Here is a 121,087-nt window from a genome sequence, read left to right as displayed (position 1 = left end):
AAATCACAGTCTCTAGTTTGAGAAACAGACTTCCTCACAGGTCCTAAACTAGCAGCTTCTAAATGCCAAAGACCTGCACTGCTGCAAGAGGATTCTTGTACAAACAGAAAAATAAAAAAATACAACATTTATTTAAATAGAAATAGCCATTTGTAACATTCTAAATGTCTCTAAATCGTCTCTAAGCTACATAATGTGCATTGTGAATAAAACACATTCCTATTTCAGGTTTATTCTCATTCACGTATGTCCAAGTATTTTGGCTATTAAGTTAACATACTGTACAAAACTAATATAATGCAATATCATAGAGGAGGACATTTATCCTCTATGATATTGCAGCAATTATCCAGAATGAGATTATTAAACAAACTGTTATCAACTCCTACATGCCAACTGAATAAAATAAGCAAAAATAAACATTTCAAACAGTGTTTAGTGAGAGATATGATTGATTCAAACCCTAACCACTAAAAGTGTTTGTTCTGTATATGTATTCTTGTATTACATTTGTAATAATAAAGTCTTAATTAACATTATGGTTATTTAACATATTGAGATATTATTATTAAGTAAATTGTAGCATTTGGTTACATTATGTTTTGTGATTTCTCATACCTTCTTTATATAACATCCATCCCTTGTGCACTTTTGGCCTCTAGCAGCTTTTCAGACAGATAAACTGCAGCACAGGGCAAGGAAGTACAGTACAGCACCGTGAGCGAGTGTTACCCGCTAGGACAGTTTATTTTGAACAAGAGGGGTGAACGGCTACGGAATTTATTGCAGGTGCACAATACCGAACTGATGTTAGAAGCGGACAGCCCGTCTGTGCGCACGATGGTGCGAGGAACCGGATGGCGGGAAAAAAATAACAGCGCGTTTTAGCTTATAAACAGATTTAGCGCTTACAACTTTCTTCTTCCCAAACATTCAGAAATAAAGTAAAAGTAAAAGTACTATTATTTATTTATACTTAAAAAAGTTGAAAAATATGAAAAATGTACTCAAGTACTGTAATGAGAGTAGATGTAATTCATTACTTTCCACCTTTGCAATTGAGAGATATCAAGTCACAGTTGTGAGATATCAGGTCGCAGTTAATAGAAATAAAGTTGCAATTGAGATATAATGTCCCTATTGTGAGACAGACGCAACTGTGAGAAATAGGCTAATGTTGCAATGTGAGATATAAAGTCACAAATATGAGAAATAAAGTCGCAATTATGAGAAATGAAGTCGCAATTATGAAAAATAAAGTCACAAATGCAAGATATAATGCCACAGTTACGAGAAGTAAAGTTGTGAGATATAGTCACAATTGTGAGATATAATGACGCAACTGTGAGATATAATGTTGAAATTGTTAGAGATTGCAATTTCAACAAATAAAGTCGCAAGGTTGCAATCACAAAGTCGCAACTGCGAGATAGAAACTTGAAATTGTAAGATATTAAGTCGCTATTGCGAGATAAGTTGCAATTGCGAGAAATAAAGTCTCAGTTGAGAGATATAAATTCGAAATCGCAAGATATAACGTTGCAATTGCAAGAGATAAAGTCAGAATTACCTTGTTTTTACTATTTTTTCTGTGACAGGATTAAGGCACCATATTGAAATGTTTGGTCTACTCATTGATTAAACCTCAAAATCAGATTCAGAGTTCTAGAAGTGATTTGTAAGACAATGTGAATGTACAAAGCACAGAGGTCTTAGGAAATGTTGCAGCCAACCTGTCTCTGTGAAAAATGATAAACAAAAATGGTTATGCCAGTATAAGGCTATATTAAACGGCAACTTCAATGATAGATGCAGAAAATCATGCATTACATTGCATATGCACTGCCCATTGTAAAAATGATTAAATAGAAATGTAAGTAGACAAATATAAAAGGTGTCTCTTTCTCTGGGACAAATGATTTCTGTCTTCAAAATTGTTCTCTCAGTGAATTCTAGTCTATATGTACTGTATCCATCATCTCTTTCATTGTGGTCACAATGCAGGATGTTTTTAATGCATTATGTTTTAAACTACGAACCATGATATAATCAGATTGTGCATTCACTATTTCCCCTTTTTCTCTTCTGTTGGACTTGATGTGGGTAAATTGAAAAGATCTTGTATGCTTTATACTGTTGCTCTGGGCTCTCAACCCCATACAGACACCTTTTGTGCTCTAGATCAAATAATGAAAGAGGCGCTGCACTTCAACAGGGCAATTCATCCTGCAGAAAGAGATTCATTAATTGATCAAATCTGTGTGTTTTTTTTTTTTTTTTTTTTTTACTCCCAGAGCTTTCATCTTTGCCCTGGTGTATTTCTTGTTAATTTACACAATGAATGAGAAATATGAGACCTCCTTTGACCAAGTGTAAAATATTTCTAACACTGATATTCTTTTTAAGCTTTGGCAATAACTACAACTACATTTAGCTGTTATTATAATGCAATAAAATTTATGTTAAAACCCATTTGACCAGGCAGATGTCTTCTATATGCTCAGAATATAAAAATTTTCACATTATCAGTGTTTTAAAGTTATATTAGTGTTTGTTCAACTTGTTTAATTATTTCTATTCATTCATCAGATACTTTAAATCAATGCTTTGATAAGGTTGTTTATAAGTGTGCAGCTTACACAATCCTGCAAATAAAAGTCTTGGTTACTGTCTTGAAATCTGCTACAATTGTAATTTGATTAAATTTACACTTGCATGAAAACGTCACGGTCATTGTGTATTTTTTAATATGTTTACGTAACATTTTTTTTTTGACAATATGCCTATTGTATATTCTTTAAATGTTTATGATGCACTCAAAAAACAATATATACTGTCTGTCTTTTTGTAAGATTTACACATTTCCAACTGAATCAAACTAAAGTGAGCAATATTTAATTAAACTTTAATACTTCACACATATATGCTTAAAGAAAGCTCAAATCAGTTTGAAGGAAAATTATCATACAATTGAAAATGAAATGCATAGATTAAATCTTCCATTAGACAAACCTTGTGAGTGTTGATATGCATATATAATTTAACAGTATAAAACTGAATTTTGTTCATTTAAAAACAAACACTGATTTTCTAAGAAAGAAAAAGAACATTACATATTTCAAGATTGAGATGTATTTAAAAGTCAGTAGACTCTAAAACAAAGCAAATATCGTGCCTACAAATGTTCACAGTTAATATTAGTGTAAAGTGTTTGGTCTGTGGTCAAACACCTTTACATGAACAAAAATACACAGCAGCCTTCTGTGTAAGAACTACTAGCCACCACTAGATGGCAGACAAAACACTTGCCATTTTTAAAGTTGCGCCTGCCGGAACCTGTTGAGTTACAGCTGTTCCTCATTCAAGACGATAACAATCTGAGGTTAAAAAGTTGACAGGGGGAGAAAACATTTCAGATATCTCGCTAAATGCGCTTTCATTTATATTTTAAAGGGAACATAAAACATGACTAGTACTGTTGGAAAACAAAAACAAAACTTTTTCAATCAGGAGGTTTGCTTGTCTTAGTTGGTTTAAGCTGGTTTCAGCAAACCAAGCTGGTGTTTAGCTGGTTTAGTTGGTTGGGCAGCTGGTCTCCCAGCTAACAAGTAGGGGTGTTCAGGGAAGCCATTGTTCATATGACAAAATTATCTATATCTGTCTCTGAATTCGGATAGAACCAGATATGGGCGGGGCTTAAGCCGGACGTGCGTTAAAACTAAATGAAACGCCCATTTTTAAATGTTACTCTTACGTTTATAGTTAATAATAAAATATGCCTTGTGTATGCCTTTTCATAATATTAGCCTAATAATAATAATAATAATAATAATAATAATTATTATTATTATTATTATTATTTTACAATTATTATTTGATTGAATTATAATTTATAAAAAGAAATTCTTACCAGATGAAGCTAAATTTGTAGGCTACATTAACTGTGGAATATGTTGTGGTTTCTCCAGTTATTTCTGATATTAATATCTGCCTGAAACAGAATTTTTGTTTGTCTGTTCATGTATAACAACATTATTCTGAAGGCAGGAGGTGTCAAGCAAAATGTGAAATGTCAAGCACACATTTTGCAGTGAATAATAAATACAAATTCAAGCTTCATAAGAAATACAATAAATCAATATAGCCTACAACCAGGTGAAAGTCCCGTAAGTCTATCAGGAATTTTTACGATAGGGCACCATTTTTTAGTTAAATAATAATAATGATAATAATAATGTTAAATTTATACAGCGCCTTTTCAGAGCTCAAGAACACTTAACATTTTCAAATTTAGCACAGTTTAAAGAAGAACAAGAAGAAAAAAGCAAGTTTCAGTTTTTTTGTTTTACATAAGGAGGAATATTCCGAATTGATGAATACTCTATGGAGCATTTAAACCTTTATGGAGCATTTAAACTTTTTTGGAATAAAGTCTTAATCAGATAATTACCTCAATCGCTGATGTAAATATAAATGTGGTCCACTTTAAGAGATGGCTAGACAAGCTCCGATGTGAAATCATCACTTCAGGTCAGGAATGTAACATCACGCTCAGGTTTAGGCATAAATAAAACATGGGAATCACATGTGAATCGTGTGATACATTAACAAAGACATTTCAAGAAGTGGAAAGTGTACATGATGTCGTGTCTTAGTTAATGTTGACCAGCTCCAGACGCACACAATTAACAGAAACCGCAACCGGGTCGAGACCGCGCACATCCGATCTGAACTCACACAGTGTGCATTTTTTATTCATAAGGTTTACACTTTAGAAAACTTGGCTGCACAGATTCATAAATTCGTTGTAATTTAGAATATGTTCATTTTTCAGTGTCGCTTTATGCTTGTGTTTCTTGGATTATCAGTCAAACTAATATTTTTTATATTATTCGAATGAATCCATTATTCATTTTGAAGTCATTATTCGTGCCTTTCTGAATAGGATATTAGGCTTAGGGCACATCCCTACTGACAAGTACTCAAAACCCCATTAAAAAAAAAAAAAAAAACGACCACTATAACCACTTTGTTCAGGCTAGCATACCAAGCTAGCTGACCAGCTAAACCTGCAGATATATTAGTTAAAAAGAACATAAGTTTTTATCTGAAACATTAACATTTTGTTAATGGTTATTTACAGAGTCTCACAAAGAGACAACGATTAAAAGAGTGGGAAATAATAAGGGAAATTCAAATAGGAAGGAAGATAGAGACAGTAAGTGGAAGGGTAAACAAGTAGCGTTCACATCTCAGACACGTGTGTTCCCACAGTGGGCAGAAAACTCACCCTTTGCCCCTTGTGGCTGACCATGAACCTGATAGCTTCAACAGTTGTGTGAGAACTGCAGATATTTTCCCATTCATATCAAAATTACTTGTCTGCCAGGCCTCAGACTTACAGCTGCACTCATCATTAATGGTGAAAATTAGGATGATTACAGTTGATAATACAAAAGATGGGGCTTTCAGTCCTGGGTATAAAACTTCTCAAGATGGACGTTTTGTTTAGCTTTCAGAAGTAATGAGACAGCCTAATTGCAGTGCTGTTCAAACTGCTCTGACGAGGGGTAAAACAGTCTAATCTGATTTGGCCAAAGTCTGTGTGGTAGAAAAAAAATCAGAGAGGAAAGGAGAGGTGGTTTGAAGATCCAGAAGTCCTTTGTAAATACTGTACTGCATAAACAGTCACATCCAAACACATTGCCTCCCTGACCATTTTGGTAACATATTTGTGTGCTATCCAAGAGGATGAATACACAGAATTTTCTCTGGACTAATTATGTGAAGATGACAATGCTGAAATGTTTCCTGTGCTAATCCTAAAATATAATATAAATACAATGCTAATGGATGAATGGATGGATGGATGGATGGATGGATAGACAGATAGTACTTGATTAATCCCTGAGGGAATTATTTCATGCAAGAGAACAGCAACAAATCAACAGAGTTTGTAACACACATTATACAATAGATAGTGTTACTATTTGCTTTATATAATGTGTTTATGGATAGTTTTATAGGCCAATTATTAATTGTAGCACTACAGTTTAAATGTCAGGAACTATAGTGGAAGGATCGCACTATATTAATTTGGTTTTAATTAAAATTAGTCTCCTTAATCTTTGTTTGTAGTTTTAGTAGCCTATTTTGTAGTTTTTTATGTGGTAACGTAGTAACCATTTTCTAAAAGCAATGAGGCTCTTGAGGCCATCACACTGTGAATTTGGCGAGTGAAGTCAAAAGTTCTGCTGCTGAAATCAATCTGTGCTTACCGAAATTTGAACCACTGCCCCCAGTGGCCGAAGCTGGATGCGTTGTTGAGGTGAAATGTCCACAGGGTGGCGCAGAAAGCAAGTTGTATTTTTATTTGTAAATGCATTAAAACAGTCAGCAGGAATGCATACAGTATTTTATACTCCATAATATTAACCCCACCCATCAGTGGAAAATTTTAGAGCTCAAATGCAATCTTCAAATCACGGTCATTTTTGTTTACGAGAACATGATTACTTCCTGGTTTCTGTGGGACCAGAACCCACATCTCTTTGTAGTGCCACGGGGAAAGGTGAACACATTTGAATGAATGCAAAAATGTCTGATGGTGGATGGCGCTTGTCAGTAATTTGGCAGAATGGGGTCGATTTCTGGGTACATTAATATTCAGAAGCAGCATGTTGATTTCCTGAGTGATCATATTGCTACAGCACAACATCTTGTTACATTAAAACATATATTGTTTGACTAGAACATGACCTACCCATCTAAAACATTAACATGTCCTTCAGTATGTTCATTTATGGAGTAATGAGTTTATCATAACAGGTCATGAGTATGTGTGGATACTTGATACACAAAGCTAGTAAAGCTAGTCAATGATAATTTAATATTTTCAATGAAGAGTTTAGGGTTTGCTCATTTAATTTCTAGTACCTGCTGCTTACATAAAAGAAAACAGCCAGATACTCAATATCAGAAGCAGAGAAGCCAATTAACAGGTCCTAAAAAAGAGGAACAAGTTTACTTTAAGCACTTTTGCACACTAAACCCATGATACAGCTTGAGCTACACTGACAGCAGCTCTAAATCATTCCAGAAAGGTCGAATCTGTAGACCTCCACTCCTGCCCATGTTGGAGCCATTTCCTGGCTCATGTGTTAGCCTTTGAGCCCCCCGTGTGAGCCTGCAGACAGCGCCCCTCTTTAAGACAACACTCACACGCTGTGAGATTCTCTTACCCCAAACATCACTGCCTACTGAGGCTCAATTCCCCCACTGCAGGCACAGGATGCGTCAAACACATCAGGAGCCTAGGTAAGCATGCAGTGGCCCCTAATGGCATATGTTAGGTCACTCTGCACTGCAAAATCTATTGTGGATTATTTATGAGCCATGGGACAGCAAATGCAGAGATGATGGGCAGCTTTTTAAAAAGCTTTCTTCTTGATCTTCTACATCATAAGTGAGGTCCGTGTAATCTCATTTAGAAGATCTATGAAGAGACTGAAGGACAACATAACCATCTGTGCAAAGCTAAAAGGACTTCATGGGTGAAACTCTCTTAACATGTACATTTCCAGGACATATTTTTGCCCAAAATTCAAAGAAACACTGTAAAAATGTCTATAATTTTAAAGGTAAAAGATTGTAAAAATGCCACAGAAATAAAAAGTTAATTGATTAACGAATATTAACTGTAAAATATACAGTAACATTTTTATATATATTTTAAAAGACAATACAGTAGTTTTTACAAGCAATTTTTTTTAGATGTAAAAAGTGTGATTTTCCTGTATAATTAATGGTAAAAATTTACATTATGTTTAAAAAGAGAGTACATGTACTTTTTACAGTACAATATTGTTACAATTACAGTAAAAAAACAATAATCGGGCGTTCCCACAATTTCCTGCATGACCCATCATATTTCGTTATATTTTATGGAAATAGTTATGTTTATTTTTTATATCAGTTATGTACTTTGGGGTGTTCTGTGTTATATTTGATGTAGTTTAGTTACTGTTTACTGCATTATTTTAATTTCACATGTGCTACCCTGATGGTGTTTAGTGTTTGTGTGAGTGACACTCAGGGTTGGGGAGTAACAGAATACATATAACAGGGTTACGTATTTAAAATACAAAATATAAGTAACTGTATTCCACTACAGTTACAATTTAAATCATTGGTAATTAGAATACAGTTACATTCAAAAAGTATTTTGATTACTGAAGAGATTACTTTGCATTTTATTGTCATTTGTTTCATTTAATATTTAGTCCTTTCAGATGGAAAACATTTATGCATATAAATGATGCGATCCAAAGTGCATTTGAACAGCGGTGAAACACTTTCTTATGATGTGTTACATTCATACGAGCAGACATAGAAGTAAGTTTGAAGTAAGTTTGGAGCAGAAGAAATAGAAATAAACCTTGTGTAAATTGTCAGCTTTACGCTAAGCTAAAATGCTATTTCTAGCCATTTTACATGTACATGTTACCAGGCACGATCATATTTTTTTATCAAGAAAATTCACATTAGATCATAATTTCTTTTTTTCTAGTAAGACCTTTGATATTCGGGCAAAAATCATATTCTTCATAATAATTTTTGTATTGTTTTCTGTAAAAATATCTAAAAATCCTTAAAACAAGATCAATTTAATTTATCTTCTTTTAGAAACAACACTGCATAAGATATTTAGGTTTTTCAGAGAATGTATTTTTAACATGTGTATTTTGTCTTACTGTACTGGCAGAGTTTTTATAGTCAAAACAAGTGAAACAATCTACCAGTGCTGAAGAAGTAATCCAGAGTATTTAGAATACATTACTGACTTTGAGTAATCTAACGGAATACGTTACAAATTACATTTTACAGCATGTATTCTGTAGTGGAATACATTTAAAAAATAACCCACCTAACCCTGGTGACACTGAGCACTGTCTCTACATGTTTATTGGTTATTGCTCCTGGAAGAGCCACTACAGGTGAACTTCATGTCATCATGTGTTCTTCTGTAATTACTACGGTGATTAACAATACCTTAGAAAGTAAAAAGCAGATTTTTACAGAAGGTTTCAGATGGTTAATATCAAGTTTAAGAAGTGTTTTTTTACAGTGCCATCATGGTCATGTTAATTACATTAACTGTAAAATTTACAGGTTGTTCTGTAAAGTTGTTTACATTTTTACTGTATTTTTTACATATTTATTCTGGCAACCACAGCTGCCAGTTTTTTTTTTTTTTTTTTTTTGTAAAAACAACAGGATTTTTTTTACAGTGAAGGAATTATTTTTTGCTTAAAGAAACTGAAGCCTATTTTTAAGACCATTAAAGAGACAGCTCACTTAAAAATACAAATTCTGTCATAAGTTTTTCACTTTCATGTTTTTTCAAACCTGGATGACTTTCTTTCTTCCATAGAACATATACAGTAAGGAGGCAGAATGAAAGCCTTAGTCACCCTTCACTTTTACTGTGTGGAAAAAAGATGTAATGAAATTGAATGGTGACTTAGGCTAACATTCTGCCTAAAATCTCCTTATGTGTTCCTTAGAAAAAGAAAGTCATACTTTTGCATTATTTTCATGGCAGTTAAGCAAATTTCCCTCAGTTCTTATTACTGTAACGAATGAAAATCTAATTCTCATTATTATACTGTGGAAAAAAATAATGATATATTTTTAAAATGTAAAATAGGCTACTTCATGGTAGTATTTGTTGTGCTGCCTTTATGCTAAATTACATAATAAAAAAAATATTGTATTACATAATTTGTTTTCTAAAGTTATATAGTGAAAATGTCTGTATTGCAGTAATGAAAATTAATTGAGAATAATAAGAATCTAATGACTAATATGAGATAAATAAAGATCTGTTGACATTAATAAAATTGTCCGTTTTAAACAAGCAGAAACAAATTCTGGACACATTACGGTAATGAGAATATTACTGTATATTTTTTTAAAATGTGACATGTTTTCATGAGATTTACCATCATAATTGACCTCATTTGCTGTTTAGTAATACTGTTGTCATGTTTTACATTATGAAATCATTGCAGCAGTTCCAAGTATCACCTTATTAAAGAAAGACATGGTCACATTCCTTTTACAGTATAAACAAAACAGAGAGTAAATAGTCTTTGCCATGTGTTCTTCAAAGCACATTATATGTATAAAGTGAGATGAATGGAAACAGGCGTGCCATTTCTTGAAAGCATTTCAGATGTCATCGGCTCAGAAGGGACAATTAGAGGAAGCTCCATCCTGTTGCTTTTAGAGAACATACAGGAACAATCATCAAGGCTTGAACAACAATAACACTGATGAAATCAGAGTCAAGAGTTTGACTCAGTAGCACTAAATGGGTGTATTGAGGAAGTGAATCAATGAATGATACATTTGCTGCTGCAGGCATATAGCAGCTGAACCAGGCATTCCTTGTGAGCTAATTAAAACCTACAACCTTTCGCTCACACTTGGACACTCTACCTCTGGCAGAATAGATCTGAACAAACACAGACTTGCTGTGTTGAGCATGTATGACATGCTGCTGCATTGCACAATTAGACATACATAAGACATGCTGCATCAAGCATGTAAGACATGCCACTGCCCAATTAGACATACCTACAATCCCCTCAAAGCAGATCTAGAAAAGTGGTGAAGAGTTTCTCTTGTCGCGTGCTGCATTGAAACCGGCTTACCTGCAAACAACTGAGTCAGTTCAAATGTTAGACAAAAACACTAGCTGATTGGCTACAGATTACATGTCAAAGGACCTATTGGCTGCAACATGCGAGCTGATTAGCTTAAAGGTATAGTTCACACAAAAATTAAAACTGTCTCATCATTTACTCACCCGCATGCCATCCCAGATGTATATGACTTTCTTTCTTCAGCAGAACACAAACAAAGATTTTTAGAAGAATGGTCCTCACAATGCAAGTGGATAGTGATTAGCATTTTTAATGCTCCAAAAAATACAGACAGTTGTAGTAAAAGCAATCCATATGACTTCAGTGGTTAAATTAGTGACTAGGTTTACATGAATACCAGAAAGTGGCTTATTGCAAGAAAGCGGCGTCTTGCGAGAAAGTAGCTGGCAATCTTGTTGGCATGCACTGTATAAGCACCGTACTCTTTACTCCCGTTTACATGTGGCTCGGTCGGTAAGCAGCTTTCTCCAGAGCAATGTAGTTACCCCTTGATGCTTGTGTAAATAACAAACATGGTATCCGAGGAAGACTTCACTATTTTATTATCTGTTGCGTCGCTTTATTTCCAGATATTCCAGAGTTGTTGCTGTGTTTGTTTCCTTACCTTTCTATTGCGACCTGCAGCGGAATTGTGCTTCAGTAGTGGGGTTTCCCTTTACATAAAACTCTGGGATTCCCTCAATGTACAAGTGCATATACACGAACGTGAGGGACCGTCGATATTCTACAGTGGTATTTATAAATGAGTATAGTTTATAGTTGATGTGATTTTCCCACTGAACTCCCAGAAATTTTATGTTGACTTGTTGTTGTGCTCCATCCTATGACATTTGTTATTCGGTCTGTTCCACGCATGTGCTCTTCAAAAACCTGTTAGAATGCCGCTTATGTGTTTACATGGCCACATAAGCAGCTTTCTCTGGGAGAAAACTAGGTGTGTTAAGCCGCTTTCTCTTAATCCCTTAAAAGGCGTAAGGAAATGGGCATTCTAGTTTACATGACGTTTCAGAACGCTGCTTTCTGCAAAAACCCTGGAATAACCCGCATGCCAGCGGAGGGAACCGAGTCCCGTCATGGATGCGCATCAAAGAGTGACTGGAAGTAAACAATTATAGTGAAAAAGACTTAAATATTGATGTTTTTTTCAACCAAAAGCGATCATTTCATTAATTTAACTACTGCAGTCTTTATTTTTTGGAGCTTTAAAGTGCTAATCACCATCCACTTGCATTGTGTGGACCTACAGAGTTGAATTATTCTTCTAAAAATCTTCATTTGTGTTCAGCAGAAGAAAGAAAGTCATGCACATCTGGGATAGCATGAGGGTGACTAAATGATGAGAGAATTAACATTTTTGGGTGAACTAACCCTTTAACATGTTACATGTCACAAGACCTATCAGCTTGGGCCATAACATGTTAGCAGGTTGGATAACATATTACATGTTCAAAGAACTTATTAGATTGCTCCATGCAGAGTTTCATGACTGAATTATTTAGCCAACAAGATTTTTACATTTTCTGAAAAATTGGGAGTAGTAATTGCCCCTGTAAATGTAGCTGCCACAATGCTAGGGTGTTGTGGGTTGCAACCAGGACATTGTTAAAGAGGTTGCTAAGGTGTTCTGAGTGTTTTTTTCTCAGCGTTTCTATGCGATTGCTATGGTATTCTGGTGGTTGCTATATGGTTGCTAGGGTGTTCTGGGTGGTTGCTTACTGCCCTATGTCAAAGAGACCACCCTCAAGTTTGGCTTGAGTCCCTCCTTCGATATAAGACTATGGTATTTTATCTGCCATTTTATCATCTGCCAGGTAAAAATATCTGAATTTCACTTTGGCAAAGTCTTAATTTGTTCAAATCCCTAACCTAAGGATGAGCAATAGTAATAGTGATACTCATCTTAAAAAAAGTGTGACAGTTCGCACTTGGTATAAATAGCACCTGCCACAAAGCACCGCTAATTTGCACTCAAATAGTCTGGTGGAAACACAGAAATTAAAGACAAACTGCACCCCTTATCGTTGCTTAATGGTGTAGTGTGTAAAGACGGAGTAAAACATCTTTTTTCATGCGGACGACCCGTGTTTGATTCCTCCTTTTTTCCCATCCCGTTTCCTATCTCCATTCTTAATATTTCCTTCAATACTACTTATAAATAAAAATAAAAAGGTCGATTGCCTCACATTGATTTGGTCATGGTGACTGACTGGGTACAATTAACCATGGTTTTACTATAGTAATATTGTAGTAACCATGTTTTTTGGTGGACGTCATAGTTTTAATGCAATTAACCATGGTGTTACTACAATAATATGGTGTTATTGTAATATAGCAACCATGTTTAATTTTGTGGTTATTATGATTTTACCACAAAATACCATGGTGATACCATGTTTACTGTTGTAAAACCATGGTACATTTTTGTAAGGGAAGGTTAAGGTTGGTTAGGGGTAGGAGTTGGTGTAGGATGTCTGTGTGACTCTAAATAAACACAATAAACACACTGCAGTGATATTGTATGTTAGTATTTAATTAGGAGTGCAAATAGTATCTGCCACTATTTGCACATAATGCAAAGAAGATACTTTTTGTTGCTACTTACACTGCTATTTCTGCAAAAAAAAAAAAAAAAAAAAAGCTACTTATAATCACCATTCTTTCATATTATAATTATTAAGGTTGGAATGATTGAACTGTATGTCACAGGAAGCCTACCCACTAAAGTTACTATTGCACGGAAGTGAAACCTTTTAAAGTGAATGATGACTCTTGCTGCAGAAATTGCAATGTGCTGATGAAATACACCCAGATTATATTCATGTAAATGCTCTTTGAGCAAAAATACTTGCAAGTGGCTGCCAAACCACGCAGTTCAAACCTCCCTTTCCTCTTCCCCCCAAAGACGACGTGCAGGAAGTTCTTAACAATGGGACCCCCTCTGCTCAAGACTTGCACAGCTTCAGCTGTAAGAAAAGAACTACAGCAAGTGGAACTAACTAACCCACCATGTCTGGTAGTAAAGCCTCTGTTTACTATTACTCTAGACCAGGTGATGTGCAACCAGGGTCACAAGAGAGAGCAGAAGTCATTGCCTGGTGGTCTAGCTCCAACCTGACTCACTGAAAGATTCTGTCAAGTGAGTAAGTGGGGCCACATGGTCTCCCAGATGTGATGTAATAGCATGTTGAATTGTGTGTTGAAGGGGGATGAAATTACACATGAGACGTTCCACATTGATGGAATTTTATCATGGTTCAGACTGTTCATCAGACGCACTGGGATCACATTATAGACCCTCCACGAAGACTTGTGGTCCTGAATGGTGGTATGGAGTCCAATGTGAGCATTAGATTACAGCAAAAGGGCGACCTGAGTCAACAAGCATATCACCATATCACCCTCTCTCTTTTTCTCTAAGGGCTAGATGTTTAACATTTGCACTCTTGTCTAAAATCAGACCAAAACTCAAGTGTCCTGGAGGAATAGGTAGCTAGATTTTCCTCCACTTCCCTCACCCTCTTTCCTAAATTGTAACAGACATATGAAACTCTTCCAATCATAAACATGATCATTGAGGGGGCTCCTTTGACTTCTATGAACTCTGAATTGGTGTTAATTGCTTGGGCACCTGCTGAGATCGGTCAAACAAACAGATCCAAAAGGAATATCCTGTTTCTGTTAATCAGTAAATATGACCATTGGAACCATATGAACTGATGGTATTAAAACTATTTGTATGGGTGAATCTTACAAATATATTGTATACACTACAGTTTAAAAGTTTTTAATCACTAAGACATTTTTGTTTGGTTTTTTATTTTTTTATTTTTATTTTTTTAAGAAATTGATGCTACTGTTCATTAATTAGTAATGTTGAAAATGATTATCACTGTTTGAAATAGCTTTTATATATTCAATTTATTGCAAAGCCCAATTTTCAGCAGTCATTACCAAGAAAATACTGTGTCACTTAAACCTTAAGAAATCATTCTAATGTGCTAATTTAGTACTCAAAAACTGTTATTTTAACTAGAATGGTTGAAAACGGGAGTACTATTAATGATGTTTGGGCATCGCAATATACAGGTGCATCTCAATAAATTAGAATGTCGTGGAAAAGTTCATTTATTTCAGTAATTCAACTCAAATTGTGAAACTCGTGTATTAAATAAATTCAATGCACACAGACTGAAGTAGTTTAAGTCTTTGGTTCTTTTAATTGTGATGATTTTGGCTCACATTTAACAAAAACCCACCAATTCACTATCTCAAAAAATTAGAATATGGTGACATGCCAATCAGCTAGTCAACCCAAAACACCTGCAAAGGTTTCCTGAGCCTTCAAAATGGTCTCTCAGTTTGGTTCACTAGGCTACACAATCATGGGGAAGACTGCTGATCTGATAGTTGTCCAGAAGACAATCATTGACACCCTTCACAAGGAGGGTAAGCCACAAACATTCATTGCCAAAGAAGCTGGCTGTTCACAGAGTGCTGTATCCAAGCATGTTAACAGAAAGTTGAGTGGAAGGAAAAAGTGTGGAAGAAAAAGATGCACAACCAACCGAGAGAACCGCAGCCTTACGATTGTCAAGCTAAATGGATTCAAGAATTTGGGTAAACTTCACAAGGAATGGACTGAGGCTGGGGTCAAGGCATCAAGAGCCACCACACACAGACATGTCAAGGAATTTGGCTACAGTTGTTGTATTCCTCTTGTTAAGCCACTCCTGAACCACAGACAACATCAGAGGCGTCTTACCAGGGCTAAGGAGAAGAAGAACTGGACTGTTGCCCAGTGTTCCAAAGTCCTCTTTTCAGATGAGAGCAAGTTTTGTATTTCATTCGGAAACCAAGGTCCTAGAGTCTGGAGGAAGGGTGGAGAAGCTCATAGCCCAAGTTGCTTGAAGTCCAGTGTTAAGTTTCCACAGTCTGTGATGATTTGGGGTGCAATGTCATCTGCTGGTGTTGGTCCATTGTGTTTTTTGAAAACCAAAGTCACTGCACCCGTTTACCAAGAAATTTTGGAGCACTTCATGCTTCCTTCTGCTGACCAGCTTTTTAAAGATGCTGATTTCATTTTCCAGCAGGATTTGGCATCTGCCCACACTGCCAAAAGCACCAAAAGTTGGTTAAATGACCATGGTGTTGGTATGCTTGACTGGCCAGCAAACTCACCAGACCTGAACCCCATAGAGAATCTATGGGGTATTGTCAAGAGGAAAATGAGAATCAAGAGACCAAAAAATGCAGATGAGCTGAAGGCCACTGTCAAAGAAACCTGGGCTTCCATACCACCTCAGCAGTGCCACAAACTGATCACTTCCATGCCACGCCGAATTGAGGCAGTAATTAAAGCAAAAGGAGCCCCTACCAAGTATTGAGTACATATACAGTAAATGATCATACTTTCCAGAAGGCCAACAATTCACTAAAAATGTTTTTTTTTATTGGTCTTATGATGTATTCTAATTTTTTGAGATAGTGAATTGGTGGGTTTTTGATAAATGTGAGCCAAAATCATCACAATTAAAAGAAGCAAAGACTTAAACTACTTCAGTCTGTGTGCACTGAATTTATTTAATACACGAGTTTCATAATTTGAGTTGAATTACTGAAATAAATGAACTTTTCCACGACATTCTAATTTATTGAGATGCACCTGTAGTGTCTTTTGTCAGTTGTTGAAATATTAAGTACATTTTCATTTCTGGCAAGTGACTTTATACATCCAAGACAAATTTTGTACAAAAATGTACAAAAAGAAACACGTTTCTTTAGAAATACATCAGTCTATTGTTCTTTTAAGAGCTGAAGGCATTTCCATGCATTGCGTCTACACGGCTCTCTCTATCCTGGTTAGATCCAGATGCACAACAAGAAGAAGACAACAAGTACATCAGAGTCCCTAGTTTGAGAAACACACCCCTCACAGGTCCTAAACTTGCAGCTTCATTATACAGTACATGCCAAACACCAGTTTCATCTGCAACAGTGATAAGAAGACTCTGGGTTGCTTGCAGACTTTCAAAGAAAAAGCCACAAATGACACTGGCAAATAAGAATACAAGGGTACAATGGGCAAAAGAACTTAAAGATTAGATGGCAACTGATTATAAATGAGTATTATGGATGGATGAATCAAAGTTTGAGGTGTTGTTAGAAAAGTTTGATCGTAAGGTCTGTGAAAAGTGTCCTTCAAACCAATTACATCTTGCATCTTACATGTTGGTGCGGCTATCCTTATGAGGACTCTCCATAGTCATAATGATTTTTATACTGTACGAACTATAGATTATATCCCCTAAACCTAACCCTGCCCCTAAAACTAACCCTCACAAAAAACTTTCTGCATTTTTACATTTTCAAAAAGACATCGTTTAATATGTTTTTTAAACGATTTGAATTATGGGGACACTAGAAATGTCCTCATAAACCACATTTATAGCATAATACCCTTGTAATTACCAGTTTGTAATCTAAAAAAAAAGTCCTCGTAAACCACTTAAACCTGCCCATGTTGGTGCAGTTACCATTATGAGGACTCTCCATAGACATAGTGATTTTTATACTGTACGAACTATAGATTCTATCCCCTAACCCTAACCTTACTCCTAAACCTAACCCTCACAAAAAACTTTTCCTAGTAAACCACCTAAACCTGCCACCCCCCCCCCCCCCCCCCCACACACACACACACAAGTTCCTAAACTGTAATGACAGTTTAGGAACTGTCATTACCATAATGCAAAAATACAAATAAATAATAAAATAAATAAATAAATAATAATAATAATAATAAAAAAAACAAACAAACAAAAAATCTTCACTTAAAAAGATAGATCAACCAAACATGAACATTTTCTCATTTATTCACCCTCATGCCATCCCAGATGTGTTTGACTTTCTTTCTTCTGCAGAACACAAATGAAGATCTTTAGAAGAATATCTCAGCTCTGTAGTTCCATTCAATGCAAATAAATGGGCACCAAAACTTTAAAGCTCCAAAAAAGCACACAAAGGCAGCATAAAAGTAATCCATATGACTCCAGTGGTTAAATCTTTATCTTCAGAAGTGATATAATAGGTGTGGGTGAGAAACAGATCTATATTTAAGCCCTTTTTTACAATAAATTCTCCTTCCTGCCCAGTAGGTGGCAATATGCACAAAGACTGTGAATCGGCAAAAACAAAAGAAGAATGTGAAAGTGAAAGTAAATGTGGAAATCTACAGTAAAAATGACTAAAATATTGATTTGTTTCTCACCCACACCTATCATATCACTTCTGAAGATTTAACCACTGGACTTTATGTGCTTTTTGGAGATTCAAAGTTCTGGTCACCATTCACTTGCATTGTATGGACCTACAGAGCTGAAATATTTTTCTAAAAATCTTTGTTTGTGTTCAGCAGAAGAAACAAAGTCAGACACATCTGGGATGGCATGAGGGTGAGTAAATGATGAGAGAATTTTCATTTTTGGGTCAACCATCCCTTTAATTAGTAATTTTGATCTTTTTGCAAGATCAAATACAGAGCAATGAGAATTCGATTTTTTTACCTTATAGATAAAGGCGATTTGGAGGTCAAACGTGCTTAGTTTTCATGAAAATTATGTCACAATACAAAAAATCTTAATGGTCCTTTATTTAGGTAAAATGTAATTTCGTATTTGTTTTCTTTCTGGGAAATATGACTCAGACATCTTATTTCGTGAGATTCACTTGTATACAAGTTCAAAACAACTGTGTGACGAACGAGAGGAAGAAAAAAATATTGGCATACATAGAATTCCACTGAGAAAGTTCACACAGATCCATGCCAAGCCAACACTGTTGCACAAAATCAAAACTGGTATGAAACAGTCTAGAGGGGGTTTGGAGGGAAATATTTTGATTGTCATTAATGGTCAAATTACTTGAGAAATTTCCTAATACTTTAGAAGCATTTCTTTGTCAAGGGTCCTTTGTCAAACAACAAGAGCATGTTAATTCAGTGTAATATAATAATGGCGCAATCGCCTAATTCAGTAATATACTATTAAGAAATTAAATGGGAAACCAGCAGCTTAACAGCACATCTGACTTTGTTTAAGTGCATTTATTCATGCACCAAAATGCGTAATGTGTGGGTGAGAATGCAAAATGTTAAAAACGTTGCTGATATTGCCTAGTAACTGTGAGGGTGTGTGAGGTAAACCACAGAGACACACAACTCTAGTGTCCACAAAATCAATAGTGATCCAAAAAGCAAGACCCTTCATGGATGTTGGCTTGAACCAGGATGTGCCTCTTGAGGACACTGTTTATGGAGAAAAGGTGGCCTCAGGTTTGTTGGTTTTTCAGTGTTGGTTTTCCCAGTTCCTCTTCATGAGTTGACATTTTTGCTACAGCAGACTACACTTTCAAAAATCTTCCTGTTGACTAAATATGATGAGTCATGAGAAACATCCATTCTCAAAATGAAGTTAAGCTAGTTTCTCTGGTATATAAGAAAGGATGGGGTTAAACTGCAAGAGTTACAATAATCTGGAACAGTGTTGGGAAAGCTACTTTTGCAATTGTAGCTTGTCAAGCTACTAGTCATTTAAAGTAGTTTAACAACAGTCAAACTACCCTTTTGAAAAAGGAGTTAGCAACACTGAAAGCTACTAATAAAAAGTGGCAAACTATTTAAGTCTGCTCTTGAATTAGTTTGCTTAGCTGTACACCTGAATTTAAAAATAGCAACATATCGTTTGGTCCCGCTATACTGCTACTGTTTGGAAAAAGTAGCTTTAGCAACTGTCATGCTACTGAAAAATGTAGTTGTCACTACTTTTAGAGAGTTACTCTAAAACACTGATCTAGAATGTGTTGTTTTTCAGTTCCTCATTCTGAAAACATATCTATTTAAAATGTAAGTTAAAAGAAGACTCAAGAAGAGAAAAGAGTGCTTAAAACAGACATCTGACTGTCCTGGACATGACTAATTGGATTATGTTGTTGTTAGGGGACTCATTGTCCTCCATCAAACATTTTTTCTCCCACATTTAGAGGACTTTAATATTTTAAACCAATCTGACTGGCATCTTCTGTAATAATGGCTTATGTTCAGCTGTTTGCTGAAAAACAAATGACAGCTTAAAAGCTTTTCTTAGGCACCAGGATAAATAATCAAGATCATGCTGGGTCCAAAGTAAACAAACAGGCCACAAATTAAATTCTGGAAGTTTTTTTTTTCATGTGGGTGGAAATTGATTTCATGTTGATACTAAGTAATCAACCCCTTTGTCACTAATACATTCAACAATTTGTTAGGTAAATAACAAATTAGGATATCTTTGATCATGAAAAGGAGAAATGTTTTATTAAAACCTATGTGAAAAGTTCTTAGAAATTTAATTTTTGGTGATGGTTTACATGTGTGAAGAACATTTATACGTTTTTTAAAATGTTCAACCATTTTCAAGTTTGAATGTCCAGACTATAAATTTCATCCCTTTTTGACATTAGAAATCTGCACTAAACTTGACATGTCATAAAAAAAGTCAAAATATCTGATATTTTTAAGAAACTTACTGATATAGATACAGAGCCTACAGGGGTCCTCCCTATCATATAATTTCGTGTTTTATAGTTTGTAGTCTCCTGTTTTATATTCTTGTCTTTACCCTTAAGCTTGGATTGGCCCTCCAAGAAAAAACATTTTTTTTTGTCAAAATATTAATAACTACAGGTATCGTTTGAAAGCTTTGCAGCTGTACTTTACAATACATGTAGGCATTTTGACCAAAACTGAACAAATGCTTTGAAACTTGCAGACAAGTCAGAATTCTGTTTTGATAATTTCTTAATAATTTTGCACTGTACCTTGTTTTTCTCACAGACAAAAATACAGCAAGTAATAGCTAAATATATGTCTATGACATACATGTTACATGTAAACATGTGTTGCTTATAGGCCACATTTTCTGCTTATAACTTTACGAAAAATAAACAAAACATAAAAACCATTACTCAGAGGTGGGGATTCCTGTTAAAACGAGCCGACACACAATGTAATCGGATGCATAGATCATAAAATAATCCACACGAAGCACAATGTGCACACAACACATTATGTGCTATCTGGCTAAAAACACATTACCTTTCCTGGATCAGGTGACTTCATCGTAAATTATGTAATACATTGTCGAGCGTCATGGAATGCTAAACCAATGCAGATCGCTGCAACCAGATGTGGAAGTCATCCAAATATGGGCAGAGAGTTCACTAATTCATATGGCAACCATGAGATGGTGCCAAGTACATGACACAGACTCAATGATGGCTCAAATGACACAGAATGGAACTGAATGAGATCTCGTTACACATGCCTGCAAGCTTTAGAGAAAGAGCATACCTTTAGTCATTGTCGTATTTGCATGTGTAATAGTTCTTATGTACAATTGTTATGTTTTATTTGTTTGGAGAGACTTCTGCACACTTGGAGATGTTTTTAAACACTAAAATAAATAATTTTTGTAATGATACAACTTTTGATTGCTTTGTCGTATCAACACAATATTTTACTCAGCTACCTTATTTAAACCCTGGGATATATAACATAAAAAATCAGAAACAAAAATTAATTTTTGGCTCAAGTTTGTTTGGTGATTTCTCAGCAGTTTCTTAGGCTGAGAGTCTCATAATTTATTACAATCTATGTCATTAAAATTTAAAACAAAAGTTTTCTTTAAAATGATACCAAACAATTGATCCTCTTTGTTTTTTTTTTTTTTTTTTTTGTCGAGTTATAAGCCTTTAATTTTGGGCATGCCACTGAAACAGGAAATCTTTAAAAGCACCTTCAGAGCTTAAAGGGTTAATATGTTTGCCATATTGACAATGATTTGCTTGCCAAAAATTTTTCAAACATTAATCATATTTTACAATTTTAAATAAAAAAATTTAAATTAAAAAATTTATATTTTAATCAATTCAAATTACAATATAATATAATATAAAATAATATAATATATAATATAATTAGAAATAATAAATTATGCAAAACTTAAAAAGTTTTTTTCAAGAGTTTCAGCCTCTTAATGAGTAATTTTTTTTCTTCAAGCCCCACAAATAATAATAATAAAAAAATTATATTACATTCAGAAATTGAAAACATGTCCATAATAGAAGAGGTGTACTCAAGTCATTCTCTGTATGAATTGTATTTTTACGTATTTTTTTGTTTTTGTTTTAAATAATGAAATAGTTCTGCATAGACAAAAAAATTAAATAAAATTGAGTGTCATGTCATTCATTGAGGAAACTGTATTTAAATTCCTTTAAAAATAATAAGTGTCAGGCACCATACATTACATAAACATTATTCCTGTCAAAAGAGGATTTGCTTTACGCTCACACTGACCTGATGAGGGTCGACCCATTGGCCAAATATTTGTCTGAAGAGTCAGTCAAACCCTGCCTCATTTCCTTCAGTCAGGGGGGATATACTTGTTTGGGATATACATACCTATAAGTTGCTCATGGGATACATCCTATATACACTTCTGTAACCTCTCCTCTGTGTCAGGCTGTGACTGCTCATTACAAAGGGGGAGCTTGCAGACGGGTGAGGTGTAGGAAACTGATTAAAGAAAGGGCCAAAAAATAAAAAAAAAATAAAAAAAATAAATACTAATCAGAGTTTTCCTGAAACGAGATTCTGAGAAGATCTAGAGGACAGAGGAAGCTAGAATTATGTAAACTGTCTATGTCTTCAGAAATGGTTAAGATTACATTTTTGTGTTCGTTTTTGTATCAAAACAGGACAGGACACAAGGGAACTAAACACTTAATGGCCTCTCATACTCTAACCCTTTGAACTTTTCATTTTTTATGTGACCTCTTGCCATCTGAAAATGTCATTATTTTAGGAAGAATTCTCCAGAACCCCCAGGTCCTGGTTTTGACTTTGATGAAGCGCAGTTTATGTATAGGACACAGACCTCTGACCACACTAGTGTCAAAATGACTAATGACTATTGAGATTCACTTTGATATGCCATCTAGCACTCGACAGCAGTGTACTAACAATGCAAAAACAAAATTTCATGATACAGAGGTAACTAAACAATAGTTAGAAGATGTGATTTTTTTGTGTCACATCTCAGAGGAACTTGAGATAAACAGAAACAACAACATCAGAATTTAATCTAATTCTGCACAGACTTTGCAGAACTACAGTACATTAGCCAATTAACTACCCATAACCAGGGTTGGGGAGTAACGGAATACATGTAACGGGATTACGTATTTAAAATACAAAATATAAGTAACTGTATTCCACTACAGTTACAATTTAAATCATTGGTAATTAGAATACAGTTACATTCAAAAAGTATTTTGATTACTGAAGAGATTACTTTGCATTTTATTGTCATTTGTTTCATTTAATATTTAGTCCTTTCAGATGGAAAGCATTTATGCATATAAATGATGCGATCCAAAGTGCATTTGAACAGCGGTGAAACACTTTCTTATGATGTGTTACATTCATACGAGCAGACAGAGAACTAAGTTTGAAGTAAGTCTGGAGCACAAGAAATAGAAATAAACCTTGTGTAAATTGTCAGCTTTACGCTAAGCTAAAATGCTATTTCTATAGTCAAAACAAGTGAAAAAATCTACCAGTGCTGAAGAAGTAATCCAAAGTATTTAGAATACGTTACTGACCTTGAGTAATCTAACGGAATACGTTACAAATTACATTTTACAGCATGTATTCTGTAATCTGTAGTGGAATACATTTCAAAAGTAACCCTCCCAACCCTGCCCATAAAATGTAGGATTGTAAAACCCCATGGTTTGAAATTACTTCCAGGCACAAGTTTGTGGGTGTTAAAACCAATACTGCTTGGCCACTATTTCCAATATCTTATTTTAAAATCAAGAGCCAGTAAAAAATCAAACTCGGTAACATCCTCCCTCACCCCTACTGATCTGAAATGTGCTTGTAAAATCAGTCAAGGAGTAAGTTCATGCAAGGTGTGTGAGATCCTAAAATCAACCCAGGCTTGCGCTGGTTTATGGCACATTGACTTTGCAGAGGCAATGCCCTCTAGCAAACTCTCCGAGTAATTGAATCAAGTCTTTTGCTCCAGAGACTCGAAGTGCTGCTCAGTTGAGAGTCTGCGCTTCCAAGGGAAACATCGTCGTATCCAGGCTCTAACAGGGAACGAGGAAGATGCTTTCTGGAGTCCATCGTTTCAGACTAGCAGCAATTCTAGGTACGTTTTTGTGTTATTATGTCTTATTCTGCATAACATATGGGTTACAGTGTCAAAAACCTGAGCGCAAAACTGTGCGCATCTCTGTTTATTCGCTGGCATTAGCGAAGGCAGAGCACGCTTTAGAATATATTATTCACGATCTGCTGTAATATCCACTTTGGCATAATGCTCCACGGTCAATAAACAGCGAACATTACTGAAGCGCATGTTTATGCGGCGTATAACGGGTTTCCGGAAATACGCTTTGAGATTTACGCACAACAGAGCCTTTGCACACTATCTGTCGCTTTTTTGTCTATATGATTTTAATCTTAAAACGTAATTGTACAACGTTTCATAAGCTATTAGAGACGAATATTCCTTGTAGTGTTGTAAAGTGATTATTGCCATGACATCAGGTGTAAATTCTGATATTGCTGTTCCGCATTATAATAACATTACTTTGATATTCTGAATTTGATTTATGCGTAAATTCAAAAATAATTCAAGATTTATTACTGTTTTCCACCAAAGTGCATTTGACAAACTTTTAAACACTTTATGTTTACTTTTAATGCACGTTATTAAGAAGCGGAAATGGACTGTAGTTAATGAGTAGTCTGAAACGCAATCGATGGTGGGCTCAATGTTGTTAGACTAAACCAAATGAAGAGAGCTCAGATGTCTCCTTGGGTTCAGATTCTTAGGAATGCATGTAATGCATGCTCGTGATCCGCGTTAAGGAACTGAGTTGAGGATGCAGCTGCAGATAGAGGTTCACTTGGACTCATATTAGGTGCAAAGCAGGGGCGTGTCCAGGATTTTTTGCCAGGGGTGGCAAAGGGGTGGGGGTGCTGTCCTCCCAGACATGGGCGGAACATTGTTATGGACCATGCGCAACATGGACGGGTTAAGCCGTCGCACACCGTCTCCAGGATGCGAGCGGGGTCCGAGTTGGGGTGGCAAGTGGGGTGGCAAAGCTCACCCTGTGCCACCCTTCTGGCCCCGCCCCTGGTGCAAAGCACATCACATCATTGCTCCAGTCCTGCACTGAGCTCGAGTCCAGAGCCAGCCCACTTAGTGGTCATTATCATCACAATATACCCACCAGTTAATATACCTGCTTTTTTATTTTTATTTTTTTTTATTTTTTTTGCAATGGGGATCCATTATTGTTTCCAACAAATGCCGTTGTTCACAAAATTACAGTAGCAGTACACCGATAAAAGTTTAAACATGCAGTTTTCCTGATATAGCCCTTCAAATTACAGTGTACCGTGGTACAGTTATGGTAAAAGATGGTAATACTATTCTACTTTGATATAGACCATGGTACTGTATGACATTTAAAGGTGCAATCAGTCATTTTTTCCTCATTATAACATTTTTACTCCAAAAGAAATGAACACAAATTTTGCATTATATGTATAAAATAATAACCACTGACATGAGATGAAGACTCCAGACATATCAGTAAACTTATAAAAGCTCTTTTTATTCTACGTGGAGAGGGTCCCCTCATGGGGGCTGCCATGTTAGAATCACATGACCAGACAATTGTGGACAGTTTCACACATGGATTAAATTCATCATGGCTTGTGAATAGTGAATTTGTATAAGCTGCATAGATAACCGAAGACTATTGCGTTTGAATAATGCTGCATCTACACTGCTAGGTGTCAGTGTTAGTCCAAAACAACATTTAAAAAAAGTACTGATTGCACCTTTAAGCAATATCACATAAGCAAGAGTGCTGTTTTTTCATATATATCATGCTAGTTGTATTTCATTCATAAAGGAATATGTTTTTGAACAAATGTTTTAAGTGAACGAATCATTCTCGTTCACTTCCATTGTTTTGGTGGTGAACAACTCTGTGTTATTAATGAATCAGTTAAGTCAAAGACTCACTCATAACAGAAAAGACACTCATTTGTTGACGCCTACTGGAGTTAATATGCAATCTCCAGAAATGGTCACTGAACGAATCCAAGTGCATTTGTCTACATCCCGCAAGAGTACAAGGAAAGCACTACAACTATAAATATGACAAAGAATAACTTTTAAAGTATGTCACATATCATATTATTAAACCAAGGCTATAAATGGTGAAATTTCCTGCAGTTAGTTTAAAAGCTAACCGGTAGCTTTACCGGCTACTTAGCATACCGCTAGCTATTTAGCTTGCTAGATACACAGTAGTTTAGCTTCTTCTCCTCCTTTTCATTGCTTTTCTCTTCACTGTTGCCACTTAGCACTATGGTGATATAATTGTTTTAACTAGAACTTTTAAGATGTGTTATATTTTAACATTTTACAAGCTCTTCATTTTTAATATTTGTAGTTAGGGTTAGGTATAGGGAAAAGGTTAAGGTGTAGGGTTGCTGCGGGACTCCAAATAAACACAGCTAACACTGTGTATGAATGTGGCATCCAACTCTTGCGAGGCCTTAGCATTTCGATAGTTATTTGAAAGGGCAGTTAACTGTAGTGGGCGGTGCTTGCAGTAGGTGTAACTTGTAGTCTTGAAGGACACAAATAGACCCTTCTCAACAAATCAGGAAAATAAATCAAAATGAACAATGAATTAAAATCCCAGCTACTATTTGGCAATCCATGAACATGGATAAGTGGAATGATACAAATAGTGGAGCGTCCCAGTGCTGTTGGGCTATATATCAGCACTCTTGGGATGCAGCATGTCCAATCAGATTAGATCGGCACAAACTGTTCTATAATCATATTCATGGTCCATGGTATTTTTATTGTACTGCAAAGAATACTATGGTACTCTTCATGTCATGGGACATGTCCAGTAAACCATTGTATTACTATGGTACAATGTCTAAAAAAACATGGTATCACCGTGGTACTTTTGTTTTAGTGCAGGTCATTTCCTTTACTTGCTTTTGGGTCCTCCTAGTTTTGCAGATTAGCACACACACCCTTGTGGATACCACAGAGAAAACCCATGTTTGGTTATGAAAGCATCTCTCCTCTTTTGACCCAAAGATCTCAGATGTGATTACTGTAGTGGCGGCATTTAAGCTGTGTGAATTCCTAATGGAGATGAGCATGCAGGTGTTTTTGGTTTGAGATCCTTTAGAGAGTGCATCTGGATTCAATCTGCATGTGTGGGACAAGTGGACTTCATGCGGATGCATGGAACCCCACACAAATACATGTTCACATACATACACATCCAGTCTAAGGGCCGTGTAACATGGGATTAAAAGATCTGCTGTACATGTTGATTATTTGGTCGTTTACCTAGAAAGATGTTTTGCTGGCTCTCTTAAGATGTGGTGATTGTTATAAATGCTCAATCAATGGCGATGTGGATTTATGATTAGAATGAGACTCTTAGCATGCTGTTTTCTTAGATAAGTAGATAAAACTACATAAACTTTTCGTCATTATTGTGGCATTTACTGGCAAATGCCTCAAATCTCCCAGAAGACTTCTGTCTTCTTCCATTCTTGGAGTCAAGCCAGATAGCTTTTCATTGCTGTTCACAAACCGAAGTGTGGCGAAAACTACCAAATGAAACTGTACTTCAGTGTAAACATACACACCTACACAGAGACATGTGTGTGCATTTAATGGTCTTTTTGTCAATGCTTGGGATTTTCTTGCTTTGATAAACTCTGTCCACAGTGCACTCGGTTTTAATAAGAATGCATTCCTTCTGTGTGTGCTGAAATGTACAAAACGCCTGCACTGTCCCAAATAAATAATCTGTGTTAGTTAGTAATAGATTACATGTAATCCAGTTTATGTAATCAGATTTAAAAAGAAGTAATTGTAATTAGATTACAATTTTAATAGTTATCAGATTGCAGTTACTTTTATGGATTACATGACTACATTTATGATTACATTAACAGTCATAATTATCTATTAATAATGGGTTACAAAGTGTTAGTTTTTATGGCCCTTTAGACACATTTGTTTTACTCAGCAACTGACTAATAGCCAGTTGCTGTTTGATTTTATGTTTACAAATGTTCAATGAAAGGAATGATAATTGTACTTGATACATTTAAAAGTAATGATTAGATTTTCATCAAAACATGCAATGAGTAATTCAGAAGTAATCATATTAGATTGCTGATAAGTGTGATATATATCTAAAATATTATGTTACTGATTACAATTTTAGTCATGTAATTTGTAATCAGTACCAGATTCAATTTCAGAAGTGATCCACTCAAGACTGATAATGATTATTTTATTGAATGCATAATGGCAGAATGGATTGGATGCCATCTGTCTTTTTGAATTTATGGCATCTTTATAGCAGACTCATTAAACTGGTTTCTATCACTTTATTAATTGATTTGTCTTGTAGCCTGTGTATCTAATATGGCTGACTGTGGAATCATTGAAACCCTTTGTGGATAATTTAATAATGTGCATCCAAAATAGAGTCATCAGGGATGAATGCTTCAAGTGTAGTCTTAGGGGCTGAAGTTAATCGTCTGCCACTCCCATCTCACTGGCATGAAGATTTTCACAGTTATAAATCTAGAGCACTTACTGGCAAATGCTTCAAATCTCCCCGAAGACCTTGCTCTGAACTGTCTTCTTCCATACTTGGAAACTTAAAAAGGCATTCCATTACAGGCAGACAGGCCCCAGTCCTTTCAAAGGAAACACACTGACTCATAATTATGGTAGAAGATTGTTGTAGACAGTAGACATGGTTCATATACTGTATTTGCACAGTTACGTGCACTTTGAGAAATAATTTCCAGAGAGGGCAAATTAGTGTGGGTTGACGGTACCCAATGGGAAGTTCAAGATCACATGCGTGGACATTGTATTTTGGCTTCGCTATATGCAACACATATTTTAAATTCATTTAAACCGAATAATGTCAGTTTAGGAGACTCTGTGCTGTCAGTAAGTGGTTAAACTTTACAACATAGCGCCGACCACAGCGGAGGTGGTCTTTGGGAGAAATGGCAACAAAACAACATCTGGTAAGAAACCTAACTAAGTTTTTACATTTAAACCTGTTTGAGTCAAAAGAGAGTCTCTAGTTTTATCCGATATGCCATTTTTTAAATTTGAGCGATTTATCGCAAAATGCCATTCTGCTAAACACAATGTACACTAATGTGTACTTTAGTGCATTTTTTCCCTTAGAAATCCTATATTGGGGGCCTGGGTAGCTCAGTGAGCAAAGACGCTGACTACCACCCCTGGAGTCGCAAGTTTGAATCCAGGGTGTGCTGCGTGACTCCAGCCAGCCTCCTAAGCAACCAAATTGGCCCAGTTGCTAAGGAGGGTAGAGTCACATGGGTTAACCTCCTCATGGTCACGATATTGCGGTTCTCGCTCTCGATGGGGCGTGTGGTAAGTTGTGTGCGTAGATCGCGGGGAATAGTGTGATTGCCTCCACATGCGCTAAGTCTCCACGGTAACACGCCCAGCAATCCATGTGATAAGATGCACAGGCTGACTGTCTCAGAAGTGGAGGCAACTGAGATTTGTCCTCTGCCACCCAGATTGAGGTGAGTAACTGTGCCACCATGAGGACCTAGTAGTATTGGGAAATGGGCATGCCAAATTGGGGAGAAAAGGGGATAAAAAAAGAAATCCTATATTTACAGTGCATTATCATGACAAATGTTGACAAATGGTGCTTTCAGAGGCTTTATATGGAGTTGGGATGAAAATAAGGTGCATTTCGAACTGTTATGAGACCAGTGCAGACAGACAAGCACACTGGAGTTTAAGTCATACACTAAATTGGGAGCAAGGGAGCATCCTATAGCTCTCTATCCTATACCCTAGTATAGGTCCTATTATACAAATCAAAAAGGGAAATGGAAAATGCAAACAGCAGTCACGCGGGCTGCCCTGTGAATGTGCACAATGATTGACAGGCAGAAAGTCTTCTGACTGACTAAACAAAGGATCTGACCGCAGCCCACGGGCATCTTTTTTGCCTCTTTTTACCAAGCCTAGGGCTGTTATAGAGACTGGTGTGATATTTCATGCCACGTATTTCAGTGATATTTGACAGAAAATATGAATGTTTTCTGCATACGTTAATTCTGCAAATAATAATAATAATAAAAAAAATCACTTACAGTACCTTTAATGTAAAAACATTCATATATGTTTTCAAGTGTGACTTAAGTATCTAAATACTTTTTGGGGCCACTGGATTGGTAAGGTTTGTAGAGGGTAATGGGAAATCATTCACTCTTCTGAAAACTGCCGCAGAATGTGTATAAAAGAATTGCTATTATGATCATAATAAGCATTTACTTGTTTGGTCAGCCTCCAACTAAAACATGCCAACGATTCAACAAGCTATAAAAACATTTCTGTTGTATATAATAGATTACTACCATGCAGTCTGGAATGATTCCTATAAATTGTGATAAAGCTTGTTTCATCATTTGTTTTTTTTTGTTTTTATTTTTGCCATCATGACATGATCACTGGAAGAATTCAATGTTCCAGGATATTTAAAAATTCTGGGAAAACTGGCCCTCCCTTGCCATCTGCTTTGTGAGTGAACTGGTGGCATTAGTTGGTTAATGGACTTTGACAACATGGTGGCACTTTCTTGCTGGCACAACGTTCCTCTGATCCATCAGATACGGCAGTGACTGAACTTTCCATTCAATCTGCACAAGTTTAGCTTCCTGAAGTTCAAAAACACCTCCTTGATCTGCAAGTGATTTTGAAAGCAATTGTGTGTTTTGTTTATAAAATTACTGTCTCAAATCATTCACTGTCTCAAAGTGTACAAAAAGCAAAGATGTGTGCCCAGGGCCCATTTAGGACCATGATCTATCCATGCCTAGAGAGATGGTTGTCCTGAGGAACCTGTTAGAGTAAAATAATGTGGTGACAGTGCAGTAAAATAATATTGTGACAAAATAAATGAACAATTTTGGGTAGATTACTTCTGAAATGTAATCTGGTTCTGATTACAAATGACTAGAGCTATCAAAATTAACGTGTTAACGCATGTGAGTAATTTAAAAAGTTTAATGCGTTAATTTTTCTCAATCGCAGTTAACCCATTTACTGTTAATAAAGCTTAAACCAGCAAAAACAGTGGTGGGACTAGGGCGGAACCTTTGTGATGTGTCCGTCTAGTGTCATTACACTGATGCGCACAACACACACACAACAGCGGTGGGAAAGGACCTCTTAGCAAGTACTTTGCAGCCTCTTTAAGGTGCAGTTTTATTGCCACAAAAGCACGTCAAGTCTTAACTATCATGAAAACGTAGAATGAGACATTTTTGTCTGCAGCGCTTTTCATGTGGAGATCAAAGCACTACTTGACGCTGACATTGCCGCTCTGACACGAATCATGAACGCGGCTTCACGATTGCTGTAACAAAGCGGATAGCCACAGTCTGCAGGGTGATTTATATTGTGGAGGATGCGAGTTTAAGAGATTTAATGCCCCTTGCAATGAATATGCAACCTATGTGGGGACTAGTTCTATCAATTAGTCAAACTCCCACTTAGACTTTGGAAGACGTTTAATGTTACTTGAATTGGTGCTATTTTTGTTTATTTCTATCTTAATACTGTGGAAGGCTTTGTTTGGAAAATGTTAATAAATCATTATTTTGTTACATATTGTTTTGCTTTCTTTCCTAAAAAGGAAATAAATGTATTTTGACAAGAAAATTAGTCTATATTGTGTCAAATTTCAGCACTTTCTAAATCTGCAATTAATCGCGATTAACTATTAAAAGAATTATGCAATTAATCGCGATTACAAATTTTAAAAGACTGACAGCACTACAAATTTAACTAAAACTGTAATAAGTAATGTAATCGTTTAGATAATCTGATTATGCAAATTTAAAATAATTAATTACATGTTCTTATGCAACAGCCAACTATAGAATGTTTTAAATTTTGCTTTGTCTAAAAGAGATTAAACATGCACATTTCACATTTGAAACAGTCAACAGGCTCGAACTTGTGAGTCATAGCATACTTGACTTCATAAAAGACACATGCACAGGAAGTAAAATTTCTAAGAACAGGATACAATTTATTTTGTTTTAGTATGCATATCTACTGAGGATTTGCACTTGTTTGTAAGACATAGAGTTGTTGTTGAATAGGGAAACATTGCATTGGTGCATTGGGCCTCATATTACTTTTACCTTCATACTTGTGCAAATGCATTTTAAGAGCCATACACTAAATCAATTAAAGTTATTTTATTGTCATCAGATATACAGTGGCCCCACAAGTATTTCGGACCCTTAAGCAACACTTAAAAATATAAGAATTTCATTGCATAATAACTGTTCAAAAGAAAGACATAAATGTATTTGGACACTTTCTGGTTGTCAAATGTTAGTGGAAAATGTTCAAAGATAATGCGATTAACCACACCTGTGATTTCTCTGCTAGGACACCTGTGTGAACTTGAGAGGGAATTACTTTAAATATCCATTAATAAACACAGTGGGACCAGTTGGTTAAAGCATATTTCTGAGAAAAGGTTTAGCATCCTTTATTTGCCAGTGTCACTTAAAATATTTTGTTCTGTTATCTCATTAAATTTAATTCATAGATTTGTAAGTGTAGCTTAAGTCTCAAAATACTTTTGGGGTCATTGTGAGATAAAAGATTTAATAACATGTATTTCAGCCTGTCTGCATAGACCCTTCATATGACTTCAAACATAATAATTTTAAGTGCATATTTCGAAAGCAATGGTTTGAGCTTGGGTGGTGACAAATGTTTAAATGTGTATTGTTCAAAGCAGCAGAAGAGGAAACATCCAGGAAGTTGCATTTGTTCTTTTAACACAGTTTTCCTCTAAATGAACAGCATTGTAATGAAAGATAATAGGGGAAAACCCTGTGTTCTCATAAAATGTTCAACATAACATAACAATCCAAATGTGGGGCACAGCACATTTAAAACCAACTGAAGAACATGGCCTCAGGGGCACAGCCCTGTGACCTTTCTCTCTCAGGTCATAAACCTCATAGCACAAAAATAATGAGAGAACAGATACGTTACAGGTGCAATTACATATGTGCCTCTCTGCTTATGAGCTGGCTGGGACGAATATTATAGGGCTCAATAGTAAGGATGACCTTTTGGCCCGGGGCCGGTGTGAGAGAGTTTCAGCCCAGTTGACGGATGTCTCTTGTCCTATTGGGTGCTGTGTTGTCACTGCCAGGGCCGTTTCTAGCTATAAGCGGTATAAGCATCCGCTTAGGGCCCCCAAGCCACTAGGGGGTGCTGCAAATCAAGGTTGGATTTAATTTTTATATAAAAAAATGATTTAGTTATTTATTGTTAATTTATTGTTAATTTATCATTCGTCTTTTGTGTTTTGTGTAATTAATATATATTCAAAATTGTCGAAGATAAATGGGCAGGATCTGAGTGACTTTGACAAGGGCCAAATTGTTGTGGCCAAACGACTGGGTCAGAGCATCTCTGAAACTCTGTGGGGTGCTCCCAGTCAGCAGTGGTAAGTACATACCGACAGTGGTCCGAGGAGGGACAAACCACAAACCAGCGACAGGGTGTTAGGTGCCCATGGCTCATTGATGCTCGAGGGCAACGAAGGCTATCCCGTCTGGTCCAAACCGACAGAAGATCTACTGTGTCACAAGTCACAGAAAATTTTTAGCGATGGTTACGGGAGGAATGTGTCACAACACACAGTGCATCGCACCCTGTTGCGTATCAGGCCGGTCAGGGTGCCCATGATGACCCCTGTCCACCATCGAAAGTGCCTACAATGGGCACGCATGCATTGGAACTGAACCTTGGAGCAGTGGAAGAAGGTCGTCTGATCTGATGAGTCCCGTTTTCTTTTACACCACAGGGACGGCCGTGTATGTGAGCGTCATTTACCTGGGGAAGTGATGGCTCCAGGATGCACTGTGGGAAGACGACAAACCTGTGGAGGGAGTCTGTTGCTCTGGGCAATGTTCTGCTGGGAAACCCTGGGTCCGGCCATTCATGTGGACCTCAATTTGACATGTGCCACCTACCTAAACATCGTTGCAGACCAAGTACACCCCTTCATGGCAATGGTATTCCCTGATGGCAGTGGCCTCTTTCAGAAGGATAATTCGCCCCACCACACTGCACACATTGATCAGGAATGGCTTGAGGAACATTGTGAAGAGTTCAAGGTGTTGCCCTGGCCTCCAAATTCCCCAGATCTCAATCCGATTTAGCATCTATGGGATGTGCTGGACCAACAAGTCCGATCCACGGCGGCTCCACCTCGCAACTTACAGGACATGAAAGATCTGCTGCTAATGTCTTGGTGTCAGATACCACAGGACACTTTCACGGGTGTTGTAAAGTCCATGCCTCGGTGGGTCATTGCTGTTTTGACGGCATGTGGAGGACCAACAGCATATTAGGCAGGTGGTCATAATGTTATGGCTCATCAGTGTATGTGACTTGTGATATATACTTGAGTTAGAATCAAAATATGTATTGAAAATTATTGACAAATCAGTAATATTTTGCACAGTTTGACATCTTTTTCAGCAAAAGTGTTTATGAATTAATGCTGTCGTGGAGTTATGGCTGTATAATCTTCAGCTATTGCAATAACTGAAAATAATACATTATTTGTTTTTTATTTAGTTGTATACATATAAATATATTTCATTTAAATACAATTATATATAAATTGTTTATATATATACAAATATATGAATAACATATATACATGTATAGGTACAACTGTGCTCAAAAGTTTGAATACACTTGGAGATTTGGTAATATATGTACCATTTAAAAAAAAAAAAAACATGAGTGAGCAGGCAAAACACATTTCTTTTATTTCTTATGGAATTCATATTCAACTGTAGGTTATAACAGAATGGCACAATCATAAAACAAAACATGGCAACAAAGAAAAAAATGAAATGACCCCTGTTCAAAAATCTGCATACCCTTAGTTCTTAATACTGTGTATTGCCCCCTTTAGCATCAATGACAGCGTGCAGTCTTTTGTAATAGTTGTCTATGAGGCCCCAAATTCTTGCAGGTGGTATAGCTGCCCATTTGTCTTGGCAAAGTGCCTCCAGGTCATGCAAAGTCTTTGGTCGTCTTGCATGAACTGCACGTTTGAGATCTCCCCAGAGTGGCTCGATGATATTAAGGTCAGGAGACTGTCATGGCCACTCCAGAACCTTCACCTTTTTCTGCTGTAACCACTGGAGGGTCAACTTGGCCTTGTGTTTAGGGTCATTGTCGTGCTGGAAAGTCCAAGAGCGTCCCATGTGCAGCTTTCGTGCAGAAGAATGCAAATTGTCTGCCAGTATTTTCTTATAAAATGCTGCATTCATCTTGCCATCAGTTTTCACAAGATTCCCCGTGCCTTTAGAGCTCACACCCCCCAAAACCTCAGTGAGCCACCACCATGCTTCACAGTGGGGATGGTATTCTTTTCACTATAGGCCTTGTTGACCCCTCTCCAAACATAGCGCTTATGGTTGTGACCATAAAGCTCTATTTTGGTCTCGTCACTCCAAATTACAGTGTGCCAGAATCTGTGAGGCGTGTCAAGGTGTTGCCGGGCATATTGTAACTGGGCTTTTTTGTGGCATTGGCGCAATAAAGGCTTCTTTCTGGCAACTCGACCATGCAGCTCAAGTATCGTCATATTGTGCTCCTTGAAACAACCACACCGTCTTTTTCCAGAGCAGCCTGTATTTCTCCTTGGTCTACCTGACCTTGGCTTGGTATCAAGAGATCCCTGAATTTTCCACTTCTTAATAAGTGATTGAACAGTACTGACTGGCATTTTCAAGGCTTTGGATATCTTTTTATATCCTTTTCCATCTTTATAAAGTTCCATTACCTTGTTATGCAGGTCTTTTGACAGTTCTTTTCTGCTCCCCATGGCTCAGTATCTAGCCTGCTCAGTACATCCACGTGAGAGCTAACAAACTCATTGACTATTTATCAATTTAAAAAGCCACAGGTTGGGAAATTAACCTTTAATTGCCATTTAAACCTGTGTGTGTCACCTTGTGTGTCTGTAACGAGGCCAAACATTCAAGGGTATGTAAACTTTTGATCTGGGCCATTTGGGTGATTTCTGTTCTCATTATGATTTAAAAAGGAGCCAAAGAACTATGTGATAATAAATGGCTTCATATGATCACTATCCTTAAATAAAAGTTTTTTTGCATGATCAGTCATATTTTCAAGGTCAATGCCAAAATTTCACAATTTCTGCCAGGGTATGCAAAATTTTGAGCACAACTGTATATCTAAATGTATATGATAACACATAATTATTATACATAAAAATCTTTTCTATAATTGTATATATATATATATATATATATATATTTATTTATTTTCCTAATATTTTCTGAAATAAAATTTTGCATTATATCAAAAATAAAACTATTTCTGCTGGCAATAATATTTATTGATTTATTGAAGAAAAAATCCTTATTGTTGAGTCTTGTATTAGAAGTATAACATGTACTGTATATCACAGGAGAAGGATAACAACATTCATTTTCCTGGGTCTTTTTTTTTTTTTTTCTATCATGTGATTTGACTTGATTTCCATCAGTGAGGAAAGGGGGAGAAGGCCCATATGATCATATTATCTGCACTTTAACAACAAACAACACATCTCACAGGCACATTAAGGCTAAACTTTCAGCCTTGTAATCGTGTTGGTGTGTTATACAACACATCAAAACTCAAATGTCCTGAGAGTTTTATGAAACCTCTGTGGCACATTTAATAGAAACGTCAATTTATTTAGTCATGTCCATGAAATCTGGTATCTGCAGAATGATATCTGAAGCATCATATGTGCATATACCATACAGTATATAATTATATATAGTTTACAGCACCGTCCATTTTCAGCCTGTCCATAAATTACTGTAGCTTTTTTCCTATCTCACCATAATATTTAGCTTGAACTTTGCCCTCTCCAGTGATTTCATCCCAAGACACACATGAATCATATACTGGGATAACTAAGCAAGCTTTGCCATGAAACTGTCATTCCAACTTAGACATCAGTTAGTCCTTGATCATGATGTAGGTCTGTTTGAATTTCATCTGGATTGTCTACGTAAAACGGCAGTCCCAGGGAATGTTGGCACTCCGCGCAGCTCCAGGAAGTGAGCTGGATAATGTCTGGAGCAGAGAATCAAACTCCCATCCAGCGGACAAGCAGAATAAGCTAACTATTTCCAGAGTCGAGCTAGCACATGTGACATTCTGTGATTAGCCGCGGGGGATGTTTCATTTTATTCTCATGCTGCAGAGACACAGCCTAGACATTTCCTTTTGGAATGAGAACAGTGGTATTTATTTGACCTAATGTGCAAGAATTACTAAAACATCTATTTTATGTCTAAATCATAAAGTGATAATTCCCTCCAAAATAAAAATGTTGTCCTAATTTATTCACCATCATGTGATTCCAACCCCAAATGACTTTGTTTCTTATGCTGAACACAAAAGGAGTACGTTTGGAGAATGTTCAGGCTGCGCATTTCCATACAATGTAAGTGGATGGTGACTACGGCTATAAAGCTCCCAAAAAGATAAAAAGAACCATAAAAAGTAGTTCACACCATTTTTGCCCTATATTTTCTTCTCTTAGTCAAGTAGGAATACAGCTTTGTAAGAGAAACAAACCAAAATGCAGGTCATCATTTACTGAAAATCTCTCAAATCTGTTTCACAATAAATTTTAAGCAACATAAGGGTGCGCAGATGACGACAGATTTTTCCTTTTTGGGTGAGCTATCACTTTTATGTTCATGGAGTGCTTCACATAAAGAGGAAAGACAATATACTGTTAATAAAAATGTACTATAATATATTGTCAGCTTATGGATGGTGAGTAAAATTGTCATACTTGCTTGTGTTCAGTCTTGAAGGGTTCTCCTGCTATGGTTTGTTGGTTTGGATAGTTACTTCCCAGATACTATTTTACAGCTATTAGGCAGATCAGGTTTTTTATTTATTTTCCCAACTTTCACTCACATAGAGAAACACTGTCAATGTCAAGTATACTGTAATGACAGTTTATACACAGAATATCCATTTCCCTACTGTATATCATAGTATACTCTTGATTATTTGTCCGTTATTTCTTTATTTGAGATTCAAGAAATGACCCGCTTTGCCCTGCCCTGTGTATTTTTAGTCTTAAAAGAGTTCTGTGTAATGTTTAAGCAAGGATGGCTTCCTGGCCATCTGTGCATCGTGTGGCTGACTACAAATGAAACTGTGTGGGAACGGCAGTTTTTGGGGAGTGCCTGGGTGTGTTTGTACAAAGTGGGCGTCCGACAGAACATGATCAGGGGTCCACTTCCCCTGTTAGCGTGGGATTCTATAATCAGCAGGGAGCATTATGTCATTCTGTGGGTGGACTTTTACATGGCCAATAAAATGCCGGCCCTCCAGAGGAGGTAGAAGCAGACTCTGAACAGGATATTGGGGCTGTATGGCCTCCGTGTTAACAGTGCATTAAGTGCAATAATCCCCATTGGAGAAAGACAAAACCTGGTGTTGAACATGTGTGCATTTGCGTCTAACTTATCATGTCTTTTTAATTAATTCCATGAGTTATGTATGAAACATATAGTATATGGATGCTGGAAGGCATGTGCAGTGAAGCCATTATTTGTGTCTGTATCTGTTGCAATGGCAAATTTATCTTTTTTTCTGTATTTGGATATAACCATTATGGGCAGGGCTTAAACTGGAAGTCCATCAAAACTAAATGAAAAGCTCATTTTAAATGTGACTATTCCATTTATATTTAATGGGTGGTACGGTGGCTCAGTGGGTAGCACTGTTTCCTCACAGCAAGAAGGTCCCTGGTTTGAGGTCCGGTTCACCCAGGGCATTACTATGTGGAGTTTGCATGTTCGCGTGGGTTTCCTCTGGGTGCTCCGGTGTCCCCCACAGTCCAAAAACATGCAGGTTAAGTGAACTGAAGACTCTAAATTGCCCATAGGTGTGAGTGAGAGTCTGAATGTGTATGTCTGTGTGTGTTAGCCCTGTGATGGCCACCTGTCCAGTGCGTTTCCCTGCCTTTGGTCTGAGATAGCTGGGATAGGCTCCAGCACTACCTGTGACCCTACATAGGACAAGTGGCTATAGAAGATGGATGGATTATATTAATTTGATTATTTTTTCTAACAAGATATAGCTGATCATGTGTTGTCAACCATGGATTGCTCCGTGTTGTTAAACAAACAAACAAACGAAAAAGCGGGGGTTGGTAGGTGCATATGCGGCCCCCTTTGGCATATTGCGGCGCCGTTTTGCGGCCCATTCAGCCCCGTATCCTGATTCTCCCTATGGCCAGTCTGCCCCTGAACAGGACGGTTACTGAGATTAAGTAAGTAGTATTCGGCTGGACATGTGATTCAAACATGGAAGCCCCCATGTGCGGACCCTCTCCATGTAGAATAAAACAGCTTTTATAAGGTTACTGATATGACTGGAGTCTTCATCTCATGTGAGTGGTCATGATTTTATACATATATTGCAAAGTTACAGTTCATGTCTTTAGGAGTTAAACTTTTTTAATGAGGAAAATATTTGTGAGTGCACCTTTAAAATTATTATTTTTTAAATCAGAGGTACCATCAATTCAACCAAACAGACATCCAAGACAAGTAGATTCAAAATATTTAATGCATGAAGTAATATTTTATTTTAAAAGAAATGTAATCATTTTCATTTATATGTACAAATATGCATACAACAATGCAGAAATAAAATGCATTATTTACCCACTTATATTTTACTGAAACATGTTTTCGGTGAATGAGCAAAAACTAACTAAAAACAATTTTTTTTTAAATTATAATAATACTGAATTATTGTTGTGGATTATCATATTATTTTGAGGATTAGATTTGTTTTAGCCTATGCAATAGTAATTTATAGCACCCATACCACTCTGAGCATATACATTCTCATTTATAAAGTTTATACTTAAGTCATGTTGGCTTCAGACTCACCATTGCGTTGCCGTTTTAGATACGTTTATATAAAATATCGCTCTATCCTTGTGCTCGTTGGATTATCAGTCTAACAAATATATTTTCTGTTATTCAGTTGAATTCGTTATTCTTTCTGAAGTCATTCGTGCCTTTCTGAATAAGGTATTCTGCTTCGGGCACATCCCTAGATACTACAGTGTTCTGGGTAGTTGCGAGGGGGTTGCTTACTTGCCCAATTCAAGGCTTGGATTACTCTTCCAATTTGAGTCAATGGGATTTTTTCGCCTGTTTTTTTTTTTTTTTTTTTAACAACCGCCAGGTGAAATTCATTATTCCGATCAAGTGATAGTAATTGCCAATAAGTAGTAGCACATCTTTCCTCAACAAGCCGCACAGTTTGAGGTATCATTAATGTCCATATCACAAACAATGCAAAGACGAGTTACACACTGTAAATGGACTACTTGCACAACTGCTTCCACGTTCTAAGTAGTGCGGCTCAGGCATTTCCGGTTACAGCATTCAGCATGCCTAAGTGCATAGATTTATTAATGGAAGTCAGATTATTTTATAAACAGGGGGGGGGGCGGTCAGTTGATTCAATCAATAAATCAAATGGTTGGCGCAAATGTCTCAATTTTATAATTTGCAGAAATTTGCTCTAAATATATTTTTTTCTTATAAAATTAAGCTAAATTCAGCTCCTAAATAATAAATCAAACATATAACCTGCAGCTGTCTGGCCATCTCATTAACACCTGTTTCATTCACTGATGACATTTCATAGCAGTTGAGATTCAACAAAAAATTTCACCATACAACGGTTGCAAATGCCTCTTGTTTGGATAAATGTCCCAGATGTCTTTATTTATAAATACATTAGCTGTTGTCTTACTCTGACCATGCTATAAAAATCACTCAGAACAGAATGAAGCAGTTGTATTATCAAATTAAATAAATAACTGTGCTAAAATATATTTAACCACACTACATATGTTTAATCTATTTCAAACGTTATAACTCATTATCTTTAGCAGCTGTTACTTATGCTTTTGCATTTCAAAATGTATCGATATACAGTACTTATCAGTGAAACAGTGACACAAAATAAAGATTAAAACATACATTTAATAAAAACAGGGTGAAGCATGTGTTCATCGCTTCTCTCTCCTCCCTCACACATGGAACATAGCAGTTACTGAAGCACGTAGTTGTTTAATTCAAAGAGTGCTGCTGGTGCTGACACACTTTGTCTCCTTCCACATTTTTTTCTTCTGTCATTTGTGTTTTGAGCTGATCTGTGGTAAAAATGTCTGCTACAGACCTCCGTGTGACTCCATTTCAATGGTGAACTGCACTTGGATTGGAGTATATACCAGCCATTGCTTTCTCAGATAGGCTGAGGCTGAATTAAAGCTCTAAAAACTGTTCTTACACTGAATTTTGAAGAAGCTGTACACGGTAATGTTCCGAATATTTCTTCTCCTTTCTCTGAAAAGATCTATACTTTAAAATACTCTTTCGAACACTCATTTTAAGTGCCGTTTCGAGAACTAGGCAACTACGGTGCATGTAAACACATTTAACTGGAAACTAGCGGGCCGCACTATTTCAAAGCGGAAGTACGTCATGAAGCTCAGTGCAAGTAGTCCATTCTGCGACAGGAGGTTGAAAGTTCTGCTGCTGAAATCAGTCTGTATTTGCTAAAATTATAACCACTGCCCCCAGTGGCCGAAGCTGTAAGTGTAGTTGACCCATTTCTGGGTGAAATGTCCACAGAGTGGTGCCAAAAGCTGGCTGTATTTTTAGTTGTTAATGATGTAATAGTCAAAAGGAATGCATATTTTATTAACTCTACCCACTAATCCCCAATCCTAAACCTAACAGTCAGAGGCAACCTCTGAATCACTCACCATTGTCTATGTGTTATGTACGCTATTACTCCCTGGTTTTCATGGGACCAAAACCCGTGTCACGGAGTGAACATGATTACTTACTGGTTTCCATGTGCCAGAACCCAAAATCCGAAACCAAAGGTACAGTAGCTGCCTTGTTGCCTCACTGACCTATCAGTCAATGACTTAACAGACAGCGTTTGCGTACGAAGGTACCTCTGGAAACTGGTTTCGGACAGGCTTCCTAGGCAGCACTACGCCACATCGTTGCTAGGATACCAGCATTCATTCAGTCCAACGGAACCACAGAGGTATAATAATCTAGAACAAAGTCAAGAGAGTTTTGCTGATAACCAAATGCATATTTAATAACTACAATACTACTTTCAAGCTTGAAATTGTAAAAAAGGAGGGAAATCTATGGATATGATATAATTTTCATATCTGTTCCAGAGCGGAACTTCAATAAATTGCCCTTGAAGGTCTCTGCGTTGTTCTGTCTTTTCTGAGTGCTGAAGTAAATCAATTATTGTTAATTCACGCATTTAATTCCGTTATTCATTTTATCTGACTCCAATTTTATATTAATCTGACTCCAATTTTAAGTTGACCTCTAATTTATATTTAAGCTCTAACTAATTTCTGATCATTCTTTTAATTTAACATTTTTAGGTTATTGATTACTCTAAATCCTCTTCTATTCATTGTCCTTTTGATCTTTGGAGACTTACGCCGGCCGTTATTAAATTACGTAAACCTCCCGAAAATGGATAGCCAGTTCCGTTCTTAGTCAGTGGTTGTAGGGTTAACTAATATCGTCTGGTTTGGCTTTTCTCACAACCAGACGATATTGCCGCTTAGTCACGTACATACAACTTGCTAAGACAGGCGGTGAGCAGTGACAGAGTCTTTAAATGGCTTTCTCCTACCCGGTTGTCCTGAGTGGTTTCTCCTATATTAAAGCTCTAGTTTGGTCTACCCTGGTCTATTGAAATTCAAATCCTACCTGGTTGTCCTACCTGGTTGTCCTGAGTGGTTTAAATTCAAACTGAGAGTCTTTAAATGGCTTCCTCCTATATTAAAGCTCCAGTAATGATTTCAGAGGAATTCAGAATAAATCAAATAATAACAATTTATTTGTCAGGTAGGATATAAAACGTTGTTGCAGAAATTCAAATCAAAGCCAATTTCACATGATCAGAATAAACAAGCATTACTAAAAATAAAAGACAAGTCAAAGAAACATACCTGACAAAACTACATGCAGCGGTACAGCATGGGAGATCTGCTTACAGATCCCTAGAGCTTCCTGCCAACTTTCCTTAAATATCCAGACAGAATAAACACTGTGTACCAAATGGTATTATCCTTTGAACAATGAGGATTTGGGGGTGAATGTGTTCTTGACTTCCTGGAGTTTAACCTTGTTAACATACAGGAGATAATTTCAATTGTAGGTCAAGGAGAGGGAGACACCTCCAGAATTATGCAGTATTTGGCAAAGACCTTATAACTTTGTTACCATTAGTTTTATCAACATGGGAAAGAGACCACTATACCAGTCGCACAGAGACCTCTTAAATGATATCAAACACATACAGTTGCATTCTTTGTTTTCATGGTATTTGTTATATTTTTTTACATATAAAGCTTGTGTCTTTTGTGTTGGTCCAGAGCTGATGAAGGGGAGAATGGGGAGAGAGAGGGGGGGGCAGCAAGGTGATTTGCAATTTATCACACTGTGGTGATATTCCGGTGTAGATTTCAGCTTTTGTGAGAGAGTTCTATGATGTTGATTCTCGCAGAGTTCTTTGACTTTTACCGGAAATGGCGCCTTTTGGTTGTAGACATTCTGGTGCCAGCCTTACAAAATGGAATCAAAAGTTGGAAAAAAATCGAAAAAAACAACAACTTACATTTATACACAAACTGGCTATCAACTGTCTCTTCGGCATACATTTTCTTTCTTCAGCTCAACCGTTGTGGATCCGCATGCACAGGATTGTGGCATTTGATAGGCAATGAAGGATACATCTATGCTGCCTTAAAAAAATCTTATCAGATGAAGGTATCTCAGCAAACAGGATGTGACGTGAACATTGGATTCGGACGTGCCTTGTTACCTTCCTACCTCCGTATACAGCCTCCGGAGGCAGCATTTTCCTGGTTTTGAACACAGCCCATGTCTCACAGTAAACACATTTACTTCCTGGTTTCGAATGGACCAGAACCTGTGTCTCTGAAACACCCAGACACGACGTAACAAAGCGATGCGCGTTACAACGTATCTTTTCCATGTTAATCAAAGTTTGTCCTAACCAGCCGCAGTGAGCAATTCTGACGATAGCCTGGTTTCTTTTCGGTAGCCGCGCCCTCTGTGATTGTGAACTCTCATTGGTCCAAATTCCAGCATCTCATAACAGTACACTAAACATCAAATACTGTATGTTCTGATTAGCAGTGATTATGTCGCATTCAGTGTGGACAGACAGATTGCTTGTCGCTGGAATCTTATAGCATCGCGTCTGGTTAGGACACTGTGTAGGGATTTGAAAAATTATCAGTAAAATATATAAAAAATATGAGCAATAGTAATACTGATGATTGCTTTAGCAACTTTATTAAGTGCTTTTTTGTGCATTTAGTGTCCAAAGAGGTGCATTCTACATTTAGTGCATTTCAAGGCTTAAATTCAGTCTGGTAAATTAGCTCAACTCCTAAATATGTTTTACAAAAAGAGACAAGGAGAGGAAGTGCATAAGACGCATGTACTTGATTATCTTAAGATCTGCTTTGTCATGCAAGAGCATGTGTGAGCCAGACAATGTCTTGGCACAGGCGTCATTTTTCATTATCACCGAGAGCTCCCTCTGCCAAATGGACTGATTTAGAAAGAATATTAGCATAGATAAATCCAACACTTTGCAGGCATTGGATGATTGCAGTTTTGTTTTACAACTCCACAATGTTAACATTTTGGCATTGTCATATGCCTCATGACCAAACCTAAAGAGTGAAGACAGTGTCATTTAATGAGCTTTGACTTTGACTGCAGTATCAGCATTGTGCTTACCACTTCAAAGAGCTTCAAAGAGCTATCACCATAGATACCAAAGACTTGCGCTACAAACATTTGTACATGATGATGATGCATTCTGATTACGTCATTGTGAAGTGTCATCAATCTACTGGAGTTAAAGCTTGTGATATGGTTTGGCATGGATTTTTCACTCCAGATTCAAATGACGCCTTTTACGCCATGATTTCTGAAACATTTTGCAAGCCTACAGCAATTCCTCTTCATTGAATATCTCCCTTCCAACAAGTAAGACAGCATAGCAATCTCTGCCATAATGTGTAATTTTTTATGTTAAAATACTCTCCTGTCCCATTTTAATGTTCAGAGACAACTATAAGCCAGCCATTTGTAAGTTGGAAAGTGTAAACATTGTGTCTTTGTGTCACCAGAGACTGTTTAGCCTGAGACAGGCCATTGCATTACAATGAATGGAAAATATTTGAACACCAAATATGGCAGATGAAGAAAAGGAAGACCCACCTTACTGGTAAAAAAGCTAATCACCCTTTAGATGGAGACATTGCTGTCAGTTAACTCTAGAATGTGCATGCGCATTAGCATTTTTAGCATGATTTGAGCTAAAAAAGCACAGTTTATGATACCACTGTTGTCAAATTTACTGCTGATTTGAAATATGTTATTTGATCATAATATTGACCTACCATTTTAGAGATTTTGGTCTTTCTCCATTAAAGTAGATAGAAGCTGTACTTTTATGCCACTTGTATCCATAGAAAATTGCTGCCCAGGAGTGTTTCCAAGATGGCTGCCGAGTGGACTGAATTGCCTTGAAAGGACTTTGGTGGCACTTTCCAAATTGCTCAGTTTGTTTGAACATAGCAACATTGGGTCAATCAATAACATGAGTTTGGAGAGGGACTACTCATTTGACCAAAAAATGGCAGATGGGGAAAGGGTGTGGGAAACCTGTTTGAAAGCAGTAATAATTTGTATAATTCCATTTATTACCCTTAATTTAGCAGAAGGCATAAGTTGTACAACTTTAGATGGTGGGTCAATGAACAAAGTTTTCCTGCAGGACTGACCCTTGAATTGATCAATCAAGATCTCATCCAAGATCTCAGTCCAGATGAACTTTGGAACAATTACACTTTGATTGATCTATTTGTTATGGATAGCTAAATTGGGCTAATTTTCGATGAATATGGTTTGCATGATTAGCACACTCAATGTCGCCCTCAGAGTCTGGTTTGATTTTGCACAGGTGAAGGATGTCCTGTCTCATTCGAGTGAATGTGCTAATTGCAAAAACATTAAAGATGTTTAGCAGATGCTCCAATGTGACTTACAGGATGTGCTTAAGTGTCATGTGTGACACTGCTATGGTCATGCAATGTTAACAGAAACTGTTTCTTTTCACTTTCTGAAGAAATGCGAGTGGTGCTTACCTGTGTAGAACTTGCCACCACAATGCTACGAAAGGGTGTTGTGGGTGATTGCCTCACCATTGCTATATGGTTGGCGGAGGTTTTCTAGGTATTTTTTTTTCCTTTTCACCCAGTTTGGAATGCTCAATTCCCAGTGTGCTTTTTAAGTCCTTGTGGTCATGTAGTGATTCGCCTCAATCCGGGTGGTGGAGGATGAATCTCAGTTGCCTCCGCTTCTGAGACCATCAACCCGCGCATCTTATCACGTGGCTTGTTGAGCGCGTTGCCACGGAGACATGTGCATCCGCGCTCAACTCTCCACGCGCCCCACCGAGAATGAACCACATTATAGCGACCACGAGGAGGTTACTCCATGTGACTCTACCCTCCCTAGCAACCGGGCCAATTTGGTTGCTTAGGAGACCTGGCTGGAGTCACTCAGCACGCCCTGGGATTCGAACTAGCGAACTCCAGGGGTGGTAGCCACGTATTTTACCACTATTTTCTGGGTGGTTTTAAGCACTTTTATATGTGGTTTCTAGGGTGTTCTGGGTGGTTGCTTACTGGCCCAATTCACGAACTTTCTACGATATTCTGGTTCCTAGATCTGGCTGAAGATTAGGAGGGATTCTGCTGTTCTCTAAACTTCAATCTTGAGTATGAAATCTGTTCTTGGAGTGCCGTAATCCACGTATCTGGGCATCTTCCCCATTTGTGATCAATGCAAAAGGCCTCTTTGGCTGGTGGCCATCTTGAATCAGCTAATTGAGCAAATATTTTCTCTGACATAGTTGAAATCGATCATGTCTATTGGGAGAAGGCTTGGATTTCCGCCCCAGGGCTGCATGACTGATTTTGCAGTTCCTACTATAGATGGGTGAAAAAGTCTCATTCACTATTAACATGAATAAAGCATGATTGAATGAATGGTTGAAATCCAATGAAACTGGCAAGAGGGTCTAAGAGGGTCTTTAGTGCCTCTTTTCATTTATTCCCAAGATCCTCAGAGAATTCATGTGTGTCTGTGTGTTTGCATAAACATTGTGCGTGTATGATTTGTAGTGTGTTTGCAAAGCGTTTGCTCACTGTGTGCTCAGAGTGTGTCCTGCATTCAACCTCAGCAGGAAGTTGTCCCTTTTCCTCGCAGCCCCACATTACAAACACCCACTTCATTAAAATAGGAGTCAGTTATCCAGGTTTAGAGGATGGGGTGTGTGTGTGTGTGTTTGTCTGTGAGGAGATAGATGTGGTTGAGGAGGAAACCGGTTGACCATTTGCCTTTGGCCCTCTATGTCTATGTTTACAGAATCAGTAGATTACATAGGAAATTTGTTCAGTTTATCTAACTTTCAAATCTGACCGAAAACATAACTGCAGTTCCCCAGGCCAAGAAAAAAACACAGGTTGTCACGTCTCTAATGAGCATGCTTCTTCTGTGTCTTCTTCTCAATAGCTTCTTTTTTGTCTTCTTCAGCTTCTTCATCGTCTTCTATATTTTTTTTCAGTTTTTCCCTCACATTCTTTTTGTTCTTTGTCTTCTTGCTTTTCCAAAACACATTGGTCATGTCTAGACTGCAGATCTAACTTGCAAATCCAACTCAAATTAAAACAGCAGTCCCCCCGGATGATAAAGGATTTGCACATTTCTAATGAGCATGTTTCTTCTTGTTGTTCTTCTTCTTTACGTCTTTTCTTGGTTGCAGTTTTGTTGTTCATTCTTCAGCTTCTTCTTCATTGTGGTTTTTCGTCTTCTTCAGTTTTGTCATTTTCAGCTTTGTCTTGTTCAGCTTCTTCTTCATCATGGTCTTCTTCATCTTCAATTACTTCACTGTGGTCTTCTTATTCATCTTCTTAATTGTAGTCTTCATTGTGTTCTTCAGCTTCTTCTTCAGCCTCTTCTTTATTGTGGTCTTTGTCTTCTTCGGCTTTTTCTTTGTTGTGGTCTTTCATCATCATCTCATCATGGTGTTCTTGTTCATCTTCTGCTACTTTGTCTTCAGATTCTTCTTTATCATGGTTTTCTTTGTCTTTATGTTCTTCATTGTGGTCTTCTTATTCATCTTCAACTTCTTTCTCTTCGTTGTGGTCTTTGTCTTCTTCAGCTTCTTCTTTGTTGTGGTCATCTTGTTCATCTTCAGTTTCTTTGTTGTTTTCTTCGTCTTCTTCAGTTTCTTCTTTTCATTGTCTTCTTCAGCTTCTTCCTCATTTTGTTCTTTGTCTTCTTGTTCATTTTCAGCTGCTTCTTCATCTTCAGCTTCTTTGTCATGGTATTTTTAGTCTTCAGCTTCTTCACCATGGTCTTCTTATTCATCTTCAACTTCTTTCTCTTCGTTGTGGTCTTTGTCTTCTTCAGCTTCTTCTTTGTTGTGGTCATCTTGTTCATCTTCAGTTTCTTTGTTGTTTTCTTCGTCTTCTTCAGTTTCTTCTTTTCATTGTCTTCTTCAGCTTCTTCCTCATTTTGTTCTTCGTCTTCTTGTTCATTTTCAGCTGCTTCTTCATCTTCAGCTTCTTTCATGGTATTCTTAGTCTTCAGCTTCTTCACCATGGTCTTCTTATTCATCTTCTTCAGCTTCGTCTTCTTCATCGTATTATTTTCTTCAGCTTCTTCATCTTGGTCTTCTTTGTCTTCTTCAGTTTCTGCTTCGTTGTTTGTCGTCTTCTTCGTTGTCTTCTTTGTTGTCTTCTTCATCTTCTTCAGCTTTTCCTCATTGTGGTCTTCTTCGTCTTCTTGTTCATTTTCAGCTTCTTCAGCTTCTTCATCATGCTCTTCTTAGTCTTCAGCTTCTTCATTGTGGTCTTCTTATTTATCTTCTTCAGCTTCATCTTCTTCATCGTGGTCTTCTTCATCTTCTTCTTCATCTTGGTCTTCTTATTCATTTTCTTCAGCTTCTTCATTGTGGTTTTCTTTTTCATCTTCTTTAGCTTCTTCTTCATTCTCTTCTTAGTCTTCAGCTTCTCTTTTATCCTGGTCTTCTTCGCCTTCTTCAGTCTCTTTGATGTGGTCTTGTTTGTTTTCTTCAGCATATTCTTCATCGTGGTCTTGTTTGCCTTCCACTTCTTCTTCGTCTTCATCTTCCTTAGCCACTTCTTTGATTTCTTCTTTATTGTGGGCTATTCTCTTAAGCTTCTTAGTGATCTTTGTCTTCTTCACATTGTTTTTCTTTATTTTCTTCTTTGTCCTTAGCTACTTCTTATTTGCCGTGGGTTTCTTCATCTCATTAATCATCTTGTTCTTCTTCATTTTCTTCAGCTTCTTATTTGTTATGGTCTTCTTGTTCATCTTTTTTAGTTTCTTCTTTGTTGTTACCTTTTTTTTTCATCTTAATTCTTCATCACAAATGTTTTTTGGTAATTTTTTTAATTTACAGTCATTGTTAATAGATGACAACTGATTGATTATTAACAATAACCAAGGGCGTAGATTGGTCTTGAATATTGGGGGGGTTTCCATTTATCATGGTATAAATATTGGTGGGGGGGGGTTGTACTTGCTTGTTTTGATTATTGATTTTGATTATTCCATCCCTCTGGAAACTACGCCCCTGTCAATAACAATAAAAAACTGTAAGTGGTGAACAGCTTGAAACACAAAAAATACATAAATGGCCTCTGGTCTCTCAAATGGTCACCCATCATGCACACCCTCCTCAGAGGCAAGACTCAGTAGAAACAGGGTTTGGAAACTTGGCTGGAAAGCTTAGTTACTGTTGATTGCTTGTGGACATTCATTTAAGGCAAGCCTATAGACAGTACACTGCCTCCTCTGTTTCCTCTGCTGAGACATGGCATTAGCAGTGCACACAAATCTCTCTCTAAGACCTTTAGTGCAAAAGGTGACCCCTTAGCCGGCCCTGCATATTATACATTAATTTGCTCAGAACATGACTGTTATCAAAAACAGACATAAGGGAGTACAACTGGCTACTGTCTCTTTGTGTTCTCACACATATCCAGAAATCTCCTCAACACCACAGTGATTTGTTTATCTTCAGAATTCCCTTCCAAATCCAAGAATTGAATAAATCATGACTGGAATTCTATTGCTCACAACATGTGAAAAGGCTCTCTGTGGCATTGACACAATGGAGCATTTAAACACTATATTTAGTTCTTCTTTTATATACAGTACTAAATGACAGACTCTGGTGGAATTAATGAAGAGGACATTGTCCAAGAGGTCAGGATGGCTGCTCCACATTGCTCCGCAAAATTCCTCAGCCTACTTCACATGTATTGCTCCCCGTAGAATACAGATGATTGATTCCCACACAACGGGGCATGCACTGCACAACTGGGACCATTTTGGGGATTTTTTTCCTTTAAAGAAAAGGAAATAGAACACTTTTTGTTTGTTTATTGAGGGAAAAAATACTAATAATAATTGTATATTTTTATAAGCATGATTTAATTCTAAATATTGAATAACTTATTTAAATACTAAATAACTGAAAAAAATGTTGTTCTTGCTAAGGCTCTATCACTATTACTTCAAATACCCCTAACCCCTAAGTATTAAACATTGGCATGTAACCAGTTTCTGGATTATTTGTGTAATTGAAAATGAATGATGACTCAAATTGTGCAATTTATAATCATTCTGATAATTAAAGGCCAAAAAATCCAATAGACTTATACTGAAGGAGGTACCTAAGACATATTTAGGGACCAGATTATCATAGATATCTTGAGGCGGGCCATTTAGACAAGTAAATAACCAATTAGCAATGCCCAGAGCACATTAAAAACCACATAGAAACACACTAAAACCACTTAGAACACCTTAGCAATCACATAGCAATGCCCTGACCAGAACACCCCAGCATCATGTTGGCTAGTTTGTTTTCACAATTTGCCAGAAAATGTAACATCTAGTTTCCAGTTATTTTGTATTTATTTCCAGTTCATTTTTATGCATTAGGATACTGTGTCCTTATGTGGGGAATTTAGCTTCAAAAATGACCTAAAAGTACCACTGACGTATCATAGGTGGTCCATATGAGGTCAATGAAATCAAATGTCTCTTTTTGTTACAGTGCTGCTGCCATGTTTATTATGTTTCAATGTGGACGAGAAGAACAGGATGTCGTTTAGTGGACCAGTGGAGGACATGTTCGGATACACCGTCCAACAATTTGAGAACAGTGAGGGAAAATGGTAAGTCTTTAATGTTTATAATAATGCCAGATTGCTTGGGATTGCATTGACCATTTGTAATAAATCAGTGCACCTCAAACCCGCCATTCCCTCTTTTCAGTCAAAGAATACTGTACCTATAGTTATATAATGGTAAACAGAACCATCCCATAATAATGCCAGAATTGCTATGGTAAAACTCTGAGCACCACTGATGTAGCTTGCTTTTGTTATGGCCCTTGCTTTTATTCTAATGAAGAAATCAAGCTAATATACTCAGGTCTGCTTTCTCCATTAAGCATATAAACAAATGGGAATTATTCCTTATCTAACAGCTCCTTTCAGTAAATCCTTTGTGAAATCAAACATCCGTGGCCCCTCTTTAAATTGTTCAAGCGCCACATTTTAGCAGTGCTTGTAAAGGTTAATTTCTTACCTCCAGAGAACACCTCAACTGGTGTGAAACCCTCAAGACAGCTTCATATAAACCTCTCACAGGTGGCCCTGATTGACTTGTAAACCTTGCCAATGATATGTTCAGGCTAGTTGGATAGACTTGATTTGGATGGATTTTTGTGAATACAATAGATTATTTTTTGTAAGGCTTACTGTTTTAATTAAAAATTTGCTGTAGTAAAATCATTCATCTATCATGATGAAGCCAGTCGACAAGTGGCAAAATATCTTACATAGAAACTGTTAGCTAGTGATAGCCATTGAGAAGACTATAAATGATTGTATTTAGTTTAATTAAAAAACAGTACAGTCGGATGCGAGCCTGTCATAGTATACTTAATTTTACTGTGCGCGCATACACAGGCGGTTGGAGCATGCACGCTACAGCTGCTATGAGATACTGGGCTATTTCTCCTCAGGAGTTTAGACACATAAAGATGAGTTTATGTTTCAGACTCGAGTTATACAAATGTAGGTATCTCCTAACCTCTTCACACACGCGTCTTGACTTGTGCATCCACTGTTGTTGTTTCCACATTTGTCTCCAGCTGTTTACCAGAGATTACATCTTCTAGTCCTTCTTGGTGACAGCAACAGCTAAAATGTGAGTGTTTCCACCTTGTGGACCCACTAATTAGTGCAAATAATTCCAGGCGCATGCACATTCAGTTAGAAAATCAGGCTGCGTTCAGTGCTCAAGCACTTTGCTGATGATGAAATTTGCGTCACGTGTCCTGTACACTTCTGACCTAAGTATACTTTTGGCTTAACCCTAACCCTAATGGAACACAAAAGGAGATGTTAGGCAGATTGTTAGGCTCTTTTCAATAAATTGGGACTGGGGATGTTGAGCTCCAAAAATGACAAAAAGTGGTCCATACGGCGTAAGTGACATCAAACTTCATTGGTTCTTGAGTTTATCATGACTGATTGTCATTGATGTGCCATATATGAATTTACGTGACTGCAAATAAGACTTTAAAGCCATGGCAGAGTGGAAGACTAGCAAAACTATCGTATGGCTTCAGAAGACATTGAATATACACTAGCATGTTGTATGGAGTCATGAAAGTATCATACAATTTTATGATAATTTCATGATTAATTTTTAAAGCTCAACATCCCCCATTCATTTTCATCATATGCAAAAGAGCACTCAACAACTCAACTTCTTTTGTGTTCCACGGAAGAGAGAAAAACATCCAGATTTAGAATGACATAAGGGTGAGTATATGATGACTGAATTTTCATGTTTGGGAGATAATTCCTTTAAATTGGCTTTTCTTTAACATTTAAGGCTCTGGGGTACTAATATCCTATCGATTACAACCTTCTTTAATAAAATATATATTTTTTTAAATCTTCAGTATTTCTACTGAATGATTTGGGTGAACTATTCTTTTAAAGTCAGTGCTAAAATATATTCCTTATTAACTGGGAAGTGACTAGTGCCTACGTTCATATTTGTAACTAGGAAAGATTGCGTGGGCTCCTGGTTGTATCCACTACAGCGTCAAGGCCCATTTGTGCACAGGAATGTTAATGACTTGAGTTGTTTACATGCTAACAGAAGTATGTCTAGTTTAAGCACTGTTGTCAAAAACCACCATTAGAATCCGTATACGGCGAATGTTCTCTGTTCGGCTAAGTGCACTCAGATGTACCACAGAACGTAACACCTAAATAACCTTGGGAGCGAAGGAACACAAATGTTATCTCACTATAAAGTACATAAATCACGGAGCAGTTCAACGGTAAAAACCCACCATATATCTGTCGATGTCATCTTTAAACTTCTTAACTTGAAAATCTTTGTTTTTGTGACAAAAAAAGAACAACTTTTTCCCAATTTGTACTGATATTTCACATATGTTCCATTTTACTGTAATATTAAAAATAAGCAAGTGCATATTTATGTTATGCTTTTCTTTCCCACTGGAAAACTAGTGAATCAATCAACTGAACTTTGACTCTGTGAACTTAAACTTTCTCACAAATCCCAAGAGTTTTTTCATAGTCCGGACATATGGTGTTCTTGTAGTTGAACTGCTAGAGCATGGCACTAGCAATGCCAGAGTTGTGGGTTTGATTCCCAGGGAATGCATGGACAGATTAATTCCTGAAACACACTATGTAAACATTTCAAACTCCAGGAACACATCTACACAAGCTTGATTTTGTGTATTGTTCCATTTTGAAACATAGCAGACAGCAATTATGTAACGCAAAGCAAGGACACGTTGCCACAGGGGGTTGCTAGTGTTGTCAAAAGTACAGGTAATTCGGTACCAAGTCGGTACTAAAATAAAAAAAGATTTAAAGATACCAGTGATTCTACAGTACCGGTAGTACCGACTTAATTAGGTACTTTACTTTAAAAAGTAAAGTTCAAATTGTGAGGAGGCAGGTGAGGAATGAGGATCTATATGCAGCTTTTAATGGAATCCAAAGATAAACGAACAAAGTACTCAGAATAAAACAAAACCACGCACAGAACATGACAACACATGTGAAGACTGATAAAGAAACCAGGGGAAACAAGGGCTTAAATACAAATGGGCAAACAAGGAAATGAGGAACACCTGGGGAAACAAAATCAACAGGAAACAGGAACGGGGAACTAAACAAAAATTTCAAAATAAACGTCTAAGCAAAAACACAGGGAATATGTGTCACAAATGCTTTCAAATGCTCACCCATTTTTTATTATGAAATTAAATTAAACTTTAAAACACGGAAATCTAGAAAAATTATAAAAATAAAAAAAGGGAAAAGATTTGGGAATAAATAAAACAGATTTCAGTAGGGCCCTGCTTAAAAACAAACAAGTGTTATAAACACTTGAAGGAAACATGCATATCTTTTAAATTATTATTTACATTGAAATTTAACTTAAATAGGCTAAAGGAGTGTGTTCAATGGCACATTATCATATTAGCAAATTTTTTCTTTAGTATCCAAATTGATATCCTCTGTGTCTAAATCAGCTCCCTAGCTCTCTATGTCGTGAATCAGTATATCGTGAACACGAATTCGGGCACTGGTAAGGGTGTTCATCCACTGTACATTGGGACACTTATGACTCAATCACGATAACGAGGCGCATTCAAGTGCCACTGTTATTAATCAGCACATTGCTGTATAAATGACACTATCATTCATTTTCGTTGAAGATATTCGAAGTACAGTGATATTATAACAGATAAATGTCATAAATAAAGTAATAAAATATATAGGAGTGTATTTTAAACCTTCTTTAAACAACTCAAATATTTAAAAGATTGTTTCACTTTCATGGTAATTATGAATGAAAGACATTACAAAAGACATTTTCATTACAAACATCTCTTTTAAAGAAAAAATAAGGCTTGGACTTCATAATTTTACACTTGTACACATGACTTCAGAAGACATGACGAAGTTTCCGGCAATGATGCTCTCTGGTTTTTATGGTGCATTGTGGGATTTTTTAGGGAGCGAACGTTTCAATGCCCTGGAACAATTTTGCCAAAGAGACCATCCTAAAAATGGCCGACTCAGTGCCCTGACTACTGAACTAGGGAGCTGATTGAGATGCACCCATTGAGAACCGTGAAATTTCACTGTTATCGGTACCAACTACTGAAATTTTGGTACTGTGACAACACTAGGGAGTGCTATAGTGGATATTAGTGTAAGCTGTTCTACATCCAGTTTTCACTTTCAGGTCAACTACTGTCATGTGAAGCAACAGTTTGAGAAGAATCTTGTTATGCAAATTAGTTAAAGTCAAAATGTTTAAAGCTAGCTACCTGAATAACAACATACACGGTTAAATGGCACAGACATTTGAAGGTAACTCTGTTGCCCCCATGAGGACTGAAGTTTGTTACCTCTACAGTAACACATGAACGCATGCGTGACTGCACACTTGCAATGCATTGGCCAAGAATTCACGTCTGCCTATGCGTGCTAGCGCACTGGCCTAAATGTGTGCCTGAATGTATAAATATATTGTAAATGACCCCACCCTCTACTTCCCTACTACTTTTTTTTCCCCTCAAGGGTTCTGATTGGTTCTCCTTTGACCGGACAGCCAGCCAAACGGACTGGAGATGTCTACAGGTGCCCTGTTGGACAAAACAAAAACACTGGATGTGAAAAGTTCCTTTTGTCAGGTGAGAGGTGGCCTTCCTGTAAATATGTGTTTTTGTGTGTGTGTGTGTGTGTGTATGTGTGTGTGTACTTAGAGTACAAGTTTCCCATAGACTATTTTTGTGAATTTCTGAGTACCCCTAGTCTGTATTCACAGTAGGCTATTTACTGATTGTTGACTGCCTATGTCTTTATTTATTCTGTGTCTGTGGTATACCAGAAACTGTCGCAGGAAAGGGCATTACCTCAGTAGTCCTAAAATGATGTCATATTGCTTGAATTGCCACTTAGACAGTTTCAAACACTGTGGCATGGCTCAAGGTTACTAGTGGATGTCAGATGAGGAGTACACCATGCACCAGCACAGCATTTTTGTACTCTTTAAATAAGTGTGCAAAACAGGAGGTGTAAAATCTTCCTGGGATGAGTTAGAATGAGTTTCTCAAATCTTCTTTTCTTTGTTCTACATTTTTCAAAATAACACCTCCAGGGAGAGGAAATGGTACACAGACATTCACTCCCAGAGCTTCTTTAGTGCATTTCTTAAAGACCCCATTAAATAGCTGGAATAGTGCTATTTTCTTTCCAGTCTTAAAGGAACATTCCGGGTTCAATACAAGTTAAGCTCAATTGACAGCATTTGTGGCATAATGGTGATTACCACAAAAAATCATTTAGACTCGTTCAATAACTCTAGATTACAAAAAGACACTTTACACAATCCAATCACTTCCCAATGGAAATGGAAAAATGTGCCTACATTTTTTTGTAGTTGAATATCCTGTTTCAAACAGGGGGGTGGACATTTATTGCCCCTCATAGATTTTCCTTTTGCCTCCCTTGAAATTTCTGAAGCCCCCCAAGACCAACGCCAAAATACGATCAAGGGGGACCAACCCAAAATAAATTATCAAGGAGGAGCACCCCCTGGTCCTCCCAGATCACATCCTAGTACCACCCCTGATTATGAATGCCATTTCACTTAAAAGTCTGTATACAAGTTGCTTTGTCCAAAGGATTAGACAGTCAAAAAATCAAGTTATTAATAGTCACCAAAGGAATGCATTCCACATAAAGGTACCTTTAAGGACAAAAAGGGTTTTGAGTTCCATCCTTCTAAATTCAGGATCTAGTGTGATAATTTCATTCAGGAAGCCTTTACAGACAATTGTGTGAGTGCTACTAGCTTCATTATTACCAACTGATTGTAGCTTTTAACAGATGCACTGAGAAAGTCTCGCAGCTGAAACTGTGTCTAGTTTCTCCTTTCTAGAGGAGTTATTCTGAAAATAAAAGAAGAGGAAAAGAAGACTGTAGAGTTTCTTGCTCAAAACTATGGCATACAACACCAGTTCACACTGAAACTGGCTAGAGGGACTTTGGCCTTGACTCATGGGTCATTTACATTACATTTACATTTATTTATTTAGCAAATGTTTTTATCCTAAGCGGCTTACAAATGAGGTATGATACAATACGAGTGATTCATTCTTAAGGTGTGAGTAACATTAGAAGTGCTGTAATGCAAAGTTTAAAAATTGACCAGAAAATAACAAGCTAGTTCAGAGACCCTTGAAGTCAACATGAAAGGGCGTTTGCAACCCATTTGACTTCTGTACTGTGACGTATTTCCGAGTGAAACAGGATATTTATATGAATATTTTAGACTCGTCCATTACAACTTCTGACACAACGCTATCATACGGCTTCAAAATACTTGGAATATAGCACGTGGACTACTTTTATGTAACTGAGATATTTTTCTAAAAATATTCATTTGTGTTCAGCAGAAGAAAGAAAGTCTTACACATCTGGGATTGCATGAGGGACAGTAAATGATGAGAGCATTTACATTTTTGGGTGAACTGTTGCTTTAATGTCATGGTCTATGAACAGCCATTGCATTGCAAGAGCTACGTAAAGATTCTTCAAAAAATTACATTTTTGTATTCCAACGAAAAAAATATGGTGAGTTAAATGAAGGTGCATAAATATTGACATTTATTTTTTTTACTTTTAAGCAAACTATTCCTTTAATTGTTAGGGAGTATTTTTGCATTACTGCACATTCAAATCTAAGACCATTTGTTTGTAAGTCTCATTAGCCTGTGTGTGTGTGTGTGTGTGTGTGTGTGTGTGTGTGTGTGTGTGTGTGTGTGTGTGTGTGTAACCACTGCATGAATGTCTGACTCTCAGAGGAGGCCTAGACAGGAAGTGATCAAAAAAATAATAATTTGAATGTCTAATTTACGCATAATTATAAAATCCTTTAGCAGATAACTCAATGTTGCATGTTGTCTTTCATTAGGCTATTCTAGAGAGCTACCTCAATATGAGACGCATTCGAAAGGAATACTGACTCCAGAACTGATAATACTTAAAGTGGTAGTTTACCCAAAAATGAAAATACTCTCATAATTTACTCACTTTCATGCCATCCTAGATGTGTGAGACTTTCTTTCTTCTGCCGAACACAAACAAAGATTTTTAGAAGAATATCTCAGCTCTGCAGGTCCATACAATGCAATTGAATGGTGACCAAACTTTGAAGCTCCAAAACAGCACATAAAGGCAGCATAAAAGTAATCCATATGACTTCAGTAGTTTAATTTATATCTTCAGAAGCTATATGATAGGTGTGGGTGAGAAACAGATCAATATTAAGTCCTTTTTTGCTATAAATTCTTCTCCCAGCCCAGTAGGTTGCAATACGTTTGAAGAATATGAATTGCCAAAAACAAAAGAAGAATTTGAAAATGAAATTTGAGATTTATAGTAAAAAAGGACTTTAAGGATTTATCTGTTTCTCAACCACACCTATCATATCACTTCTGAAGACATGGATTAAACAACTAGAGTATAATAGATTACTTTTATACTGCCTTAATAAGCTTTTTGGACCTTCAATGTTCTGCATGAGGGTGAGTAAATAATGAGAGAATTTAAATTATTTGGTGAACCATCCCATTAAAAATCTCCACTCAATCTTTCCATTTTCTCTATTTTCTTGGAACTGTGGGTCTTCATGAGTCATAATATTAAAGATCTGTCTCAATGTTAGTGTTAAAAATCACAATTATTATATTAACTTAAGCCTGGACAATGTTGACCATAAATGGCTTTCGTTTGTTTTGTTCATGGAATGTTTGTGAAGCAGGAAAGGACAAAAAAAAAAAAAAAAAAATCACCTCGGAAACTGCTTAAGTCTTACAGAGGAAATTAGTTACACCCCACATAAAGGACCTAAGCAGTTTCTTTTGTTTTTTTGAAGACAAAATATAAGGACATTCTCTAAGGTCTGTACAGTATGTATGGGCAAAAGCATATGATCCGCCTATCGGAAAATGAAAGGAAGTTTTTGTTTAGATATTCTTTTCATAAGACTTTTATATGATTGCTTATTTGTCTATTTTGTCTTGCAGAAAACACAACAATTCCTAACATACATGAAGTAAAGGAAAACATGACTATGGGAACGACGCTGGTGGTTAACCCAGATGGCAATGGATTTCTGGTAGGAAACATTTTCAGATGTATTTGCTCAGTTATTTTAGCCACTGTACTCATTGAATACAGCAGACTTTTTTTTAAAATATTACACAAAAATGCATAGATTCATGGAAACATTCCGTTTGTAATTATAGACCCGTAATGACATGCTGGTCTTTGGTAGGGAATTTTTTAATGGTTTATTTTTATGACCAAATTGTCTGATATGTGATTGCAGTTCATGAATAGTCAGCTTTTCCAGTAGTCAAAAATCCTAAAAGTATGCTAATAGAATCCCATTCATTGGTCCCAAATTATAATAGAAAGGGCTACATTAAATAGCACAGAACTTCTCTAAATCGATATTGTTTCCCTAATGTTTCTCTCTCTCCCTGGACAGGCCTGTGGTCCTCAGTATGGATACATGTGTGGAAAGCAGCAGTACATCACAGGGATCTGCTCCAATGTTAGTTCCTCTTTCAAAGTCCTAAACTCCATCGCTCCAACTGTACGAGGTACGATACTCACGTGGTGTGAGTGTACATTAGCACATTCCAGCCATGTAAACCACTGCCTGTCCTCCCTGCCCTGTATGACCATGTTAGGACACTGTTTAGGAGAGTTGACATGTTCCAACACACCACAGAGCCAGTGACTCATCATAAACACAGACATACACATATTGTATGAAGTATATAGCCAGGAAAGACTGTCCCTGACTGTGGTAGTTAGTAGTCAGATATAGAGTATACAACATGACTTACATTGTCGCAAATTATAAAACGGATAGTTCTGACTCTAAATTCTGATTGGATGAGTTGCAACTGAAGCTGTAAAATGCGATAAACATAGAGCTTTCTATATTAATGCGCCAAAAGCCTACAGCCTATAGCTGATGAGCTATATTATTTTTCAGAAGGACTGTTTAGTCCAATTTTTATTACTAATAAATGACATTGATGTTGCTGATATTTTATAAAAGCAATAAGCTGATTACCAGTTGAGTGGCTTATTTTACCACAGGTAAGGGGGTTTTAGGCACTTCACTTTGTACATAAGCACAGACTCGAAGGGCTTATTGCTTTAATTTACTGCAAGGATGATCAAGACCCTGACATGGAGCGCTGTTGTATCACCATTTACGGGTTTATTTTGCTATAATGGTTGGCTGACTGTATATTATCCCTCTTATTACATGGCTAATTATCAAATAAATAAATGGACATGAAATATTAATTTGAGTTTAAATTATTTCATTAGTTTGCTAGGGATGTTGCTTGGGACAGTGGCCAATTATACAGTTTAGCAGTCCTTATACTAAAAAAATTTACCGCAGAATGCTGCAATTGACCAATTAGTATTCCAGAGGGCCATGTAATAATAACATGTTTTAAAGGAATGTTTCATGCTCAATACAAGTTAAGCTCAATCGACAGCATTTGGGGCATAATATTGATTGCCACCAAAAATACTTTTGGCAAAAAAAAAAAAAAAAAAAAAAAAAGCAAAAAGTGCTGCAGTGAGGCATTTACATTGAAAGTGATTAGGGCCAATCCACAAACATTAAAATACTCACTGTTTAAATGGTATAGTCACAAGACGTAAACATTATCCTCATGCGACCCCACGTCTACATGCGTGGAAGTTGTATTTTGGCTTCACTATATGCAACACATAATTTAATTTAATTTAAAATGACTGATCTCAGTTCAGGAGACACTGTGCTGTCAGTAAAGGGTTACATTTTCAACGCACGAAGTCATGTGACAAAACATCATGACGCCGATCACAACAGAGTTTGTCTATGTGAGAAACGGCAACAAAACTACATCTGGTAAGAAACCTAATTGAGTTTTACATTTAAACATGCTTGAGTCAAAAGATTCTCTAGTTTCATCCAAGGTGCCATTTTTTAGCTGTTTATCGCGAAACGCCACGATGCTAAACACAGTGTACACTATAATGGACAATAGCACAAGGTTTTCATGAAAAATCCTATATTTACTGCACATTTTCACATTGAGAAAAAATTTTGCTCTCAGAGGCTTTATATGGAGTTGGATGAATGAAAATACGATGCATATCAAACTGTTCTGAGACCAGTGCAGGCAGACAGCACACTGGAGGTTAAGTTATTCACTAAATAGGGAGCAAGTTGGCATCCTATAGCTTTCCTGTGAAGCCAAGTGCATTCAATCCAAACTTTCGAACAAAAGTTCAGTTTCAGGCTGTAGATGATGTTTGAACCACTCAACATGTTTGGCAGACATGGGACAATGATAATCAGTACATAGATTCAGAATTATATTTTAACATGGTTGGCAGTGATTTGACTATGTTGCCCATTACTTGTATCAGAATGAATTATGCTAATTTCTGATTGGTAAAATGCTTCAGCACTGGCTATCATTTGTTTGTTTGACAGTCCAAAGAGAGATCATTGAGATTTTGAAGCAGTAAAGTAGAAAAAAACATTGTAACATAAAAGTCAAATCATTTTTATTTGTATAGTTTTTTTTATTTGTGCTTTCCCAATACACATTGTTCTAAAGCAACTTTACAGAAAATCAACAGTAATGTCTTTAATGTCTAAAAACATGAATAACCAACACCTCTGGAAACATAATAAACAATTTGATAAAAAAATTTAAAAAATCTATAGCTTTTTATTATTTAAAATTTCACAACTAAGTCCTGTTGTCCACATATGTGGACATCAATTTTTAGGACAACTATTTGCTCTAGAAACTATTTTCTTGTTTTTTTTTATTTTGCATGTTTTTAGGTGCTTCTAGTTACAAATAAAAAAGGGAAATGGAAAATGGACACAGCAGTCACGCTCGAGTCTCAGGAGGTTATACGTGTTAACATAATTTTAGTGTGATAAAATCAGGGATTTACCAGCGTTACAGCATTTACCAGATTACGGAGTTTACCGGGGTCATGTCGTCGGATATAATTTTACACAGAAAAGGTTAGTAAGCAGTTCTATCACACTAAAATCATGTTAACGTATAATGTTTACGTCTTGTGGCTATACTTTTAAAAAAGTGTGTATTTTAATGTTTATGGACGGGCCCCGTTCACTTCCATTGTAAGTGCCTCACTGCTTCTTTTTTTATATAAATAAACGCGGAACGAGACAAAATATTTTTGTTATGGTAATCAACATTATGCGACAAATGCTGTTGAATGAGTTGAACCTGGAAAATTCCTTTTAAACTTTATTTCTGATAAAAAGTCAAATACATTCCATATGCTTCAGTTGATTGGAAAAACAGCATAAGCTGCAGTTATTCATAGCTTTACCATGTCACACAAGGTCAATGTCAGTACAGTATGTCACTTTCTATTTCATGGTCAGTGCATTTCATATCATATATTTTATGAAATGTGCACAGCATAAATTTGGATTTTTACTGAGCTGTGTAATATATGTTTCCTATGTAAACCTACTAGTGGCTGTTGGCAGTCAGCTGCTTCTGGAATTTACATGTATGTAATGTGATATTTGTTTATTTTTCTCACAAGTATAATTGTAATGAAGGTGCTCATTAGGTTTATTTGTTTCTTTGTGTTATGTTTCAGAGTGCAAGCAGGATATGGACATTGTCATAGTGTTGGATGGCTCCAACAGCATCTATCCCTGGGAACATATCACTGACTTCCTGGTCAAATTTCTCCAGAACATTGAAATTGGACCAGCCCGGGTTAGATTTTCTGAATCATACTTCTGTATAGAACTTAGATTGTGCAGATAAAACAAAAGTCATTCATCTTGTTAAGGAGGTGTGTGCTATTACTTCTCCAAGCAATCAGACATGCAATTTTCCCCTGACAGAGAATAAAACTGAGAAAAAATCCCATAGACTTTCATTGGTCTTAGCAGTATCAAGGGACCAGAATATCATAGAGACTTGGGGGTGGGCTCTTTTGACTTGGGCCAGTGAGCAACCACCCAGAAAACCCTAGCAACCCCATAGCAATGCATTAAAATCACTCAGAACAAAACATCTTAGAAATTACAAGTCCAGCATTATCCATCAACATTGTATTTGGAAATTTTAACATTAGCTGATTTCAGTGATTGGATCTAAAGTGGTTACAGTTTCTTTTTACTTGTTGAAAACAAGATACATTTGTATTGTCAAAATCGTCTGCTGCTGGTCACACATAAGTAGAACTGTCATCAGCTTATACTAACATTATTATGAGAAGAATGACATCAACAACGAGTTTCCATGGAGAAGCTACTGGGTGGTTTTATAATGGGGAAATAAAAGCTTTCTTGAGCATGGTACTGGAAAATATGGCTCTAGAACTTTAAGCAGGGGAGGACCGCATATTCCATGGTTAATTAAATGTTCACTGAGCTTTTTTAAGAGGATTACATCACATTTGAGTCAGCACAGACTGAGACATTTAACAGAGTATGAGTGTGAATGTTTGTCTGGGGGCCACCCAAAGTGGCCATGTTTGGTAGCATCTCCTGAGCTTCCTGTGTGAATTTAATTCCAGGTTTTTGAGCCATTCGGAATTGAATTGATAATGTAATTTAAAATTCCAATTCATTTCCTAAGGCCATGTCCACACCAATTCGTTTTCATTTGAAAACTAGGGCTGTCAGTTTAATGTGTTACTTTAGTGCAATTAACTATACGAAAAATAACGCATTAAAAATTGCAATCAATCATGTCCCCGATCTGTATGCCTACTATCTGACAAATTCAAGCTTGATATACCACCTTGATGTGGCAATAGGGCAGTCAGCACTCCATTTGTACAGGCAACGTGCCTTATCTGCTGCTACAGTATGTTTGTAGAGGTAATGTATTTAAATTATTATCTAAATTATAATATGTATTATCTTATATTTATAATTATTTTGATTATCACATACTAAATTATCTTTATTTGGAGGCCTTTCTCAGTAAATATTGTTCCCTATCTGTCACTCACTCGACGTTGTGTCGATGTAGTGACACTAGGGGTCGCTCTTGGGAGCCTCAAACACCTCTGCTTTTTGAAAAAAGGCCAATGGGAATTGGCAAGTGGAATTTGCATGCCACTCCCCCGGACATACGGGTATAAAAGGAGCTGGTATGCAACCACTCATTCAGATTTTCTCTTCGGAGCCAAGCGGTTGTGTTTACAAACTGAATTACTCTGCCGATCCATTCACCTAGAAAAGCTGTTGGATTTACAGCACATTACAGCGGCTTCTCCCCCTCTTGCACTGGTGAAGTGCAGAGAACGCCCCTGGGTGCTTCAGCAGCTAAAAGAGTATATTCTTCCTACTAAAAGAGTATATTTTCCTTCTACCTACAAGTTTGAGGCAGCATCGGTTAGCATTGGGGGCGATTTGGGGACCCCAATGGGAGCCACTCCTCCGGGTAACTCCCTACGGACCTCCCATTCCCTAGTATGCTCGTTTGCCCTGTTGGGATGAGACCGCCAGCTCGTCTCAGGGCGAGCTCGCAATTTTGTTTCGGCGCTCGCAAAGTGGATGAGCTCTCAATTGCCGCATCGGAGAGCGGGCTGTCCAGTCTGATGCTGAGGATTCGACTGGGCTCCTACCTTCGGGTGTGGTTGCCCAGTCGTAGCCTGACATGCAGCTGGCAGCCATGCTTGCCCGGGCGGCTGCGTGTTTTGGGCTGGAGTGGAACCCTCCACCCCCTGAACCCTCGCAGCCTGACGATTGGTTCCTGGACCCAGAGCAGCACTCACGGCCGCATCCCACCCAGGTCCCTTTCTTCCCGGAGGTGCAGGAGGAGCTCACGAGGTCATGGCGGGCACCTTTCACTGCCTGGACCCGGTCTCTGAGCTCCTCTGCTCTCACTACCCTCGATGGTGGGGCTGCCAGGGGGTACTCGGCGATTCCCCAGGTGGATAAAGTAGTTGTGGTGCACCTGTGCCCGCAAAGCGCCGCCACCTGGCGGGGCCGCCTGAGTCCCCTGTCCAGCGCCTGTAGGGTTATGTCGTCTCTGGCGACTGAGGCCTGCAGTGCCGCTGGACAGGCCGTCTCCGCCCTGCATGCCATGGCTCTCCTGCAAGTGCACCAAGCCAAGGCGCTAAGAGAACTGCACGAGGGTAGTTCTGACCGGGAATTGATGCAGGAGCTGCTCTCTGGGTGATGAAGGTCACGGCGTGGTCTCTCGGGGAGGCGATGTACACCCTGGTGGTCCAGGAGCGCCACCTATGGCTCAACCTGGTCGAGATAAGATAGGCTGACAAGGCACGGTTCCTTGACGCCCCCATTTCCCAGGTCAGCCTGTTCGGCGACACCGTCGAGGATTTCGCCAAGCAGTTCTCGACAGTGAAGAATCAGACAGAGGTTATACAGCACATCCTGTCCCAGCGCGGCTCAAGACCCCGCACCCCGTCTGCTCGTCACCAAGGGCGTCCTGCTGCATCAACAGCACCGGCTCTGCCGCAGCCTGTGGCCCGGCCCCGGCGTGGAACCCACCGCAGGAAGCAGATGCCCCCTGTCTCACAGCCGGCTGCCAAGAACCCAAGGAAAGCTTCGAAGCGCCCCTGAGACGGGCGACCCAGGGATGAGGAGACCCGCTTCTATGGAGTTGGTGGACAGACCACTCCATCCCCCGGTGGAGGGCTGGGAGGAAAATATTTTGTTTCATTTTTTGCAGCATGCCCAAGAAGCTGCGGTACCCAAAACTTAAACAAAAGAGTGGTTTTCTTGTTCCCTGGGTCACATGTCAGGGGCGCACGGCCGTCATCATGACCACCATCACATTTTGGCAGGTTTGGCGCTCCAGCGGCAGACCCCCCGCCCCTGTGTGCCCAGCTGTGGCACATAAACATGCCCATGCCGGGTTGGTTAACACCACTACATTGCATGCGGAGATTGCTACCCTTCTACGGAAGGGTGCGATAGAGCCTGTCCCTCTGGCCGAGATGAAGGGGTTTTACAGCTCCTACTTCATCGTACTGAAGAAAGGCAGTGGGTTGTGGCCGGTCTTGGACCTGCGATTACTGAACCGGGTCTTGCACAGATTCCCGTTGAAGATGCTGACGCAAAAACGCATTTTAGCGACCGTCCGGCATCAAGATTGGTTCGCGCGGTAGACCTGAAGAACGCGTACTTCCACGTCTCGGTCTTACCTCGACACTGACCCTTCCTGCAGTTTGCTTTCGAGGGCTGGGCGTACCAGTACAAGGTCCTCCCCTTCGGCCTCTCCTTGTCCCTTCACGTCTTCATAAAGGTCGCAGAGGCAGCCCTTGCCCCGCTAAGGGAAGTGGGCGTCCGCATTCTCAATTATCTCGACAACTGGCTAAACCTAGCTCACTCTTGGGATGTGTTGTGTGCGCACAGGGACCTGGTGCTCACGCACCTCAGCCGACTGGGGCTTCGGGTCAACTGGGAAAAGAGCAAGCTCTCCCCGGTTCAGAGCATCTCTTTTCTAGGCTTGGAGTTGGACTCGGTCTCGATGATGGTGCGCCTCACGAATGAGCGCGCACAGTCAGTGCTGAACTGTCTGAAGGCGTTCAGACAGAAGACAGCAGTTCCACTGAAAATTTTTCAGAGGATCCTGGGGAATATGGCATCCTCAGCGGTGGCCACACCGCTCGGGTTGATGCATATGAGACCGCTTCAGCAATGGCTTCAGACTCAAGTCCCAAGATGGGCATGGCGACACGGGATACATCGCCAATCTGTCACCGCCTCTTCAGCTCTTGGACCGACCTTGCATTTCTACGGGCAGGGGTTCCGCTAGAGCAGGTCTCCAGGTGCGTCGTGGTTCCTCCAAGACAGGCTGGGGCGCCGTATGCAACGGGCACACAGCCGCCAGCTCCTGGACTGGCCCGTGGCTGTGTTGGCACATCAACTGCCTTGAGTTGTTGGCAGTACTGCTCGCCCTGCGGAGGTTCTGGCTGTTGATTCAGGGCAAGCACGTGTTGGTCCGGACAGACAACATGGCGACGGTAGCATACATCAACTGTCAATGCAGTCTACGCTCCCGTTGCATGTCACAACTCACCTGCCATCTCCTCCTCTGGAGTCAGCTGTGCCACAAGTTGCTGCAAGCCACTCACATCCCGGGCGACCTCAACACCGTGGCGGATGCGCTGTCACAACTGGCTACACTCAGGGGAGAGTGGAGACTCCACCCCCAGGTGGTCCAGCTGATTTGGACTCAATTTGGTCGAGAGGCACAGGTAGACCTGTTTGCTTCCCAGGAATCCTCCCACTGTCCACTTTGGTACGCCCTGACCAAAGCACCCCTCGGTATAGACACGCTGGCAAACAGCTGGCCCCCGGGATTACGCAAATATGTGTTTCCCCCAGTGAGCCTACTTGCACAGACCGTGTGCAAGGTCAGGGAGGACGAGGAGCAGGTCATCCTAGTAGCACCCTACTGGCCCACCCAGACGTGGTTCTCAGACCTCATGGAATCTCCACGTCTGGCCCTTGGACGGGACGTGGAAGACCTAAGTGGCCTACCACCCGCGGTGGTAGACACGATCACTCAGGCTAGGGCTCGCTCTATGAGGTGCCTGTATGCCTTGAAGTGTTGTCTGTTCACTAAGTGGTGTTCTTCCTGACGCGAAGACCCCCAGAGATGCGCAGTCGGATCGGTGCTTTCCTTCCTGCAGGAGAGCCTGGAGGGGCGGCTGTCCCCCTCCATCTTGAAGGTGTATGTGGCCACCATTTCGCCACATCATGATGCAGTTGATGGTGAGGTTGAATCCCTCCAGACTGCGCCTCATCCACTCGTGGGACCTCTCTGTAGTCCTTCAGGGTCTACGGGGAACTCCCTTTGAGCCCCTGGAGTCAGTTGAGCTAAAGGTACTCTATTTGAAGACTGCCCTCCTGACTGCGCTCACTTCCATCAAGAGGGTTGGGGACCTGCAGGCGTTCTCTGTCAGCGAATCATGCCTGGAGTTCGGTCCAGGTTACTCTCACGTGAGCCTGAGACCCCAACCGGGCTATGTGCCCAAGGTCCTTTTAGGGATCAGGTGGTGAACCTGAAAGCACTACCCCAGGAGGAGGCAGACCCAGCCTTGGCGTTGCTGTGTCCAGTGCATGCTTTATGCATCTATTTGGATCGCATGCAGAGCTTTAGAAGCTCCGAGCAGCTCTTTGTCTGCTTTGGTGGACAGCAGAAAGGAAGCGCTGTCTCCAAACAGAGGATCGTCCACTGGGTCGTTGATGCCATTGTGATGCTATATCACACTCAGGACGTGCCGCCCCCCCGTGGGGTTACGAGCCCGCTCTACTAGGAGTGTAGCGGCCTCCTGGGCCTGACCAGTGGCGCCTCTTTGGCAGACATCTGCAGAGCAGCGGGCTGAGCAACACCCAACACCTTTGCGAGGTTCTACAATCTCCGGGTTGAGCCGGTTTCGTCCCGTGTATTGTCAGGCATGAGCAGGTAAGTTCTGGGACAGCTTTCCGGGTGTACTGCTTGCACATAGCGCCTCTCCCCTCCCTTGGGGTGAAGATGTGCGCTTTTGACTCCCAGTCGTGTTCACAATGAATGACTTTCCACCTTAGCCCTGTGGCAGATGAGTTTGCGGAGAAACTCGCTGCCAGCCCAGTACGTGTGGTAATTAGGCCCTGTACTGGGGTAGGTGCTCCACATGTGCTGGTTCCCCGTAGGTGACCCCATGTGATATTTACCATTAAATCATTTCCCTGTCGGTAAACTGCGTCTTCCTTAGGCAGAGGCCCCTCTGCCCCGGTCACCATGTTTGTAGAAACTCCTCCCCCCTCGGGTAGGATCTACCATGCGACTTCTCCACATGACATACTTCTGACAAGACTCGGTAAGACCATGTGACGTATTTCCACTCAAAAAAGCCCCTTTCAGGGCGGGGTGTGGACTCCGTGGTGTCTTCCCCTTGGGAGTGATACCCCCCCCCCCCCCCCGACGCAGACATTTATGGCCCCCAGTCGGTTAACAAATTCCACTCTTTTTGGGGAGAAAAAAGAGGAAAAGAGGCCACGGCTGGGCTAGCCTGTCTCTATTTGTTGGGCAGTTGACTTGTTCCTGAAGGACCATTCGACGCTCATAAGAGTGCTGGGGGAGGTTACGTGATGGCCTGGTGCGCTGGCTATGAGGCACACAGCGGTCTGCCCGCCTTGCACCGCCAGTCCACATAACACAGTTCAGCTAGTTGTGGCATTTGGTATAGGGACCCCTAGTGTCACTACATCGACACAACGTCGAGTGAGTGACAGATAGGGAAAGTCCTGGTTACTTTCGTAACCTCCGTTCCTTGATGGAGGGAATGAGACGTTGTGTCCCTCTTGCCACAACACTGAACTACCTGCTGAAATGGCCGGGACCTTGTTTTGGCTCCTAAGCACAAAACCTGAATGAGTGGTTGCATACCAGCTCCTTTTATACCCGTGTGTCCAGGGGAGTGGCATGCAAATTCCCCTCGCCAATTCCCATTGGCCTTTTTTCAAAAAGCAGAGGTGTTTGGGGCTCCCAAGAGTGACCCCTAGTGTCACTACATAGACACAACATCTCGTTCCCTCCATCAGGGAACGGAGGTTATGAAAGTAACCAGGACGATATATGCAATTATGTACGATTAATTAACCATCACATCATGTAATTCATTTGATTAAAATTGTAATCGATTAACAGCTCTATAGAAAACATATTGATTTTACTACGTTAAATCTCTCATCCACACTAGAATGGTATTTTTCTCCATCAAAAATGCATACATTTGAAAACGCTCCTCCATACTGTGGAAAATGATGACGTTTGGAAACTGAAAATGGAGGCTTATAACTTAAATGGATTAGTGTGGAGGTGGCTTTAGTTTGAATTGGATTTGAACCGAGGTAGCAAACAGGGTCCATTTATTTATTTATTTCTAAAATGAAAATGAAATGACCAAAAGGTACATGTAACAAATTGGATGCAGAATTTTAATTCAATTTTAAATTTAAGGAAGTAGAATTAAAATGCAATGAAATTCAAAGGAATTCATAAAACAACTGTAGATATAGTTTTTAATAATATATTAAATGTTCAGTATAAATTACCCATGAACATGTTATAATGCAAACAGTATGAGGTATTTCCAGAAACATTAGATGATATTACATAATAGCCAATGTTTGAAATGCCACCTATTGAAACTTGTATTTACTTTTCATATAAAACATTATATTTTATAAATTTCAGTCATGATAATTCTTGGAAGGATTTAGCATGTTAATGTGGGGATGATATTAATAGGATACTTGTAGAGGCAGACTAGATCTGCTATGCTGACAGCAAAACATGGTGCATCAACAAATAGACACATGCAATTCCCATGTAGCAGTTCTGGACAAGTGGAGTTGAGGTGGAGGTGGAATTCAGAGGAAAAATTCTCACAGCACGCTGCAATGAAACCGGCTTATCTGCTGAACTGAGCTATTTAACTGTAAGACAAAGAGAGCGAAACAAGTTGATTGGCTACCCATTTACATGTCAAAGGACCAATCAGTTTACACCATGCATCCAACAGATAACAAGTTCAAAGAACCTATCAGCTGGCGCCACAAGCCTGAACTTCAGTCATTCATTTTCACTTTTTGGAAAATTGTGAAAAATGATTAATTTCCCAGAACACTAATTACAGTTAATTAACCCCTCAAGTCTTACAAATGGAGCCAAACAAACAAACTTGAATCCGGCTTATGACATGGGAACCTTAAACAGTTAAGAAGTTACCTCTTCTTACCCATTTTGTTGTTGTGTTGTACTAATAAAATTAATCTGTTTTGTGACTGTGTTGAATTTCTTCAATTCAGTTTCTCTTCCTGACATTCCAATTCAAAGTCCAGTTTAACATCTTGGAGGGCGTGGCTAATTCCAAATCATGAATTGAAAGGGAGCCAATTTGTTAAATTCTGATTTTGCCCCACCCTGTTGTATTCCACCCTTTTGCTTCTGTAGGTGGGTATCGTGTCGTATGGAGATGATGTTGGCCATGTTTTCAATCTCAGCCAGTTCAGTAACACAAATGATCTGGTAAAGGAAGCTGCCAAGATCCACCAAAGGACCGGCCACAAAACCATGACAGCTCTCGGCATTGACACAGCAAGGTGCTGCACTTACACTATGTTTTCAAAAGAATGTGGACACCCAAACATCACGCACATTTGTGCTTGTTGAACAATTAATTTTCAAAATCACTGACATTAATAGGGAGTTGGTCTTCTCTAAAAGCTTCCACAAACTGTTTCCACAAAGTTGTTAGAACATAATTCTCTAGAATGTCTTTTTATGGTTTTTAGATTTGTCTTCACTGGAATTAAGGGACCTAGCCAAACCTGTTAATTAGAAGGTGTAGCCACATACTTCTGGTCATATATTGTGTGTTTCAGAAAACTCATAATCTATCACTTTCAAAGCTTCTATTCAAACAAAGGAAATTGTAGAATTTGTAAAAAAAACAAAACTTGATTTAAAGGCCAGTTGTTTATCCTTTAAAGGAAAGAAGCCTTCACAGTGCAGCGAGGGGCGAGACCAGGCGTCAAAAAAGTCATGGTGATCGTCACAGATGGGGAGTCACATGACCACCACAATTTGAAAGGTGTCATTGATAACTGTGAAGAAGATGGTATCGAGAGGTTTGCCATTGCTGTACGTATAATCAACCATGTTTAATAACAATTGACAAATACTAAATACTGTGATTTGTGGATTAAATGTTTTCAGTAGGGTAATTGGAACCAACAAATTGAAATGACTATTAAATGGTGCATGTACTGTGTCTTTTATTGCAGGTCCTTGGCGACTATAATCGTCAAAATAAAAGCATCAGCCAAGTGAAGAAGTTTATTGATGAAATTGAATACATTGCTAGCGAGCTAAAAGATGATCATTTCTTCAATGTGTCGGATGAAAGAGCGCTAGTGAACATCGTCGACACCTTAGGAAGCAAGATCTTTGCCCTAGAGGGTAATGACCTGATAAATCACAATGACAAATTCCACATTACAGATTGTTTTCTTTCTTTATTATATCGTGAATAGTCTATATTCTGTGTGTTTAGTGCTGCTTGCTTAGGCTAAGGCCAGAAACATACTTTATGCAAGTCTTGCATTACTGTGGCAGTAACAAACCTCCGTACTCAAGGGGGCGATAGAGTTCAATTCAAAAATGTGTGCCATTAAACTGGATGTGTTGTTAATCAGGTAAGTTGCTAAAATGCTGCGTTCCATTCAAGCCGCATGTGGGATATTCCTACTTGATATCTCCGATCTCTGACGATAAAGGCATTCCTTTGCCAGATGCTCTTGTAACAGTAGCCAGCTGGTAGGTAGCTGTGCAGTGTGTAAACCTCACTCCCCTGGCCTCAAGAGGCACACTAGCGACTGATGCTAGGGGCTGTAGCCTTTAGCCTCCTTGTTAGCACGCCCGCGTCCCACACCGGAGACGCCGGTTCAAATCCCGTTCGGAGTGGGACGAGCAGGACCGGTTACAGTGATGCCGTGACCTGGTTCGGAGCGAGATTTAGAGGGGTTAGTGTAACGGGAGCCAGCTGGTACGTGACAGCTGTGCAGTATGTGTAAACCTCAATCCCCTGGCCTCAAGAGGAGCACTAGGGGCTGTAGACTTTAGCCTCTTTGTTAGCACGCCCGCCTCCCACGGCAGAGACACCGGTTCAAATACCATTCGGAACGGGTCAAGCAGGACTGGTTACAGTGGTGCCGTGACCTGGATGGGCATGAGGTTTGGGGGGGTGAATGTAACAGTAGCCAGCTGGTAGGTAGCTGTGCAGTGTGTAAACCTCACTCCCCTGGCCTCAAAAGGTGCACTAGCGACTGACGCTAGAGGCTGTAGCCTTTAGCCTCCTTGAGACGCCGGTTCAAATCCCATTCGGAGTGGGTCGAGCAGGACTGGTTACACTCTGAAGATGATGTGTAAGGAGAAAAACTGCAATGCTCCCATTAGTCACCAGAGATGCCTCCTACTAACCCAATTGATAAACAGTGTTGCAGAGCTAGCATTTGTGCTACAGGTGTGCGATTATAAAAAGAGAGTATAAGTTACATGCAAACATTCATTAAACAAGCTTTGATATCATGAAATGTAGGAACATTGACTCACTTATCGATATTATTTTCTAAAAGTGAATGTTTATCATCTAATTTGTATATCTCCCAGGGTGTCGACGTGTTTGTGTGATGTGATGCACCTGCACCTTAGTGAAATTAGAGTTTAAATTTTCCACACGTTTCCAAGTTGGAATTCCGACTTCAAGTGGCGTTCCATTGTACTTTTCGTAGTAGGAAGTTGGAAAATCGGACTCATAAATACATTGACTCTTACTTGCAACTTACAGCTTACTTAGCAACTGCTCTGCCATGAGAGTAGTGGACTTGAAATAAAAAACTCACCATAAAAGCAGACAGTTCACACTAATGTTAGGTATAATGCCCCTTGTGGCAATGTTGAAAATGCAACGCACACTTGTGTCGTGTAATGAATTGCGGTCTGACACATTTTAAAACTCAATGCACAAAACTGAGCTTGCGTAGCTATAATTGTTTGCGTTCATGTACTTGCGTAGAGTATGTTTCAGCCTTAAAGGAATAGTTCACCCAAAAATGAAAATTCTCTCATTATTCACTTACCCTGTTGCCATCAGCAGAACACAAATTAAGATTTTTAGAAGATGACAGAGCTTTGTTAGGTCCTTATAATGGATGTACATGGGTGCCAGCACTTTGACGGTCCAAAAGTCATATTTAGGCAGCAAGAAAGTAATCCATCGACTCCAGTAGATCAATGAATGTCTTCTGAAGCGAATCAATAGATTTATGTAAGAAACTAGTTGATAATTAAAACGTCAGAAGACATTCATTGATTGACTGGAGTTGTGTGGATTACTTTATTGCTGCCTAAATATGACTTTTGGACCATCAAAATGCTGGCACCCGTGTACATCCATTATAAGGACCTGACAGAGCTCTATCATTTCTAAAAATCTTAATTTGCGTTCTGCTGAAGAAAGACAGTCATACACATCTGGGATGGCATTAGGGTAAGTGAATAATGAGAGAATTTTCATTTTTGAATGAACTATCTCTTTAATGCTCAACCATAACCCAACTGTAAGTAATAAACTCCTGTTTGTGCTACAAACATGCATGATACATAAAAATTTGGAATTGTCGAGGAAAGGTTTTCTATTGCTTTTCTGTTCTATTGCTTTTCAAAAAAGCAATTAGACTCATGATTTTCGCCTGGTGGACTATAAAATGAGCAAATACAATCTCATAGACTTACATTGGAGGAGGGACCCATAACTTGGGGGTGGGCTCTTTTCATTTAAGCCAGTAAACAGCCACCTTACAACAACCCAGAACACCATAGCAAAGCCCTAGCAACCACACTGCGGTGCACTAAAACCACTGAGAACACCTTAGCAACCACAAAGCAATGACCTGGCAACCACACACAACACCCTAATGTTGTAACAGCAAGTTCCCTATCTGTCACTCACTCGACATTGTGTCAATGTAGTGACACTAGGAGTGACCCCTAGTGTCATTACATCGACACAACGTCTCGTTCCCTCCATCAGGGAACGGAGGTTACGAAAGTAACCATGACGTTTTGCACAGGCCACATCACTCATTCATTTTCACTCTTTTTACAATAGTCTTAATAATATTTTAAAATGTTACATGTTGTAGTAACCAGAATAAACCTGATGAAATCATAAACATGTCAAAATGTTTTTAACAGCCACATCAGGGACTCACACCTCCTCTTTTGAGATGGAAATGTCTCAGGCTGGCTTCAGTGCTCACACATCGAAAGTAAGTGTCTGTTTGCTTACTTGATAAAGCTAATACTTGTGCCATTAATAACAACATACAGATCATATCACATCAGATTCTGGCCCCTCCTATTCCCTGATTTACCCTTTCTAATACTGATATTCTACTGTTAGTATGTGCAAAGGCTTACTGTCAGAGGAAACAAGCAAATGGTTGAGTGGTTAGTTATCGCATTTATTTGTTGTTGTTTAAAATCATCCTAGTGCTCAAGAGCACCTGTCTGAATTATCTGATGACAAATGGGACACCTCATGGTCTTGTGAACTTCATGGATACATGTCATGAGAGATCATGAGACTGCAAGCCCACATCAAGAGTGCTTTTGGGGATATGACCTTTGAAAAATGAAATAGTCTTACATGGAGATCATATTTCAAATATATTGTGAGGAATCTCTAAACACAGTGCATATGGTTAAGGTTAACTGTAAACAACTGAGATGTTAAAATACCTTCCTTCTTTAAATTCGGAAGGACTTCCCAAACAGCATTCTTTATATTCCAAATATATGCCAGCGTGAATATGCAGAATCACCTACACTGACAGTGTCAGATGTTGCATTGCCCCACTCTGTTCTCATCCTTGGATTTGTATGGTTTTCTTTTGATGAATGTCTTTCTGACAGGCGGGTGTGATGCTGGGAGCGGTGGGCGCTTTTGATTGGAACGGGACTGTAGTGATGCAAGCGGACAAAGAATTTATTGTACCAAAAAAAAACAGCTTCCATGATCCTGAGGTGGATAGGTATGAAGGCATGGCGGGATACGTAGGTAAGTACTTTAATGAACAATCTGGAGTCAAAATGTAATCTAAAATACCCTGTTTACTTTCCTAATACACATTGCTGGACTTATTGTGCATGATTTATCCTATAAATATTTTAATAATTATATTCTGATTGGTCAGTGGTGCCATCTAGCAGTCGTATATGTCTGAATAATAACCGCACATCTGTGTATTAAGTCATATCAGACCGGTCATCCGGGTATTGCGAAACATCTTTTCTACTTCTTGTATCACTCTGTGATCTCAACAAGTAAGCTAATAATAATTTCAACTCATTTCAGTGTTTCATGTCCATTTATTTATTTATTTGACAAGTAGTCTTGTAATAAGCTGGATAATGAGCAGTCAGATGGTCATTATTTACAAAAAACAAAACCAACAGAACTCTGACGCAAACCAGAGTTGCAAATCAGCTGTTCAGCGATTTCTATCTTCACATAATAACACAATTTCAATGCAAATCAATATTTCATGTCCATTTACTTATTTATTTGGCAAGTAATCTTGTAATAAGCTGAATAATGAGCAGTCAGATGGTCATTTTCACAAAATAAATAAATAAATAAATAAATCACCAGAACTCCGACACATTCCGGAGGTGCAAATCAGCTGTTCAGTGATTTCTTCTCACATAATAACATAATTTCAGCACAAATAAATATGTCATGTCCATTTATTTATTTATTTTGTTAGTAGCCGTGTAATAAGCGGTATAAATTATTGCAAAATAAACCCTGGCAGTACATTATCCCCCAGATTTGTGTTTTTATACGGAGCTATCAGAACTAATTTGATGGCATAAGTTGAGGTGACGCAGCAGCTGTGTTTATGAAAGTTAAACAAAATTTCTTACCGGTGTTGTGCTGAAATCTGACTCCCCGCTACCTGATTGGTCCCTATCCCTAAAGCCCACCCCTAACCCTAACTATAACCATACTTGGGAGTCAAAAATCAGCATGTCACAAGCATGCAGTGTATCAAGCCAGCCACCGATCGGTCTGTGCAATGCTGCATGAAGTTGAACACACTTTTTCTTTTTGGGCTGACATCACCTAGTCCTCTTATTTTTCAACTCCTCCCCTCCAACCACCTGGGTCCATTGTAGTTTGTACAGCAACTTTTCACAATCCAATCAATTCCAGATGGATAATGCAGAGGGATGCCAATTTTCCATTTAATATTCTGTTTCACTTTTTTACTGTTTCGCAAATTGTTTCATGTTGACTTTAACCACTTTTTTTACCTTTTTGCCATTTTAAATGAGTGAATATTTGAAAGAGGATGGAAAATGATGGGGAGAAAGAGTGCAAACTCAAATGGGAAATGTTTTAAGTCAGATTCAAAATCACGTTGCCTACAGGAGCACCACAGCTCAATGTGTAGGAACATATGCCTTGGCACAGGCTGCAACACCTTTAAATTCTAGTGTAGATTTGTCAAAACTAACCATGTAAAATTAGATTTCTGAACCTCATACCCAGCTGAAAGATCACTGTATTAAATCTTGGTATGTCTTAGGTACTACATAATCAACAATAAAATGAGTACACACCAGGAAATTTATATCCATCGTAATACTCAGTTCAGACAGAGAGGGCAGTTAATAACAAATGGGTGTATCTCAGTAGCAGTCTAAACACATTGTCATGATCAGCTGCCATACTATAAACACTCACATGCCAAGTGCAAATACTCACACTCCTCTCACATCCCCTTTTAAGGATGTCACTTCAGAATGAAACAAAGAGAGCGCAACTTGACATGACTTTGTCTGGTGAAAGTGTTCAAAAAATGAGCTGGATGGAAGCAATGTTTGAAACATTTCGCGAATGGTGATTTGACTAAACAGAATTACAGTTAGTGATGTTCGTTTATCCTAAGATGATCCAAATGTCTGTGTCTCTGGCCATAAAACCTTTATAATTTCAGTCACAGCTGTTTTTTATTATGTGTGCAGACTAATGTAAATTACATTTGAGTTTAGTGAAGGTGGTGTTGGCCGTGTGAGGGGGTAATGTGGCACTGTGGTTTTGCGTGCAGGTTATGATGTGCAGTCTGCATACACATCCAAAGGAGTGCTGTTCATCACAGGAGCACCACGGTTTAACCACAGCGGGCGTGTCACTGTGTATCGCTTTGATGGAGAAAATGTCACTATTACACAGACATTGAAAGGAGAGCAGGTATCTGAATCTTCATCTTTATCATTATCATTACAATCTGATTTATTTCTTGACAAATCTCACAAAAACATATTCAGGTCATATTTTACCCCGGAATCAAAATAAAAAAATTATTTTTTGCATAAATAAAATAAAGACTTATTTTCGTTGTGACAATATTTTTTATTGCAAATAAGCACACTATCTCCCCAAATTCTTATTACCAAAATGTATCCGGATGTTTTATTGTATTCTCAATGGTTCTTCTCATTATAATCTCATTACTATAATACAGTATTTTTTTACTGTACCATGGTAACCAATACTGAAATGCAATGTTTTTTTTTTTTTGTTTTTTTTTTATTTTTATTATTAGCATAAATTAATGGCAATACAAATGATACCATTATGTTGAAATACATTATAATAGAAATACTATAACATTACTTTTTTTCATATTACAGTAATGAGAATGAGATTTTTTGCATTACAGTAATGAGAATTAAAGGGGAATGATAATTTATGAATAAAGTAATTGTGTAATACTGTATTTTGCTTTATAGAAACAAAATATAATTTCTTATTTCTTTCTTATTTTGGAGTGAAATATGACGTGAGGTCGAATTGACTAAACATTCTTTAAAATCCTGAGACAGGAGGCGTGACTGCTGTGTGTATTTTCCATTTCACTTTTTGATTTTTTAACTAGTAGCAACTAATAAACATGCAATAATAATAATAATAATAATTTCAAGAGCAAATAGTTTTTCCTGAAACTTTATGGCAACATATGTGGACAGCGGGACTAAGTTGTGAAATTGTAAATAATACTAAGCCATAAAAATACAGATTTTTTTATAAATTATTTATGTTTCCAGGAGTGTTATTTTTATTTTTTTAGACGTTACAGATATTACATCAGAAAAAAGCTTAATTAATTCTGATTCCCTATCTGTCACTCACTCGACGTTGTGTCGATGTAGTGACACTAGGGGTCGCCCTTGGGTGCCCCAAACACCTCTGATCTTTGAGAAAAGGCCAATGGGAATTGGCAAGTGGAATTTGCATGCCACTCCCCCAGACATACAGGTATAAAAGGAGCTGGCTTGCAACCACTCATTCAGATTTTTTGTTTGGAGCTGAGCGTTTGTGTTTCAGCGAGCTGAATTTCTCCGCTGATCCATTCACCTCGAAAGCTGTTGGATTTACGGCGCATTACAGCGGTTTCACCCCCTCTTGCACTGGTGGTGTGCAGAGAACGCCCCTGGGTGCTTCAGCAGCTAAAAGAGTATATTCTTCCTAATAAAAGTGTATATTTTCCTACTCAAAGTGTGGCACAGAAGGAGCATCTTTTTAAAGATGACTTTCCGTGTGTGTATAATTCCTGGTTGTGGTCGCTATCTCTCCACTTCTGACGGCCACGATCGCTGTCTCACATGCTTGGGCGCTGCCCATGCGGAGACATCGTTCGTGGATGGATCATGTCCTCATTGCGAGAACATGACCATGGAAACGTTGTGGTCACGGCTTTCCTTCGTCAGAGGGAAAGCCACCCCAGCGGCTCCCCGCCTCGGTTCTTCTACCTACGGGTATGAGGCAGCGCCGATTAGCACTGGGGGCGATTTGGGGACCTCAATGGGAGCTTCTCCGCTGGGAAAACCCCACGGACCTCCCATTCTCCAGTACGCTGGTGTGCCCCGGTCGAGTTCTGGGATGAGACCGCCGGCTCATCTCAGGGCGAGTTCGCAATCTCATTCGGGGCTCGCGAAGAGGATGAGCTCTCGATCACAGCATCAGAGAGCGGGCTAGTCCAGTCTGACGCCAAGGACTCGACTGGGCTCCCAAACTCGGGTGTGGTCACCCAGTCGCAGGTTGATGCGGAGCTGGTGGCCATGCTTGTCCAGGCTACTGTGAGCGTCAGGCTGGAGTGGAACCCTCCACTACCCCCTGAGCCCTCGCGGCTGGACGATTGGTTCCTGGGCTCAGAGCACCACTCACGGCCGCGCCCCACCCTGGTTTCTTTCTTCCCATGATGAGCTCACGAGATCGTGGTGGGCACCTTTCACTGCCTGGACCCGATTTATGGGCTCCTTCGCTCTCACTACCCTCGACAGTGGGGCTGCCAGGGGGTACTCGCCGATTTCCCAGGTGGATAAGGCGGTTGCGGTGCACTTGTGCCCGCAAAACGCAGCCACCTGGCGGAACGGTCCAAGACTCCCGTCCAGGGCCTGTAGGCTTACATCGTCACTGGCAACTAAGGTCTGCATGCCATGGCTCTCCTGCAAGTGCACCAAGCCAAGGCACTGAGAGAACTGAACGAGGGTAGTTCTGACCCGGGATTGACGCAGGAGCTGCGCTTGGTGACCGATCTTGCCCTCCGGACGACGAAGGTCACGGCACGGTCTCTCGGGCAGGCGATGTCCACCCTGGTGGTCCAGGAGCACCACCTTTGGCTCAACCTGGTTGAGATGAAGGAGGCTGACAAGGTACGATTCCCCCATCTCCCAGGTTGGCCTATTCGGTGACACCGTCGAGGACTTTGCCCAGCAGTTCTCGACGGTTAAGAAGCAGATGGAGGCTATCCAGCACATCCTGCCGCGGCACTGTTCAAGATTCCGCACCCCATCTGCTTGTCACCAAGGGCATCCCCCTGCGGTAGCAACATCAGCTCAGCCACAGATCGCCCCAGGAGGTCGGTCCCAGCATGGAGACACCCGCAGGAAGCAGACGCCACCCGTCTCATGGCCCGCCGCTAAGAACCCAAGGAAGGCTTCGAAGCACCCCTGAGAGTGGAGGGCCACATTTTCAAGAAAAGAGCGGTTTCCTCACTTCCTGGGTCACTCATTCAGTGTCCACAGCTGTCATTATCACGACCTTTATTGCAGGCATGGCGCTCCAGAGGAGGGCCCCCCGCCCCCGCATGCCCAGCTGTGGCACAATTGCACCCACGGCAGGATGGTTGCAACAGGCCGCGAGGATGATTTCCCCCCTCCCCCATCCCGGACCGGTCCTATGATGAGTATACAGAGCCGGGTAAGTGCTTCGATGTCCCCAGACTCAGCACGGCCACGAGTTCGGGGCTCGAGCCCCCCCAACGTGGCACCTCAGGCTCCACCCTGCCACGAGGCTCCACCCGCCGGTACGTCCGACGTGATTGTTCCCTTGGTCCCCCTCGCCCGTAGCTTGGGGGCATGGCAGACGCGCTGTCATGACAGGTCACACTTGGGAGAGTAGAGACTCCACCCCCAGGTGGTCCAGCTGATTTGAAGTCGATTCGGTCAAGCGCAGGTAGACCTGTTCGCTTCCCGGGAATCCTCCCTCTTCCCGCTCTGGTATGCCCTGACTGAGGCTCCCCTCAGCACAGATGCGCTGGCACACAGCTGGCCCTGGGGGCTACGTAAGTATGCATTCCCCCCAGTGAGCCTACTTTCACAGATGCTGTGCAAGGTCAGGGAGGACGAGGAGCAGGTTGTCCTAGTAGCACCTTATTGGCCCACCCAGACTTGGTTCTCAGACCTTACACTCCTCGCAACAGCCCCCCCCCACCCCTGGTGAATTCCCCTGAGGAAGGACCTTTTTCTCAGAGACGGAGCACCATCTGGCACCCACGACCAGATCTCTGGAATCTCCAAATGTGGCCTTTGGACGGGACGCGGAAGACCTAAGTGGCCTACCGCCCGCGGTGGTAGACACGATCACTCAGGCTAGGGCTCCCTCTACAAGGCGCCTGTATGCCTTGAAGTGGCATCTGTTCGCTAAGTGGTGTTCTTCCCAATGCGAAGACCCCCAGAGATGCGCAGTCGGGTCAGTGCTTTCTTTCCTGCAGGAGAGGCTGGAGGGGCAGATGTCCCCCTCCACCTTGCAGGTGTATGTTGCCGCTATAGCGGCGCACCACGATGCAATTGATGGTAAGTCTATTGGGAAGCATGACCTGGTCATCAGGTTCATTAGAGGTGCGAGGAGGCTGAATCCTCCCTCTCCGTTGTCCTTCGGGGCTTACGGGGAGCTCCATTTGAGCCCCTGGAGTCAGTTGAGCTAAAGGCACTCTCCTTGAAGACAGCCCTCCTGACTGCGCTCACTTCCATCAAGAGGATGGGGGACGTGCTTGGAGTTCGGTCCGGGATTCTCTCACGTGATACTGAGACCCTGACCGGGCTATGTGTCCAAGGTTCCCACGACCCTGTTTCAGGATCAGGTGGTGAACCTGCAAGCGCTGCCCAGAGGCAGACCCAGCCTTGTCGTTGCTGTGTCTGGTGCGTGTATTGCACATCTATTTGGATCGCACGCAGAGCTTTAGACACTCTGAGCAGCTCTTTGTCTGCTTTGGAGGACAGTAGAAAGGGAGCGCTGTCTCCAAACAGAGGATCGCCCACTGGGTCATTGACGCCATCGCTTTGGCATATCACGGCCAGGATGTGCTGCCCCCCTTGGGGCTACGAGCACACTCTACTAGGAGTGTGGCAGCCTCCTGGGCTCTGACCAATGGCGCCTCTTTAGCAGACATCTGCAGAGCAGTGGGCTGGGCAACACCCAATACTTTGCGAGGTTCCACAATCTCCGGGTTGAGCCGGTCTCGTCCCATGTGTTGTCTGGTACGAGCAGGTAAGTTGTGGGACAGCTGGCTGGGTGTACCGCTTGCGTATAGTGCCTTTCCCCTCCCAGAGGCTAAGATGTGCGCTTTTTACCCCCAGTCGTGTTCACGAAGTCGTGGACCCTGGATGTCCTTCCTCCTTAGCCCTGTGGCAGGCGAGTTTGCGGAGAAACTCGTTGCCGGCCCAGTACGTGTAATAACTTGGCCCTGCACTAGGGTAGGTGCTCCACATGCGCTGGTTGCCCATATGTAACCCCGTGTGATGTATCTTCCACGAGACGCTTCCCCCATTAGTGAACCCGTGTCTTCCTTGGGCAGAGGCCCCTCTGCCCCCGGTCGCCTTGTTTGTAGAGATCCTCCCCCCCGGGTAGGACCTACCACAGGGACTTCTCCGCATGAAACACTGCTGACAAGACTTGGTAAGACCATGTGACGTATTTCACACAATTTCCTCCCCCTCGGACAGGGTGTGGTCTCCACGGTGTCTTTCCCTTGGGAGTGACACCCCCCCAACCTGGACGCTATATGGCCCCCAGCTGAACGATTTTTCCTTTTGGGTGAGAAGAAAGAGAAGAGGCCGTGGCTGGGGCAGCCGGTCCCCATTTTTAGGAATGAATGCACTTAGTTTCACAGAAAGCTAAAGGATGTCCCCTTGCTCCCTATTTAGTGAATGACTTGACTTCCAGTGTGCTCTCTGTCTGCACTGGTCTCAGAACAGTTCAAAATGCACCTTATTTTCATCCTAACTCCATATAAACTTTTGGATGAACCCCTTGATTTTCAATGTGATACTGCACAGTAATTAAAGGATTTCTGAGGGGGGGAAGCGCTAAAGTACACATTAGCATACATTGTGTTTAGCAGAATGGCGTTTCATGATAATTCACTCAAATGTTTAAAATGGCATATCGGATGAATCTAGAGGCTCTAATCTTTTGATTCAAACAGGTTTCAATGTACAAACATAATTAGGTTTCTTACCAGATGTAATTTTGTTGGCATTTTTCCCAAAGACAAAGTCTGCTGAGGCCGCACCATGTTGTTTTGTCACATGACTCCACACATCTAAAGTTTAATCCTTTATTGACAGCACAGAGTCTCCTGAACTGAGATCAGTCAGTTTAAATTAATTTAAATTATGCGGTGTATAGCAAAGCCAAAATACAACGTCCACGCATGTGTACGCAGGGTCGCATGAGGTTAAAAAAAAAAATCTTTTTAACTACTATTTTCTTCTTATTTTCTAATATCAGAAAAAAGTTATGAAAATGTATTATGGACTATTACATATATTGGATACTAAGAACATATTCTTGACAGGTTTGGTGACATTTGCCCTCCTACAATTGTGTTCTTGATATCATATGAATCAATTTCAACATGATAGCTTAATATTTGCCATTTACATTACATACAGATAAGTGTAATGTGATGTAAATAGAATGTACATAATATACATAGAATGTCTGTGATTTCACATTCTTTAAGTTTTCATTGCATGTTTCATGTAATTCGCAAAGGTATGAAAGCTTGATTAAGTGTTTCATATTGCTCTTAGATTGGCTCCTATTTTGGCAGCATTCTCCAGACGCATGACATCGACCGTGACAATTACACTGACATCCTTCTGGTAGGAGCTCCAATGTACATGGGTCCAGAGAGGGATGAACAAGGTCAAGTCTATGTCTACAAACTCAATGAGGTGTGTATGTGCCTTTAATCTGTACACATGTGTGTGATGTGCCCCATTCCACATACTGAAAACATGTGTAGGGGAGTGTTTTACCTGCATTCCACTCTGAGAGCATATGGGAGCATTAAATATGTATCTGCCTTCTGGGAGTGTGTGCGTGTGTGTGTGTGTGTGGGTATGTGTGTGTGTGTGTGTGTGTGTGTGTGTGTGTTTGAGATAAGTGCTCCCAGAAGGAGCAGAAGGAGGGTTGGAATGAAAGAGAGAGGGCAGCAGCTTGGCATCATGAGTATGGAAATCTAATGAAAATGTAATATCTTCCTCAAAAACACCAGCCTCTGTAGAACACCTGCTCTCAAGAGTTTCCACATTGTGGCCCTAATGGAGCAGTTGCTATTGGTTTTGATCTTTTGCCAATTGTTAAGTGTTTCTTTGTTAGGCATTGTTATTTAATTAAGACTTGAATTGAGACCTAATTTGTAATTTCACAATCAACTTTGTTTTGTTTTTTTTTTGCTCAAAGACTGAATAGTGATTGTTCATTGATTAGCCCTTGCAGGATTTGAACTAGTCTAGCGTAGCCAGATTTTTAATTTTGGCATAAAGTTCTTGTCATGAACCTCTAACTTAGATAGTCATGTGTTACTAACATGGCTGCTCCCATGAGGCACCCTTGCCCCATGTAGAATAAAAGAGCTTTTATAAGGTTACTGGTATGACTGAACTCTTCATCTCATCTGACCGGTCAGAACTGGTTAGTTCTTCTTTTAAAAAAAAAATTGTATCAGCCTGGTACCTTGTGAACACAACTTCATTTTTAGTGCACCCAGCTGCTGGAAATTGCATTCAACCAATCAGATTGGAACTGGCATTTTCCTATCTTCTTATTACCTTCATAGGATGGACTCTTTGAACATGAGATGACCCTCAAGCCTGAGAATCAAACATGCTGTTCTGATCACTCGCGTAGTAGCTGTAAAAGTGTGAATAAGAATGAGCCGTGCGGTGCACGATTTGGTACTGCGATTGCTGCTGTACCTGACCTCAACCTGGACGGCTTCAGTGACGTGGTGATCGGATCACCCTTGGAGAACGACCATCGAGGAGCTGTGTATATTTACCACGGTTCTCAGAAATCAATAAAGAAGAAATATGTACAGGTAAAGTACGGAATTTCTAAGAGTTGTGTCTAATTCCTGAAAAGTGCTGCCATGTCCACTTCTTATAAGCAATCTTAGGCTCATTTCTTCATAAAGTTGCTGATGAATATGAACAGTCATTGGTTGCAATCCCCCCCTGCTATTCAAGCCGCACTTTACGTAATGTCTTTATTTATTGATATTGTTTATTTTCCCTTACCTCTCGTGTTTTTGCCCTTCTTAGTCCATTCCCTAGCCTAATATATGAGGATGTATTTGTATATATATATACTTTTCATGTGGAGATAAAATCGTTGCTTGATGCTGGCGTTGACACCCCGACATCAATTGTAAATGCGGCTACACAATTGCTGTAGTAGAGCAGAGAGCCATAGTCTGCTGGCTGATTAATATTGTGGAGGATGAAAGTTTAAGAGATTTAATGCCCATTGCAATGAATATGCAAACTATGTGGGGACTAGTTCTTTCAATTAGCCAACCCCCCACTTAGACTTTGCTAAACGTTTATAATTTTACATGAATTAGTGCTATTGTAGTGCATTTCTATCTTTATACTGTGGGAGGCTTTGTTTGAAACATTTTAATAAAGCTTTATAATGTTACATATTATTTTAAGAAGAGAAGAAGTGCATTTTGACAGGAAAAGAAGTATGTATAGAGTCAAATTTCAGCACTTTCAAAATTTGTGATTGATCGCAATGAACTATGAAAAGATTATGCGATTAATCACGATTAAAACATTTAATCGACTGACAGCAGTGCATCACTAATATGTAGTATCCACTGTATAGAGGTATATTTAGGATTATTTAGGTGAGGTAAGTGTGTGATTTTGGGCTTGTTTTGTCAGACTAGGTTGGTTGTTTTTCTAGCAAGTTCTGGCAACACTGATTTATAAGCACCAATAGGAATTGCTGTATTTGTCTACTGTGTGTATTTTGCACACCGGGCACTTTATGTATGGTCTATACAGTATATGTTTGTGTTTAGCGAATTGCTGCTGGAGGAGATGGAGTGAGCATGAAGTTCTTTGGCCAATCAATTCATGGCATCATGGATTTGAATAATGATGGCATCATTGATGTCACTATCGGAGGAATAGGAGGGGCTGCACTTTATTGGTGAGTGTGGCTGTTTCTGTTTTGATCAAAGTGTCATTTTTGTGTTTGTGACAGTGTATCCACAAAACAGCTGTTTGGCTTACATTTTAAATTCCCACTCATGGCTGGTGCTAAAATAATCTGTTTGGAACTTGAACCCAATACCCTCTGGAAGTCTAGCTTCCTCATTCCCACCCACAGCAGCTGTCTCAAATTTGGACCTGAGCCTAAATATCCCACACTGTCCGCCAGGCCTTGTCCGTTAGGGGTTATGTCCCTCAACTACAGTTAGTTTCTTTTGGAACTTGGGTCTGAATCTGTGTGAGAGTGCCACGAAGTAAACTTTTGGCAGCATTTCCTTTATAAGATCCCCCTATAGAGATCACAGTCACTCCCTGATTCTAGAACATCCACAAAATGACCCCAGTGCTGAGACTCAGTAACTGCCAAGCAAAGCCATAAAATCTAGTGTCCTCTACCATCTCAACTCCCCAAACTGCACCATTCAGCCTTTTAGGAGTTCTCCATTTGCTTGCATTTGACATCATATTACATTTCTGGACATGATCTGAAGTATTTAGTTGGACTGAAATCGGTCAATGATCTATGAACCAGTTGTTGTTGTACTGAAGGAATTGAAACAAATATTTATCCTCCAAATGCTGCTCCGTTTGTGTAAACATCTTGTGAAAATGTTATTAATTTAATCTAGGTCTCGGGATGTTGCAGAGCTGCTTGCAGAGATGACCTTTGACCCAAGCAAGATCAATCTGCAGCAGACGTGTCAGGTCCATGGGAAGACCACAGTGTGTGTGAAGACCAAAGTGTGTTTCAAGTATCGGATCAAGTCTGAGAAAGACACAAACACAGGAACTGGTGAGTCATGGCAACACTATGGGACAAATTCACTAAACAATTACGCCACTTTGCACACGGTATTTTTTTTAGCACAAAAACATGCTCTTATTTGCACATAATGCTGTTTTAAAGGAATAGTTAGTAAATAGTAAAATGAAAATTAGAAGAGATATGATAGGTGTGGGAGAGAACAGATCAATATTTAAGCCCTTTTTACTTTAAATTCTCCACCCTACCCAGTAGGTGTCGATATGCATGAAGAATGTTGTGACACATCTCTAGCTCTTTTATGAAGGAGGAAGTGGGAGCTGGGCGAACAATCCAACGTAAATCTTTTTTATTCATACACTTTTCAGTCTACACCTATGGTTTGCTTTTTAGCACAACACATAAATGCACAGATCAACTCTGCTGCATGCATCTCTCTTTCTCTCTCCCATCCAGCGGCCTGGACTGCCCATTTATTCCTCTCCAGCTCTCACTGCAGCACAAAACAGCTGTTAGAGGTGATTTCCCACAGGTGTCAATCCTTACAGTTCTTCCTCTCCCAACCTCGCTCTCCACAGACGTTGCTCGGCCATGCCCACATCACCAAATACCATCACCCGACTCAGGCCAGGGAGCCATCTGGTCTGTCACTTACTCTCACCCCATTTCTGGAGAGGAAATTTGCAACAGCCATCTGTGCCCCCGGCCTGTGGACCACCTTGAACTTAAAAGGCTGGAGAGCTAGATACCAACGGGTGATCTGCGCATTGGTATCCTTCATGCGATGGAGCCACTGGTGTGGGGCATGGTCCGAACAGAGGGAGAAAGCATGCCCCAACAGATAGTATCGGAGGGTGAGGACCACCCACTTGATGGCCAAACACTCCTTCTCCACTGTGCTGTACTTAGTCTCAGCAAGAGCTTACGACTAATGTACAGCATGGGTGCTCCTCCCCCTCCACCATCTGGGACAGTACCACTCCCACCCCCCTGTCAGATGCGTCCGTCTGCAAGATAAAAGGGAAAGAGTAATCAGGAGAGTGCAATATCGGCCCGCCACAAAGTGCAGATTTCACCCCGCCACAAAGTGCAGATTTCACCCGCGTGAACACCTGTTGACATGGCTCCATCCACTGGACTGGATCTGGTGCCCCCATTTTAGTCAGATCACTCAGCGGGCCGGTGACAATCGAATAGTTAGGCACAAACTTATGATAATAGCCAGCCAGCCCCAGGAACTGTCTCACTTCCTTTTTGGTCTTAGGTCTCGGGCAGGCTGCAATCGCTGCAGTCTTATCAATTTGGGGCCACACCTGCCCATGACTCAAGTGGAAGCCCAGATACTGTTCTTCCACCCACCAATTGCGCATTTCTTTGGGTTTGCCGTGAGTCCCGCCCGTCTCAACGATCTCAAGACAGCCTTCAGGTGCCACAGGTGCTGCTGCCAATAATTACTGAAAATGATGATGTCATCCAGATAGGCAGTGGCGTGCGGAGCAAACATGCGGTCTGAGGATTCTGTCCATGAGCTGATGAAACGTAGTGGGGGCCCCGAACAAACCGAACGAAAGCGTCACTGATTGGTGTAATTCGAATGGTGTGGAAAATGCAGTCTTTTCAAGGGACATGGGAGTTAAGGGGATCTGCCAATATTCCTTTGTTAAATCCAGTGTCAAATAAAAGCGAGCCGCACCTAACCGATAGAGCAGTTCATCAATCTGAGGCATTGGGTACGCATCAAATTTAGACACCGCATTGAATTTTCTATAATCCACAAAGAACGGAACCAAGCCGTCACTCTTCGGAACCAGCACCACCGGGCTGGCCCAGTCACTGTGGGATTCTTCTATTACCCCCATATCTAACATGGCCTTTAATTCATCCCGAACCACTTCTTTTTTGTGTTCAGGTAATCGGTAGGGACAATTACATACCACTACCCCTGGGATTGTTTCAATATGGCGCTCTATGAGATTCGTACAGCCGGGAAGAGGTGAGAACATGTTGGAGAATTCTCCTTGCAACCTTGCAACCTCCATGACTTGTGACGGTGTGAGGTGGTCTCCGGAAGTGACCAGGTGACTCGATTGGTGGCTTTTAAGTTCACCTCCGGTCCAAGCTCCTCCCTCTCTGGAACCACCGTTGCCAAAGTCACAGGGACCGCCTCTCGCCACGGTTTTAGGAGATTGAGTTGGTAAATCTGACGTGCTCCACCTCTATCCATTCATTTAACCTCATAATCGACTTCCCCAACTCGCCGTGTGACCTCAAAGGTTCCTTGCCACTTGGTGAGTAATTTAGATCTTGATGTGGGGAGCAATACAAGAACTTTATCTCCCGGTGTAAACTCCCATAGCCAAGTACCCCTATTATGCAGCCATATTTGACGTTCTTGAGCCTGGAGAAAATTCTCCTGTGTTAATTGCCCCAGTGTGTGGAGTTTTGCTCTCAGATGAAGAATTATTGAATATAGTTTTTACGGTTTTGAAGGTCCCTCCACCGAATTTTCCCATAGGACGTCGGCACGCCGCCCGCCAATGCCCATACAATAATTCAAATGGGGAGAAACCTGTGGAGGCTTATGGGACCTCTCATACTGCAAATAATAAGGGCTAGAGTCACTTGTCCCAGTTTCAAGCATCTTCGTACACAAACTTATGAATCATATTCTTTAGGGTCTGATTAAATCATTCGACCAAGCCGTCCGTTTGGGGGTGGTAAACACTGGTCCAAATCGATGTAATCCCCAATAATTCGTACAGTTCGTGTAGTGTACATGACATAAACATAATGCCCTGATCAGTGACGATATCTTTCGGAATCCCCACTTGGGAGATCATTCTGAAGAGGTCCTATGCAACACTTCACGCTGAAATGTTGAGCAGAGGCATTGCTTCTGGATATCACGTTGCATTGTACACCAGAACCAACATAAAGCGATTTCCTCATGCTGTCCACTCTAATGGCCGACGAGGTCCATGCCAATTCTTTCGATGGGGACCTCGATCAATGGAAGGGGTGCAATGGCCCCCTGATTCACTAGCTGACATTCATGGCATGTCGCACACCACCTATGAACACCCCCGTGAATGCCCGGCCAATATAAACAGGCCATCAGACGGTTTAGTGTTTTTTCCTGCCTTAAGTGACCCACCATTGGATTATAATGAGCCATCCGGAGTAGCATTTCCCGACGGCTCTTTGGTATTAACAACTGGGTTGTATCCTCCTTTGTCTGAGTGTCCTGCATGACTCGATAAAACCGATCCTTGATAATTGAAAAGTACGGATATGCGAGTGCAATGTCTGGCTGGAGGCGTTGACCATCAATCATTTTCACTTGGTCAAAGGCATGCCTAAGGGTCTCATCTCGCATCTGCTCCAGAGGGAAATCCCCTGCAGGGAATCCTCTATGGGCTGGGGAAGCCAAGACTTCCCCTTCCCTTACATCATCCTGATGCAGAGCTAACATAGACGTCCCCCGGCTCCGCCTCCCCAGCCAGCGAATCACAAACCACACACCGAGACACTTTGTTACAGGACCCATCCACACAAATTCCCCTTAATAAAGTAGTAAATGCTGGCCAATTTGTACCCAAGATTAGTGGATGGGTGAGGCAGGAACTCCAGCAGACCGGCCCAGACTTCACGCCCACACCCATGGCAGCGAATTCACAAGCCTGTGGGGGAGAGCTCTTTTATGAAGGAGGAAGCGGGAGCTGGGCAAACAATCCAACGTAAATCTTTTTTATTCATACACTTTTCTGTCTACAACAATGGTTTGCTTTTCAGTACAACACATAAATGCACAGATTAACTCTGCTGCGTGCGTCTCTCTCTCTCCCCTCCGGCGGTCTGTACTGCCCTTTTATCCCTCTCCAGCTCTCACTGCAACACAAAACAGCTGTTATAGGTGATTTCCCACCGTTCTTCCTCTCCTAGCCTTGCTCTCAACAGACGTTGCTCGGTCACGCCCACATCACTACAAATGTGAATTGCCAAAAACAAACGAAGAATAATGTGGAAGTGAAAGTGGAGATTTATAGTAAAAAGAACTTAAATATTGATATGTTTCTCACCCACACCTATCATATCGCTTCTGAAGTTATGGATTTAACCACTGGAGTCGTATTATTAATTTTATTCTGCCTTTATATGCTTTCTGGACCTTCAAAGTTCTGGCCACTATTCACTTGCATTGTATGGACCTACAAAGCTGAGATATTCTTCTAAAAATCTTTGTTTGTGTTCAGCAGCAGAAGAAAGAAAGTCATACATATCTGGGATGGCATGAGGGGTAAAGGATGAGAGAATTTTCATTTTTGGGTGAACTGTCTCTTTAAGGAATAGTTCACCCCAAAATTAATATTTGCGGAACATAAAAAGAGATGTTTTAATGACTATCGGGGTTCATCTTTTCAATATAATGCCAGTGGACAGTACCTCAATTTAAAGCTTAAAATATTACTCCAAAGTGTCATTAAAGGAATCCATGCGACTCGTGTCATATTCCAAGTCTAAATTTTGAAACAATTATTTGAAAAAAGTAATTTTTCAGTGAAGATCTTGTCCGTTGCTCGCTGAGAGAAGCTCATTTACAGTTGCACGCATGTTCACATGAGAACTTGATTTGTTTATCATGAAAGTCATGATCACTTTTATGATCAAATGATGGAGAAGAGCGTTATGACCAGCCACATAATTTTTTAGTTGTGTTTGCACTGTTAATATTATTTTTTCCCAAAAAAAGAATTGGGATTTTAAAAATGTAGACAGAATGCACAAATAAATAATGCTGTCAGCAGGCGCAAATTATTCTTAGTGAATTCCCTATTGCATGTTTTGCCTTTATTGACCACATTCAAACCTGGTTTATACAGCTTCCATAAGAGCAAAGCATTTGGAATTATCATTAAACATTTGACCTTAACATGGTTTTCCACTTTTTCAAATACTCTTTACCTCCATTCAGTCATCAGGTACAGTTTGATGCTGGACTCTCTGAGAGTGATTTCCAGAGGACGTTTTAATGAGACAGATGACAGAAGATTGCAGAAGAACGAGTCTATCAATGATGTGCTTTGCAGAGAACACACCTTCTACACGTCGGCAAGTAAATCAGTCTTTTCATACACAAGAACTGAGCAGTAGAGGTGATTTGTGCGTATTTGCGTATATGGTGCAAATTTGGTATGTTTACACCATTGGTTCTAAGCTTGTTTTGTTTCACATTGGGCACAGGTTTTACATTGGGCATCAAGTGGTGACCCAAAACAGTGCCAAAATAGTTTTTGTACAAAAGTAAATTAAAAAAGTCAAACATTCGAAATATTAATATTTTAAAATAATGTTGAATTTTACTGGATACACAGTCTTTAACGCAATCAGAAAATGATATGGTAAATGAATGGCAAACTTATAGCAAATCTTAACTATGCATGATTATATGTCTAGTTAGTATTTTATTATATGCATTTTTCCCTGCTTTCCATGACCCAATCAGAAAAGACCTGTGACTCATTTTTGGCTATGATCCACTAGTTGAGAACATCATGGTTACTTTCATAACCTCCGTTCCCTGATGAAGGGGATGAGACGTTGTGTCGATGTAGTGACACTAGCGGTCACTCTTCTGAGCCCCAAACACCTCTGCTCGCCAATGGGAATTGGCGAGTGGAATTTGCATGCCACTCATCCGGACATATGGGTATAAAAGGAGCTGGTATGCGACCACTCATTCAGGTTTTGTGCTGAGGAGCTGAGACCAGGTCCCGGCCATTTCAGCGGGTAGTTTAGCGTTGTGGCAAGAACGGAGGTTACGAAAGTAACCATGATGTTCCCTATCCGTCACTCACTCGACGTTGTGTCGATGTAGTGACACTAGGGGTCCCTATACAAAACGCCACAACTATCTGAACTGTATTACGTGAACTGGCGGTGCGTGACGGGTAATGCACCAGGGTCTGTGTCGAGGTAAGACCGAGACATGGAAGTACGCGTCTTTCAGGTCTACCACCGCGAACCAATCTTGATGCCGGACGCTCGCTAGAATACGTTTTTGCATCAGACTCTTGAACGGGAGTCTGTGGAAAGCCCGGTTCAGTACTCACAGGTCCAGGATTGGTCGCAACCCACCGCCTTTCTTTGTACAGTGAAGTAAGGGCTGTAGAACCCTTTCTTCATCTCGGCTGGAGGGACAAGCTCTATTGCGCCCTTGCGCAGAAGGGTCGCGATCTCCACATGCAAGGTAGCAGCATTCTCGCCCTTCACCGAGGTGAAGCAGACACCGCTGAACCTGGGTGGGCACCTGGAGAACTGAATCGCGTAGCCGAGTCGGACGATCCGGGTCAGCCATTGCGACGGGTTGGAAAGCGTGAGCCACGTGCCCAAACTCCGGGCAAGGGGGACCAAGGGAATGATCACGTGGGACGTACCGGCGGGTGGGGCCTCACAGCGGGGTGGAGCTCGAGGTGCCACGTCGAGGGGACTCGAGCCACGTGGCCATGCCGAGTCCAGGGACATCGAAACACTTACCTGGCTCCTGCCAACCACCATAAGATTGCCCGAGGAGGGGGGAGGAGGAATGTTGTACCCGTAGTCCACCAGAACCAACAGCTGGGCGCACAGGGGCGGGGGGTCCCAGTCAGGGATGACATAAACCTACAGGCCCTGGACGGGAGCTTCGGGCGCCCACGCCAGTTGGCAGTGCTCTGCAGACACAAGAGCACCATGAGCGCCTTATCCACCTGTGGGATCACCGAATACCCCCTGGCAGCTCTACCATCAAGTGGAGAGCGGTAGTGAGAGCGGGGGACCTGAAAGACCGGGACCGGGACCAGCAGTAAAAGTTGTCTCCCACGATCTTGTCAGCTCCTCATGCACTTCTGGAAAGAAAGGAACCGGGGCAGGGCGTGGCCGTGAGTGGCACCCCGAGCCCAGGAACCAATCGTCGAGCCACGAGGGTTCAGGGGAGAGTGGAGGGTTCCATTCTAGCCTGATGCTCGCGGCCGCCCAGGAAAGCATGTCCATAATTTCCGTGTCGGCCATTCCCGAAGGAGGAAACCCAGCTGAAGCCTCTGCATCCGACTGGACGAGCCCGCTTTCCGATGCTGCGCTCGATAACTCATCGTCTTCCTGAACTCGCCCTGAGATGAGCCGGCGGTCTCGTCCGAGCACCCGACCGGGGCAAGCGAGTGTGCTGGGGAATGGGAGGTCCGTGGGGGGATACCCGGCGGAGGTGGTCCAATTGATGTCCCCAAATCACCCCCAGTGCTAACCGATGCGGCCTCAAACCCATAGGTAGAAGGACCGGTGCGGGGAACCACTGGGGGTTGCCGCAATGTTGCCATGGTCATGTTCTCGCAATGAGGACATGACCCATCCCCGAACGATGTCTCCGCGTGGGCAGCGCCCAGACATGTAAGACAGCGATTGTGGCAGTCAAAAGCGGAGCGATAACGACCGCAACCAGGAATAACACACAAACGGTAAGGCATCTTTAAAAAGACGTTCCATGTGTGCCGCTCTTTTTGTGAATGAAAATATACTCTTTTAGAATATACTGTCTTTTTTCACTCTGCCGAAGCGCCCAGGGGCGTTCTCTGCTCTCCACAGGTGCAGAGGGGGAGAAGCCGCTGAAATGCGCTGTAAATCCAGCAGTTTTGAGGTGCGTCTTTGAAGGGAATTGAATTCAGTGCACTGAATACAACCGCTCGGCTCTGAAGAGAAAATCAGAATGAGTGGTTGCATACCAGCTCCTTTTATACCCGTATGTCCGGGGGAGTGGCATGCAAATTCCACTCGCCAATTCCCATTGGCCTTTTTTCAAAAAAGCAGAGGTGTTTGGGGCTCCCAAGAGTGACCCCTAGTGTCACTACATTGGCACAATGTCGAGTGAGTGACAGATAGGGAACTACTGGTAAACAATAGAGGTCAGGGTTATTTAAATCCGGTCCTGGAGTTCCATCATCCTGCAGAGTACATTTACAACCTCAATCAAGCACACCACAACAAGCAAATCACGGTCTTCAGGATTACTTGAAAATTATAGGCAGTTGTATAAATCAGACATGGGACTAAACTCTATAGGACAGTGGCCCTCCAGGCCGAATTTGAATAGGCCTGCTGTATGCAATGTGCCTCTTTTGCAACAACTCAAACAAATACATTTTTCTTGGGGGGTTGGGGGGTGGGGTTTCAACAAGACAGTCTGGCTTTTTGAGTTGGGCTAACTAGTTTACAAATGTAGAGCAGACAACCCTCCTATAAAACCCTTCCCTCTTCTCTGAAGCCATTTACTGTGTATCTTTTTTGCCTCTGATCTAGATTACATGACATTCAACGTCTCTCAGTAGATAAGAGCAGAAAACTAAGCATCTGAAACTAAGAGGACTTGAGTTTAATAAAATCCAGAAGTTCCCTGATCAAAGGCCTGAGAAAGTGGCCTGACTGCTACAGTAAAATCACCCCTAGCCCCCGTTGAGAGACTGCGGCATGTCCCACTTCAGTGCATATTTGGCCTCAGAGCTTAAAAGGAATGGAATTGTACATAAGTGCAAAAAAGAAGAAATAAAGAAAAAAGAAAGTATAAAAAAAACAAACACAAAAACTATAAGACATAAGGGACACCCTCCGGTGTCTGTGACAGACAACCATAAAATCCCGTACTGCGTTATCATTATGAGAAAATTTGCTAGATCTCTATCATTTAATGGTCAATATTTTCAACAAAGCAATAATACATACATAGAGCTTTTTTTTAATGTTTTTTTAAGTTGTGAAAATGTTGTTATAAGATGTTGTTTTTTTAAGGTAATAATAATAACTATGTATTTTGGCACATTTTTTGCCGATTTTAAGCCAACGGAGTCAACTGTTTATAAGCTTTGTTTGTTTGGAAGTTTAAAAAATTTAAACAAAACATTCCACAAATGTAATGTGGCCTTGTTTTATTTTGATCATAAACATCTGTTCTATAAACAAAAGTATTTTCAAAAGTTTTGGGATTTTTATTTTTATTTTTTTAATGTTTCATTTAAATGTACATATTACATTATTTTCAAACATCAACAAAACAATTCACAAAAGTCTGCAGTTTGGTCTAGGCTATTTATTTATTTATTTATTTATTTATTTTTGAGTAGGGAAAAAATATTTATACAAATTAGTTCAAATAAATGAACCTTGGTGAGTATTTAGAACTTTCTCTTTCTTTTGTTTGTATAATGTTATATAATGTGTCTGTGCAAGATGAATGTAAAAGGGGATACTTGTTAGTGTTTGTTTCATTGTGTTATTTAGAAGAGTTTGTTATGTTTGAGTTTTGGGGGTTACCATTATGGAGAATAGTGGCAATTGAGTTTACGTTGAGGACATGTTGAATTGTTAAATTAATAATTTTCTATATTGTTTTACACATTTGAGCCATTTCTAAGTTAATCAAAGCATAGTGTTACCAATCAGCATGCATTAGCATGCTAAAATTCACTGTACTAGTTAATTCCAGCTAGTACTAGCTAGGTTTCTTCTACTTAAAGTAGTTAAATTGAGATTACTTGTTAATTTTAAATTCAGCCAAAGAGTTAAATTTAAGGTTATGTGCCAATAAAAAGTATGAGTTAGCTTACTCACTGTTTCAAGTTAAGAGCAATTAACATGCATGTGTAGTAAACATTTTAAATATGAAAGTTTTATTTACCTAAAAAATATGATGTAACTGATTGCATCACATTTTGGAGTTCTGCTAACTTATTAGAGTCTACAGTGTGGATTAATGTGAATCAAGGTTGTGGGTTTGGTTTGAAAGTTGGTAGGGACATATTGGAGGATGATTTTCAAAATGTTGGTATTTAAAAAAAATCTAGACCCTTACCTGACAGTTGTTCAATTTTTTTTTTTTTTTCTCCCAATTTGGAATGCCCAATTCCCAATGTGCTTTTAAGTCCTTGTGGTTGTGTAGTGATTTGCCTCAGTCCAGGTGGTGGAGGACAAATCCCAGTTGCCTCTGCGTCTGAGACCATCAACCTGTGCATCTTATCATGTGGCTTGTTGAGCGTGTTGCCACGGAGACATAGCACATGTGGAGGCTTCATGCCATCCACCGCGGCAACCACACTCAACTCACCAAGTGCCCCACTGAGAACAAACCACATTACAGCGACCACGAGGAGTTTACCCCATGTGACTCTACCCTCCCTAGCAACAGGGCCAATTTTGGTTACTTAGGAGACCTGGCTGGAGTCACTCAGCACACCCTGGGATTCGAACTAGTGAGCTAGCGAGCACCAGGGGTGGTAGCCAGTGTATTTTACCACTGAGCTACCCAGGCCCCCCCAGTTGTTAATTTTTAAAGGTGTTTTCCCCAATAAGGCACTTACTAACTGAAGGAGAATCCCCCATTAATTGGGCCATATGCAAAAACCTATTGATTTCAATGGGTGAATGGAAATCTGCCTGTGTAACCTCCAGAAAATGGTTTAAAAAAATCTTTATGCAATAATCACAAACAACTGTGACTGGAGCAGCATAAACAGCCCTGAGAAAATGTACAGATGCCACGTAACAACACCTTTTATGCGTAGCTTCAGAAGAGATAGGAAAATAATTTACACATGAATAATTACACTAAGAAACTTTGATAGTTGTTAAAATAAAAATAAAAACATAGTATAAAGTTAAAGTATTTTATATGTGGTAAATTGCCCAAATGTTGGTCAGAAAATTTTTGAAAGCTGATAGGGATGTCCCTACCATCCCTACCTAAATCTACATCTGTAGTGTGAATATGGCTTTATATTGATGTTTTGAGGCTACATAAAAAAAAAAAAACTTCCAGGTAGGTGTTTTCGTGACGTTTCCAAAACAATGTCTTTTAAATATTTACTGTGATGTAACCTAACTCCAACCAAAATTCAGTGTTGCAGAAACGTTTTGTGTTTGCTGGGTAATTGAAAACTAGCAACAGAATGAATTTGGTACAATTTCTGAAACTTCTTACTCTGTTTATTTATGTTGACAGAAAAAATGTTGAGCTGAAAAAATTGGCAACATCCTCTGTTATCCCCCACAGGATAAACTGGATTTCAGAGATCCCATTATGGTCACGTTGGAATTTGGTTTAGCGGATGAAGACAAAGGTCCAGTCCTGGATGGGGAATTACCGACGTCACTCAACAAGACCGTAAGATCCTGTTCTCTCTTCTACTTGTGTCAGTGTCTTTATTGCAGAGGTGAAAGTTTACAGTCAATATACTGTAAGTCTAAGTCACTGCTCCAGTAACCGCTAGACTGTCTACTGCAGTAATAATGCTCATTAAAAAGAATGAGTAAATGTGGGTGGCAGCTGTAAGTTATCCAAATGAAATCGCTCTAATTTTACAAGTGCTGGAAGACTTTCTCCTTGTTGAAGAAAATGCTCTCTTCATGCACCTTTATAATGAGATTTTGACCACAAGTCTCATTGCAATATAATGAGATTAAGAAAAATAACAGAAATATTTCACAAGTGAACACACAAAGATGCAATACATTACATATTTGAAAGGTTAACATTACTTAAAATATCAGGGGCTTTAAGCTAATTATTTAAGTCATAGTGCTTCAACTGAGCAAAAAAACAAAAGAAACAAGTTTGTAATCTCTGAATTAAATAATAAATGAAACAGTAGTTTGTATTATATGCATATTTTATACATATATTGGGCACTTATGTGCACTGTAATGTTCCAGTGTAATATAGATCCCAGGCTGTTTTTAGTCCGTAGTCATTCCCTGAGCAAAATAATGTCATAACTTTTTTGTTTTTTGAAGAGTCTGTTTCTCTCTGCACACACACAGTAATTCCCAAGCAGACAGCTTTGCATGCTCACGAGATAAGATTATCTGGATGAAAAGCACATTTTCCTGGAGACATCACAGAGTTGTCTCTGCCAGTATTACTCCCTTAAGTTCTGTTGTTCTGCAGTTTAAGCACTCAGGCAGGAAAACAAAACTTGGCACAAATATTCGTGGTAAACATTTGAGTTGGTGCAATGCTTGGTGGTGCAATTAAACAACATTATGGTATTAAACAAGGATTTCTTATGAGCTGATACTGTATTGTACAGAAAGCAGGACAACACTGCATATATACACAGTATTTTTTTTTTTATTAATCACTAGATATGTGTTTGGAATGTTCCGCAAACATAAAGTGATGAAGGTTTTTTTACTGTCATTCAAACAGTGTAAATCTTCCTTTCTTACTATCTCTTCATATTGTCTTTAATTTAAGATTGCTTTAGTGGACTGTGGGATCAATGACAAGTGTGTTGCTAATCTACACCTTAAAGCCACTGCAAACATCTCAAGGTACATTTACAATCATATTTATTAAGATGCCTTTATCTAAAGCGACTTCTAATGCATTCAAGGAATACATTTATCAGTATGGAATTATTAGTCATGGTGTGATTATTTTAGTCATTTAAATATGTCTTTCTGCTTCTTTTTCTTGGATATAATTTTTAGATTTAGATTGACAATTCAGATAACTATGGGAGGAGGATGTCTTGACAGTATGAATATTTGTACTGAAAGGAAATGTTCAGTTTTTACTGCCTCCTTGTGTTGACTTCTGAAAGAGTAAACATTCCCTTTTTGATGCAACAGAAGTTCTCAAATTCACAATATTAAAAACAACCATCTAATCTAAAGCAGGGGTTTTCAAACTTTTTGATACCAAGGACCCACAAATTTGACGATGCCCTTCACGAGGCACCCCTTGCTAAATATAAATGCGGCTATATATTTTTATGTATAATGGCCCATTCATACTGTGTGAGAAAAACATGACATTATAAAGACATATTGTTTGATTCATAAATTAAATAATAATCTTTTATAATAACTGATTAAACTATTACTGGAAATTACTGGAAAATATTTACTTTATATTAAAGGGATAGTTTGCCCAAAAATGAAAATACTCTCATCATTTACTCACCCTCATGCCATCCCAGATGTGTACGACTTTGTTTCTTTTGCTGAACTCAAATGAAGGTTTTTAGAAAAATATCTCAGCTCTTTCGATCCATACAATGCAAGTGAATGGTGACCAAAATTTTGAAGCTCAAAAAAGCACATAAAGGCAGCATAAACATAATCCATATGACTCCAGTGTTTTAATCTATATCTTCAGAAGCGATATAATAGGTGTGGGTGAGAATTACGTAAATATTTAAGTCCTTTTTACTATAAAACTCCACTGTCAATTTCACTTTCACATTCTTCTTTTGTTTTTGGCAATTGACATTCTTTATGCATATTGCCACCTACTGGCCTGGGAGGAGAATTTATAGTAAGAAAGGGCTTAAATATTGATCTGTTTCTCACCCACACCTATCATATCACTTCTGAAGACATGGATTAAACCACTGGAGTCTTATGGATTACTTTTATGCTGCCTTTATATGCTTTTTGACTTGCATTGTATGGACCTACAAAGCTGAGATATTCTTCTAAAAATCTTAGTTTGTGTATAAAACACAAGAAACAAATTAATTTACATCTGGGATGGCAGATTGAGGGTGAGTAAATAATGAGGGAATTTTCAGTTTTGGGTGAACTATCCCTTTATGTTAACAGTATCTTTTTTCTATAAGACCCAGTGAGCAAGTTAAAGGCAAAACACAAGTACAGACTATTCTTGAAAGTATGTAGGTTACAAGGAAGGGATGAACACTTAGAAATAAATATAGAATATTTTTTTTCACAACTATATGCTAATTTATTTTGATTTCACACTGTTGAAAATGATGTCTGTCAGTAGAATAAAATGATTTCTAAACAGTTTTAGGAGGCAGAATTTATTTGTTTTACACTATTTTTCTCTGCAATTTTCTGCATCTCCCCTCCTCAGACCTCAGTTTGAAAATCCCTGATCAAAAGCACATATCATGTCAGCCTCAGATTTGTCTGCAGTGCATACGCTTAATAAATATGTGTTAACTGTATTTATCTCATATTTATGTATTTTTGTAGCCTTCTCATAAAAAGCAACCAGGAGAAATTCTATGTCAGCATCAGCATCCACAACAGCAAAGACAATGCTTACAACACCAAGGTTTCACTGACCCACACAGAAAATATCAACTATGTCAAAATAGAGGTAGATGTTGTTCTCTTCTTGGCATATATGTAGAAGGTTTTGGATCATTTTGTGTTTGCCATTTGATGGTAACAATATGCGACAATATATATGTAATTAGAAAATCAATGCAAAAGTAAACTTTAATTTTTGATATCAAATTTTTTTCCATTTTAAAGGTAAAGTGTGTAATTTCTACATGGCTAGTGCCACCAACCAAACATAATTGCAAAGAAAATTTTTTTATTTTTACATTTTAGAATATACTGTGTATCTAAAACTAAAATGTATTCAAAGTCAGTCGTTTGTATTTTATTGCAGTAAGTTTTAGAGTTATGAAAATGTATTTTCCAAATGTTTTCAGTTAATGAAAATGTATTCATTTTAGTTAGTTTTTGTTTTCGTTAACAATAATAACACTGGTAGTAACCCACCTGTGATTGAACTGTTAAACAATATGCACTAATTTTTTTGTTTGTTTTTACTTTCATTGCAGCCTAAAGAGAAGGAATGTGAAACTAATAATACCAGAATAGTATGTGCAGTTGGATACCCTTTCCTCAAAACTGATATTATGGTGAGATTTGCCTCTGCTATTGCACTGACAAAATAAAATCAAAAATATTTATCATTCTGTTTTCATTCATGTCAATGTCAATCCAACAGGAAATGTTCAAAATCCAATTTGAGCCCAATCCTTCTCATATTCGTAAGGACATTGTGATCAATGTTTCTGCAACCACGTAAGAATTGCATGCATATTTCTTCTTTTGGAAGTCACTTAAGTAATATAATTATTTTTACTGCGTTCTGTCGCTTTATTAAATAAATATCAGACAAAAGAGATGTTTTTGACATGTAATTAATATGTTCTCTGCAGTGATAGCGAGGAGCCAGCTTCTGAACTAAAAGATAACTTTGTGAGCATCATCATCCCTGTAAAGCATGAAGCCAACCTACGATTCACTGCGTAAGTGCAGCCAATCACGTTCACTGTCTTATTTAAACCAGCCAATCAGCTGAACTGTAGCAGCAATTTTAATGTACCAATAGTGTGAAGGGCAGAATTTTGGAAAATACCTTGTGATATTACGTGCCCTAACGACCCTGCATCAGTGTGGAATGGCATGAAATATCTTACAAATTACAGGACTCCTGCCCCCAACCCTGTGGTGGACCAACAACTGGCTGATGACCTGAATGTGTTCTACTGTAGATTTAAAAGGCCCAATCTCACACCCTACACCCACTCTGAACTTCACTTCACACAAACACCAGCACCTCCTGCAACCCCCCTCCTCCCCCCTCCTGCTACTCAACCTGCACTTAAGATCTGTGAAGATGATGTGAGCCGCGTCTTACGACAGCAAAGGATAAGGAAAGCACAGGGCCCAGATGGCGTTTCACCTGCATGTCTTAGATCCTGTGCTAACCAGCTGGCCCCCATCTTCACACAGATCTTCAATAGATCACTGGTGCAGTGTGAATTCTCATGCTGCTTCAAACATTACACTATCATCCCCATCCCAAAGAAACCAAAAATCACAGGACTTAATGACTACAGACCTGTCGCCCTGATGTCTGTGGTCATGAAATCATTTGAGAGACTGGTGTTGGCCCACCTGAAGAACATCACTGGACCCTTTCTAGATCCCCTTCAATTTGCTTATCGAGCAAACAGGTCTGTGGATGATGCAGTCAACATGGGATTGCATCATATCCTGCAACATCTGGACAGACCAGGGACATGTGCAAGGATCCTTTTTGTGGACTTCAGTTTGGCTTTCAACACCACCATCCCAGCTATACTCCAGAATAAATTACACCAACTCTCTGTTCCCTTGTCTTTCTGTCAGTGGATTACCAGCTTTCTGACGGACAGGCAGCAGCTTGTGAGACAGGGGAAACTCACTTCCAGCACCTGTACAATCAGCACTGGTGCCCCCCAGGGATGTGTGCTCTCCCCACTACTCTTCTCCCTCTACACCAATGACTACATTGCCAAGGACCCCTCTGTCAAGCTCCTGAAGTTTGCAGATGACACCACTGTCATCGGCCTCATCCGAGATGATGATGAGTCTGCATACAGAAGGGAGGTTAAACAGCTGGCTGTCTGGTGCAGTCAAAACAACCTTGATATGAACACGCTCAAAATGGTGGAGATGATTGTGGACTTTAGGAGGAACACCCCAACACTGACCCCCCCTCACCATTCTAAACAGCACTGTGGCAGCAGTGGAGTCATTCAGGTTCCTGGGCACTACCATCTCACAGGACCTGAAGTGGGAGACCCACATTGACTCCACTGTGAAAAAGGCCCAGCAGAGGTTGTACTTCCTTCACCAGCTGAGGAAATTCAACCTGCCACAGGCGCTGCTGATACAGTTCTACTCAGCAGTCATTGAGTCTGTCCTCTGCACTTCAATAACTGTCTGGTTTGGTTCAGCTATGAAATCAGACATCAGAAGACTACAAAGGACAGTTTGGACTGCTGAGAGGATTATTGGTAGCCCCCTGCACCCCCTTCAAGAACTATACACTTCCAGAGTGAGGAAAAAGGCTGGAAAAATCACTCTGGATCCCACTCACCCTGCCCACTACCTTTTTGAACTGTTGCCTTCTGGCCGATGCTTCAGAGCTCTGAGCACCAGAACTGTCAGGCACAGGAACAGTTTTTTCCCTCAGGCTATCCATCTCATGAACAGTTAAATTGCCTCATTGAGCAATAACTATGTGCAATACACAGTTTAGTCTTTCTTATATTTATCCAACACATCCAACCTCTTCTGCCATTTCATTCCTCTGCAAAAAAAAACATTTGCACTGTACATAACAGATTTGTATTTACACTGTACATAACAGACTGTATTAGATTTGCATTACCCATGTGTATGTGTGTATGTATGTATGTGTGTGTCTGTACGTATGTGTATAATTATTTTTTATTTTTTATTATTATCTATGTCTTGCTGCTGTTTTTGTATTGTTTTTGTATGGTTGTACACTGGAAGCTCCTGTCACCAAGACAAATTCCTTGTATGTGTAAGCATACTTGACAATAAAGCTCATTCTGTTTCTGATTCTGATTCTGATTACAATAAATGCAACGTCAATACACATTTAATACATCATGTTGATAATATTGAGGTGCAATCCACTTGATTTAACATAACTTTAACTAATAGTGTCACAGCTCCGATGAGTTCGCCGATTTGTTTTGTTTGTTTTGTCATTTTCTCTCCCCCATGTCTCGCAGGCGCGGCCGGCATGCATGATCGCCATTTCCATGGGCACATTGATTGTTCCTGGGGAAACACTGATCATGCCACTGATTTGCGTGCCGAGCAACACCTGTTCTCCTCTAATTCACGCCCTTCTTAAGTCCATCGTGTTCTCAGTATCTGCTAGATTGTTGTTTGATGTTGAGTACTAACCTCGCTCTCTCTGTCTAGTTGGTCCTGTCTCGTGTATCTGTTGGTTGCCTGCGTGTCGGGTGTGTGGTTGCCTTCCAGTATTGCTGCACATCAGCTAGTCTTCCACAGAGGATACCTTGTCTCTGCCTGCGTGTCGGGAATAGTATTGCCTTCTTCAGCTGGACACTGTTCTGCACCTCACTTGCTTCAACTGAGGATTCTAAGAATCTGTTCCTGACTTCCACAACGCACACACTCATCCTACAAACTCATTCTTCAAGGATTGTTCCCGAGCGCAGCCTCAGCGCGCTCGCTTCCCTGTTGCTTCTTCCTGCTGCTGCAGCTGGTGCTGGGATCCTCGACATCCATAGTGCCTGTTTTTTGTTATTAATAAATTCCATAAACGTTTCCTCTGCTCTTGGGCCTGTTTGTTCTCCCTATCGCATCGTTATAGAACAGTATAGCCAGTATGGACCCAGCATAGGAATCTACTCTTCGCTCTGCCCTCTCTCAGCAGGGAGCCTTGCTGGGACGTCAGCAGGACCAGATCTCTGCTTCGAACCGGGCCCTGGAGATGATCGCTGAGCTCACTTGTGCAGCAGCTCCACCTATCTCCTGATGCTGGGCCCCCTCAGGAGGCTTCCTTACCAACTTCAGGGATTCCACTGGCTCCTGGATGCTTTGAAGCCCGCATTCCCCTACAGCCCCGTATTCAGGTGAGGCTGAATCCTGCAGCACATTCCTCTCACAATGTTCCCTGTTTTTCACATTGCAGCCCTCCGCTTTCGCTTCGGATACAATGTGGCCTGTGTTATTACGCTCCTCACTGTAAGGGCTGGCAAATGGGGCACTGCCATGTGGGACAACAGACATACCTGCTGCTCTTCCTATCATGCTTTTTCCATGGAGCTCCGATGAGTGTTTGATCACTCAGCTCAAGGTTGGGAGGTGGCGAGGGTGTTATCTGTGCTGTCTCAAGAAGATTGATGAGTCTCCGATTATGCGATTGAATTTCACACCCTAGCTGCTTCTTTTGAGTGGAATGACCATGCTATGTGGGATCGATTTCTGCATGGCCTTTGGATTTACTCTTTGGATTTGCCTCCGTGCTTCGATGACTTGGTGGATTTGGCTATCCGAGTTGATCAACGCCTGACCCTATGCCGTCGCCACTGTCGACGCCGCTTTCCACCCAACCTGGCGACTGATCCTCCCACTCGATTGGCTTCTTCAGCCAATTCACCGGTATCACGGCCCGACACTGAGCCTATGCAAATCGCTAGAACCCGAATCTCATGTAGGGAGAAACGGCGACGTCTCATTTATGGACTATGTTTTTATTGCGCTCACCCCGATCATCTCTCTGCCTCCTTTCTGGTTAAAAGACATCACTTGTCGGAAGGAGAGGGTTACTGGTGAGCGCTACACCTCTGGACAAAACCCCTGGACTTCAGACATTTGGTTGGAGTGGTGGTGGCGTAGTGGACTAAGAAGGTTTTTGGTTCGATCCCCACAGCCACCACCATTGTGTCCTTGAGCAAGGCACTTAACTCCAGGTTGCTCCAGGGGGATTGTCCCTGTAATAAGGGCACTGTAAGTCACTTGGATAAAAGCATCTGCCAAATGTGTAAATGTAAATGTAACGCACAACCCACACATAGACTGGTCAACTAACACTGTTCTTGCTTGGAGTCCTTATTGATTGTTGAACTGTCTTAACTGTGTTTCCCCTGTCCAGTCTTGTGTTTCATTGCAGGATGAACTGGTGGACTTATCCGGAGTACGGTTGACATACCATGACTTTAGGGCAGTGTTCAGCTGGTCCAGTGGCGCGACCCTTCCTCCTCATCGCCCGTACGCCTCTGCTTCCTGGCACCTCGCCGCCTCTGAGATGGCTGTATTCGCTCTCGGCTCCCGAGAGGGAGGCCATGAACAGGTGTATCAATGATTCTCTGGCAGCCAGTCTCATCTGCCCTTCCTCGTCGCTGGCAGGGAGAAGAAGGATGGCTTGCTTAGAACCTTTATAGATTATCGGGGACTGAATGACATCATGGTGTATAATCGCTATCCTTTGCCATTGATGTCCTCAGCCTTCGAACTCTTGCAGGGAGCGTACAACGAAGTTAGACTTATGCAACGCTTATCACCTTGTCCGGATTAGGAAGGGGGATGAGTGGAAGACGGCTTTTAACACCCATATGGGGCACTTTGAATACTTGGTTGTGCCTTTCGAATTGGTCAGTGCCCCCGCCGTCTTCCAGGAGCTCATGAGTGATGTGCTTAGAGACATGGTTGATCATTTTGTGTTTGTCTATCTTGATGATATTCTGATCTTCTCCCAGAATATCCAGGACCATGTGCAGCACGTCAGGCAGGTGCTTCAACGACTGCTAGAGAATCAGCTGTTTGTCAAGGTGGAGAAGTGTGCTTTTCATGCACAGTCGGTTCCGTTTCTGGGGTTCATCGTTTCATCCGAGGGAGTGCGCATGGACCCAGCTAAGGTTAGAGCCGTCTCCAATTGGCCAACCCTAGATTCTCGCAAGGCATTGCAGAGGTTTCTGGGGTTCGCAAATTTTTACCGGAGATTAATAAGGAACTACAGTCAGCTTGCCGCACCTCTGACGGACCTCACCTCCACACGCACTGACTTTTTTTGGTCCCCGCGGGCTGAGGCCGCTTTTTCCAAATTAAAGGAGCTGTTTTCTACCGCACCCATCCTCGTTATTCCCAACCCTGCAAGTCAGTTCGTGGTGGAGGTGAATGTGTCTGAGGTTGGTGTTGGCACGGCTCTGTCACAGCACTCTCCCATGGACGAAAATATGCATCTGTGTGCTTTTTATTTGCACCGTTTAACATCAGCTGAACGGAATTACGATGTGAGCAACCGAGAATTATTGGCTGTCTGGTTGGCCATGAGTGAATGCCGTCATTGGTTAGAGGGTTTGGGGGTACCTTTTGTGGTCTGGACAGATCATAAGAATCTAGAGTATATTTGGAGCGCTAAACACCTCAACTCTAGATGGGCTTGCTGGGCACTTTTTTCACGTGATTTAATTTCATGCTGTCATATCATCCGGGCTCTAAAAACATCAAGCCCGACTCCCTATCTCGATGTTTTGAGGTCGAGACCTCCACCGCCCCACTGGATACCATTCTACCTGCCACTCGCATGGTGGGCATGGTATTCTGGGAGGTGGAGGCTAAAGTCCGTGCTGCGCTACGAAACACTGCGCCCCCCGCCACATGCCCAGCGGGCCAGTTATTTGTTCTGCGATCTGTCCGGACGCATGTCTTACAGTGGGGTCACTCGTCCAACGTCGCTCGCCATCCGGGGGTGACTCGCACCCAGATGCTCATTTGACAGCGATTCTGGTGGCCATCACTAGCACAGGATGTAAGTCGATTCGTAGCCACTTGCCCCATTTGTGCGACTAATAAGACGTCCTGTGAACCCCCCGCCAGGCTCCTCCAGCCACTGCCTGTCCCTTTGAGACCTTGGTTGCACACTGCCACGGATGTTGAAACTGGTCTCTCCCCCCCTCCCATGGCAGCACAATCATTTTGACTGTAGTGGACCGATTCTCAATGGTGGCTCATTTTATTCCCCTCCCCAAATTACCTTAAGCGAGGGAGACAGCGGTATCAGTCATTAACCATGTCTTCCGCATTCATGGCCTCCCGGTCGATGTGGTTTCTGACAGAGGCCCCCAATTTGTGTCAAGCTTTTGGGCAGAGTTCTGTTGACAGCTGGGAATTATGGTGAGTTTGTCCTCTGGGTTTCAAACCCAGACAAATGGGCAAGCAGAGCGGGCAAATCAGGAGCTGGAAAAGCCCTGCGCTGTGTGGCCTCCTGTAATCCATCTTCTTAGAGCGATCATATAGTCTGGGTTGAGTATGCCCACAACTCCTTGCAGTCGTCATCTATGGGGTTATCACCCTTCCAGCGCAGCCTCGGGTATCAGCCCCCTCTGTTCTCCACACAAGAACCTGACATACAGGTTCCATCCGCCCACGCCTTTATCCAGAGGTGCCAACGCACCTGGAAAGCTGCCAGAGAAGCCCTCATATGGACTGGTGCTCACGTTAAGAGTTTGGCAGACAGACACCGGTATAAGGCCCCAGCTTACATGTGCAGGCAGAAGGTTTGGCTGTCCTCTAAGGACATCCCGCTCTGACTCCCCTCCCAAGTGTTTTGGGCCTTTTCCTATCACCAAGGTCATTAGTCCGGTAGTGGTCCGTCTCAAACTACCTCCTCACCGTAAGCACATTCACCCCATTTTCCACATCTCTAAAATCAAACCTGTTTTACGTTCTGAGTTACACCCCGCCACACCCATCCCACCTCCTCCGTGACTTGTTGAGGGCTCTCTGGCATATACTGTCAGGAGACTGATCGATATCAGGCAGAGAGGCAGAGGGTTTCAATACCTGGTTGACTGGGAGGGTTATCGACTTAAGGAGAGATGCTGGGTCCTGGCTCGGGGCATCCTGAATAGCCTTCATAGATCAGTTTCACCTCCGGCAAGGTAATTCTGCTGGGGACGCTAAGAGGGGGGTACTGTCACGGCTTCTGTGAGTTCACCAATTTGTTTTGTTTGTTTTATCATTTTCTCTACCCCATGTCTCGCAGGCACGGCCGGCATGCATGATCACCATTTCCATGGGTACATTGATTGTTCCCGGGAAACGCTGATCATGCCACTGATTAGCATGCCGAACAACACTTGTTCTCCTCTAATTCAAGCCCTTCTTAAGCCCGTCGTGTTCTCAGTATCTTTGCTAGATTGTTGTTTGATGTTGAGAACTAACCTCGTTCTCTCGGACTAGTTGGTCCTGTCTCATGTATCTGTTGGTTGCCCGCGTGTCGGGTGTGTGGTTGCCTTCCAGTATTGCTGTGTGTCAGCTGGTCTTCCACTGAGTATACCTCGTCTCTGCCCGCATGTCAGTAGTAGTATCGCCCTCTTCAGCTGGGTGCTGTTCTGCACCTCACTAGCTTCAATGGAGGATTCCACTAATCTGTTCCTGACTTCCACAACACACACACTCATGCTACGAACACACTCTTCAAGGATTGTTCCCGAGCGTGGCCTCAGCACGCTCGCTTCCCTGTCGCCTCTTCCTGCTGCTGCAGCCGGTGCCGGGATCCTCGACATCCACAGTGACTGCTTTTTGTTATTAATAAATTCCATAAATGTTTCCTCTGCTCTTGGGTCTGTTTGTTCTCCCTATATCATCGTTACAGATAGTTCTGATCTGTGGCTAGTAATACGTTTTTGTTCAATGTAGGCAAAAATATCATATGCACCAGAACTTCTAGCGATAAGACATAATATGATGTGGAGAGAGAGGGTAAATGGAATTAGGAAATGTCGCAGACATATTTAAACTCACATTACCTGCATGAGCACCAAAGCTTGATGTTTTCACACATGCTGTAGACGCTCACCTCAAGGCCATGGATCTTACAATATCTGACAATTTTATATATTTTTCTTCTAGTAACAAGTATATGAAGGAGGACTACATCATATTGAAAGAAAAGGAGACAATACCGAGTGTTTTCAACCACACTAGTTTGATTGGGGATGAAGTGAAAATCAGTTACACGGTAAGACACAGAACTTCAGTGTTTGAACAATGTTTGAATGATAAAGAGCATTCATTTAAATGCCTCCTTCAGGTCAATGCCCTCTACCTACCCTCAATGCCTTGACTATTATGAGAATGGAAAATAAGGAAGAACATTTAAGCAGAACTATGTCCATGTCATGGTAAAGAATAGAAAAATTTGGTGTAAACTATAAAAACTATGAGACCGTGTGATCAGGGAGTCATCTTAGATTAATAGAATCTGGTGTCAATGTGATTCAGTGTTCCCTGTATGCTGAGAAATCTTGTTCGGGCACTGATAATTTGCAAGAGGACTGATTCGTGAACAGTAGATTTCCAATTCATAGTGGTGCAGGCAAATACAGAAGCCCACAGAGCTCATACATCATTATGGTATATTTTTTACTCGTGTCTTTTGTGATGTTAACAAAACAATTATGTTGTATTTTGCTCCCTTTCAGACAGAATAATTTCAGTAATGTATGACATTATTTAATATTAATTATACAACAGTTTTGGTCCTCAAGTTTAACTGGACGAGAGGTGTACCAAGAGTGCTGAATCACAGTCCAACAGCACTTGGGACCCTTCACTTTTTGTAACACTCTGCTTCTTTGTTCGTGGCTTTCCAAGTAGTGGTGGAGATTTTGATTCATAGTTCATTTTGATATATTTCCCTGATTCGTTCAGTGACCATTTCTGGAGATTGCATACTTACTCCAGTAGGTGGTGACAAATGTGTGTGTGTTTAATGTTATGAGTGAGTCATTTAATCATTGATTAAAAAACACAGTGTTGTTCACCATCGAAACAATGGAAGTGAACAAAACAATTTGTTCACTTAAAGGGATTGTTCACCCAAAAATGATAATTCTCTCATCATTTTCTCACCCTCATGCCATCCCAGATGTGTGACTTAATTTCTTCTGCTGAACACAAACAAAGATTTTTTGAAGGATATCTCAGATCTGTAGGTCCATACAATGCAAGTGAATGGTGGTTAGAACTTTTAAGGTCCAAAAAGCACATAAAGGCAGCATAAAAGCAATCCATGTGACGCCAGTGGTTAAATCCATGTCTTCAGAAGTGATACGATAGGTATGGGTGAGAAACAGATCAATATTTAAGTATTTTTTTATATAAATTCTCCTCCCTGCTCTGTAGGTGGCGATATGCACAAAAATGCGAATCACCAAAAACAAAAGAAGAAGAATGTGAAAGTAAAGATTTATAGTAAAAAAAGGACTTAAATATCGATCTTTTTCTCACCTACAGCTATCATATAATTTCTTACCACTGGAGTCGTATGGATTACTTTTATGCTGCCTTTATATCCTTTAGGATATTCAAAGTTCTGGTCACCATTCACTAGCATTGTATGGACCTACAGAACTTAGATATTTTTCTAAAAATCTTAATTTGTGTTCACCAGAAGAAACAAAGTCGTACACATCTGGTATGGCATGAGGGTGAGTAAATGATGAGAGAAATTTAATTTTTGGGTGAACTATCCCTTTAAAAAAAAAAAAACGGGATGACAGCAGTGCAGAAAGTGGGATTGTGCTTGATGCTTTGGCTTCTTTTGGAACTATTTTCAATGGCAGAGAATAAATGCACACATTAACTGGACAGTTTTTGTCTGAAACGCAAGTTATTTTATATTATTTACTTGTTTGTTGAACTGTTGTATACAAGCAATATCACACTTGCAATCACATCTATTGCTTGTATGATATTTCTTAATTATTTAAGTATTATTATAGTAATTTCATATCATTTAATAATACATACAGTATGTCATGATTATACATAAATATTTCATAGTTTTAGATATACTGTATGTGTGTTTCTGCTCAGGTGGTCAAAGGGTTCACCCAATAGAAATAGGTTTTGCTCAGTAAGAACAAAAATCAAAGGGAAAATTTGTCACAATCCAGATTCACATACTGGTTCAGGTGTGAATGCTCTGTTGATCCAGAATTTACACTCTGATTGTGTTCGACAGATCGAGAGAGATCTAGAATTGCAGAGTCCTCTGCTGCAGCTCACGATTATGTACCCGCATCTCACATCTGCAAAAAACTACCTGCTGTACTTCACAGATATCTCGCATACAGGGGTAGGTGTTTGGATTCCTCAATCGCTATTTGTGGCATATATGACTTAGCCCTGACTACCCATAAGTGACACAGAACTGTCTGATCTTCCTCTGTTTTTTTTTTTTTTTTTTTTTTTTTTTAAGAACATCAAATGTGATGGCAGAGAATTGATGAACCCTTTAAACATTAGACCTGACAATCCATACAAGGTGAATCCTAAAACAGAGACCTTGAGCATCTATATTTTGGTGAGTAGAAACAGCTTTGCCAGTGAATACAGTGGAGTCCAAAAGTCTAAAAGCACACTGAAAATCTGTGATTCAGAATCTGATTTAAACCTAGGGATAAATAGAAAGTATTAGGATTTTGAAACATGTAAAACAATGTTATGATTTAAAATTATTAAGAATTATTTAAGATTCTGCACTATTTCTAGGTCACTAATCAAATAAGCACATTTATAACAATAATGCTAACTCTTTTTTGCAAAAGGTCAGATTTCCTTGCTTCCACTGAGTTACACAGGATGCTTTTTGGAAAGTTCACATAACAGGCTAAAATGGATCATAAGGTTTTGCACAAACTTCATGCCAACTCGAATGCCTGCTGTCATTAAAGCAAAAGTGTGGGCATACCAAATATTAAAGGGGTCATGACATGTGTTTTTTTTATTATTATTTTAATATGTTCCTTAAAGTTCACTTATAATATTAGTAAAGTTTTTTGCTAAAAAATATTTGTAAAATGTAAGTTTCCACCCTCATTCTGACCCTCTGTCAGAAATGCTCGGTTTTGGTGCTGCTTCTCCTTTAAGACTTGACAGTAAATGACAACAGTTATGATTGGCTCTCTGAGTCATTTTGGCAGCTTGGTTTCAACAAATGCTCTTTTTGCAGTGAGGAGGAAATTTGAGTTTTGAAACTTATAGTACAGTGACCTCTTATATGTTAAAAGATCAAGAAAAATTTGATTCCTCATATCATGACCCCTTTAAGAAATGTAAAAATTTATGTATTCATGTTTTTTTTAAATTCAACTTTTGACTCTTTTTATGCTGTAAAACAAATTGTATTTCATTAGAAAATGCAAAATAGAAGCATTTTCACAAGTTTACTCAGACTTTTGGACCACACTGTTTGTGAATAAATCTGATAGAAATAGATATCCTGTGAAGACTAACAGCAAGTATTTGTTTTGTCTTTTCTCTCTTCCTGTCCCTGTCTCTCAGAGCTGTAAAGAAGTGAGCAACCCCTGCAAGTCATTGAGCTGCTACATCCCTCCTGCTGATTTCAACCAGATCAACGCCACTTTCAGAGTGTGGCGGCCCACCTTTATCCAAGTATGTCAATCTCACTGATCTTTTACTTTCACAATCCTGTTGAGTGTGATTTCTCAATATGCTTGAGTAATACATGTTACTAATTATATGTAACCTTCTGCAACATGAATCATCTAGGGAGAGTTTTCCAGTATCTACATGGCTGTTGATGCCAAACTGGAGAACAAGAACACTGACCTGTTTGTGTTAAATGAGAATGTCAAGACACGAGAGGTATGACAACTGTTCTCATAAACAGGGGGTCTAAAATCAGCAGTATTAAATTCAACCCAGCATTAAATATAAGATTATACTGTACCATTATGATTAAAGTAGCTCAGCCTGTTTTTAAAGGCGCTATAAGCTATTTTTTTTAATACCACACATAAAAATGTCCTGACTACATGACAGATATCACTGAAACATGTGTCATGAGAAATCACACCTGTCTCTGTGATAGCACTAGACACTGTACAGTAAAACAAACCCATTCTTATAAAGTATTTGTGATTGTTGCAAAAAAAAAAAAAATTTGTAAGTCAAAATACACAGCCACTTTTGAATGGCAGTCAGGCCCGTCAATGGGGAAGAGGCTTTTTGGCAGCGTAATGGTGTAGTAATGGTATCTTCCAGCAGGGGCTAAACTTCACCATGCTAATCAGCAAAACCTTGACCCTCTGACTGAAAACTAGAATCTGAAAAGTAACCAGTCACAAATGCTCTCTGCCTGTGAATCATTTTGTGCATTCAAGTTTGTTACATGTCTTTGGAGCAAGATGGCAGACATTAGCAAAACAGCAGAAACTTACAGCACCTTTAAATAAGTGGTTGCTTTTCTCAGTGTTAGCATTTAAGTCATGACTATTGTTATGTCTTTGCTACAGGTCAAGATTCAAGTCACCAAAGACATACAAAGTGGAATCCCACTGTGGATTATTATTCTTAGTATTCTTATTGGACTTTTAATACTGGCACTTGTTATCTTTGCCTTATGGAAGGTAAGTATCTTCATCTGGCTTGTGTTAGCTCCAGTGTTGCAGAAGCTACTTTGAAACTGTAGTTTTCCATGCTACAAGCTACTCGTAACTTGAAGTAGTTAAACTACAGTCAAGCTACAAGTTAGCTACACTACAAGCTACTTACAAAAAGTAGCTAACTACATTGAAGCTGTTTTAAAGGTGCAGTATGTAAGATTCAGAAACTCTTGTTATTAATGACACCTGTGGCCGTTAAGTGAACTGCAGCCAGCTACCTGTCGCTCGTGCACACACTCCATAGGGACATGAGGGAGCATCGACCAAGACAATGACGTAACATACAAAGAGGCTGAACGTGATTAACCGACATCATGCTAACAGATGAGGTAGCATAATTAAAATTACACAGTTATGATTGTTATACTACAAACCTTGAGATTGCATATTATATTTGACTCTCCAGTGCTGGAACAGGGCTAAAACAAAGTGTGGATATAGGTCTGACTATGCAAGACTGTAGTTTGAAGTAATCACTTTTCTTTGCATGATACATTGACTGCATTTATACGATAGCCTATGTCGGCGTTAGCTAGCTAGCCAGCTTTATCAATAGCTGTTAGCTAAATTTGGTGGATGATGAAAGTAGCTGTTTATAAAATAGACTGTACATTATAAATATGTTGACACAATTCTGTATTGGTGTGATTCCATCACAACAGTCATTTTGATATATCGATGCGCTATTGTTTTATAATAATAGATTGTATATATTTTCTGTATAACCAAGTTACGTTACACTAATGAATGGGTATTTTTGCATTATCTTGAACATTGTCTAGCATTCATTTCATGTGTTATTGTAGTTTACCTTGCTGAATAATTACAGATTATCATTGACATTAACCTGACTTTTAGTATAAAGAGAAGATCGTTGAAATTATTTGAAAGTTACGAAGCAAGGTAGCTTGCAATTCGTCAGCGTTAGCAGGCAAGATCAAGTTAGCTAAAATTACACAGATCAATTCTTATGACACTATACTTCACATGCTTTGCAGTTATGTAATCTTACCTGTCCAATAAGAAGAATGCCAATTCAGGGTCGGTTTTGATCCCCAAAACTGAACGAACGTCCCTCCAGGAATCAAATGCCCTGCCGATGTTCACTCTAGTTTTTGCTCGACCACGATCACGTTCCCACTTAGCCAGATGGGATTTAGTAGATAAATGTTTTTTTTTTTTTTTTTTTTGGCTTACTCTGAGATTGTGTAGGAGCCGGTGTCGGTGTTGTGCTGGGAGCCGGCCATTTGCTGGATTCAATCTCTAAGATAACGTTACCTAGTGTTGCAGTTTGTTGTCCTGTTGAATAGCGGAAGAGAAGCTACCGTTTTAGGCAAGGCTCTCGGGAGCGCGCGTAAACATCACATCCTTTGGATTTTCCTGGCAAAAGCAACCCGCTTTTTATATAGGCAACCTAGGCAGTCCGGGAAGGGCTCATTTTTTAAGTTGCGTTACAAGCCGTTCACACATTGGCAAAAAAAAGGCGAATATTACATGAAAATTGTTACATATTGCACCTTTAAAAGAAAAAGTTAGTTTTTTTTAAAATATATAACAATGGGATGAAATTATTTAACCATATGTAACCATAGTTTAACCATGATATTTGTAATAAAACCATAGTAACCCCAAATTTAGCCATGTTTGTCACAGTCACGGTTACTACAATATTACAATAGTAAAACTATGGTTACTAAATGGATACTACAGTATAACTGTAGTAAAGCCATGTTTACATTTATACTTAATATAGACTAATAAAACTATAAAAACCCCTACTTTATATGACTGAATTTAAATATAATGATAAACAGCAGCAATTACCTACATTTCTCTCGCACATGCTATGCTGCACGTCTGCAAGTAGAATCAATTAAAACAATGGTGTGTATCAGTTGAGAGTCCTCAAGAAGTTCAAGCTACAGTGAGACTATGAATTTCTGTTCTCTTCCAGGCTGGATTCTTCAAGAGAAAATCAGTTGAAGACATGAAGGAGGATATGAAGGATTCTGATTGAGTGCTGCAGTTCTGTTGTCCCTGTCCCTCAGGTCAACTCATACTACACATAGCCAAGGTCATCGAGATTACATTTTAGAACCAGAGTCTCACCAAAGATCCCACACCCAGCACTTGGGTTGACACCTTGATTTATCTTCATGTGATCACGGTAAACTTTAACTTTTGAATTGAATGTGAACTCAACGAACCTCTGAAACACCACAAGATATGTGGTGGACATTTTGCCAAACCGTGAGAGCGTTGCCCATCTTTTTCAGCTTTCTAGCTTTTGTCAAACAACAGAACATCCCACCAGCTTGAAAACCACAAACCCTCTTCCACAACCCTCCTACAGCATTCATCATCAGCATAGCAATGCTCAGGAGCCTTTCCTGGCCTTACATACCAAAGTATGCAGTGATCTACAGCCTTGTAATCAGAACCTTACACTCTTATGAGTAACAGGTTTATACAGTATATGGAGATCTATTCCAATAGCTTGTTTTATAAAGCACTGTACAGTTATGTATTTGAGTTCAAAGCATTTTTTTATTTAGCATTTTGTGGTGGGCTTTTGAATAATGGCACATTCCTTTTTGTTCATGAAGCAGAACTTAGGTTTTTAGCACTGATGTTTTTCACACTTTTTGTCTTCATCCGAGAATGAAGAGGAAAAGGTTTGTTTGTACTGTAAATGTACGTAAAGCTCTAAGTGTATATAAAGTTATGTTTGCAATATCACTTTAATGATAAATTAATAGCTGGATCAAAGTTATTGCTTCATCAGTGTTCAGAGTGACACCTGGCTTGTCTCCTGACGTTTTCATACATGCAGCATTTCTCAGGTATTCCAGATCGTTACAATGTCGTTGCAATGTCTGGAATCATAAAATTGGACAGTTGTCTTGTCAAGTTCCTAGCCATATGTAAATATCAGAAATACAATTACTTGACTCAAAAAAGATATGTTAAAGGGTTAGTACACACCCAAAAAGATAAATTCTGTAATCATTTATTCACCCTCATATCATTCCCAACCTGTATGATTTTCTCTCTTCCGTGGAACACAAAACCAAAACATTTGAAGTATGTTCAAGCTGCTCTTTTCTTTGTCTTTTTTAGAGCTGGTCACTATATACTAATTTCATTGTATGGAATAGAACAGCATGAGCATTGTTGGAAATTTCTCCTTTTGTGTTCCGCAGAAGAAAGCAAATCATACAGGTTTGGACCGACATGAGGTTGAGTAAGTAATAACACAACTTTCATTTTTGGGTAAACAATTCCTTTAAATATACATAGATAGATGTTTATGATCCCTAAGGGGAAATGCAGTGCGAAACAACAGAAATATCTGATACAGTGTACACAAATGCATCGCTAGACATACTGTACATATAGTGCAGTTAAATCATGTACAGTGCAAAACATTAGACTAAATTACACATTTTGCAAAGTGTGCAGTGAAACATGTAATATAAATACAGTATGAGTGCCTTAATTTGTAATGCACTGGGTCTATGAATAGGAAGGAAACGCTTTCTTTGCAATTCTCTGTCATACATTTAAATGAAGCTGTGTTTTGATACATTTCATTACATTTGTATTAATGATGCATTAAACCAATGATTTAATATGTTAAACAGAAACAATGTAACAATTCCAATTTTTTTTAAACATACCACTGTCTGTCTGTCAATTTACCCAGAACAGAAGAATGAGGATGTACCTTATTAGATCAGTACCAAATGTAGGATGAACATTTTCAAATTTATATTGTAGAATTTTGTGCAGCACAAAGCACCTCAATAGGTATTTTTGCTTGTCTGTTTGTTTGTTTGTTTGTCAAAAACACTAATGCAAAAGTGGTAGAGATCTTAGTGGTTTTGCTTGACTACCAGTGTGAATACACATTCAAAGCAATCGGCCAGTGTTTCCAAATTCTGCTTCTCTACTCATCTAATTAAATAAAAGTTGAATTAATTGAAAAATAAATAAATTATGATTCTGTAAGAAAAAAACAAGGTTAGGCATCCAATACAAAGATGTGAACAATGTTCTGCAGACTTCACAATATTACGTTTCAGGAAAAGAGCTTTATTTATTTATTATCCACATAGTACTCTGTATTCGCATCAAGGACCGTAATGTAATTTATCTCACTATTAAAGCAGTTTAGTTTTATTTTCCCCCCATTCTGTGTGTTCCATAGAATGATTATTTTCCATTCATATTGGTCACTGTATTTATATTTGTCACAGCTATTGTTAACTTTAACATCCACTGTCAACATTTTTTATAACCATCTACCAATGTTTGTTTGTTTTTTGGAATAATTTGCAGTCGGTTCTTGCCAGCCATGAGATTCTAGTATATATAAGATCACAATCATCAGCATTCATGTTTCGAGCACATCATTTTGTTTTAAGCTAATGAAGGATAATGTAAGGATAATGAAGCCTCACTCTCAAATGACTTGGGCACCTGTCAGACACTCTGCTGTGAAGTTTTTATGTAATGCACTGGTTTGTCATATTGTACATACTCTTTTCAGCACGGATTTAAAAAGCGTTGCACATATTGTCAAGAAAACGTGCGGGAAAATAAATGCTTATTTTGTCATTTAGACAATTCAAGAGACGTGTGAGTGTTTATTTATACAGTGCTGTAATTTATAATCACATGGTTAATAATAACAGACAACTAACAAACAGATATCTATCAAATTACTGAATCAAATAAAAATATCTTGATAAAGATAATTAATGATGTGTTTCTAAAAACAAGTATCTCATTTTCTGAAATATCAGTGTTCAGTGAACAGCCACAAATTAAAAATTAATCATATTTGATACAAAGTATCCTGTTAAATATTTAAATTAATTTCCAAAATATTTTCTGAAACATCAAACATTAAAAACATGTTTCCATTAACCAGATTCCAAGGAATAGTTCACCCCATAATTAAAGGTCACGTAGTGCTATTTTTTATAATTTTTCTATCTTCTCTGAGGTCCAATGATAATGTTATAAAAGTTTTTTTGCACCAAAACAGTCACAATTTAGAAATATACACTGATCAGCCACAAGATTAAAACCACCTGCCTAATATCGTGTAGGTCCCCCCAGTGGTGTATCCAGGACATTTTTACTGGGGTGGCCAAGATGCGGCACAGACCTAGTGTGGGGTGGCGATACCTGGAGAACCTTTATGAATGGCACATGATCAAAATGTGTAAATATCACATTGCTTTGCTTCAACATCTACACATGTAGAATAAATGAATTCTTAAACTCATGTTAGCATTCACTGAATTGTTTGTATTCAATATCAGACTGTTGTTTTGACATTTGACAGTTTTCTATTCCTGTTCTATTTCAACCTATTACAGTTTCTGGGAATCTCTGTTTATTTTAACATAACATCCATTTTTAAAACAGTAATTGTTTAGGAAAAGTCAGTTACACATTTTTAAGAGCTATTTAAGAGGGCTTAAAGGTGTCTGTCTGGAAACCCCAAAATTGCAGACTGAGCTCTGAATACAGTAAAAACAAAACTCTATTTACAGTGTCTACTCAGGTTTATTTTCCACATGTTCTGATAGCTTCAGTTACTTTGAATATTACCAAATAAAATAGTTAGTCAAATCATTTGCGGCATTTAAGTGCAATTTGCCCTGCCTCTGCATATTTAAAATGTCAAATAAGGTATAAAAACTTTGAAGATTTTATTGGTCTGACTGACCAATAATACACATAAAGAGCTCATAAATAACTCAAGTAAAGATTTAAAGTACA

The 121,087-nt window shown here is 39.7% G+C and overlaps 1 protein-coding gene across 1 annotated transcript; it reads left to right on the top strand.

Annotated features, from left to right (window-relative positions):
* Positions 1 to 23,757: 23,757 nt before the first annotated feature.
* On the top strand, positions 23,758 to 119,927 carry itga1 (integrin, alpha 1). Its single transcript, XM_051685387.1, has 30 exons — positions 23,758 to 23,983; positions 51,356 to 51,476; positions 55,956 to 56,068; positions 59,468 to 59,559; positions 59,935 to 60,049; positions 63,123 to 63,244; positions 71,459 to 71,607; positions 71,998 to 72,148; positions 72,292 to 72,466; positions 75,263 to 75,336; positions 75,983 to 76,127; positions 78,184 to 78,326; positions 84,455 to 84,598; positions 85,486 to 85,746; positions 86,737 to 86,867; positions 87,559 to 87,722; positions 92,665 to 92,801; positions 98,761 to 98,871; positions 99,964 to 100,040; positions 101,712 to 101,838; positions 102,314 to 102,394; positions 102,484 to 102,560; positions 102,698 to 102,787; positions 110,730 to 110,838; positions 112,846 to 112,959; positions 113,083 to 113,187; positions 114,168 to 114,278; positions 114,396 to 114,491; positions 115,142 to 115,255; positions 117,246 to 119,927. The coding sequence occupies exons 1-30, from the start codon at positions 23,941 to 23,943 to the stop codon at positions 117,306 to 117,308; spliced, it is 3,555 nt and encodes a 1,184-aa protein (XP_051541347.1). The 5' UTR covers positions 23,758 to 23,940; the 3' UTR covers positions 117,309 to 119,927.
* The last annotated feature ends 1,160 nt before the right edge of the window (positions 119,928 to 121,087 follow it).

The sequence above is a fragment of the Myxocyprinus asiaticus genome, chromosome 43 (assembly GCF_019703515.2).
Source record: "Myxocyprinus asiaticus isolate MX2 ecotype Aquarium Trade chromosome 43, UBuf_Myxa_2, whole genome shotgun sequence".
Lineage (NCBI taxonomy): Eukaryota > Metazoa > Chordata > Actinopteri > Cypriniformes > Catostomidae > Myxocyprinus > Myxocyprinus asiaticus.
Note: the sequence above shows the minus strand (reverse complement) of the source record. Positions and strands in the feature narration are given on the sequence as shown.

Excerpts from the sequence above, each read along its gene's own strand:
- itga1 (XM_051685387.1), top strand. The coding sequence starts at position 23,941 with ATGCTTTCTGGAGTCCATCGTTTCAGACTAGCAGCAATTCTAG. Across the intron at positions 100,041-101,711 it reads GCCACTGCAAACATCTCAAG|CCTTCTCATAAAAAGCAACC; the intron begins GTACATTTACAA and ends GTATTTTTGTAG. Across the intron at positions 110,839-112,845 it reads AAGTGAAAATCAGTTACACG|ATCGAGAGAGATCTAGAATT; the intron begins GTAAGACACAGA and ends TGTGTTCGACAG.